This window comes from Harpia harpyja, chromosome 4 (assembly GCF_026419915.1).
Source record: "Harpia harpyja isolate bHarHar1 chromosome 4, bHarHar1 primary haplotype, whole genome shotgun sequence".
Taxonomy (NCBI): Eukaryota; Metazoa; Chordata; class Aves; order Accipitriformes; family Accipitridae; genus Harpia; species Harpia harpyja.
Genome location: NC_068943.1, coordinates 62,024,224 through 62,168,402, shown reverse-complemented (window position 1 = coordinate 62,168,402; position 144,179 = coordinate 62,024,224). Strand labels below are relative to the sequence as shown.

Sequence of the window (144,179 nt, the reverse complement as noted above, 5' to 3'; positions counted from 1 at the left end):
AAATCACACACACACTGCCCCAGGGAATTCAGTTTCATTTGTACGTCTGGGGATTAGCCCACTGTAAATACACCAGACACAGCAGTCAAGCTAAATGCTGAAAGGCAATGCTGTACCATCACTGCATTAATTCACCAGGCTCATCAGTATTTTAATCACAAGATCCAGGGATCCAGGTGGCTTTTCTGAACCATGGGATTATTAAAGCACAGTGGGATTTCTTATATCTATTGCCACTTTATTCAGGAAGCAAATATTCTGCAGCAACAATAGATTTACTTCCTACTGCTGTCAAACGTTGCCAGCAATACATACTAATGTTTCCGAGGAGGAGCTATTCCTCCTAGCTGGAGCATGTTGGACCCCAGGGTTGTAACTGCAACGGACATCTCAGATCTGCAGCCTGCTGTCCAGCAAGGCTGAGAAGTAGATTCTGATATTAAGAAATTAAAAACAAAGTCATGTTTCCTCATGGCCTGGGAAAAAACTCCATAGTTGAGTTTCAGTTTCAGCCTCCCTTTACGCTGAACCTGCTAGCTGAAACAGCTGGGTTTAGCCCAGGGACATGGGGAGGAAAGGGACCAGGCCAGGTCTGTGTGCCCAGCTGCTCCCAGCTGCTGCCCAGTGCCTTGGCACCGCTGCATCCAATGGCACCATCAGACTGAGGAGGAGGACAGAGAGCAGCAAAGATGCTCCAGGGTGCCAACGTTACATGGTGGCTTGTCCACGCCCTGGACTACAGGACCATGGAGGAAAGGTAAAACACATTAATGTAATGCTGCACATCACATGGACAAAGCCGTGGGAACAGACAGGGTGCAGTTGAGCGCAAGTGACAAACAATACCACAAAATTTTACCTAGTCCTCTTTAGATTCAGATCATCTATTAACCTGTTGCTGAGAAGGGTTGTAGACTTCCCATCCTTGGAAATATCCACAACTAGACTAGACAAGGCTCTGAACAACCTGATCTAAGTTACGTTGCTCCAGGAAACTCTTCCAACTTAAATTGTTCTATAACCCAATAGCTCAAGATAATAAGTAGATAGCAGATAAAAATAGATAAAATATTTGTAAAGAGACATTGTTGTGGTCTCTATGGTTATAGATACTGATGTGAACCCTGAAAGGTGACAGTGTTCTCACTTCCAGAAAGGAGCTGTCAATTAGCAACACCATTAAAAGGAAAGTTTCACAGTATGGCTTTCTAAAAAGACATATCCCATACTGCATTTTCCTCTAAGAGGAAAAGCTTTTGTTCACATTTTTATGTGTGTATTTTATGGCTCTTCATCGAGATGCAATATTGCATACTATTACACTAGACTAAGTAAACATGAATTAGTAGTTTGGCAAGACAATAGCAAATCAGTGGTCTTAGCATTTGGATTTGCTGGAAAACTCTTTTCTTAGAGGGAAAGCAACAGCTTTACTGAGTCTAATTAAGCAATAGATGTGAACAGACTAGACTTCTTTCACTCATTTTGACAAAAAAAAGTCATGATTTTCCTTCTGTGCTACTAAGGGCAGTTCACAGCTTGGCTGCAGTCTAGCAGCACCAAGCTCCACCAGGTTCACGGTGGATTCCTGAAGTACTTTTTTTTATGTGTCAAAGGTTGGGTTACATATGTCATGTATTCCATCTGCCCCTACTGTTCCTCTTTTAGAATATCCATGGAAATTTTTTATTGACTTTGCAGAGAGGAAAATCACTGCGAGTCAATTGCATGATCATGGGCTGAGCTGGCAAGCTGCACTGGTAGGCACAATGCCTTTGTGGACAGACATGTAGGAACAAGCCCTGTGAAGCCAAGACCTAGTATGGGTCCTATTGCTGTTTCTGAAACTCAGATAATCAATGATGAGGTATGTTTTTATATATGAGAAGTATTTTTCCCACCTAAGACATTTGCAGACATACTCAATTGCACTTTAGAATAGAATGTCACTTTGGTGACATTTCTCACTCACCTTCAACAAGATGAATGAAGTCTGACCTGCCTAAAAACTAAAAAAACCACCCCAATATTTCCTCCCCTGTTCTGTTCCTGGTATTAAAGTATTCAGTTTTATACACATTTAATATCCAGAAATCTCATTTCTTTCTTTATTGCACATTTTTTGGCTGCCCTGGAATACATCAAATGACTGGAGTTTGTTTAGAAGTAGAGAAGCTGAAAATTGGTTATTTCATTTCTCTCTTCTGACACCAAGAATGCCCCCCTAAAATTCTAACTTCTTCATTGCTGTCACATTCATCTGTCTTAGGCTTTAAAGTGATGCAAGGCCAGGTCAATCAGGGCTGTACTCAAAATCTTACTCTGATCCTCAGCATCACACAGTTTCTCGGCAGAGACAGCTGTACTGTGAGAGGACATAGGCAAACAGTCACAGTGGTGGTCCTTGCATGTAAGGGGAAAGAGAAGCCAAAAAGCAGCAATGACAACTCAGCTTCCAGAAAACACTAATGGGAAGGTGCAGCCAGCAGCAGTGAGTGACAGCTAGGAAGGTTGCTCAAGCATCCAAGCACTGTAAAAGTGCTTTATAGTTATAGTTACAGTATAGAACTATTTATACAGTTCCAACTATACCTTTGAACGTATGCCATGCTTGTTTCTTCCCGCCTTCCCATGCCACATGGAAAGCCTTCAGAATTGTTCTGCATCCTCTTCTTCATTGCAAGGTTTGTGGCGGCAGCAGCTTGTCAAATCCCCCAAAAACAAGGCAGAGAAGGGCAGAGGTGAAGGAAAGGAATAAGTGGTACATTATCATCATAGTAAAAAATGTCTAAAACAACAGCAAAATTTTCTTTAAAAAAAAAACAACTTTTCTCTGATTGGATCTGTTTAAAAAATAATGGGAATTGAGCTCCTGTTCTTGTTTCTGCTCCACTCTAATCCCTCCAAGCATTACAGAAGCCTCCACAGTGTGTGTGCCAATGTTGCACACACCTGCTTCCAGAGCAAGGCAGGACAAAGAAAGGTAACACCATGGTTCTGCTTTGGCATCTTCCTGCACTCTCAGTTTATGTCAGATCATGAAATCGATTTCTTTTAATGTGGACTTTTCTATTTAGTTAGTGTAGACAAAGCTAAACTGACCTCAGTCTATTCAGTATGCCAATATAAGCCAACATAATTGTCCTGAGACAGATTGATTAAAGAAGTACCCATAATTGTTTTTAATAAGGTTAGACCTGCTACAGCTTTAGAAAATCCTTCACTGGAATTAAGTTTCTGTAGAAGAGAAACCCATTCTCCCTGTTTCACAGCTGGCACAACCTGCCACACGATGCCAGGAGTTTAGAAATACCTGACACCCACCCTAAATCACTTCATTGTATGGAAAGGGTTGAAATGAAAAAGAAATACTTCAGTCATAATTTTCCACTGCTCTTTTTATTGATATGAGAAGATTAATTAAAATATCAAACTTATTTTAGATTTGTGTTTGTGTTAAAAATCTTGTCAGTGTTAACAATGAAGAGTTTTTTGTTTTCAGTCAAAACATTGTTTTAAAAAAGAAGGAAGCTGTAAGACAGAGAAAACTTCACACGGTGAAGTCACACAGTGACTTTCAATCAGAAACATTTTACAGAAGAGTCATATAATAAAAAAATCTTAGGCATGTTGATAAGACAAGGTTTGTAGGTAGAGTTGATCTTTTTACTGCATGAAGTAGCTTAGCTGGAAAAAAAAAATGAGGTTTTGGATACATAAACCCTCTTCTCAGTCTCTGAAGGATCTGGAAATTTGAGGATTGTTTAATTTGTTGCTATCTATTATTTTAAGAGACTTTTGTTGGAGAAGGCCCCAGACTGCCACCTCTCCTTAAGATGCCTCATCTTGAACATTCAGAAACTCATTTGAAAAACTGGATTGTGGAAGTTGTAAAATAGGCACAGTAAAAAGGATTAGCCATCAAAATAGCTTAGTTAGAAAGACACAGTTAAGCTAAATTGTGTCTTCTTTAATTTCACGGTCCTTATTAACTTCTGAAGGAGCTTGGCAAATATATCCAAGGGCAGCGTTTGGTTTTTGAAGTGTAAATTGACCCGTCCCCATCACAGCTGAAAGCTCTAGTGTATCAATTTGCAAAACCTAAGAGTATTTTTCTCACACTACTTTTGTAGTGTGGATACAAATTCTATTCACAGTGGCAGTGTTGTTATGGCTCAGGAGGCAGTTAAACACGCAGCCCCTCAGACACCGGTGTGCAAAATTCATCCCGGCCATTGCCCCACTGGAGGTAATACTGATTCTTTTGAAGTCAGTGGAAAAACTTCAGAAATTCACCTTGAATTTCAGTGGAATCTGTGAAAGGTGGGATGAAAAACATCTAGAAAGATCCTTAGTGCCAAAGGGACTAATAAAGACTGTTGCTTTTGTAATTGCCACTTCATTAGACATGTAATGATTTCATGCCTGGAGAATTTGAAGGAACAACGTAGCAAATACACATGCAAGCACACACTTTCTTTGCTCTCTTCTGCTAAAACTGCATGTTCTGATAGCACTTCTGAACAGCTGGAGGATTAATAATCATTGCTTTAGTTTATTGAAAGAAATTTAACACCTCCACTGCCAAATCTTTTCTCCACAGCAAGCTGCACTTTAAGCTGTGTGGATGAACATGCTCCAGCACTATAATAACTCCATCGCGATCATTTATAAAAAATCCTTCTACGCTCATCTGAAAAAAAGAAGTGGGCAGGAAATGGAGACCAAAAAAAGATACATATTCTACCTCTGCTTAATTCTAATGATGTCAAAAGAAAAAGCTCTTTCATAAGGATCACTTATCACTATTTGAAAATACAGGAGTGACTAAAAAGGCAAAGGTTTATATTATTGCCTCCTACAGTGGGAAAAGAAAGACCAAATATCTAAGATGATCATATCTAAAGCTTCAGCACCTGCAATTATCTGAGCTTTTGAGACCATCAGTATTCAGTAGTTTTGCTTCTCTTTCCCTTTAGCTGCTCTCAGCTCACTAAGGGCCACCAGCTGGTGACAGTCTTTGTCACCTCTAGCTGCCAGCCTATATTCCTCCTCCACCATCCTCTTGCAGCCAGAGGCTCTCCATGAGGTCTGGGCTGGCCAAGCGAGAGGGGAGGGTGCATGAGCAGAAGAGCTCATGAACAGAAGAGCAAAGCCCAAACAGTATTTTTGCTGTACAAATCACCAGCAACGCACACGTTCAGCAGCCAGCTCTGCATGTCAGCTCACATCTACTTGGAGCAGCAGGACTGGCAATGCAGGGGGACAAAGGGCATGCAAGAGATTGAAGGGAATACAGTGTACCGTACGGAGCACAGCAGCACTTTTATGTCCTTGGATAAAAGCATAAAACACTTTCTGACACATACAGGATAGGTCAAGGTGGGGTTAGTCTTGTTTCTCAAAAAGACAACTTGTTACATTTTGATCTTGTGAAAGCAACTTTTTAAATTCACAGATTTTTCTGAATACAGACTGTGTCACTGAGCTTTCCTTACTCATTAGTGTTTTTCAGACTGAAACAGTGTCTTATTTGTCTTACTTTCTCTCCCTGAATGAAACCCGAAATAACCTATTATGAATATGCTCCTAATAGGTAGAAAAAAACCCCAAACATGCTCAGTGACCCCCTGATTGCCTTTCTGGGGAAGCTAGAAGGGAAAAGGTGGGGGGCAGGGAGGGGATGCCTTCCCTGCTCCAGGAGTTAGGAAGCAAGGTTCAATTAGAAAATGCTGAAAGCCTCATGGGCAACATCTCTGCTGAGGCTGGTGTCAGCGCACAGTAAGTCCCTGAGGCTGGAGCAGAGTAAGGGAGAAGCAAGTCAGGCTGGCTGGTTTTGTCTCCCTGCAACCTAATTGCATGGAAATGTTTTGGGAACACACAGCTGCCGTTACACATGGCACTGGCCCATATTTGAAAGCAGACAGAAATGCCTGTTTAACCAACCCTGGGATTTCTGTGTGGCTGCAGGAAGATGTGCTTTTTCTAACCCCGACAGACAAGCCCTTGGCAATTTATCCATCCACAGGAGCCATCTGTTTCAATAAGGATCATCCACACCCAAGGACAGGTGGGACCCTAAATCTGCATGGCGAAGTTAATGTTTCCTCTGTGTCTCTTAAGACAGAGAGCTGCCAAGTGATACCTCTGCCATCATCATCAGCCTTTTAATGAAAAGCAGTGATTGCTGGAGGCGCTTTGGGAGCCCAGTTAACATCTGGCCTTTTCTGCCCCCAAACCAGCACCGTTGCTCACCTGCAAAGCTCTGCTGCTTGGTACTTGACCTGCTGTCTTCTCTACTTGTCTGTGCTGCTCCCACACCAGAAACACTCTCTCTCCACCAGCACTGTGCCACCCGAAGTGCCGGGTGCCCGCCAGCCCCGTGGGCATGCTGCAGCCTATCCACGCTCCTGCGCTGGGCAGGGAGGGAGACCAGGGGCTCCGAGCCACTCCTGACCCTTGGCATCTCTTGCTCAGTGGTTGTCCTCTTCAGGGAGAGGTTACTTTGCTTTTTCGGGGGAGGGGGTGTCTGTTTGTACTTTGCTTGCTTGGAATTTTCCCCATCAACTTCCCACCAAGGCACTTTAGCAGCAGTGCCTTTTTCCCACAGCCCACCTGGAAAAGACACTGGGATTAAGGTGGTGAAAACATGGCCCGATTTTCTCCAGCCTGCTAAACCCACTGTTACTCGGGAGAGACAGAGCCGTTGCTGGCTGCATGTAAATTTAATTGTGAGGCTTTTTAATGGATTTAAATGGGTTTAGCTATTCCAAAGCAGCTTTCATATGCGTCTCTCAGCTGCAGAGTGTTTAGACCTCCATGGAGAATTTGACTTTTCACAAACTAGCTTTGTTTGTTTATGCAAGGATCTAGGCATTTGGGGTGTTAAAGAAGCTTTAACACATTATTGGCTACAAAGCAAAAGGACCTGGTTGTCAGCCCAGGGCAAAGGCAATAGCTGATCTGTCTGATAAGAACAGTTTATTCAACATGAAATCGGTTGTGCTTCAGGCTTACCACAAAAAGTGCTCTTCCTGATCATCTCCTAAATCTAAAGGAAGGCCTGTGCTCCAGGATAACAAGTCTGCACAGAAATTAAGTACCTTTTATATGGAGGCAGAGAACAATTAGATCACAGCCTGCCTCAAGATCTTAAACCAGTTCAATCCCCTAAAGTTTTAGCAATGACAAAAGCTGCAGCGAAAATGCCCTTCTTGAATTGCAGCCGCTGCCTAAGATGTGCACATGCTACTCAGCCCCTATAAATTGCTGTTTCACACTGGCTGCTCCATTTTCTTCCCAGGATAGCATCTCACTGGATTTGCTTGAGAGGATCATATTATCTTTGTATAACTCCAGTAGTTTTTTCATACCAGGCTTATCGCTCACAGCCACATGGAGTCTGGCGGCTGCACTGACCTTTGATACCTCACCACTGAGGTAGCCCTATAAATCTACATAACATTTTACAAACATAAATACATTGTTCCTGTTCCAAGGAAGGACCATATCAGTTTAAAAAGTGCTGTGCCAGGAGAATACTTGGATCAAGGTTAATGAGCTATTTAAGTATGATCAGAGAGAAGCCACACATGTAAGGACGTAGGTGACATTATTGATCTCAGCCCAGCAGAGCTCAAACTAATGCCACTCTCATCTGGTATCACCAGAAACAAAAGCCAGTTCAGCACTCGAAATGGCAATGGTGAAATGTTGGAGCAGCAAAGTATGCAATACCAAGCATTTTCCAGCTCCGTTCTCCTTCCTGCAATAAAACTTGGCTTTGCATGGAGGAGGCTGCATGAGAATTAAAAGCAGCATGGACAGAAACAGTGATGCAGAGAAGCACCTTCCAGAGCATTTGCAGCTGAGCAAATTGGTTGAAATTCTTGTGTTGCTTCAGTTTGTCAGGACACCCAAACACCCACCCATTGCTGCTACCCAGTCTCCTCACACCACACCTGCTCTCGCAGCAGAATAGGTTTCTCCATCACCCACCTGGAGGCTGGGGAAGAGGAAGAGGCTCAATAGAAAACCTCTCCAATGTCTCCCAGTTGTATGTGGGAGATGCCGAAACCATGCAAATTAGCCTGAGACAGCCCACATGAGAAAAGATGAATCTATTTTGAACTTTTTTGTCTTTGGAATAATCTTGATGTAAAAAGCTGCTTGGAGCTGCTGGTGCCCATTTAGTTTTCCTCATACCTTTTTCTGAGCAGAACAATGAGCATCCTTGTCTGACACCTTTTCATCTTCTATCCAGAGTTCTAGCATTTGCAGGGTTTCACCTCAGGTTTTAGAAACATGCAGTTTTTCTGTGAATATTGAACAAACTGTAGTGCACAATTACCTACAAATTGCCATCGGATGGATGTTGATTACAGTAAATAAGAACTGAAGAGATTGTACAGAAGCAACTTGAAAGCAACAAAAATGAAGGTCATTTATGTTTTCTCAGCCTGCCTTCAGTAGCTCTGTTGCATATACACTACATTTTCTACTCTGATTGAAATTCAAATTACTTTCTATGTGGGAAGGTCTAGTGAGAACTAAGGATACCCTTCATTTGCAGGTTTGGGAATCTTGTATTTAAAATGTGGTATTTAGCCAAAAGGCAGGTTGTCAAGCCAAGCAGCCTGACCTGAGCAAACAAAGGGGAAGTACTTCACTGAAGGGAAACCTTCACGGCAGGGTTTGGGCAGAGTGAGACCCTTGCCCCCACCCCATCTGTTCCTTCACAAAAATCTCTGTGTTAGCGCTGCTGGAATGGACTAGACATGCACTGCAGCAAGGAATTGCGAGGGAAAAGCACAAGAAATGAGCCTCATGTTCAGCATGTGTAACTCAGCAGGCCTCCTATGTGCAATTAGCCCTTTTATAGCATTGCTACTCTGGCACGGCGGGGCCTGCCTATGAACTGAGAGCCATTAATACAATTTTTTCTCAGTTGATTGCTGTGAAAATGCAGTGACATGGTATGAGGGAAGGAAAGGGGTGGTGTCACCAATGAAAGCACCAAGGTGCGTCTTCAAAAGAGGATGAAATTTTATGCTTCCAAAAGAGAGGAGGCAAGAGAGAAAAAACGCAACGGCTCCCACCACCTGCTCCCATTTCAGCAATGAGGGATGTCTGGAGTAAGTGGATGCTTTTTAATATTTACTGTGCCGTACGTGAGAGAAGAGAATGCCCACTAGCACTTTGCTCTGTGTCACACTCCCAGTTAGCACCAGGGGAAACGCAAAGTGCTCTCTGCCTTCTGAAGTTGAGGGATTGTGTTGGAAAAGCCAATCACCCCTGAAGAGTGCTCACACAACGCAAGCTGAAGTCACTGCTTCAGAAAGTACTCCCTCTCGTCTGACATCAGGATGGTCTCTGAGTGCAGTACCAACTTTTTAGTTCCATCTTGAGTGTTCATTTGTGAGCAGATCACTTGACTCTTGCAGTGAAGGGTTAGGACTTGCAGAGCCATGTCCTGCACTTGGGTCACAACAACCCCATGCAACGCTTCAGGCTTGGGGAAGAGTGGCTGGAAAGCTGCCCGGCAGAAGAGGACCTGGGGGTATTGGTTGACAGCTGGCTGAATATGAGCCAGCAGTGTGCCCAGGTGGCCAAGAAGGCCAACGGCATCCTGGCCTGTATCAGAAATAGCGTGGCCAGCAGGACTAGGGCAGTGATCGTCCCCCTGTACTTGGCACTGGTGAGGCCGCACCTCAAGTACTGTGTTCAGTTTTGGGCCCCTCACTACAGGAAAGACATTGAGGTGCTGGAGCGTGTCCAAGAAGAGCAACAAAGCTGGTGAAGGGTCTAGAGCACAAGTCTTATGAGGAGCGGCTGAGGGAACTGGGGTTGTTTAGTCTGGAGAAAAGGAGGCTGAGGGGAGACCTTACCGCTCTCTACAACTACCTGAAGGGGGGTTGTAGCGAGGTGGGGGTCAGTCTCTTCTCCCAGGTAACAAGGGATAGCAAAGAGGAAACAGCCTCAAGTTGCACCAGGGAAGGTTAAGATTGCATATTAGGAAAAATTTCTTCACTGAAAGGGTTGTCAAGCATTGGAACAGGCTGCCCAGGGAAGTGGTTGAGTTGCCATCCCTGGAGGTACTTAAGATGTGTAGATGTGGTGCTTAGGAACATGGTTTAGTGGTGGATTGGCAGTGTTGGGTTGACAGTTGGACTTGATGATCTTGAAGGTCTTTTCCAACCTAATGATTCTATGATTCCATATTTTTGTTTTCAGTACATGTTGGCTGTGTTCTCCTTCCAATACAGAACAAATAAAAGCTGTAACTTGTGGTACTCTAGGCAAGGACCAAAAAAAACATAAAATTTTCGCAGGTACTTGTTCCATTGTCTTCCTGCCTCTAGAAAAATCTTCCAGCTAAACCTACACAGTGGATGCAGAAGAAACAGCATGATTAGAGAGTAATGAGAGACTGGATCTGTTTAATTCAATACTTTCCGACTTGCAGAAAAAAAGTTGTATTTTCTTCCTCTTTCACCCTTTGATTTTAAATGATTGATGCAATAAATTAGCAGTAATTAGACTCTGTAGGTTTGCATTCCTCAACAGCCTCTAATCAGCGATGTAGCACACTGCACAACCAGCCTGGCTGCCGAGCCCTGTGTGAGATATAGCTCTTCTGGGGCATGCTGCATCCTCACCACGTGGGTTGTGGCAGCCATGGCTTTCCCTTTGGGAAGAGGGCACGCCACAGAGGCCGCCTCTCCAGAGCCTGAACGGGCCGTTCTTTTTGTCAGAGTTTACAGTTGTGTGTCTTGTCTTCAGTCAGGGCACGGAGCTTTCTGGCTGCTGTGGCTCCCCTGGGCCCTGCTCCCTGCCTCCCTCCTCCTCCTCATTCACAGCTGTCTGCAGCCACGTTGGTGGCGAGCAGAAATACTGAAAACATGAGGAAATGTAAGACTAGCAGACATCCTTGAGCAAAAAGGCCTCGGAAAGCTGTAGATGTGTTTTGACAAATGTTAATTCTCTTTACTGATAACTCCAACTTAAAGTGACAGTTTTTAAAACAGATTTTGGATCTGATTTTCAAGGTGGCCTGAGCCGTATCTTTTCCCTTTGGGCCATGGCGAGGGTAGGAGCAATCTGGTGAATATGAACTTCAATCCTGACACTGACTCCAGAGCATGGTCACAGTAGAAATGAACTATTAACAAAGCTGGAGGTGTTCAAGGTGCCTGCCTATAGATATTCCTGCCCTTCTTCTGAAGGTGAATAGAAGATCTTCATGTATATGAATTGGGGATTTCTTTTTTTTTATGATCACTTTCCTAGGCCGTAAGTGCCCTGGGAATGTGCAGCTTGTGAAGAAAAGACTTTTGTGAACTCTTTTTAAGTAGGATCACTCCTCCCTCTTAGGTTTAGGGGAGAAGAGAGTGGAAGTCAAATCACCCCATAGAGAGAGCTCTACACAATATCCTTTTGCATTTTCTATTTGCCAGTTTGGTATTTATTATTTTGCTATTTTCACACATGGATTTTATCCTGTGATTATGACCTTTGTCCCCTAGGTACAAAGATACTTTATCTCAGTTGCAGTTGTGATTTCTGCCTTGCTACTTCTGTCAGTGTCCTCCTCCAACACTCCTCGATGTTCCCAACATTTGTTCCCAGCTCATGCTCAGTACATGCCCTTCTCCCTTGGATGCTTCTGCTGTTATTAAGCAACAGAGGTTATACTATCCAGCATTAATAGTACTGCAAGTGTTAGGCAGCCACTGCTGGTCCCTGTCACACCTAATGCTAGCAATAAAGCAAGTACTGCAGCAAGGGCCTCCCTTGTGCCACTGCAGGAGGATGAAGTGATGCAGTGGCACAAGGGGCTTGCGCAGCCCCGCTGAAAGTCCCAGGCCTGCAGTGTGCAGAGGAACAGGGATAACACAACCAGACAGGTCTCTTCCGGGAAGTGTAACCTTGGGTTCATGCTCCAGCATCATGTTGGCATAGTGCACTGAAAAAAGGTAGCAGAAATATCTAATATAAAAGCAGACTGATTCTGAGCACAAGGAGAATAAGCAAAGAGAGAGGAAGCTTTGTAAGGAAGGGCGATATGATAGGCAGCAGTACTCTTTTAAGTCGTAAGCATGACCCATGTAGCCAAGATGTAGGAGCAGTGATGATTTCAAGCTGGATGGACAGTGCTTTCTTGTGCTGCATCAATGAACTAGTAAGGCATCAGCTGGAGTCAGCCAGGGATAGCAAACCCAGACCTCCCCTGGCTACAGTAGCCACCCTTCTGTAAGAGGTGTCTTTCCACAATTTTTTTTAGGGGTCAGCCATGTAATGCTGATAATGACTTCATCTGAGTATTGCTTTGTGAATTTCACAGTCTTCAGGCATTAAGAAAAAAGATCCACCCACTCTGCAGGCTCCATGTGAAAACTCCTAGCATGCTTTAAGAGAGGTATGTATTTGATGCAAGTGAATGGCATATTCAGAACTTAAGAGTTCCACCCAGCATTTGGTTTTGCAAATTACCATAATCATAGCCAACCCACACAAAATATTTCTGAGGTGTTGTGACTGATGGGTAAGCTTTAATATCTCATAATCCCAAGGTCAGAGCACAGATCTGCAGCTTAACTACATGTCTTTGGAAAGTAGTACTTGGAAATGCTCTCCAGTTCATGAGAAGCTCCATAGGTGATCAGCAAGCTGTTTACTTATTCGCAATTATTTAGATAAGGATTTCAGAGGACATAATGCTTTTATGTTAGCATTGCTGTCCCACAGCATTGATCATGTTATTGTTTTCAGGAAATACAGATGAGGCTTTTTCAGTCTAAAGGCATCAATTTTTTTCCTGCAAAATATAAGGTTTGAAGACCAAATGGTCTTCACAGTTAAGTCCCCAAAGCCCAATGCACACCGTGATTGTTGTATGACTGCATCTTTGCAACATGCAGCATACAGCTGGAGTGTCCAGGAAAAAGATCTGGTCAGCAAATCCAGCCTGGGAGGGGGCCATGGCAGCAGGCTTCAGTATGGTCAAAGGGACCGATCCAAAAGGGGTGGGAGGAGACAAGCCCAGGGTGCTGGGCAATGTCCCCAAACTCCTCAGGAGTCTGCAGGGTCCCAAGGTCAGGTGAATTTTTTTACTTAGGTAAACAAGCACTTTGCCACCCAAAGGTGGGGCCTTGGCCCTGTAGCATCCCTTCCAGCCACGTTCACTCTGCCCAGGACAAGGGAGAGATATTCCTCTGCTCCTGAGCCAGGGCATCCCACCACGCTCAACTGCCACAGTCTCCTCAGGGCTACCACCAAGGTGGTTTTCTTCACAGTAGAAGCCATTGAATTAGTAACAGCAGGAATCCTGTCAGAGCAAACTCTTTTAATTGATATGTTTATGGCACTGTAATGATGGCAGTAAGGCAGAAATAATCTGACCAATCCTTGGCTAATTTAAGCATCTGGAGCGCTTTAGAAAACTGGCCCAACTGATCTAATCATGCTGTGAGAGTAGGCTAATGAACTATCAGAGGTCAACTGAAAAACTGCAACTGCATCTCTTTTTCCCACACTCCCACTGTCTAATAGAAATGCTGGATGTGGCTCTTTGCTCCTATTCCTGGCATCCCCTCTCCACTTGCCAAGAGACCAGGCATCTCTGCTCTGCCTGCTGGATATATGGGACTCTGGTGTGTCTCTTCGCCAGGCTTTGAACATTACACATCTTCCAGAGGTGTAAAAGCTACATATCTGGGAGAATGGACAGCATGGGAGGAGGTTTCTATTAATAGGACTGCTCCTAGGAAGTTCTGAGCATTTTCTATGCCTGTGGTGTCACCTGCTCACAGAAAGAGCTGGGAGCGCTCCTGGCAAAATGCTTTTTCTTTCCATGTTCAGGATAGAAACCCTGTTAGTGAGAGATTACAAAAATCTGACTGGTGTATATTTAGAATACATGATAGCCATAACAAATGAAAACGCCTTCCCTTCCTGAATATACAGTCTTTATATTACTTGCATGTGCTGTTCAGCTATACAATTGTGTAAACATTGGGTAAGCCTTACATAGCTTTTCTAATGTGTAAAACAGATCGGGGGATGGAAGTGGAGGAATCCAAAGGAAGGCATTGCACAGTGTTCCTGAAACTTACTGTGCTTGCAATATTTTCCTTCTGATGCCCAAAGCAATGGTTTGGTCTAACAGATCTGCATATTCAAAGATCTGTCTCTCCGTTTATGTTGTTAAATATGATCTTAAAGTATATCAATGAAATTGTTAAAAGCCTGATTGACATTTACTGCCAATAGGATCTCTTCATTTTATCAGTCCTCACATTGGGTCCATATTCCTATTATTATTATCAAAGAAATAGGCTGTTAACGAATGATTCAATAACATTCTAGTTTAGATTTTTGCCATTAAAGCCCCAAAAAACCAACTTCAGTCCAGGTAAGTGATTGAAGCAAAACTGAGACAGCATACTGCAGACTTGTGTTAATGGACACACCTGTATTTTTATTTTATGTTCATGCTCTAGACTGGTAGGACACAAGCTACCTCAAGGCCAGAAGCTGCAGAGCTGTGACTGAACAAATGAGCCAGCAGACCAAATTTGTTTACATGGTGTCCAGACTGGACTGGCTTTACTTTCAGCCAAGCTGGAGTGTTCAGAGTGGGCTGTGTCTGTAAGCGCACACCTCTTTGCGTGTTCTTGTGGATGGGGTCCATTAGTTATAAAATAATCTTATTTTTAAAGTATTTTTTGTTTTAAAAGAAAATTGATTATAAATAGATTCATTTACTAAATTAAAAATGTATTACAAACATTATACTGTTATTTATTAAAGTCAGAGTTTTAGGAACTAGCTCTGCTTGTTGATTTTTTAATAATATAACTTCTTTCTTGATTGCTTCTGTCCTTTCTTTCTCTTCCTTCCTTTCTTTCAAACTTTATTCCTTCCCTCTTTCCTGCCTATTTTCTTTCCTTCCTTTCTCGCTCTATTTTTTAATTCTTTTTTTTTCCCTTCCAGATTTTATTTGGACAAGATGGCACATTTTTTATCCCTTCCCCTGCCATGCACCGTAATTGGCTGGCTGGGGCTATCCAGGGATGCTGTCTCCTGGGGGGCAGCCCCGTTGCTGAGCCAGAGAAGCTGTAGGTACCTCCTACGGGGCAGCACTCTCCACTTTGCCATTGACATACCCTGTAGGGCCAGTGATACACTTTGAAGTGCATCCTTCAGGGGGAGGGTAACTCAAACATTCAGGTTTGGGTTCATAAGGCCCCAGATTTTTCTTCATGGGATTTTCCATGTCTGTTTCTTGAGCATCTGAATGCCACCAACTGCAGTAAGGCTGCACTGCACCGTCTGGTTTGGTGACCTTGTCTTCCTCTGCCTGCAACCAGCTCACGCTTTCTTCTAATGAGATTCCCCCCACCCTGCCCCTTTTATGCTGTTCTCAAAACATACTTCCCATAGCAACCACCACATCACATCAATAGCTGTGGATATCATCTCACACAGTGCTGCTGGCTATGAGATCTCCCAGAGTGTTTTTCTTGCAGCTAAAAACCAGCAGACAGTTCTCACTAACAAATGTTTCTTGTGCCATCCTCTCCCCATGGATCATCCCTCTGACATTTGATGCATTCACCACTGCTGTGCCATACCTAATTGTTGCAAACCAGATGTAAGACTGAGATCCACAAGTGTCAGTATTTGGCTCAGCAGTTACAGCAGGACTACTTGGCTGGCAAGGGATGCTGTCCACAGGTCAGCAGTGTAAGCCACATCTCCCAGAGGAATGTGGCTGTAAATGAGTTTTTCTCTTTTCTGAGCACATTGTGCTGACGGCCCTTAGGCTCTCTCAGCTGCAGTAGCATCACTTCTGCTTGGTCTCCCATGCGCTGGCTCTGTTGCTCAAAGTGACACAAATACCAGTGATGACGTTCAATAAAATTAGTGATTTTAAGCTCTCTGTCTGCTTTTGAAATTTCCACCTAATACCAAAAAGTGGAGGAACTTATTAACAAAAGTGGTTGCACATGCCTGTGAATCCCACTGACAATTAATCAAATGTTTCACTCCTATGAATAATTTAAAAATGCTGCATGTTCAATACAGGTTTTGTTCTGTATTTGAAAATAGGTTAAACTACCTGTAGCCTATTAGGATGCCACTAGTAACTCCTAAGGAGGTTAAACTAATTCAGGGAATAAGTTCAATTCAGTAGATGTAACCAATCTATACCCAACTCCTAAAAGATTTTGCTGAGAAGGCTTTTCCCCATTAACAGCACAGAAGTTCCAGATGACGTGCAAGAATGATAATTTAGAGCCAATAGTTTTTAAAAGACCATCAGTGTAAAGAATGCAGTGTACAGATATAGCAGCCTGCCACAAACCCTAGGAAAAATAATGATGGAAAACAAAAACAGAGAATCACTGCTGATAATAGAGTTTATTCAGTCCATTTCAGTTATCAGATGATGAACAGTGGCCTGATCGCACCATGTATGTATCTTTCTAGGTGGAAAATAAAAGATACAAAGAGCTTCTTTAGTCTATCAGAAAAAATAATTTTAAAACCTTCCTGGAAGGTAAATCCAGAAGAATTCAATTAGAAATTGGGATCACATTCCTACCAGTAAGAGCACTTAGTGGGACAAGTTGCTTACAGAAATGAAGGATTTGCCATCTCTTGATGTTTTCCAGAGAAAGCTGGATGCATTTGTAGGGAGCAGGGCTGGGACCCATGGCAGGTGTTGACCATATAAAATGAGCAGGGCTGCACGGGGCAGGGAGGCAGAATTGATGCTGGCAGTCCTGTCGCACCACACCATCAGGCACAGGCAAGCCACCCCTCTACTCTTCGGAGAGTGTCCTAAAATCTGATCTGTTGCCTTTCAGCTCAGATGCTTTAGTCCAGACAGTGGCTGAAATGTAAATGCTTTGAGATATCTGCAGGTGGGTATTTTGGTGAGCTGCAGCTTACTTCAGATAAACAATGTCCCCTTTCTCAGGGGGGAAAGGCAGGACATGGAAATCCTGGTACGCCTGGCAGTAACAAATGCCCATGCAGAATTACATCGGTTTTGTCTGGGGGATCTTTCCTGCATGTCAGTGTGCCAGGACTCAATGGCCTGACTGTTCTGGGCTTGGTTCTCATCTTTCTCTTAGGCATGGTCCATTTTCTGTGATTGTCCAGCAGTTTCATGTAATGTATTCCTTACAGCAGTGAACTTAAAGCATGGGCAATGCGTACGCTCTCCTCTCCAGCACGTTATACTTGCTGGTTTTGACCTTTTGCAGCAGCTTTTAAATTTGCTAAAATGTACTGGGAATGGCTTCAGTAAATGCCCTTTCTAGCCACCCATTACCTGTGTGCAAGCTGGTCCCTTTCAGTTCAGCGCTCCTACTAAGCTAGTGCTTGTGCACAGTGACTGCAGCATCGTGCCTTCGCTGTTGTTTCAGCCTGTTAGAAAACAGTTCCCAAGCTGCCTTTCAGTGCTGCCTCCCAAAACCTGATGATTTGGGTTCTTTGTTTCGTTTAGTTCTGGTTTTGTCATCCCACTTCCAACAGTCTTGTGGACTAAACAGAAGTAGGAAAACATAACCCACACCATCTGTGGCCCCTGAGGGTCTAATGACACCTTACCTCAGAGCCCAGGTGTTCATCCTGTGCCAAATGAGCCCTGGCGATTTCTTCTGCTCAGTTAGCTGCTTCCCAAACCAACTGTGCAACACTAAACGCTCGCTATGTCTAGTGCCAGGTATCTGGCAAGCCAGGAGCCATGCTGCCTTGGCTAGTCTTTGTCCGCCAGGGCTTTGAGCCCTCGTTTTGTGGAGTGAAGTGAGGATGACAAAAACCAGAGGAGCCCTGAGCAGCCCTGCGATGCAGCGCATGCAGTCCAGCTCTGGGTTGGGCGGCTGAAGGAAAGGGTTTGGGCTGCAAAAACCTGAGCTCTCACAGAGGTAAAGAGCATGCCATTTTTTTCTCTGGATGCCATTAAAACTTCCTCATGCGTGCAAGTTGCAGTAGAGATAATTGTATTTGTTTTAAGGATTGGAAATGCTGAGGATCGTGTGGCTGTAACCCATCCTGCTTGTGACCATCACCTGAAAATGTGCATGTACGTATGCCCAGGAGTATCCCCCTGGGGCTGCAGAGACCACCAAGCACTTGGTTTCTTGGGTACTACTGGCATGTCATTTTGAATGCATGGGACAGCACTAAGGGGCTCTGCAGGGAGGTTCGGGGATAGAGGTGGTGGGTCTGCAACACGGGGCAGGGCTGGAGGGCCCTCAGCCACCCTGGAAATGGCTGTGGCTCACACAGGACACTCGATTTCCCCGAAGGAAGATGAAGAACTTGTCCCAAGACAAGTTCAGTGACTTTGTTTCCATGGAAAGAGCTTTGCACCAAATTAAGCTATTTCTGGCCTAGCCCAGAGCTGAACATGGGGTATCTTGGCCCGGTGGGAGGCCTCCTGCTTCCAGGCAGCCTGCTGTCCCCCCGGCCCAGCAGCCACTGCCCTCCCAGCATGGTGGCCGAGAGACACCGGTGGTGTGCTGGCAGGGAAAGGAGACATCCAGCAGCACTGGGTCCAGGGGAAGGAGATGCCTCAAGCACGTTGGGCTGCTCCCTTGTGTCACTGGGGCAAAGCCGAGCCCAAAGGGCCAGGTGCTGGGGGCCCTTCCCCGAGGTTCCCGTTGTTTCTAGCCCTACTCTCCTATTTTGTCTTTTCCCCGCTAAGTACTCAGGCCTCATGACTGTCAGCGATGACCTTTACAAAACCGAGATGGAGCAGGACTCTCTCCAGATGTCTGCCACATGACTTGCACCAGGCAATGGTTTTGTCAGTAATGGCAGCAGCAAGAGTTGTTGTTTCTGTCATGACAGACGCTGGCAGGAGGGGTGCTCGGTGCCCCAGCACGCAAAGCACAGCTCTGCCTGCCTGCCTCACCTTGACCCACGTCAGGCAGGAGGGTGCAGAGGAAAGAGAAGAAATCCATGGGAACAAACCCCGTGGACAAATGTGAAGTGCTGGGAAGTGTGGGCAAGAGCCAGAAATAAAACACAGATCAACAGTTTCCATCTTGATGTTAAACTCCCAGCGATATACCTGCATGACACTTGGGGCTTCCATGCTGGAACCTGGGACTTTGGCAGGAGGATTTCTCTGCTGGACTGGGGCGGAAACTTGGCTGACATGTTCCACTAGCATCAAGAAAGGCCTTTGCAATGGAGAACTTCCCTATCAGAGCTTTTTCATGTCTGTCTTATTACTTTTCTGATAAAAAAGGTTTGTAATAATAATTTAAATTTCAGGGTCTGTTCTTTCATACCATAAATCAATGTCAATGCTTATTGCTTATTCATATTTTTTCTTAAATAACATCTGGCTGAAGTTGAGTCATTCTGGCAGAAGGATTCAGCACTGATGAAGTGGCATGTTGCCACTTCCAATGACTTTCAGTCCTGCTCTGTGGAGGCCGGGGGACATGAAAAAACAGAGACGTGGCAGTTTAGCACAGTTATTCTTTACTAGCAGGCTCAACTGTCCTCTGTCCCTAAATCTTAGTACACCTTTCAAAGTCTATGTTGTGAGTCCCAGTCTTGCTTCTCGCCTGAGAGATATTTAAGGTCACTATGAGAATTATGGGTCTCAGTAACTCATTAAAAACAGTAAATTAATAAATCTGTAAAACAGCCTGAAGACCACAATGCTGTCAAACAACTGCAGCCCTTTTATTTGCTGGCAGTTACCAAGCAGTGACATACTACAGCTCCCCGCTGTCTTGCGATGCATCTGTCATATCAGACTGGGGCAACCACCAGTAACCACTGGCCCCACAGTGGTGTCCCTGTAAAACGTGTGTCCATCTCGCAGTGGAGACTGACTGTGTCTGGCAGCAGCAGCGGCTACAGGACACGTTGGCAACATCCCATAGGTACCAGCTCATCCCCATCTGCAGTACTCGGTGGTGAGTCACCAAATGGGGCATACTGTGTGTACCAAAACATATGTCTGTATCTTTAGCTCTTTAAAGGTGGTTTAGTAGAATAGATCATTCTCTCTCCCCACTGTTCTCTTTCAACACCAGGTCCAGCCTGTCTGGTCCTGGTGGGGCCCTTCCTGGGACCCTCAGCCAGAAGTGAGGTGGCCGCAGGCACTGCCTCCTCCCCTGGGGGAAAACAGCTCCCCAGGGACACCTGAAAGAGGCCTCTGAGGCCACACCACCCCCAGAGACCTCTGTCCCTTGCCACTAACACCAGAGAGAGCATGGAGAGGGAAGGGGACTTGTGTCTGAAGAGTCCAGACTTTGGGGGATCAGCTGCTCTAAGGGGGCAAGTTGGTTCCTCAGTAGCTACATGGATGTTGGGACCATGCTCAGCTTCTACCTTACAGGTGGTCATTGCTCCAGTAACTCACCTAAAGACTCTTAAATCCGAGTATGAACAATTTAAAAATAAAATATTTAAAAGACATAGTATGAATTTGTTGGGGTTTACTGTACAAATGTGAAAGAGGTTTTTAATTTTTCCCCTGTGTTAGTGAGCACTTAAACAACATGTTCTCCTAGACCTTTAGTTGTCTAAACTGTTTCGAAAGCTCAAAACCCAACTAAAACCAAACCAATCTCAGAAAAACTGTTGAAATGAATGAGATTTTTAATTTGAAAACTGAAAACCGAAGACCACAGAATTGGAGCAAAACACAAAACACAAGGCGGAGGCATCCCACCATGACCATGGGGAGCCGGGGAGCCTGGTGCAGCCCCAGCTGCTGTGAGCACACGGTCTCCAAAGGTGTGGACTTTCTTCACTGAGCTGGAGAAGCCCTTTTCCCAGGGGTCAGCAAACATCCTAGAAATAGAGAGGAGGCACCAGCTGGAGACATACCTGGATGGGCATGCTGTGGCTTTATGCCATGAAAGAAAGCTTATGTCTGTATAAAAGACTGTATTTCAAATTAATGTATGATAGTGATCTCATGTAACACCCTCTGGCCAGAACAAGGCAGGTCAGGGTTTACCCATGGCTGGTCTCTCACCTGGCTCCAATGAGGTGGCATGGCAATCACGGATGCTTCTCTGAGATCTTAGAGGTCCCAGTGTCCCAGCTAACAACACCCGCAGTGTGTTAGGGTGCCGTACTTCCCAGCATACGCTGGACTGTAGCCTTACAGGACACGCTACAATATTAGCTCGTGAATCCTTTCAGCTAGGCAAAGGAAAGCCTCCCACTTCCCAGCCCAGCATTCAGTTTAATAGATGCTGGGAGGGAGGCAGGGAAGACAAGTGATTTACTAAGGGTTGAGAGTAAAAGAACTTGCAAGGCCAGGTAAAATTGCTTAAAAGGTCACTTTAAATAAAATATTAAATAAAAATGTTACTTTAAGTAGAACTAGGCAAGATTGGCATCAAATATCATCAAAATGCCAAAGAAACAGTAAGAAGGTTTTATTATATAGCAAATAGCAAAAGGAAATGTATCTTTCTCTGCAGAGCAGGGAGGAAAAAGAACCGATCAATAGGGGACTAATGAAAGTATTGAACAATTAAATTGCCTCTGGCATTGCAACTGAGAGGTGTAGACTAGTGTACATATAAAATGTGATTTACACGGTCAGAAGAGGATTCATGCAGCATGCAAAGAAGTGGCATCAGATCACGCTTAAGAGATTAAGAATATTTTAACTGAAAAAAGACCCCCAGCAGGAAAAACCTATGGAGAACCTATGTTTGTTTCATGGTGGTTTCAGCATTTCTCCAAGGGAAGAGAGATCATTCCAAGAAAAGAAAGGTGTGAGCAGATTTTCCTCAAAGGAAGGTTTCTGCTTCAGAGTTTAATTTCAAAATAATAACTGATGACAAACAACCTTTATGGGATTTTTAAGACTTTTGCTAATTTTTGTTTTTTAATGTTTTGTCCTCTGTTTCACAGATGCTGCTAGGACTGGAACTGCTGCATAGTTGTGTTAAACTGTCCCCAAAGTGTTTTCAGTGCTAACAGAAACAGGAAACCCCAGTAACCATAACAAAAATTTTGTTCTAATCCAGCCACAAGGTTTAGGTGCTTTTCTAGTTGCTTATCTGAACACCTGCTGTTATCTCTAAGCGGATTTTCCAGGATTACTTATCAATGGCAGCTGCGATATCTGGAGGCATGAGACAGTTGCATTTGTTTTATATTTATTTTAAATATTAAGACGACATATCCTGTGACCAAAGTTCAAATGTTTGTAGTCTTGCAAATGAGAGGTACAGTGTGAACTGTGTCTAAATATACAAGAAAATTTTTGTTTGGATAGGTCTGTTTCTCTGTCATTGTGGAAAACATAATCCTAAAGCTACATATTCAGGTAGGTTTATCCTGATGTACAGAATAAAACTCTATTGACATATGACAAAGAACTTCTCCAGTGCTGAGTTTTGCATTTGAAAATTAAGACTTAAATTGCATTCTTGCACCTGTTACTCTTGCCACATCCCTCAGAAGGCTGATGGGACCTTGAGTCTTTCAAGTTTGCTTTCCGTAGCACTGAAATAGCAGGCAGTGTTGCCACTATACTTAGTAGGTTCAGAATCAAACCGTGGGGTGAACTCTGGTTCTGTTTCCAGCACTAGCAGAACGGAAAGGGCCGTAACAGGCTCCTTGCAATAATGTAACAACTTGCATGTGGAAGAAATGGAATCTCTGAAGAGAAAATCAATCTAGTATTTGAGGCTCAATATTTAGTCTAACTTATGCAATATTATTATTGTAACTGAGTTTTAGAGATCCCTGCAACTAAGACATGAAGCTTACACAGGAATGAAAATATTTCCTGCCTGAAAACTGGAACAGAAGTCCAGATGGTGCAAAATGGCTTTAGCATGACAGAAAATTGAAAGCAGCTTTCTTTTTGAAGGCCAAAAATAAATTTCCTTGTATGAAACATTATTAAATTCAGCATGCAGGGGTTTTCTTTTTGTTGAATTATCTCTCTCTCTCAGATCCTTATTTCCTACCCCTCAGATTGCCTAAATCTAAATACAGTCAAAGGGAAATTAGTCTAGACCAAAGCTATTGTAAATGCTTGGAAGATCTCCCATCTTATCCTTCCTACAATGAATGGCTGTCTGAGTTTGTGCTCTAGTTTCACCATAGTTTCACCAACGTGAGCCTTGGCAGAAGGATGAAAGGGGAGGCCCATGCAATTTGACCTCCACCAGTATCTCCTTTTTCTCCCCTGAGGTGAGCATGGGCTCACCTCACTTGGGAGCTTTCGTTAGCTGAAGTATTTATCTGAAAGATAAGAAATACTCTCTTTCTTTTTAGTTGTGAGGCCGTGTATGGTCCAAGGTTCTTCTGGTTATTGTTGAATTGAGAAGTAGGCAGTTGCACATGAGCTCAACTATTTGAGCTTCTCACCCAGCAAAATTAACTAATCCATGCCAGTTTTGTTTAACTTGTTATTATAAAGGATCTAACCCGGTTTTCACAGCATATTTTTACACAAGGACCACTAAAACCTTTCCGTTGGAAGTGCACTGTACACTCAGTTAAGGCCACTGGCAAGAGGTGCATGTTCTTACTACTTTCTGTTGAGCCTTTATAAGCAGTCTAACAATTCCAAAAAGTCCTGGAGTTGAAAGCAATTGATACAAATGAAAGGTGTGTTCATCTGCAGGTGGATGAGGTGCTAAGCCTGCAGCGTGGCACTGCTTTTCCTCTGAAATTTCCCACAACAATGCAGCAAAACAGACATGGTGAAGTCCAGCTACCAGACCATGAGTAATTTCTGCTTGACTCAGCCCTAGGATGGTTTGAAATGACCAAACTGTATCCCGTTGTTTTAAATTACCTCAGATCCCAAAGACCAGAAAATGGTAAATGTGGCATCAATATTTAATAAGACCCCTGGGGAAATCTGGAGAATTACTGGGAGATAAGTCTGCTTTATATACTGAGCAGATTAATGGAAAAAATATTAAAAAATAGATAAATATTTTATATACACAATGAATCAACATGGTTTTTAGAGTAAAATCTGTTGGAGTTATTTGAAGATATCAACAAACATACAATTAAGGATGAGCTAATCACCAAATCATTTTAACAACGTCTCTCCTCAAAGTGCATTAAAAAAACTAAGTAATTATGAGTACAAAATTAGTAGAGTAATAGGAAATGGAATAGCTATAGAACTCCATAAATGTTTGTAAGTGATCATGGAAAGAACGTGAAGAATTACGAGACACTTTTTGCTGGTGATATTGAATTTTTCACAGTAGTCAAAGCTAAGTCCATCAAGAGCTGTAAAAAGATTTTGTCAGAATATCAGTAAATAATGCAATGGCTGAAGAAATTCAATACTGATAAATACAGAATAATGCAAAACCTACCCGAATTACACATTCACAATAATGGTCTCCATATTACCTATTACTACCCACTAAAACAGATCTTGCAGTCACTGAATATTTCTCTGAAAATTTCAGCTTAGTTCAGGGCAGTCATCAAAAAGTTAAACTGAATATTAGGAATTGTTAGGAAAGAAATAGAGAATATAAAAGAAGACTTCATCATGCCAGACTGTATATGCTTCTGGAATGACAATGGTGTGTCTTCAGTTCTAGTCACATCAGTCCAGAGGGCCTGTGCTAGAGCTAGAGAGGTATAACAATGACCAACAAGGATAAAAATACAGAATGGTTCCCATATGAGAAGAACACACATTCCCAAATAAAAGAAAAATAGCAAGTAGGTTATTTGTATTAGTAAGGAGCTCTAAATTGAATGAATTGAACGGCCAAGGGACAAAGGAGGATAATTCTCTGTGCCAGTGGTGGGAAAGGTACTGCTGAAGCATGAAAATCCCCTTGGGCTATAAAAGAGCGATCTGCACATCTTATCACCTCCAATAGGCTGTCCTGAATTTACCAAGTCTATGATTATATTTTTATTCGTAATCTGATCGCAGCTTGGTAACAATGTTTTTCCTGTATATGATCAAATATATAGTACAACAACTTTCCAAAGCCCAGGGAGCAAGGGTAACAAAGCTTACAGCTTTTACAGACTAGCTGAACTAAAAACTTAAATAATTTCATATTTTAAAAGACAGAAATAATTTTACAGTTGGGGCTTTCCTGAAGTGGATATGGTTTCCATATCAATCCACAATGGATTTCCCTTCCAAGTACTCATCCATTCATCCCCCTGAGCCATGTAAAGATTTTCCACTAACAAGATCCTTCTGCAATAGGTTCCACAGGTCGATAATCTGCTGCATGACAAACCCCTTCTGTTTGTTTTGTGTCCTGCCATGTTCCTCTGAAGGCCCTTACTGCAACACAGTATATTGAAAGGATCCAGGCTGTTGAAGCACCAAATACTAACATGCACCCAGCCTGTTGCCATGTACTTGAGAAGAACCATTATTTAAAAGAACATAATAGGAAAAGAGCATAACAGAAAAAGAATATGAATAATACTTTCTCTCCAGTTAGCAGGTCTGGTGCATTAAGAAGAACCAGACTCCTCTGCTGGCTGTGGTAATGCTATTTCACCCCCAAACCAAGTGGAAAAACAAAAGTGCAACTTCAATTGTAATTATTATTCAGGCAAAATTTCTCCTGATCTAATAGCACAGTAAGAACATTTTCTTTCAAAATACGTCTTTAATTTCTGCAGCCACAAATCTATCAATCATACATAGCTATTTTGCCTAATGTATTGCATTTGACTTTCTGGTCTACTTGAAATACATTTGCCCTGGGAGGGTGTAAATTACCCAAATTGTTTACCTGTGAGAAAGAGATCTTGCTAGCGGCACCACGTCCATGCCAGGCAGAACCCCATGACTGCTCCTCAGCTGGTGGCCATGGCCTCTGGGCCTCCCAGGTGGCAAGGATTTGCAGTGTCCTGTGTGAAAAACAGAGCTGTCCACCACCTTGTTGCTGGGAACATCCTCCTTAGCACAACATTTCTGATTCAGCACAGCAATAAAAGGACAGCTGTCAATCTCAGTATTTAAGTGCTTTGGGCAAGGCTTGCTACAAGATGCTAAGAGCCATGGTGTAGTATGTGCTTTGCCATCCCCTGGGCACGCTATGGGTACGGATTCATAGCCGATAGTAGTAGAGCATATGAGCAACCCAAGCCACTCAGCATTTTGCAGCCCACCTCTACTTCTGTGAGAGCTGGGACTATACCACATAATACTCAGTTCATTATTGTTAAATAGAATTTCTCTCCAGCTCATTAATTCACTTATGACTTCAACTGTCTTTTATTATCATCGTCTTATGTCTCTGTTCTTTGGAAATAATTTTCATTTTTGGTAATCAGGCTGGTAATCAAAGCCTCGAGTTCCAGACACAAGCTCCCACTCACAAAATCTCTGAAGGGTTGATTGCTGGAAACTGGGAGGATGTGCCAGGGAGAGAAACACTCAGCTGCCCCTGTTCAAGCAGCCACTGCTGGCTGCTCTTACAAGCCAGCAACATGGATCTTTTCTCTAACTCAATTCTTATGTTCACATGAGTAAAGTAGATGCGGAAAATTTCTGGTTTGAAATAATATGTTTATTCATGTAAACTACAGTTTGATATGTGTAATACCTGTTAAGACAGGGGATAGGTTTCCTATTCTCATTCGGCTCTGAAATGCTATAGGAAGGGAAACAGTCAAAACCAGACAAAAAATGTTGAGTTTCTCTAATGTTTTGTTTGTCATAAAAATGGGCTGATTATTCTTGCATAATTTTATACATAATGATTTTTGACCCCATAAAAAGCAATAACGTGACTTGTGGAATGAATTTGTAAATGTGTTCACAGGTTTACTCTGCCATTATTTAACTGTGTTTACCCCAGAGGCTCAGAACAAGAGTTTTTAAAGTATTCACTGTTGGCCTAAGTCTACTTTCATTTCTGTTAAAGTAAATGTCCCGTCCTGGGTATGTTTTTCCTGTAGACTATTAAGTGAATTTGCCTCAGTTGGGTAGCAATGGCATTGTCAGTTTTTAAACACACTCTAAAGTAGTCTGATTAAAAACAGGGTTACTTTACAGATCATGCCAGCAGCGCAGTCTATAAACAACTGCCTAAGAAATACTTACTGGTCCGGGTTTGGGATTCTACTTGTACATCCACCCTCTCAATACAGAAACCTGGGTGATGAAAGACCCTCCTGAAGGTTACTTTTTGATTTGAAATTGGTTTCTCGAACTGTGGTGTCTCCTAGCCCAGGTTTGCTTAGCTTCTGGGTGTGCCACCACCCTGAGCTTCTTTTTCTCTCCAGTAAAGCACCTTATGGTGCTCACGTGTATGGGCAAAACCCTTCTTGTCATACAGGTAACTTACGTGACATGGCCTTCTGCAGCTGCAGTAGAAAGCGGAGGCAATACAAGTGATGATGTGAGCCGAGGCCCACGTGTGACCGTGCAGGAGTCTCAACCGCAGCCACCAGGTGAGACTCTTTGGCCTGTGCTTTGTGCATAACCTAGCATGCCTGCTTGTACAATTAATAAAATGTCTGGATGGCAGCTAACCCACTGGTAAGCTCTTCTCTCTCTGGTTTAAGAAATGGTTTCTTTTGAAAGCTTCTTCATTTATTTGTACGATTTCCAGGGTAAGCATTGGTAGGATACGAAGTTTCTTTAACATCGGGGAAGTGTAACTCAGCTGCTGCAACATGTTCACAGCAGACTGTGCTAGGTCTCTGTTGGGCTCGTGTTTATTTTTAAACTGGCCTTATACAAACCTACAAATCTAAATAACACAGATAATGAAGGGTGAATTACACAAAATGGCGGAACAGGAGCATTTCCACATGGCATAGTCCCCACCAGAGGAGCACTGCAAGATGACTCCCAGACAAACCAGAGAAAGGAAAAGACTATGTGCAATATGGAGATTTCATCTGTGTGTTCACTGTCCGTCTCCCCGGGTTTCCATTTGATTTTGGCCATATGCCTCCTGTGCCTCTGTGACTAACCCTCTGGGGCCAGCCATGGCTAAAGCAATCTTCTCTTTGGATTTCTCTAGAGTGAGAAAAGCAGACAGGGTAAGAAAATGCCAAACATTTTGGCGGAGCCAAGTGCTATGGGATTTCTTTCAAGAATAATGATTAACAAATGTTAGCTAACACTTTTCTGAAACCTCCTTTTTCTAATTCTTGCAAGGACCAGCTTGAGTCTGGACTATTAATAGTAACATTAATCCACTCATGCATAAGCCAACGTAGTATTTGGATGGAAACGTCTGCTGGTATGAGGAACAACTCACACGACAAGCGTGGACGCGGCTAGGTCGCCGGTCGCGTTGTGGCTATGGGGGTGATGTGGTGCAGGAAGGGCCAGCTGAGGCCACGCGGCACGTGCTGTGACCCACACGCCAGCGCTGCCCCTGCCTGCTCGGGGTCCGGGCCGAACACACGCCGAGGCACAGCTGGCCTTCCTCAGCACCAGTGCTTGCCCCTGCTCCTCCGGGGAGGAACAACGCGGATGTCCAGCTAGGACTTGGCTCTCCTGCCTGGTACAGGCCACGTACAACGACGTCTTGGCTCCTCTTCCCTTTCTGTGACTTCGCCTTTGGCTCACGGCAAAGCCAGGCCAGCCCCTGTAATGCGTCTCCCTCCAGGTGGGGGTTAGCTGCTAGCCCACCCTGGAGCCAAGGTCCTGCTCTGACCAGGCCCTCCTGCACAACTCTGACTCAGGCTGCTGAGAAAGATGTGAGACAGTGCGGCAGGAGGTCAGCCATTGCAAAATTACCATGCCGGGAATCGCTGGGTCGCACGGTCGGTGCACCAGCGTTGGTGGAGGGCAGCAGGTCAGCACTGGGGAGGCTGCGGACCAGGGGACTGTGGAGACCGACCCCTCTCCTCCTGTCCGATGCCCACCTGGCCAGCAGAGAGACCTTGGGGTGGGGAGCATGCTAATGCTTAGCTTAGTAGTTTGTCAAATCCTGTTTTTTTAACGCGTGCTATGTAATAAATCACCACTTTATGCTTCTGAGTTGTGCATGTCCTGTTTGCACGGTCTCTTTGTGCCCGGTTAAAGATGCCCAAACAAACTGACCCGCAAGAGAGGCCGTAAGACGTTTTGAGCTAGGACCTACTTTTGTTCACCTTCCCAGCCCAGGTTTTCCTCTGCTGGTGGGGTACGTTTTCACCCAGCTTGGTAGAGCACATTGCTTTTCTCCACAAAGACGGGAGACTCCCCACACATGGTCTTTTACTCTCTCTTCATGATGCAGGTGACTTCATTGGCTAGAGAGAAGATCCTTCTTCCCTTTGATCCCATGGCCTCCATCCTCTGTTACTCCATCAGACTCCCTAGTGTAAATTATTAATGTATATAAATTATTAATTTGCATTGATGGCCCAGAAATGCTACACTAGTAAAAAACCCAGAAGCTTAATAAGTAATTATGAAGGAGCAGCTCCGCAGTTACCGCAGATGAAAGTGGTCTTCCAATAGTCTGAAGTTACAGGATAACAAGACAAAATGATGCAAATTGATCTGTGGCTTCTCTGTGCGTGTCTTTTGTGTAACTCACTAAATCCAGTGATTTCCAGTAACGTGTTTAGTCTGTGCCATTTTGAAAGTAATAAATCCTCATATACTGAAAATCCAAAAAGTGTCTAGTATATAACTAATTAAGTTAATTTTCAGTCTGTCAAAAAAGTCCATAACTTCATTCCCTTTTTTATATCTTCTATTAAGGTACAAATTGTGGTGGTACAAAAAAGTGGGTCCACTCTGTATTTTGGTGCCTTTCCTGTATTTCTAGAAAAATTATTACCATGTCTACATGGAAAACTATAGAATACATGTGTAACAAAAATGCCAGATAATTTACAATAAATGTTAGCTTGGTGAGCAATGAATCTATTTATATATGTCTGCTACATCTACCACTAAAAGCATTTTCAGTTATGTTTCCGTGATTAACATATTTTTTTTAGTTTAAGTGTAATGGAGCTATACATATTAAAGACCTGTCCTGCTCTTGAAGTTTTGCTGGGAAGGGTGAAATTAAGAATATCCAATTTACTAAAAAATTAATCCACTTTTTCCTTTTTGCACCTTCACTTCTGAAATGTCTTCCTTACTTTTGAAGTATTATTCATTTAGGATGTTGGTTTAGCCATTCTCCACATATTCCCATGTTAGCAATTTTTCTACAAACAAGAGCATCCACCCCAGTTTAGTGATACATCTCATTTTAGAGCATAATGGCAAAGAGGCTTTTAATTTATCTAGTTATCACATTTGCTTGATGATTCTGCCTGGTTTTGCAGTGGATCTTTTTTGGTAATTAACCTAAATAAGTCTGTTGATGTTACCTATATGAAGAATAGACATTTCATTTCCTCTTAACCATGATTTGTATTCTAATTTCCTGTACTTTACAAGCATAAAGTAACACAGCCAGCAGCTTGCTGCTGCAGCCATCACATTCAGCCATTTGCAAGCATTCAGTCATCTGCTGGTTTCTGGAGGAAGGAGGGTTTTTTCCCACTCTGCTCTGCTGGCTGGCAGCATGCACCCCCCAGAATTTAAGATTATTTGCAATTAATTTCTGTAGCTCTCTGTGCACATTTAAGGATTTGACTACTTAGTCCACTTTGATTTCTAAACGCAGAAGTTCAGTGGACCTACACAATGCTAAAATGTATTACTAACAGGAGCTTCAAATGCATGCTTTTGTTCCTTTGCTTCTTCCTGCTCCTCTAGAGATCATCTCCCTGAGCTTTGCCTTGCCTTTGCCTTGCCTTAGCCTCTATCCTGCAATATTTCTTGTAGCCCTTCACTTCAGTGCTCTGCCAGAGTGGTATTTCACAGCTGCATGCTCGTTCAGCCTTCCCTCTTAGAGGTATTTGATTGGAAAATGTGACTGGGAAATGGGCCATTTGCCTGTACAGCTGAGTGACAAACACAGGTGAGCATCATTTGACCAACCAGATGCAGAGAACGCTATCGTTTTGCTTCGTTTCATCCTTTATTCTTCTAAACATTTGGACTTACTACATCTTTTTTACACTGGCAGCTACGTTTGAATTTTAGCAGTAGCTGCTGGCATTTCTCCTTGGCTTTGTTTTTCTGTTACGTTTTGGTTGTCTGAGTTATGACTGAAGTTAAATTGTATCAGCATCTTTTCTTCTTCTATTCTGACTGTTTCAGTGCCTGAAGTTCTCTGTATGGTTGGGGAAAAAAAGAATTAAAAAGGATTCTGAAAGTGCAATGCTTTCCGACTTTTAATTCAAATTGTAATTTTGGTAAAAACCCCCCACCTGAATCTCTAGAGTCAATCCTGACCTCAAAACATCTCTGCCTTTCTTATCTGAAAGAAAAACTCCTTTTATTTCAAATAAGCTTCTGCTGAAATCCTCATGTGTCGTTTCTTAATCAACTCCTTTTAACTACCCTAATTCTGCATTTTTGATTGGTTTAATCCTTAATCACCAGGAGCAAAAGGGCCCTTTATTTTCCATCAATGAGGAGAGTCCCTTGCAAGAAACAGTTCCATGTCCCAGTCTCTGCTAATGCATTTTGCGTCCAAGAGTCACTAAACAAAGCACATAAACAGCAGTGGGAGCAGAGACCAGAATGCAGCAGTCAAACTCCAGCCTCTTGCTGCAGAAGTATTTGCTTATCAATGCCAGAGTGTCCTTTTTGCTATGTCAGGAATGGCAGGCATATCACTTTTTGTTTTCCTATGTACTGTTCTAATTATTGCTCTACTATGGGTGCGTTTTACTTCTCAGCCCAGCCGTCTCTCAGGACTGATTTTCATTCAGTACAAATGTTCACATTTTAAAGACTTAACATGAGGAGAATATAAATGAGCAGATGAGTGCACGCTAAGAACTTGCTTATACAGAAACTGTATTGATCAAAGGAACAGCAGAGAAAACATGTCAGCATTAACGTGCTCCTATTTCCAGGGTTCAAACAATTTCCTTTCCCATAAGAATGGTGTGACTCCTTGCCTCTGAAACCAGACCAACGTAATGATTTTTTTTAACTGAAAGTGCAAAGCATTTCTATAGAACATTATGTTATGGCACTAATAAGCTCTTGGAAAGCAAATGCACTTCCACCAGTTTCCGAGATTACCCCTTATCACTATGTGAAAACTTATGGAAGAATCAAAATTCCAAGAGGTTTTCACAAATTAAATTACTACATGAGGATGACTTAGAACAATTTTCGTAAAGTTAAAACAACACTTACTTTATCCAACTGCCCACTAATCACGCAGCTGACCCACTCACCGTCTCGGTTCTGGGAGGGCGTGTCCCTCAGGAACTGCTTTTGTCCGGTGGTTTTGGGCCTTGTCTGCTGCCTCCAGATCAGACAGTAGTCGTCTCTAGATGAAGACTTCAGCTAACAGCCACACAGGCCCTCCTCTGACCTCTGGCAGTTCGAGGGAGACCAGAGCTGTCTCTGCAAAGACATCAACCTCTTTGGGATTTCAGTGACAACTTCCCCCCTCCTCCAAAGGGATGGAAACAGCTGAAAGCTACAGTACCCATTCAGTCCCTCATTTTCTCAGGCCAAGACAATATGCCATTAACAGCTGAACAGAGGCAGAGGGCATTCACAGATAAAAGACTGCTTTGACAAAGATTGTGCAAAACAAAGTCCCAGGCTAGAAGCAGAGTGAAGCAACTCTTGGGCGTCCGCTACGACGCCCCACCTGAGGCAAGCGGATTCCCTCCTGGCTTCCACAGGGCTGCAGCTGGCTCTGCAGGTAGTATTTCATCTGCAGTGAAACAGTTGCGGTTTACACTTCCTTTCATGAGTATATTCCTGGACATAGCTGAATTTAAAAAGTAAACTAGTGTTTTTACTAAACTTCAACTTACAAGCTCTACTGAGCGCAGTGGCTTTACTTTTCTATTTTTCCTGCTTGCTGACTACATAAACATGTAGGATATCTCTCAAGACTTTTATAAAATCAGAATCCTAACAAGAATATGAGTCATGTTTAGACAGACGTAAAAATGAAACAGTATCATTCTTGTCACCAGAATGAAGCACCACTGACACTCTTTGATCCATGACACACTCACATGGCCTTTTGGCTAAAATAGCACACACAAAAGTGTGCACAGTTATAATCAGAAACTCTATAAATATAGAACATGAAGCCTCTTGAATCCTAACTTCCAGATTGTATAACCTTGCCATGAAGTAGTATTTTACCACTCAATGCATCATACTTACTTCAGTAAGACCATTAGTAGCATACAGGGCATTATCCAGTGGGGTCTCAATATTTGTATATCTGGATACAGTGTCTGAATCTGACCTTAAGCTCCAATCCTTTTTAGATTTATATCACCTTCAGTCAACACAGAAAGACTATTTAGTTTCCTTTTCACAAAGATCTTGATGCCCATTCATCTGCTGCATTACAATCTAGCTACCAGACTGAGCATCCTTATGCCATGTTCACCCATGCTTGGAGACATCGGTTTCTACAACAGTCTCTCTTCCTACATCAGAGAATTGGTGTCTGTTGGTCAGGACTTACAAGGATTTACTGATCCCTCTGGTTACTCTGTCAGCTCTTGAACACCTCTGATGCACAGCTCAGCAGTGCAAACAATTTATGGCAAGGGCTGCTCAGGTATCAAGTGTAAGGCTTTCTGCAACTTTTATGCCTACGCTTAGACCAAGCATAGATGTCAGGAACAGTTTCTCAGTGGGTCACGGCAATCCAAAGACTTCCAGCTGGCCTAGTCCTGGAAGCTGAGCTACTGCTTCTTCACAGACTTCTCTACAATCAGCAGTGTAGAAATACTCTTGAGTATGAACAAGCTAAAAGGTAGAACTGAAAACAAAACATGGACAAACTTGCACCCTCTGTTTTGAAATGCTAACGCTTTACTGGAATAACCTGTGCATCACTACCTCAAGACATTCCCCAACTGAGGCACTTAATTAAAAAACAGAATTGTTGCCTGAAACTGATTTATGAGTGTGAGGAAGGCAACATATTTGTTCTGTTGTGTGCAGCTCAGAGCTTCACACCTGCCTATATTAGGTTCAGTCTCTATATACCTACATTCTTCAGTGCTCATCACACAGCTCCATGCAAGAGATTTATGCTTTAATTTGGCAGCCAGGCTTCACTACCACTGGAAAAAAAAAAAAATTAAAAAATAGAGAATGCAAGAAGTAGGGCTGTCATAAGAGAATGGATCCAGATGCAGGATTTTTTTTTACCCTATTTTGTTTTCAATTTTGAGTAAATTAATAGTGGTGTCTTGTCAAAACCAGACATAAAGGCTATGGTTAGCATTTAAAAGAATGTGAATGGCTTAGAAACAAAAGCCCTGTTGACCTTCATGGGTCAAAACATCTGAAAACCAAAGATGGGTTTTAGCTGCTTAAACATAGGTATCTAGTTCTTTTTAGAGGCTCTGGGGTATCCTCTCAGCCACAGTTCCTGACCCAGAAGAATGCATGTCTCATGTAGGGTTTGTGTCATATTTGCCAGACCCCTGCCAGGCCCACTCTAGAGCATCTCAAATGATACCGGCTGCCTATGTTCAGGCCATTAAGTCCCCTATACTTCATTTTTTCAGAGCTGCTATTCTTGATGCTGTCCATAAGAACTGTGAATGAGCAGAGTCCCTAATAACCAGGTCACCTATCAAAGTATCTGGACTTAAATTCAGTGATTAATTTCTACAGTTTTACTTGAAACTGAAGAACAGTGTTAACAAGCTGAACGATATAAAAAGGCACTTAATCATGGTAATGACTTGTATGGAGGAAAGGGGAGATTCAGATAGAATACAATAAATGGTTTTCCTGTTTTCATAGCTGATTGTCTGGTTTTGTGTTGTCATCTGCAAGTTAGATTTAAATTGCTCGATACCATAGGAATAGCTATCTCTGAATGAATTAGTACTCAGTAATGTTTGATATGACAAAGAAACTTCTCTCCTCAGAAGTAGGAGAGAAGCTTCTCTCCTAAGCCTATGGAATAAGGGAACAAGCTGGGCTCAGAGCCTCACTGTGCAGGGATATATAGATCCACTTGTGAAAGTCTGGGGTTTTTTTTATTTTCAGGGATGATTGCAGGTTCAGATTAATTTTTTTTATTATTCTAGAGCGATTTTGAGATTATTTATTAAACTCAAACTCAATTTTTGATGTTGAAGAGTCAATATGGAACTCTAGGAAGTTGTACCAGTACTTCCTTCTAAACCCACACTGCCCAGAATATAAATTAATCCCTAGAGTTTCAAAGTTTTGCCATTTAAAACAATAATGACTTGGGACTAGCTTATCTACATTAATTTCTTCACATGATTTCAGCACCCAAGCTCTAGATCAGTATCTTGGCACAACACCCATAGTCAACTTAATGGTGTGATTCATACAAGCACTGTTTCTGTCAACCCCGTTACTTGCAATTTATTAAAGTCCATTTGGAGATGGGTGAAAACGTACATAGAGTGCAAAGGAAAAAATACTTTATTGTGAACATGGCATGTATGAGACGTATTTCAGAATACACTGTTACATATCAAATGAGAAAAAAAAAAAAAGTTCTGACATGAGATAAATGACCAGTGCTTGAGACCAATGAAGAATATGCACACAGCTGTTCTAACAGCACAATTCTGATATCAATCACAATATATATTTATATAGCTTTTATGATCAGAGGCAATTTTAAACAATGTTTATAAAAAATGCAAATATTGGAACTACTCCTGCATTGTTGTACATACAAAGCTTCAGTGAATCTTGCAGGTGTGTGGAGGGAAAAAGGAGAGCAAACTGACACCCCACCTGAGGCAGCAGAAGGAAGAGATGGAGGAAACATCAAAAACAAACAACAAAACTACTGTTCTACAAAAGTAAAAAGGCAAATATTATCCCAAGGAATATTATTATTTTCACAAGAAATCTTAACTGCAGCATCCTGACTCCATTAAAACCAAAGACAGTCTGCCATTGAGATCAGTGGAGCCTGAATTTCATTCTGAAATTTAAAACATTCTTGCATTAGTGTAAACATCAGCAGAAACAACATGTCAGCATCTATCCAAGTATTGAAGTACTGTTTAAAAAAAAAATAAAAACCAGACAGTGCTAACCCAAAATGGCAGTACATATCCAAAAGGCAGATAATTAAAAGAGGTTTTTTTCAAATATACATTTTAAAGTATTTAAAAGCATCCACTTTTTAATATTTGTATATCATTGCTAGGGAAGGGATCTATGAGAAAAATCTGAATTATCTGCAATGACAAAGGAAGGGCACAGTGTTTGCTCAGATTTATTTGAAACCAGTATTTTTCCACTTTGGAGCCATGACATATACCTGCACATTCAAGCGTGTTTCAAAGCAGTGGCTGTACTTCATCATTATGAAATATAATTCTTCTGTGCAAGTATTTCAGCATGATTCCTCATGAGCCATTTACACCCATTCATATTTTCAGTAAAAAAGAAATAGAAAGGAAAATTTCTTGAAAAATTTTTTTTGTCTTTAAACAACCCGATGAGATTTTTACATCATGGCAATTTATAATCATGCATTTGGAGATCCAGAGTCAATACAGCTTTTCCATTTACTGTTAGAGTTGTGCCTGTCTTCAAACAGTTCTTTACTAATTTTCATGCGGATCTCGGGACTGGATAACAGCTCCTTTATCTGATTCAGTCTGGATAACAGGGCCTGTGTTTCTCTGTGCAAAGCTTCCTTTACTAAGTCTGCTTCATGGCTCTTTCCTAGAGGAAAAGAATAATATAATACATTTTATAACAACTTAATGTCATTCAGAATCATTAATGTATGGAGATAAAGAGATCGTATCTCGTTTGGATAGTATTAAGTGCTCAGTCTTTTGCCCATATTGATTTTTTATAAAAAGGTACTTTGTCAAAAAAATATAATTTACATCAATAAATGCTACCAAAAAGTAAAGAACAGTACAGTGTCACATTTAAGAAAAACTCCTGCCATATTACATACTGTGTAACAGTATCTGCGATGAGTATCTGTAGTGGTAATTTTTAGCTTGGGGTTGACTGCTGTTGACTAGGAAACAGCATGTGCTCTCACATGGAGTAAGCAGCCCCGCAGCAGTGCCAAACCCTCGGGCAGAGGGCAGCGCTTCCACTTATGGCAAGGCCTCTTCCATGGCCATTCGTGACAATCCGAAAGGCAAACGCAAAGGGTTCAGTTTCTCTTCAAAAGCAAGGAAGGGACTCCTGGTATCAAGAGCCAGTGAAGATGGGAGCCGCCTGCTTCACCATTCTTGTCTTTTTTCCACCGTCCATCCCTCCCAGCATTCAACAGATTTTCGGCAGTGCAAGCACTTATTAAACCAGTAGACAGTGTCCTTCGATTCAGAACAAACTTTTGATAAGAGACTCACAAAGCAGAGTGCCTGTCACCCAGCACCACTTAGCAAATTTCAGCAGGGAGCTGGGACATGTTTTTGTGGTTATTCTTGGTGGGATATTTGCTCCCGGGCTTTTTTGCACAGTGCTCACTTGCTGTTATCATTGTCGCTCTCATTCTTACTGCCGCTTGCTGCTTCTTCAGTTTTCACAGGGCTTCCATCAGTCTGTCTGGTTTTGTTTTGCGTTTCTTCTAAATATTGCTGTACAGCCTTCAGCACCGCGTTCTCCACCAGCCTTTTGCTGAGGCTCACCAGCTCTGCATCGTCTGGCTCTGCTGCATGTTTTTCACCTATGTGTCACAACAGACAAGAGAAGGAATTCATTGCCACAGAAAGATAGTAGCCGTAATTGTATCAGGAGCCTCCGTCTGAGCTGGATTTTAAGTTATTAGCTGCATCTTCCTGACTGTAAAAAGCAATTTCCCCCTCCTCAAGGTCTGAATCAACAGCATTTCATAAAGATGTATACAGTATATCAGATCAAAAATATTTCACTGCTCATCTTTATTGTAACACTCCAGTAAAAGCCACTGGCTGACACTATGAGCACCCACTCAGCTTAGAAGAGTTAAGCGTGCAAATTTAATTTCTTCTAGCCAACAATCACCTGTGCCATCTGGGCAAAGATGAAAAAGATGGCACGTGATGAATTTACATTTTAGCAGCATTCTTAAATTTAGCTCCCCCTGTTCTGTGATTTTGCTTAATAAATCTGAAATGTCTACCTATTTATTCATTGCTTGCAATTCAAGAGTTTGTCATGGGAAAAATGAATAAAATACTCTAAGCACAGGTTAGACATTTTTTTCTAAACAAAGTGTAAAACTTAGAAAAACCATATACTCCCTCCCTGTCTCTCTTCTGTCTTCTAACTTAAAGCTCTGACATTGAAGGAATGCAAGTTCCAGCAGTCTATTCTTAGATATCTGCTGATAAAAGCAAGAAGCTGACATTTCCCTGCTTTGTTAAGAGTTCACGTGAATAAACATATACAACAAAATAACTGTATGCATAGTGAGGATTCTCATACATCGTTACATTATTTTGAAATTGTACTTTTCCATGAATCCTTTTCCTATTAAACTATATAGCCTACTACAGCATCCTCCTTTTATGAAGAATGCAATCCAGGAAAAGCAGATTTTATTGTCCGATTTCCACTGGCCATCTAATTTGTCAGTTTGCAATCTCTTGCACTAGGTAAATAACTGTTTCCCTCCACCTGTATTTAAAGGCCATACTTCTAATGTCCTTTTCTGGAGTTAGTGTTCTGCAATCCGTAATAACAGGCTGCTTAGTCGCACACATCTGGTGAAAGAGATACTGTTGTATGCTCTCAGCACAAAGCTCTGTACTGTTCAATTATCTAAATTTGCTCTTTTTCATATATGTAAATTTATTCAAGTTTGCTAGCACATATAGATTATAGTTCTAAAAGACTTTTATTAGTCTTCCTAGGGGATTGCACAATGCAGGAGTGATTTCACTGATAAAACATAATTCATTTGGGGATTCAAGGGGGAGAGGTAAACAAAACTCTTCATTTTCAGAGGCAGTGCTTTTATTAGCTGTTGATATGAGCATCCCACTCTGGAACAGCAAGACAGATGAAACTCTTCCAGTTCTGGGCCCCCACAACACTGTTACTGTAGGGAAGGAAGAACTGTGCTCTCCAGCCGAAGAGTCATCAGACTAGACCTGGGTAAAGCATTTCATTACATTTTGGAAAAATTTTTGAAAAATACTCTAAAAAATATTTTAAAAGGCAGCAATGGGAATAGTTTTGGTTAAAACAAAATTTTAAAAATAAGAGAAAACATTAAAAATGGGTTTAGCATTTCCAAGAAGAAGCATTTTAGGTTAATATGCAAATCCGAGGGAGGCACAGGCACTATTCCCAAGACCACTCAAACAGGTACATACTCCACATTCTCTGGCCTGCTGCTTACCATGCTCCTTCACTATCTCCAAAACCTGGGCTTAAGCCTATCCTTTAACTTACTTAGAGGAGGGACTTAAGTCAGGCTCTTATCTCTCAGGAGACCCAAGATGTATATGAGCAGCATCTCCTCCCAGCTTTTATGAATTGATCCCACATGCTCCTTTGAATGCAGCCCTTTGATTCCAAGTTTCCTTTGCTTTTATTAAAGATGCTCGACAAAATATTTTGGTTGTTCCAGTCTATTTATTCACTAGAAATAAAAAATAACACTCTGGCTTCCAGTTGGAGAGTTTCTTATTTTTCAGAATTGCTAGTGAATCACAGAAATTGTTACTCACACAGCTCTAATGATCTGTCCATGCAACTCTGAACAAAATCAACGGAAAATACGGTGCTCAGCCACTCTGACGCTTGACCCTATAGCACTTAATATGCAGAATATGACTAATCAGTCACAGAGGCCTCCAGATACCACAAAACAGTAGTGATTATATTTACTCAGAATGTAATTTTACTTGTAGTACATTATATATTATTCTGACAGTCTAAAAAAGGACAGAGCTCTTCTTTCATAAATATTTTCTGCAAAACAGTTCTCATTTACACACATATGTATAAAAACCATATATCTACTACTGCACTTAAAATTTCAAATTAAGTAGATAGCTCATTGTGTATGTAATTTCTCAAGCATGAAAAAAAATCAGACTACTTAAAATGAGCCTTTAAAAAGTACAGTTTATATAGCTGCAGAAGAATGGTTTGGGTTTTTTTTTTTTAATTTGTTTGCTTTTAATATTTTGAGACATTCATGGCTCACCAGCAGTCTGGAGTCAAGTCTATAGTACCTCCTAAGTAGGCTCTGCATTCCTGCTGAGAAGACGTACATGGGATGTGACTGACGTGTGAATGCAAATGTATGCACAACCCTGTATGAAGAGTGCCCTTGGATTTATCTGTCCGGCCACCTTGGTGGACTGGCACATGGGGCTATATGATTCACTCATGCTCTGTTCATATTCTCAGACTCCCTAAATAGCAGTTGTGTGAGTGTCTGTGCAATGCCGAGGTTCGTTGGCAAGGTAGTTGTATACTATTCTATCATTCCTATTTGTGACTGTTGTCAAAAAGAAATAGGTCACATAACAAGTATTGATAATCTATATTTACTTGAATATTTAACACACATATATGTCCTGTTTATATCTCTCTTTCCATGCTGCATCTGCTGCTTGCCTGCTTCTTATATGTATACAACTCCTTTGCAGCAGCCAAATGCTTCTTTGTGTAGACTGTCTTATGTTATAGGAATTATCAGAATATCGGTAAAAAGCCATTGTAAATATGAATGTTCTAGATTTAAAAGGGAGGCTTAAAAATTCAGAATTGCTTTGTTTGTAAACTCTGTTCTGAAAAGGGAACAAATATACCACATGCCCTGTATTTGCATCTATGCTATGCCTCTCAGTATGGACTGTGCCACTACTTTATTTCTGCCCGTGAATAAAAAACTTCCACTGCCGTCTCCTGCATATGGCTCAGAATAAGAATGAAAAAAACCCCCAACCCCCAAAACCCCTTCCATTTTGTTTATCCCAGAATTCTCGTCTATAATTTTCTAAAGATGAAAACAAATTCATACTCTGTGAACATATCTCAATGCATCCATGTTAAGCAGTGCTTTTTATTACTGAAACTGAAGCACACCTGTTGTCCTGAAATGCCCACCATTTTTTACAAAAGGGAACTATCAACTGCACAGAACTATTCCAAAGGGCCTTTATGATCCTGCAGCATGCTGCTAGCAGTTACAGACATGAACTGGATCCCTGCAACCAAATCCAAGTTTGGATTCAAATTCACTGCTGTATCTCTCTACTGGACTAGGTTTACTCTCCAAGTCTACAACCCTTTACACTTTACAGGACTGTGATCTGGATTTTGAAATACTGCATTGGAACAAAACAGATTTCGTGGTCCTGGTACAGCATTTTCGAGGTCCTGACAGCCTGTTTCAGAGGCCATGTGGGTATCTCAGGTTTGGAGAGAGGCAGGACAGTTACTTAGATCCCTCTCCTGTTTATACTACTAGTCCTTTTTTTGTGAGAGATTTAATTGAAGGAACCAATAGTGGATCCCTTTTACAGGAAAAGCCAGTTTTACAAACTTTTACCAGCTGCACTCCAAGACAACGTTCTGCAATCCTTGCCTCATGGCCTCTACACACTGGGTTTTGTTTTTCCTTCCAACAACCTTTCATCACAACAAAATGATGCCAACATGGGGCAAACTATAAAGCAGACCCTTGGTATTTTGAATAGGTGACTGAGACCAGCTGGGAAGCCTGTACTCTGGCAGCAGAGGTTACAGTCTGCATCCTGGGGAGGGCTGTGGTAACAGACATGCCTTTGTCTACCTTTTGGTTCATCAGTTTTCTAATACTGTTTTTACAAACTCTAGAAACAAAAAACCTATGAGGGACTCATGCAATCTTTCAAAAACCAAACATTAAGAAATTCCTTCTGAATGCTGGAAAACTTCATTTTTCTACTTACACTGTGCCTCTTACCAACACCAAGAGGGCGACCCAAGTTGCTGTCGCATACATGCAAAGCTTTCAACACAGGACTCCCTTTCTATGGTGACTCCTCAGTGGCTTCTACTCATAACAATCCCTCACTACAAGATAATTGATTATTAACCCCTCCATACAGGGGCAAAAGCTTTGCTGGTGTGCAGTATAGTGCAACAAGAAGGAGGGAGACAACTACCTTAACTATTGATGGACTAAGAAACCTTCAGCAGATAACTATCAATTATTTCTGCATATGGTGGGGTGGGAGAAAACAAAGGAAGGCCAATAAAACAAATACCAGACAGATTTCAGCATGTGAATTCATACAGTTTGCTACGTCAGTGGTTGTGTCTTTGTCATGGTTCACCATCTCTACGTGAGCAGAAAAAGAGCTAAGAGTGAAGACATCATTTATATTCACAACGCCCAGGCAGATGTAGACTATTGCAAGGCTGCCATGCGTGGCTGCAGCCTGTGGAAACATCTAGGTTTTGCTACACTAGACTTTTGTGTCTACAGAATCTGATTCAAAATTAAATTAAATCTCATTGACTTCTGTGGGAATTGGATGAGGTTCCCACATCTACATACTGAACTGCAATGTCCTATGCATCAGACCAATGTGTTGAACATTTTCTTTACTGAGGACTTTCAGATAAATTTGGTAGGCCATATATATTAACAGCACTATAGCATTAGAGAAATACCACCCCAGTTCACACTGCAAATACAGTGAGTCCACAGTCCATAATAAATTGAATAACAAGCTATAACCAAGCACCAGACTGTATGCTTCCCACCCTTGCAAGAGACTGTGAATGAGCCAGCACATTCAAGATCATGGTTTTGAAGTAATGAACGCAAACATCAGCATGTGCCCATATCTAATCAACACAATAAGCATAGACAGGAAAGTCACAACTCTGAACATTTCCTCGTTAATTAGGAAGGACTTCCCTGAAATGTCTCGAGTGGTCACTTAAGGAATTGGCACAAATAAGGCATTGAGAGGAAGGGTGAAATTATAATCTCATTATGACATGATGGTGATGACATTTGTTTTGCTGGATGTTCCCACCTGATGTTAAGCAGCATGTGCAGTTTAGCTCTCCTCTTGGAAATCTAACAAACTTTAGTTTTATGTATGTTGCTCTGTAAATAAAGGACTTGTCTAACAAGGCCATAGAGGCAATACCAATCTGTCCTTCATGCTGAATACATGGGTTTCTAGTTTGCTGGAAAGATTTTTTCATTTGATTTGGCCCACTGAGGAACAAACCAAACAGAATTAGTAATTTCTAGTAAAGAGGAAATTAAGGATGTTGCAGCTATTCAAGGAAAACAGTGCTCTTGCCAGTTTCAGTGATGATAGCAGGAATACCTGCAGCTCCCTTTGAGCTGGAGGCTTGGCAAACATGGCAAAAGTTTGTTTTGTTTCAGACAAAACCCTTTGAAGCTCAGCAATCTAAAATTTCTGACCACCTCTAACTATAACTGGAGAAACAGGATGTGCTCTGCTAAACCTACTCTTCCTTCTATGAGCACTGAAGGATGCGATGCCACAGGCACAAGCCTTCAAAACAACCAACCAAGAAAAGACTCTACTCCTGGCACACCAGGAGTTCTGTTAAATATCTTGGTTTTATTTTCCTATTAAAAGAGACCTGCTGACAGAGAAATTTCCTGGCTCCCTTAATGTAGTTTAATGCTTAAACTTAATGAATTTATAAGAAAGAAGTCTAGTGTAACAGGAAAGAAAGACAACATAATGGCTGAAGGAAAGAAGATGGTTTAAAAAGCTGCAAGTTTTACTTGATTTTCTCACCGATACTCAGGTAGAGAAAACAGGCCAAGTTACACAAGTGGTTTTACATAACGACAGGAACATCCACTGTGCACACTGATAATGGGAGAACCAAAACATCCAGGCAGAATTATTCACCCCCTCCTTCACCATCCACAGCACTGCCTGGTGCTAGCAGCTCAAGGGAAACAGTGAACAGGAGCTGCCTGGGCTGGCAGGGCTAGCAGGGAGAGCAGGAGAGTTCCTCCTCCCTCCAGGATGCAGCCAAGGGGGAGCTTCCCACTGTTTGAGAGCCTGAGAGAGAGACCAGGCTGAATTCTGGAACAGGACAGTCCCTCATCTTCAATGGTCCTCCAGAAATAATACTGAGAATGTAACGCGCCACGGGAGACAGTGTAGGTTGCTTCCCCATTGACCCGGGTCACCAGTGACCACAGACAGAGCTGGATGGTCTTGAAGGCAGAAAATCACCCTGCTGGGTCACTAAGCTGAGGGAGGTATAGGCCCAAGAAATGCAGCAGCTAACCAAAATAGAATACACACAGATTTTAATTGCCAAAGTCCAAACATGTTGCCAAATCCTACAAGCCCCTGCTTATGGACCAGTCAACCACGAAAATCGTATGTTTGCTCACAAGTGTGATGATGGAAGTCATTTAATACACATTCACCTCTTCTTACTGTTTTCTATCCTTATATTCTTTGCGAATTTCAATTTCATTTCTTTAGGATTCATTTGTTACTATACAGCTTCCAACGGGACACTATTTAGGCTGAGACTTCTTCGTGCTACTGTCAAGTAGACTGAGAAAAGCAACCTTTTTTGGACTAAGAGAGATGTTAAACAAGTGTTAATAAGTGAATTTAACAAGCTGATCCTGCACTGTTGCTCCTCCTGAGCTCAGAAAAAGACTCCATACAAACTCACGCTATCAAATAGTCTCTCACATATTACATGTCTTTTCTCAGGGAAAGCAATTCTGAATATATTTGCAAATTATGGAGAGAATAGTCAAATTTTAATCAACACACATTTTCAGTTAATTATTTCAACTGCAGTAACATGAGTTGTGAAACACAGGTGCATACTGCTTGAACTGCAAAAGGAAGATGAAATCCTGTCCAAAAAAGATTAAGATGTAAGTATGATTACAATTCAAGAGGATGTCCAACAGTGTCCATAAAATACTGTAATAAGGTGCAATTTTTATGGAAAAATGTCATTTGCAAGGTGTTTTTAATATCTCTGTAATCATAATTAATTAGACCCTAAATCTAATGGAAGAAGGTTAGAGTCACCTCTTTTGGCAGGAGCATCTTCCATAGGTTTGAACTGGTAGTGTAACTACATCCCAAGGTTGTCAAAACAGATGGGTCTAACCCTTTTCCCCCAGGGTCTTGCATGAAAGAATTAAACCCACTTCATCAGCTTTTTGGATAAACCCTGAAGTTATTTATTTTTGAACATAAGAGCAGCATTGTAGCTGTCTTTCGTTTCATGGATCAAGCCTACTGAATCTGACCAAATTTATTAATAGCTTTGGGAAAACTAACATAACACCCTTAAGTCAATTTGAATGTCATTAAAAAAACAGAAAAACATTACGTACTTATCATGGCATTGCCTATCTTAATCTCCTTTATCTATTATATATTTTGCCTTAAGTATTTAGCATTATTCTTTCTTCCCTCCGTTTTGTTTGCCACAACCTCCACTTCAAATGTGGGGTTTTTTAAGCTAGAATTTGACATTTTCACTCTGATTTTGTGACATATAGCTGTAAATATGTTCACTGCTCTACCACATATAGGTTTATGAAAGGTTTGTAAATATGAAATTTATCTTTGACACTTGGAAAAATTAGTTCATAAAAGTTTAGACTTCTCTTTAAATGCTCTGGCTTTGAACCCATAAAACTACTGCTCAGGATCTTCTTCAGGACAAGCTCTTCCTCAGCTTTATTCTCTCTCTAAAAGCCCAAATATACTCACTTGCAAGAACAGTGAATCTTGATGTCCAAAGAAAAATATTCAAGTGAGATAAGCAACAAATTCAGACCCTGTTTGGTCATAATAAATTGCTTTGTGTCATGGGGTTTTTGGTCACCTCAGCCATACGAAATCAGCATAGCTGTAGTGAAAGAATTAAGAATGCTGAAGGTATGACTACAGCTCACTTAATTTAATTCACAGGAATCTAAAAATTGTTGCTAGAGTATAGCGTAAAGAGAGATCACTTAATGAGATCTGTGGATGAAAAAAATTGAAATATTACCATGTCATAAAACTAAATTTAATGCAATCAATCCTTCACATAAAATAAGCAGCTAATCTAGGACAAGAAAAAAATGAAAGAATAAGAATATTAGAGGACAACACTCATTTTTTTTTCCTTCCTATTTTCTTTATGAATAGTGCATATAATATAAGTTGATGAGCAAGCACCTAGTAATCAAAATTAACATTATTCTTGAGTTTGCTTCACCATTAGAAATGAAGAATAATTAAGTCCTGATTATTTGTTTAAACCAGTGGGCCTTACTTTCACATCCTTCCTATGCTAAGTACCAAATAGTTGTAAAAGCATTTTCTTTGTGAAACAACAAAAAACTCCTTAAGAACATAACCAACATTTCCCTACCTAATAGCAACACTTCTTTCATGTGTTACAGCTCTTACACTGCACGCTAGCAAAAGAGTAACTCCCTCTCTCTCTTCCCCCATATTTCTACTTCCTCAAACTCAGTGAGTCAAAGCCTATTCTAGCAGCACTTCAATGAAGTCAATCCAGAAAAATACATCAGCTATGCCAAAAAACTGAACTAATCCTCACAACTTTTACCAGCTTACCCTCTGGACCATAACAGATTGCCCATCACCATGCCTTAAAATTGATGGTTCTCTTCTCTTTCCACTCCTTTTCCCATTTGCAAATTTTATCTCTACCTACACAGTACACACAATTCTATCCCTTCCTCTTCAGCATCCTAATAATTCTAATTCTGTCCCATTAACATCAATGGAGAACTGCTTATTTATGCCAGCTGGTCTTCTGGTCCTTTATTTCTATCAGGCTAAACAGTTCTAATTTGGAGTTTCATGTTTGTTTCTTCATCCTTTCTTATTTTAAAGTAATATTTTTCTCAGTCTTCCTCCAACTCAGAGTAAAAGAATAAAGGTTGGATATTCATGCCAAAACCAGTTTTTGCATTTCTCTTCACTACATTCAGAACCAACTATGAAATCAAAAGCAGGTATTTTTTCTTCACTCCAGCTGAACAGCAATGCATTTAATTCCATAGTTACCTTTGCCTTTATGTTTTACACATAGAAAAGTTCTCCCACTTCTATGTTTGGCTACAGGGGCCAAGAAGAGTTCATTAAGGATGAGGAGAAGGAAAGAGATGGGCAATGCTTTCCTTCAAAAGTGAATTGTATCATTCATGATTTTGAGACTTCCTGAGATGGGTAAATGCATACAAGAGTTGCATGGCACAATGCAATGTGGTTTTAACTCCAAGAATGTAGGTATAGCTATACATCAGAGGGTTATGCGCTGTTACCATGCAGGGCACCAGAAGCAGTAACCTAGAGCATTTGAGAATTAGCCTGTCCTCACAGCCTGGGTGCTGCACCACGTCGATCCAGATATTCCACTGCTGATGCAGGAGCTTATACTTGGACACATCTTACCACATAACATGTTTTTATCCAAAGTCTAATCCTGTAATCTCTTCTTATTTTATGCCTTCTATAGAGATTACGGCTAAAAAAGGACAGAGGGAATGAAATCAATCTTTCAAAGCAAAATTATGCACTTCATTTGGAATGGAGTTATTATTATTATTCACTTGTGCTGAAGCAGGCATTACAGGTAATGCCTCCATGATCTGGGCCATGTTACACCAAGCCCTCTATCCTTATTACACCTGGCACTCCTTCCAAATGTTTCAGTCTAATTATAACAGAGAACACACACAATGTGTGAACAGGGCACACAGGTGGGGTCAACGGAAAGTAACATTTATTTCATTAAATCAGAGAATCAAGTGTTTCAAAACACGCAAACACTACACCAAATTTCATTTTAACAAAAGAAAGGTAATCCCAGACTTTAGGAGGGCATTCAATCACTAGAACTCACCTTAGTCACAGGTTATATTTTGTAGAACTACAAGAATAAACTTTTCATTTTGTGCTGGAAAAACCTGTCACATTCTATTAATGATGTGTATGTGAAAAGTAAAAGGGGAGCTGAGAGAAGAGAGGAAGAAAGGAAAACCTTTTTGATTGCATTAGGCTATACTGCATGGTAATGGATTTTTAAGACAGCAAAAAATGTTACTCATTTGCTGATTCTCCTCAGCCACAGTAAGTGCTGCAGAAAACATGCCTGCTACTTAGTATGTTTTTGTTCAATCCTCATGCTTTGTACTAAAGTGGAAAATTGAATAAAATGCCATTTAAAAAAATTATTGCTATAATGTGAAACAGAATGAGTAACACAATAATAGACCATGGCGTAAGACATTTGTCCTCTTAACAAAAGGATACAAGTTCTCTAGCAAGAGCAAATGAATTAGCCACGCCTAAGGATTTTAACTCACAGGAAACTCAGCAAGTGCCCAGACGAAGTTCACCTGAGACTGGCAGATATTCAAAGGGATTAAGTTATCATCAGCAAGGATAAAGTTAATGGTGGATTTTGAGGACTGGGATCCAGAGGAGATATCTAATGAGTGAATTTTCTGTGTACCAATTTAGGACAGCAATTCCTAAGGTTCCTAAGAGTTAGAGGCAGGGTCAAGAGCCTGACAAAAGTTCAGCTGTGTATGCTAACATCAGAATTACAAGTCTAAAAGCACCGACTATTGTAAAGGTTTGACAGTGCCAAATCTATCGCTAGTATGGTGTACTTTTAGCTACTTAAGGCCCAAGGACTTAGCCTGTAGTCAAATGTTTATCAATTGAAGGCATCTAAATTTTAAACAATGTTTGTGGCATCCAGTCCATTTTCCTTTTATTAAGGCAGGATAATTTCCTAGCCCTTTCTCCATGCTAACTTCCATAGCATATAATTTCCATAGCAGATATGACCCTATACCCCAAATTCCTCTAAATCCCAGCCTCTTCTGTCAGTTCTACACTTCAAGCTTATGGAAACAGAATCACTCAAATTTTAGGAATGGCAAAAATTATTAGGTATGAAACATTACTAAACCAGCAATAATCAGCTGCTGAACAAGGTGCCAGTATGCCTTACTACAATACTTTTCAAGATACCTTATTTTCCAATTTGCCTATAATAATTCCACAAATAATAACAGACCAGTGTCATCTAAAGGACAACCCCTCACTGGACCAAGGACCTTTGTTTGCCTTGTTTTCTTTGTCTGCATTAATCTGAAAATCTTGGTCACAACATTGCAAAATGTAGAGACGCTCTGCAGTCCAGCATCTGTCACTGACAGGAAGCTTTTCCTGAAATATATACAAAATGTTCTCTCTTGTTCTTATTTCACCTGATGCAATAGAAGTAATCCTGTGCTATCTTAATAGTTGCTTAAACATGTTGACTGGTTCCTCCTCCTGCCTTCTGGCTTTGTAGCTTTTTTTTTTTCCCAAAACTAGCTAGTTCCTACTCTAAGAGCACACGGGCTGACCCCAAGATGTAGCTCTGCAGCTCCCCAGGCATTTTCTGGAAGTGCAGCTTGGGCTCCTACTTTGCATTTGGAGCATTATCTTCGTTTGAAAACATAACCCTTCCTCCAAACTTCTTCCTCTTCTGCTCCACGATTGTGCCTCTTGAGCTTCGAGGACAAAAGTTACACTGATCCTTCCAGTGCAGATTTAGCTAGCAGTGCATGCATGCCATTTCTGCTAAAAGGTTGTAGGTCTGGTGGCACATGATCTTGCTTAAGGGGAAAAAGAGATAGGGTTTGGTTTTTTTTTTTAAATTCCCAGAGGTGAACCTTTTCCATAGATGAAACCTGTTTTCCCCCCTTTTTCAGAGTTCTGAGTACAGTCTCCTAATCATTCCAGGTCAGTATAGAAATGTAAAATTTGAGAGTCTGATTATTTGTCCAGATTTTGGTTTTGAGAGACCTTTAATGAAATAAAATAAAATAACTTATTTTGTCTTTCTTAATTATACAGTATCTTTAAGAGAGGCTGTGCAGACCAATTTTATAATTTTTTTAACTTTTAATATTTTAATGGTTTCTGGAATAAAGATTAAAACAGGCCAGCCTGCTTCCAGGAACAGCACTCTCCATTAGAAAACAAAGCACTCAATTAGCTAGCATTAAGCATCACAAATAAGACAGTATAAGAGAAAAAAAGCACATTTAAAACATCAGATTAGGAAGAAGTAGACAACTACCACATTTTGGTTGTATAACACTTTCCTACTCCCAAGTGTGGCTATTCTATTTCTGTAATAGATGATTTTTCCATATGTTACAATTTCTACATTGTGAGCAGCCCCACTCTAAGCTTACAGAGATTAGGTTACAGTAGGACTTGTCATACAGCAATACAATAGGTCAAAGCAAATGAGTATCTAAATTGGGGTAGCTGTTCATATATAGTAACAGAGAATGGTATTTCATGTTTAGCATGTCACACTTCTTATTTGGCTGTAATGTGGATTTGCTCATGCATCACTTTTGAGCAGAGAAGGAAAATTCAACTTGGGTTCTATGTTGACATTAGACAAAACTCCTGTCCTCACAGTAACATGAAAAGCACCTCTGAAACCCAGTGTTTCATTCAGAGGTACCTGGCTATGTTTACACAGGTGAGCTCCACAATGCCAGTACTTGTTCTTTGGCTATGAGGCCAATTAGCACAGAGCAGCTCAGATCCACCCCATCCAGCTCTGCTAGCCTCTGAAATGGTGTGGCTGCATCCAAACTGCTTGCTGGGAATGGACTTTGGTTGGTGCTAACTCCTAACCAGCACCCCGGAGTTGCTGCAGAAGGTGCCCTTTTGCCAGGGCTAGAACTATGCCAGGGTCATAGCATGGACAAGGCAGTCCCAGTGCCCAGGCGCATCCCCGGACACCCCGCCATGCAGTACACAGGAGCCCAAGACAAGTAGAGTGGTTTGCAGAGCCGGGGTGTGTCTGTAGGTAGCAAAGCTGAGAAGTACATTGAGCCAAATTCTGCATTCATGAAACACTTACTTCTGTGGATTTCTACTGGCAGAGGTTTTGACTTGTAACTCTGAAGCAGCCCAGCACAAATTAAAACAGAAATATGGACTAAGAACAGTTTCAGAGAGTAGTGCAGTAGTAGCTGGAGTAACACGTGTGCCAGACGACAGGATTTGGCTTGTGACTCCAGTAAAGCTGTGGGAACACCACAATTTCCATTTCCTCTTCCACTACAATGACATCCTACTGCTGTAGTGCTGATTTAATCTCCTGAAGTAAGGAAATGGAAAGGTAAAATTCATAACTCTAAATATTTAGACTTTCCAATCCTTTCTACTTTTCAGGGCAGGTCTTACAGCACTTCAGAAAACCATGCTGCTCCTTCTACTGTTTCGTGAGTAACAAGCAGCACAATTTGTATAGTGAGTTGAGAGGCACTGTGCCAGAGTATACATAAAACTCAGTAAACTGAGAAGAGAGTATATAATAATGAATATGAGAAACAGTAGTAAGGGGATTTACATTATACAGAATAAGGTATTTGGATGTTTTTCACTGGGAATATAGGGCAGCTTTTAATATTATCTGATAGCAACGGCCTGTAATTTACCCTTTAGAAATCAATAAAAACATAATGTTGTAGGCTTTGCCTTGTTCAATAGTATGCTAGGGTAAAGCAAGCAGAGTTCCTCTGAGAAACCGTCTTCCTTTTGCTGTGGCAATGGTGTTACTAAGCTAATCTTTAAATCATCTGAACAGCTTAAAAGACAGACTATCTCATATCTAGCTGTATATGGGGTGAATACAAAACATATTTTCCACTAATGAGCAATAATGTTTAACTGGCATACTCATAAAGTATGAGAAATCCAATACAACACATGGAACATCTGCATACAGGACAATCAGTGAAGCTACTCTCTTCAGTTCACCCAAGACATGTTTATGTACGTTTACTTCGTCTTTTGCCCCTTATTCTTTCTCCCTTTCAAACCCAAAAGGATATGGGATAGCAGCAGACACAGTGCTAAAGCAAACTAGTGTAAATGCAGAAAATTTAAAAGTGATCTTATTTTCCTTCCAGGCTCACTCTTGCATTAAGAAATCATGTTGGAAGTCTCCTGCAAGAGCCACGGAAGCAGACTACCAGCCTCGTTTTCAATGCCCAGGGCTGCAAGAACAGTATTTTACCCAGGCTCCTTCCCCTGCTATGTACATACTTACAAAGAGGATTCCAGATGGGGTTGGCAATTTGTTGGCTTGCCATCTGAACCAATCTCTCTGATATTATTTATAGAAGGTCTGCTTTTAAATGGGCTAGCTGATATTCTCATCCATCTCACTGAAGCCCTTGACTCCAGGGACTGCCAGCGGACTGTCACAGCCATGACACTTGGCAGGCTGGGTCCTCGGTTGGTATAAATCAGCACTATTCTTGCTTACTGCTGCTAAGGGTTTCACTTGACATTTTCACTACCACTTGATTCACGCCCCAGATAATCTGTCTCACTTTCATGGTTTTACTTGCGTATTTAGCAAAAATCCTCAAAAGCTGTTAGCTAGCTTCTAACTGAATATTCCAACTGAAGTGTCCTTTTAGACAGCTTCCAAGCACTGCAGTACTAAATGGTATATTATTATTAAAATTATTATTTTTAATGAATATAACCATTATTAAAACTCCCGGTTCAATTACTGTACATTGGAAACTTTTCTGAGATTTATCACTACCAGAAAAGTGTAATTTTTATTATACAGAAATAAATTAGTGGGCAAAAGCAACATGTATTCTTATTTATGCTATGTTGCAAATTGACAGACAATAGTTAACTGTCAATTATTTCCCCCTTACAAAATATGAAAAGCTATTACCCATTACAGTATATTTAAACAGAGTTATTAATTTCTAGTCAAGTATTTGCTCTAACTTAATGCTGGAGATTTACAAAACAAACTAATTGCATTTGAAAGATTTGGCCCCATGAAAAATGGCATTCACCATTCTTTGGTCTGGACTACTGTTTGGTTTTTTGAACCAAGAAGCAGAACAATTTGGAATATTAAATGCAATTTTCAGCTGTAATCTGCCACTACAGCTGGTGGCCCACAGAAATGCCCAGGGCTATTTGAACGCTATTGCGGCAGAACTCACACATATTCCAAATCATCGTAAAGCTTCCTTTTTCCTAGACTGCCATACAGTGTTTTGCATACATTCTTTGGCCTTCCCCCCCCAACAGGGCAAGGAAATGACCTATGGTGGATGGAATTTAAACTGATACCTACATAACCTAAAGGGCTCAGTTCTGTATCTACTGAAGCTTCCTGTCTCCCCAAACATTTGCCAATCAATTTAATTGAAGGAGCATCAGTGTGCTCAGTAAGATGATCAAGAAAATACTACTTTTCCTTTGGAATGTGCTCTTCTATTCATGTGGTTCTTTGTATGAAATACCTTCCAGAAACACTAAAACATCTGGCTAATGTCACAGTTAGAAACTTCTCCACATAAGCAAGTTTCCAGTGCATTACTTCTCCACACGAGTGCCTGACCTTGTAGCAAAGTGTACTAAAAAGTTCCTTGGCCATAAATTTTAAAATAGAGAGCAAAAGCAAGAAAACAAATGACAGAAATAATTCATTGCATCAACGTGCAGTAAAATAAATATTTTAAGGAAGGTTCCTCTCCTTGACAGAGGATTATTATTTTTTTATTTCCTTTACAGTGCTATACATACAATAGCAGCAATACTGCATGGTACTGATCATCATCTCTTACTGTATTTTATTTCCACCCAGAAAGAATTGCATAACCATAGTATAACTGCTAGTGCATTTTTCACAACCCCCTCAACCAGCAGCCTCTGTTAGTCTGAGAAGCGTGCTGACTAGTTCCAGCAGTGGTGACCTTTGTATGGGCTCACTGAGATCACAGACTCAGTTCCCATAATCTGCAAAGAAGCCTTCAGCTGTAAACAAAACAATTTTAATGCTGTCTCTCATCTTTCCTCAACGAAAAATCTCATAACAGAGTTATCCACTGTACTTCTAACATAACTAAACAGTGAGGAATCTGCTCTGGCATAATCAAATAGATTATTTTACCTAAAAATCCACAAATGGCTCATACAATGCCCTTCACAGCAGAAATGAGGTATGAACTTGCAACAGTTGTTTCATTTTCTTCCATGGCTCTTAACATTCCCAGACTGGCATTAACGAACTATCACTTCTTTGTCAATAAAATTTCTGGAATCCTCAGAGAATTATGGTTTTGCAGATCAGAAGAGGATGGGGAAGTATACAAATACGAAGATAACGTTCTTATAAAATATAAGTATGATAAACGCTACAGCACCTTGGAAGTTAGCCAACCAACAAGAAGTACAGCACTTTATCCTGTGGGGCAGCAACCACATGAGGCAATACAACTGGGAGGGATGGCAAAAGGGAGATACATAGTCCATACACCTCTCAGAGGTTTGCCCTTTCCACTATTCTTGCTGCAGTTCCTGAAAAGCATTGGACTACAACCAGGCAGGTCCTCCTTGTTCTACCTGAGTGCAGGGTAGGCAGAGAGACACCATTTCACTGTCCTGAGAACGCTGAACTTAGTGGGAAGGCTGACCCATCTGATGTCTACATGACTTAATGTTTGATCCACAAGCATCAGTGGATCGATCTGCACAGAAACAGAGCTTATTTCTTTCGACACAGTAAAATCCCTTTCATTGCACCAAGGGAGTAGTACAGTTTTACTTTATCTCAGTATAAATGTTACTAATGGAGTCTGTTGAGAAAGACACTGTAATCAACCTATTCTGGTCAACGTCCCCTCCCCCCGCACCACTAATCCTTCCCATGTGCAAAGAAAGCTTCAGCTCTGTGCCACCCCAGCACCATCATGTGTGCACATGTTCACAAGGTATCGAGGCTGCTCAGCACTTTGCAAGACTGAGCCTGTGTATTTCTCAAGCAACAGATATCCTTTACTAGATCCAGTCACACAGTGGAAGAAGTTAGTGTGGTTAGGTGATGCTTACCATCATCTGTCCCAGGGTTTTGAGGATTCCTTGATTCACTTCAAGCAAAATTAGCCAGGTTAGTCAGCCAATGACAGAGAAGTGTTTAACCTCACTGGGGTGATTTTGCCTTAAAGGAGTGCTCACATAAGCTGCTCTGCTATGGATCAGTGTACACAGCGTGTATCACCAGTGCACGGTGTACATGAGCGGGGATGGTGGCAGCAACGACTACGTGGGATCAGCAACCTCTTCTGTCAGCACTTTTGAATCTAGAAGAGGATGGGGTTTTATGGCTGTTGAGCCATTATTGTTTTGCTTATCTAACAACTGCCTGCATAGTAACTGTTTCTATCAACATTTATTTGTACCAAGTGAGGTTAATTAGTACTGTGTATCATCACATACCTCTTGCTAGAACTCACTATGAAAGATGACAGCTTGTAGCAACCCACCACAAAGTACAGGCAGGGTTACCAAAAGCACGGCCAGTTTTCACCTTGATCGTCTTATCGGGGAAGCAGGCATGCCAAAGATCATGCAACTCCCACAGAGGGGTAAAAAGGACTGTGATCATAGTGAAGGTGATCACACAAGGAAAGCAAAAGACAAGAGTTATTTTATGCCCCCTCTGCCAGTCATTTAAATGGATATAAAAGATATATATAATTCTCTCTCTCCCAATGTGTTTGGGACCCAATACAGTTGCAGAGGTACTGACAATAAAGTAGTAGTAGCATGTGAAAAGGATGGCGCACTTGGCCTCAATATGGAAAATAAATGCAATTTCAACAATATAAGAGGAATCTATGCAAATACTTCTGCAAAATACTATGTGTCACCTGATAGCCAAAAAGGTCCTTATTTTTTCCACCTATGCAAAGTGATAGTTTGGCAATTGCGCTGACCATAAGATGGACATTAAGCTATTTACCCTTGAATACTTAAACTAATGGACAGTCTAGATACAACAGACAGGAACAAACTGCCCACAAAATATCCAGGAGGGAAGTTTTAAGAGGGTCTTAACCATCAGTGCAGACATCTTCTGCAACTGGCTCCCGGTGGCATCAGTGAAGACAGAAAACAACCAATATATTGCAGTAACAGGAGGATGCACTTGGGGCAGCTCTCATCTTGCTACACTGTCACAAATCACTGGAGGCTGGTTCTCTGCTGACACACTTTTTGAAAAGTGATCATTAAATTCATTAAAGTTCCAACTCCATCAACATGGAGCCATTTCAAAGCTCCTCGTCAGGGTCTTCTGAACTTTTTTATTACTCTTTTTCCTTCTCCTCTTCTCTTAGTACGATCAAGTGTTGGTACCTGTCCCATCATGAAACTAGTCACCTATACCAATTAGCTAATCCTGGTTTTTTGCTTGCTAAAACTGAACTGAAATGAAATCTCTTCCTAGCTTCTCATGGGTAATTCTTCAAACCCTTTAATACAAACAGGTTTGGTTAAGGGCTTTGCTCAAGTTTATCAGTGTACTGTAGTTATGGATCACTGTGGTCCGAAGTACTCCCAAATAAGGCCTTTGGCCCCACATATCTTCATTTCATGCATAAGTGCACATTACATAAAGATTAGACTTTTAACCAAATTTAAAATTTTCACTATTTTAGAACAGGTACAAATTAACCTGGACATTTTTTGATTATGAACCAAAGAACTCCCTGTCTTTGCTCATGTTTTCTTTCAGGACAAAAAGCAGTTCTGCCACTTCTCTAAATAAATTATATAACAAACACTGCTGCTTTTCCCCTGCATCCGTAACATAACTTAATAACAAGGCAATCACATTTGACTTGATTCATCTCCAGAATTTCTAGTTGCAATTCATTTTACACAAAACATCCTGCCAGGAAGGTGGAAGGGAGCCTAACATCTGCAGTCTAATAGATTATAGAGCAAGACAGTCTGCTGCATACTCGTGAAATAGTAAAATGTAGCCTAGTTTTAAAAATGATATAATACTGTGCTTCAAAATTCCTTATACCCAAATAAAAACTGGTACAAAAATTAAATTCAATAAGCTAATTTAATTTCTTTTCATGGGCCATATATGTTGATAGGATTTAAATTTGGACTTGCATATGTTTGTATTAAATATAAAGGGAGAAAAAAAATTGAATTTCACTTCTCAGTTAAAAGCCAAACGCCACCTGAAATGACTGGAGGAAATTCAGCAAAACATGTTCATACAATGTAGGACTATTTTCTAAAAGTAGTTATTAATTAAAAATAAAACAAACCTACAAACAAAAAAACCCAACCAAAAACATAGAGACATTTTACTTTCAAGAAGGATTGCCTAAGGCATGTGGATACATCTAACATCGTTCTAAAAACTCCCCAATTTCACAGTCACCATTATTTTTATTCTCTTTACTTCAAGATGACTATATTCTCCATTTTCTGAGACCACAGATAGGCATCCACTGCTGAAGGCTTTTTTACATCTCCTTCCTCCTATTTAAAAGTCGGTTCTTCTATCATGCCCTCCCGGATACCTTGCAATGAAGTTAACTTAACAGTTCATCTAAACCCCCTATTTTCTTTCCCAGATTTCCCTTAAATCTCTACTTTCTCTTGGTCTTCACTGGTGTGTACAATTCTTCCAGCAGTCTAGCTTCATTACTGAGCGATTATTTTCAACAGCCATTGTCAGTCCCAAGAATGGACACACAAGTAGAGATAGTCATGATTCACAAACACTAATGACAGTCTTGGCTGTCATCAGGCCTTGGTTAGGCTTATTTTCTTGGTCATCAAACCTGATGTTGTTGGTTGCAGGACTTGTATAACTTTCAACTTTGACATGGTAAGTATTAAACATTTAGTTTTGGTCGGGACCACTAAATTTTCTTTCTTCCAATAGTGAATGGAAGCAATCTTAGCAACCCAATCATGGGTACTCTGAAGTTCTGAGGGAAAAAGACAAATAACACTTAGTTGTTATTCCAAATGTCATTCTGAGGAATGCACCTTTCCTTCAAGGTGTTTTTTGTTTTTTCATCCACATCACACACCTCTTTGTGCATATCTTGTGCGTATGAGTGAATGTATGCTTAGGAGTGAAGAAACAACATTACACAGGGAGATTGGTAAGACAGGAAACAATACAAGCACTGGAGAATGGAGTGTATATAGGACTTGCCAAGCTCAGCTGACAGGTGTGTTTTCACATTTAGGGAAGAAGAAGGGAAAAGGATAGTGTCTTTATAGTACCAGGCCAGGTATCACTTTGATCAGCTAGGAGTTAAAACCTCACAAAACATAAGTGAAAAGGACACACAACCTGCAGGACAGGGAGCTATCAGTATCGGAAACTAGTTAGACAGCCTGGCAAATGTACAAGGGCTGTTTAACAACAGGGATTGACCTACTACTTGTGGTAGGCAAACCTGTCCTGTCTCTCATGACTGAAAGCCAGACAATGCATTTTTTGTACTATAGCCACATAAATGCAAAATAATTCATGATAACTTATAACAAACTGCAAATTTGACCAAGTAATTGATTTGCAAATGTAACTTGCAGGATTTTCAAAATCAGCTTAAGACCTAAATAAAATAGTTGCATTTCATTCACTGAACTTTCCTTTACCCTCAAAAAGCAATCCCTAGTTTGATACAGTTGGGCAATTTTTGGTCAGGCCCAAAAGAGCGAGATCTGGACTGAATGTCACTGGCCTGGCTGTGTGTTGGAGCTTGCCTGCTTCCTGGGCATTGAGTATGTAGCCCCAGGCCCTGTGTTGATTTCCTTGTTTCCACAACTATTTGCATGTGTTATAGTCAATATGCACCATAAGTAATAGTGTATAATAGCTATCAAACAACAAATTAAGTGCTTAATCTCATTAAATCAAAACACGTAAAAGTGTTCACATTGCTATGCTCCACCCTCTCAAGTTGTAAATCACATCTTTTAGAATGCAAATAAGTTTCATGTTCTATTTTGATGTGACCAGCCTTATTCCACATCAGTAATTGTCTGACACAGTAATTTTGTATGCGTTCAATATTTCACAGCCTTTTTTAACAATTTCTGGCCAGTACAATGAAGACTCTAATCCTTGGCTTCCTATCAGGTAGCAAATGGGCTAACACACATACAGCTAAAATGAAGTGTAATAATGCTTATTTTGTAAAATGCTTTCTTCTATGCCACATTAAAAAGTGTCACGCTATGAAGTTAAAATAAACAAACATACAACTTTAGACCAGAAATAAGCTTCCAATGAGGTCACTTCAAAAAGCAGTTAAAGATCATTTGAGATCATTTCCAAAATGAAAAAGCACTTATTTAGCACTGACATCAGCAAATCAATAAGAGGTCTAACTCCAGGGTTATCATACAGGGAATTCCCTCATGATCTCAGAAATACGAAGAATTAATCGTTAGACTATATACTAGTCTTTTTTTTGAATATACACTCTCTCAAAAGCCCCTCCTTAAACATAGCAAGCCAAATTTCGAAACCCCCACCAACTTCACTGGAATTTAACATTGTTGAATGAGCGAAGAAATAACATTGGGTTTTTTTGTTTTAAATAAACAGATTTCCACCCTGAGACTTTTAATTTAGAAACAAAGTCTTCACAAATTTTATCAAAATTTATGCAACCTCTAAAACTATTATTTCCATTTGCAAGCATAACTTCCTTCAAATTTATAGGAACCTGAGGGATCTCTTGCATGAGATCAGGATAATAATATCAATATGGTTTCATTTTATGTACCTAAAAACAAAGAAAAAAACTAGTTAAGCCACTGGTTATTTAAAAGGTGTCGTCTGGTGAAGTACTCAACATAGGATGCATAAATGAATATACATAAAAGCAGCATTTGGAGATGCTGAATCAGGCATCTGCATCCCTGTAGAAAGCTCCCCAGCCTTAGAGTGGTTACATGATCATTCACCGAGACAACTGAAAGAATAGGTTGTGAAGGTCCTAAATGCCTAAGTCATAACAGCTTCTACTCATGCTTTACTTGTATATCTGTCCCACAACCAGTGGTGAGGACACATACTTCTTTACTTCCCTTCTCTGCAGAATACTCTAGCTCTTTGCTCCCCAGAGTACATTCTGGGAATTGATTTCTATCAAGTGTGGCAGAAGAACTGTTTATTTAGATAGTACTCACCAAACCAAATTGTATTTGCTGGCGTGGCTAACAAGGTTCTTCAAAAAAATACATATTTAAGCTGTAAAGCTCCTTGCCAAAAGATAGTACAGATACTAAAAGTTTATATGGATTCAAGAGGTGACTGGAAAAAATTCTTGGAAGAAAAATTTATTGAAGACTTCTAATCATCAAGGATGCCAACCCGCTTCACCAAGTCCACAAGCCTTGAACTGCTGCAGCATTGGAGCTGTATTTTGAGGAAACACATTCTTACACCTGCCCTTTTCTAGTGGTTTTATTAAGCACCCTGAGCCTACGATGCTGGGGAGAGGGATCTTAAATCTGGTCCAGAACAATCACTCTTATGATCTTACTGTAACCATAAAACTTGGGTAAATGTTTTCCAAGGTTACACCTGTATTTGAAGAGAATAGAGAGGGATGTGAAATACATACTGTGTGTGGATACAAGATGCAAGCAAGTGGCTGTTCAAACTTAATAACACAACTCAGCATTCACTTGTCAGTACTTTGTGCATTTCAGTTATAGGCATCTCTTAATTTCTAAGGTTAAATTTCTCCCAATGCAGATCTCTCAACAATGCAGATTAGGCAATGGGTTGAAGCTAAATTCAATTCAGACTTGATATGAAATAGATCTAAACTCCAATTTTAAAAAGCACACCACAAAAGCAGTGAGCTTTCACCTCACTCAACACAAGTATGTACTATGTAACAGTACCAGATAAGATAGTCTACAACAGCTTTTGAAACTATGCTATGCATGAAATGGAAACATTTCCTTACTGAGTAAGTAATGAATTCTCAGCAAGTCAGTAACAGGCATTTGTAAGCTGTGTTTAACTTGAGGCACCTCAGCTGAAACAAAACTTATAGGAAAACCATAATGAAGTTTGGGCATTTTCATGTTTACTGTGACTGAAGCGAGTCAAGTAGCATGGTGAGCTGCTGTTTACTGCAAATGCTTGCCTTTATTTAATGTACTTTTTGTTTCTCGTATGCAACAGTCATATGATCATGATTTGCACCTACACGTTTGCTAACCAGGATAATTTAGGGGCAATAAAAAGCCCAGGTTACTTTCCCAGCACAACTAGTTTAAAGGCCATCATGATAATACGATAGGAAGATGAAAAAATGGATGTGAAAGTCATTCCCTTCTGCCTGTTCCGTGTGCCCAGCTTCAAACCATCCACCTAGCTGGGGCATGGCCAGGCTGGAGAGATACAGGGCAGCGCTTCCTCCCACCCAGCACCCAGAGGAAGAACCAGGCGTGGCAGAAGAGAGGGAGGGAGGCCAAGGGACCCGTTGAAAGGAAAGCCCTCTCTCTTCTCTCTCTTTTCTCCAGACTGTGCTGGACTAAGGAAAAGCCAATCATATCCACTATGCTCGTCACATACTTCCTCTGTCCTTCCCTTTTTAAGATGTCTCAGTCTATCTTACTCCCCCATGAACACTGGTAAAACACTGCCACATCTATTTTTTTCTCCTCATTTCAGACACCGCCCTCTTACCTCATCCATAGCCAGACCTCCTTGCTTCAGATTCCCATCGTCCTATAACTATCCTTTTTGTTCCTTCCTCATTCTCAGGGGTTTGCACCGCACCTTTCAGTTGCTACATGCTAAAAGCCCACCTCTTTCAAAAACCTTTGTGACTTTGCATGCAATGACATCTCCCGAATGATTTTTTTGACTACAAGCAGTCTGAGGTCATGCTATGCTAAATGGTACATTCAGTGTATGTTCCATTCACTCACGGGAGCACATATGAAGAAAGCTGGTGCATGACAGGTAATGCCAGAAGAAAAGTCGAAAAGCAGTGAAGTGAGGGGACCAAGAGAAGCAAGACGCAGAAGAATTTATCACTTTTTTGTATCTTTTGTTCTGTGTCAACAGAAAAATCTTAAAAACAATTTGTATTTGCTGTCTGTCTTCACCTATTCTGTGTATTAGAAGAAAGATGCACTAGCTACTTGCTTTTCACATAAAGACATTCTGTACTGACTAAATGATAAAAAAGTTTTGAAATATAAAATATTCCTAGGCATCTTCCCCAAGCAAAATTTACAACATTTACCCTCATACCATGACCTGTGACGGAAAAATATTTTAAAACAGCCAACTCATTTTCTTGAGGCTGTATTCTAGATTTCTTGCACTATTGGTGTACACATTTTTTAATTGATGGTATAAACTCTCATTTTATTTATGCCTAGACAGCTTCCTGAGTAACAAGAATGAAACATAAACCAGATCAGAAAACTGGATTTTTCTAACCTACAGCTAATGAATTATGTGAATTTAGTCAAAACTGATTTCAGACACAATATGACAGAAATCTGGCTGCATCTTCCAGAAGAAAGGTTGAAAATATTTCACTGAGCAAAAAGTCAAGAGTAAATATTTTATTGTGTAACCAAACTTAGGACAAACATAATTTTCAGCATATAATTTAACAGAAACAACATTCCAGTCAAATTAGCTAGCTTGACTCAGTGCACCAAAGGATAAGGCAATCAGAATTGCTTCCTCTATTCAACTTATATTTACTCAACTAAAAGCAAAACCAGAGATATACTTGATAGTCACTCCAGACACTACCAGATGAATACATAAAGTGCAACTATTCCCTCACTTGGTCAGCTTAAAGCTACACATCCAACCAACACCCAAATGGAAAATGAACTGATGATTTCCTTCATCATCCATCAACATTGCCATCAACAAAATCTCCATTCTTTCTATTATTGCTAATAAGCATTACCATCAACATGTGTATGCTGTCAACATCAAAACCTCTTACTCTAAATTGCACGTTAAAATTGGACCTGCTTTTCATCCTTTTTCATCTCTTACTCTAAATCACACTTGCCAAAAAGGAAAATTACAATACTCACTTTAGCTACATTTGTGTAGAGAAATGGACTGCTAGAATGCTCATAAAAAAAATCAGACATCATTACTTGTCTCTATTCCAAAGAAATCTTAATCTACTTAGCGGAAATACTGCTCAATTTGTCTCCACCTATACCCATCCTTTCTCGAAAAAGCAATCAGTTAATTTTCCAAAAGGAAAAAAAAAAAAAAAAGCAAAACCAAACCCCAACGAAGGCCCGCTTGCTTCCCGCGGCTTTCCCCTCCCCGAGGCGACAGCAGGCAGCGCTGCACACTGCTGCCCACTTACTTATTTTTTCCTCCCCTCTGGAGAAGGGAAAGCAGCAGAGCTGGCCCATGGCATCTACCGCTTTATCTTCCTCCTCGTCCTCTCTGCGTGTACCTCAAGCAAAAGCTGTAGATCAGGCTGCAGTCCCTGAAGAAATTGCTTATTCTGCTCTGGGAGCGAGCGGGAGACGGGGAGTGAGCGGCAGGCTCCGCCTCCGCCCCGCCCCCTGCCCCGCCCCACCGCCGCCGCTCGGCCCCGGCCCCGGCCCCGGCCCCGGCCCCGGCCCCGGCAGCCCCGGCCCGCGGGGAACCGGGGACCGCTCGCACCCTGCGCTTTTCCTCCCTGCCGTGCAATTTGTCTTAGAGACAGCTGCCCGATCTTCCCTTTCTCGTCCTTACGTCAAAGGAGGGATGGGCACTTAAAAAAATAGGCACCATTTGGCCACCTTAAATAAGGCACCGGTTGTTTGAAAAGCGTAAGTGTGGCTGCCTGCCCTCTGCCACCACAGCTCCCCTCCGCTTCACAAAAGCGTGCTGAGAAAGGGGAGAAAATACGGTTAAGTATATCTATTAAGTATTTATACTTAATAAATGGGCTCTCCTTCTTTCCTCCAGAAGCAAACCCGAGGTTCTAAGACTACGCAAGGAAAAAAGCCAGTCGGGCTGGCCTAGCAAGAGATGCTGAGAAACGAACTGGGATTATCGCTCTCAGCTCGGTGGGGATTCGCTACCCACTTCAGTAGGAATAGAGCTGGTCACCTTCATTCCAGGTTACCAGCCTTCCTTCTCAAGACGGTACGTACATATTACAAGTGCGGGTGACGAAGGTCACCTGGTGGATGTAATAAACTTAGGCTTTTCTAAGGTAATAAAAAGCTAACGAGATGCAACATCAGTAAAGAGTAAGTAAATTAGTGATTAAAGATGAAAAATAATCAAAGGCAGTCCTACAGGGATTAGTACTAGTCCCAACATTACTCAACACAATCATTAATTAATTGAAAGTAAATAAGTAATAAAACACCTAAGAGTGGAAGTTTGGCATGCACAGTGAGACAGGATAGTAAATGAGCACAGCCTGTGTGGCTTTGGCAAACGGTCTGTTCATCCAAAGTATGTAAATAAAACCAAATGTAAAGACATATATTTTGTTGAAGTATTCTTGTGTTCACCAGAACAAAAAACACCCGGCTTCCTACCTATTTTGTCTTGTGGTTCACTGAATTTTGAAAAGAATTAGACGAACGCTATTGGCGTGCTTACACTCTGTTAGCTATCAAAGCACCCTTGCAGGGTAAGAATATTGTGAATATCCAAGCTTTTGCTGCAAATAGCTGTCATCACAAACTGTTCTGTTAGACAACAAAGAATGTACATGAGATACGTGGCTGAGAAGTAGCTCTTTGGTGCCCAGTGAACTCATATTGAAGACTGACCCATGGTAAGCCATTCATAATGACAACAGTCCCTGAATGCCTAATGGCTCTTAAAAGTTGAGCTCATACTGCCTTTTTTCCTTCATTGTGGGAATTAATAAAATCTCTCTCTTCTATCTGGATGTGTATTTCTGCTAACATGTAGACATTTAATATTTTGAGATTCCTACATCTGTTTAATTTACCAGAAATTTCCCAACAACTTTTAAAGTTATTGTTGTAATGGACAGATAACACACTCCATAACATCCATATGCAAAGCATGATCCCACAAGCCTTCTACCATTAGGCTAATAATGAAGGAACACAGGTATACATAGAAATTGTGGGATTACAGTCTAGAAAGTCTGCACAGAATTTCCTGTCCAGGAGACCCAGGAAAACCACGGTGTTTCACTGAAAGATCATCTGTGTGCACTGGAAATGCAGCCTTTCATGGCTGCAGTCACTCTGCTTTTGAAAGTAATTTTTTTACATTCAGAACATTAAAAAAAAAATTCAGAAGAAACCAAATCCACAAATACTTTCTGTTAAAAGACCTAATCTTGCACACCTCCTCTGGCAATACCTGCAGTCACTAATACATTTTGAGCACCCATTGAATAAAACAGAGAGCCTGTGATAGCAATGGTTCTTAGCATTTAATATTAATTTGAAGGATGGATAAAGCATGCACTTGTTTTCCTTATCCCACCGATAAAATACATAAGGCTTAGATGACTTTTTTAATATTCTTGTTTATATTCTAAAGACTAATATTTACAGTTGAAAAAAGAATCCATTTACCACAAAATGAGGGTATGAATTCTGCCACTATTAACCTGCACTTTTAAAGTGTTCTAGTTCATATGACTCGCTTTCCAGAAAACCAGTAATTTAATCAGGGGCATAAATCCTCCACAAAAATTTCTAGTGCTTGATATTCAAACTACTATTTGATTCACAAAATTATATGTTTGTTTTCCTAGATGTAAGAATCTCAGACTGGAGAATCCTATGAATATTTCGTATTTCTTACAGAGATAAGTCAGCTTATCTGAGAAGAACAAGTGTAATATAGTTAACATATTTGTAAGGCATGGTTCCTTATGAAAATAGAATTGTCTTTAAGCTAAGTACTATTCCAAAACTAAAATGCATTAAAATAAGATTGCCAGCTTGTAATTTTTTTTATTCTTTTCCATCACCACTCTGTTATTAACAATAACTAAATCATCTACTGTTTTAAGAATTATTATCTGCCAGTAGCAGAAACAAAAAATCAGGATGCTATGCAAGTTTTTAAAAGAACTGTAACAGTTATTAAATTCTATACTCATAGAAATTCATTTCAGCTGTGCAGTTGCCTCACTTGCGGAGATGCTGTCAGCCTAACCAAGAGCAAAAAGAAAAGAACATGACCCATATTCTACAATGTAAGTGAATTAAACATGAATACTACAGGGCATAAGTGAAGCCAGTCATTAAAGCACAGAGAGACTATTTCTAAGAGTGAGCAGTATCTTCCATTCTGCTCAGGATCAAAACAATAACACAGACAATATTTTAGGCAAGAAAACAAATATTCTCCACCAGGAAAAGTTAAAAGAAAAATCAGAAATGTTGAAGTAATAAACTAAACAATAACATATATTTTTCAGTTTTACGTAGGCATAATCTCCTTCTATATAGACAGATCACATCTACATAGTACCTAAATTAATACAAAACTCCCGGTGCTGTCATCTTTTGACAAGTATGTTTAACAAAGCAGCATATGAAGCACAAAGTCCTCTTGAACTTAAAACCAAGCATCCTTCTGCTAAAACATGCAATAACCGTAGTTCTTACTGATCAATTTCTAAGCAGTCCTGGCAATCCACGGATGTCAGGCTGACAATATTCTATTATGCAGTACTGGAATTGTCACAACCAGTGACAGACCTCTTTCATCCATCTACAAGCCACCTTTTAGCCAAAACTAACAAAGCACATAAGCACAAATGTGGATACAGAGAAGAAACAGGATTTGAGGAGGGCCCTGGCCTTTCGACACTGGCCAGATCAGCCTACGTCTTCTAACTTACAAGATGAGTGTAGGGACCAGGAAGTCAACTGGAACCTCCAGAGCTGGATATGGTCTATCTTAAGTATTTGGGTTTATATTCAGTAACAAAAGTGGGCCTGATCACTTTTTCAGTGCTTTGCTAGCTCAAGGCCTGTAGTCTGTTCTGTTTTGACATCTCTTGAAATTCTGGTGAGATACACAAAGTACATTTTGACAGAAGTTACAGCACAGCAGCAAAGCATTCAGCTGTTTCAGGCACGTAAGTGTGACTGGATATAGAATTATAATAGCTCTAGCCTTATGAGGCCTAAACAGCCAAAGTATTATTAAAAATGAACAAGCCCCAAAAGACACTGGTATGTATTTTGTTGGGAGGCAGGGAAGCTGGAGGGCACCTTGGGATTGAAACTGAGAGGCGGAATTTTTCCAGGTAAGGCAAGGTGCCATCCTTTACCAAGGGTGGTTGCCTAGATTAGCCAAGACAAACTGGTGCAAAACCAGCAAACAGAACTACTGGCTTCCACCAAGCAGAAATCACAATTTTGAATCTTGGAAAGTATCTCTCTTCAGAACAGATAAAGACTAAGAGAAACTGAAAGGTATTCATTCTAAGCAGAGGCAATTTCAGCCTTCTTAATGCTCCTGAATACTGTTCAGCTGATCCAGAAGGAACCTAGCAGAGCTTTTTTTAGGTGATGCTTGTGGTGCAAATTATGTAAAAAGTGGGTAAGGAAGAAAAGTTGATCTGCGTTTCAACTTAGATGTATTTCTGCACTCAGAACCTAAGCTGTTCCCAAGCCTATGTTTATAAACACACACACAGAGTGCAGAAGAGCGTTTCACTGTAAGCATTGTTTTGGGAGCACCTACCAAATCAGAATTACAATCCCCATCTAGAAGAAAACCCAGGGATAAACAAATCAGCTGTTGAACTTCCCAAAATGCAAACATTTTCCTACTGTGTTTGACAGTGCAGACTATGCCTCTATTTCTTTCTGATACTTGGTTTGTAATGCAGTGTGTAATTCTATCAAATTTTCAATTGTGTCCTTCTGAAAACACTTCCAATTCAATTTTTCTGGAGAAAAACGTTAAGTGACTAGACTAAATTAATTTTAAAGTATTTGATTTTCTTACTCTTCAATGGCTTAAGAATATTCCTACAAACATGTTCTATAAAGAAAAAAATGATACTGAGTTGGCATTTGCATTCTAAAACAGAAGTGCCTATTTTAGCTATGCTTTTTAAAACCACATTAAAATACTTCCAGGGAAATCTCACCACTAATAAGTGTTTTACAACACTGCCTTCTAGAGAGAGAATCTTGTTCCTATTCACTGTAAATCACTATTTCTGCAAGTTCCATTTGCTGAATGCAATGTACCTTTTCAGCAAAGGCTGGGATGCCAGCCACTGACATGCCTGCCTTCTATTTTAAGTGCAACCTCAGGGCGAGGCTCAAGACCAAATCTGCCAACTGTCCAGATTGTTTACCCTCAGGAATACATTCGGAGCCATGTTTAGAATAAGCCATAGAACACTTCTGGGTGAAAACCCCGAATATATTCAAGCTCTGCAGAGTACTCACGGCACTCTTCTTTGCAGAGTGGATGTGTCTATCTGTGGTGTGTATGCCCTGAGGTATCCCATCTATTCCTGCAGTGATTTTGCCTGACTGAGAGCAGATGTATGAGATGGACTTTATAGTGAATGCCAGCATATAAGAATGTGTCCCCCTTGACATATGAGACTTGTAGATAAGCCCCAAGACAATGACAATGTGAAAAGCTGGGGCAAGGTACACCTCACACTTCAGGGTCTTCCCAAGGCTCACCTTACAAGCCTAAGCCTCTGAGACCTATCAAGCATTCATTTAATTCTACATTCAGCTAGTTCCTGCTGTTGTGGAAAAGAAAGATTAAGGAATGTATAAAAGCGGGGGGACCGGAAACTGAAGAATACGTTAGTTTGGGGGGGGGGGGAAACCCCTTCAAAATCACAAAAAGAAATTGAATCTCTTAGCTTAATACATATTACTAAATGCCACGTGTGAAAAAACAGTGCAATTTAAGGCAAGGCAAAAATTTTGGTACTTATATACTTCTTCCTTCTAAAACTTCAAAGATGAACTGAACAGTTGAGATGAAGCCTGAAAAGAATTATGTTCATAGCCTGGCAGTCTCTCAATGATTCTGCCAAGCAGTAAGTAGCTAGGGACAGCTGTCATAGTCCAATGATGGTTTACTGAGAGTTAACCTGACTGTGAGGACACCAAAAAAGTTTTAAGGAGAATATAAAAACTTTCCCTTATTTTCAACTTATTTAGTATAGCAAAATAATGAAAATTTTTTTTCTTATGTGTATAAAAATTAAACAAGAAAAGATATGTCAATGGCAAGGCTCTAATGACTATGTTCTGATAGCTAAATTGGTAAATCTTAATTTCCAACAAATTATCCCTATGCTGTTTGCCTTTTTTTAAGAGGACTTCCATTATTTGCCCAAATGTTGTTTTGAATATTTTCTTTACTTTTCTGATTTACATTTAGCATTTTTAAATGCTTATTTTGAAGAACAGGAAAACGTGACTAGCAAGAAAAAGAAGTTAGAGGCCTATTCTTGTACTTCCTTCCCTTGTTCTCCATTCAAACATGACAAATTTTTATATTTAAAATAAAATGCAATATGAACACAGCACAGTGAGATATTTTTTGCAATGTACATATATTATTGATCACATTATGTCAAAACTTGCTTTCTGGAACACTGAGTGTTATGTATAGTCTAGAAGAACAATTCTTGTTAAAAAAATCAAAATGAATTTTCCACAAGAACAAGCAAATTGAATAAACTTTTTAAAAAGGAAAAAAAAAAAATGGTGACTACTAATATTCTTTCCCTTCAAAGTTTGTCAAGAAAGTCAGTGAAATGCACTGACACTGTATCATAATTTTTGTGTCAGATCTGCTAATGCCACTGACCCCAGTCAGTATTTTATTGCTGATGTATTGCTCTTCATTATCGTTCTATACTAGAATTCTCCTGGGATTTGGAACACTTACATAAATAAGCTCACTGAATGTGCCCAAAATTTAGCTGGCATAAGGTTGCATGATTGGTAAAGCCCTGATTATAGCCCCCTTTCCACTCCTATTGCAACACTCCTCAGTATTGCAACATTTCCCCGATCTCCTACATTTGGAGCTCCAGAGGCCAGATTTGTTAACTCTCTGAGAATATTACAAAGTTCCTTTTCTCCCGTTTGTTAAAGCTGCTGGTAAGAATGCAAGTCAGGACAGAGTTGACATTCAAGATCTCTTCTGTAAAATTTTCATTTATTTAAGAGGTACTTGACAGTACAAGAGCAGAAGTCTCCTTAAATATGTATTTTTACAGTCTGAAGAAAAAGTAAATGTTGAATAGACAGATGCCCTGTGCTCTTTGAAGTTCTGGAAATCAGTAGTAATAGGTTATTTCTGCTGACTCTCTGGTGAGAACAAAACCCCAGCATTTTAGGTAATTTTTCAATCTTTTGCCATATTATTCTGGCATGCCAGTGAAAATGTGGTATTTGGTGCTGTGCAAATAAATACTTAGCATTAAAGAACACAAATGAAGGGACCAATGCTAGTTACTGTGCATTACAGCTATGTTTTTAAGATTGTATCAAATGCTTTTCATGATTCATGGGAGGAAAAAAGGAAAGTAGCATAAACTCAACAAAGGAATCCATGTAAAACTTATATTTTAAAAAAAAAATTAATAAGGTTTTGATGTTGTCAGCTGATAGCACTTGCTAGGTTGCTGCACCTTAACATGGTTCACTGAAATCTGCATGCGTGCTGTCATTTGCTTTGGTAAACTGTATAGCTAACCGAGGAAGACACCTTAACCAATCTGTTTGTTGAGATTATAAAGAAAAAAAAATGTTTTGAAAGAAAAAGATTAACCCTTGATTCTCTTTCCTTTGAAATAACATATTTCGCCTCAAAGCCTTCCAGAAAAGGAACCTCTAGATCTGAATATATCCTTAAATACCTCCTTTTCTTTCACAGCCAACAGTCCTTTGAAAAGATCAGCCACAGTGGGAAGAAGATCAGTGAATGGAGCAGGGAGAAAGAAAGATGCTCTGACCAGTGACCAGGTTCAGTACAGAGAATCCTCAATTTTAAGTGCTTGACTGGCACACACATACAAAAAGTGCAGGAGGTCAGACCGATGACCAAGATTGATGCCCAGTTAGGAATTCTAGCTTCCTCCAGGCCACTGAAATGAGAAAGCAGCTTAGTCTTCCAAGTAGTTAATTCTCCACCATTGCCAGGGCTTTGACCACTGGCAGCTGGCAAAACATCCTTGTTCCAGGCCTGTACCACACACTTGCGAGACTCCATAGGACCATCTTTTCAGCTTACCTAAACCCATTCAGCTCAGTGAAGGGCCAGGTGGGCTAACAGCCCATGCTATAGCAGAGATCAGGCTGGACTACGGAACCATCTCTGGCTTTATACTTCATGCAGCTTCAACAGCTGTTTTTCAGAAATTCAGCGATCTCCACCTTGAGTTTCAAACAGAAGTCAAGTATGGACCCTTCAGGCAGCCCTTTTGTTTGAATTGTTTTATCTGCTTTATGTGCAGCACCATGACTTTCATCTGAGATGCACAATGTAATTTAAAGCAGTATGTATAAGGTTAAGCCCGTAACTACGCCAGCTAAAACTGATACACGGAGTACAATCCTTTGCAGATAGCAAACACGCTAACAAAGTTATTTCAGGAACAACTTTGCTCTCAGTCCTTCCTAAAAAGACAGAAATGGGGCAAAGGAAAATATTTCAGGATCTAGCCCACATATTCTATAATATTGTAAACTTATTGACTGTAATTTTAAAAAGCTGTTTCTTTCCTTTTACAATTTTTTTCTTGCTGTTTTAATTTACACTGTTAAAAGGAAGGGGAAAACAGCATGGAATTTGAAATGTTCATTCTCACAAACAGGCACAAAAAATGCATTCATTATTAATGCATCTTTGCAGCAAGTGTACTGAATAATCTGCATTTACCACTTGCAGGTGACCCTGTAGCATATGGCCAACCAACACATAAACACATTACCAAAGCATTGAAAGTTGGATAACTATTGGTGTAATTTTAACCAGTAGGTATTAACATTGCCATGACTGCCTGTGTGTGAATCTGTCAGGTTCACCGTCATGAACAGAAGTGCCAGATAGTCTCTTCTAAAGGATCAGGACAGGCAGTAACTCTGACTCATTTCTTATGGTATTCTGCTCCAAAGTTTTCTTGAGACCAAAGCAGAAAAGTCATTCTAAATAGAAAGGAAAGGAGAACTGGGAATGCCAGCCAGCTTTTGCTTTCTCAGATGACTGTCAACTAAACTCCTTTTGCTTAGTCATACACAGATTCTTGTTATTCCCTTCATACATTCTTCTCAGAAAAACCTAAGTAACACAAAATTCATATCCTGCCCCAAAGTTAACAGAAACTTCTGCTGGAACCCACTCATTGTTTTGCTACAACCCACCCATTCTTTTGCTACATATCAACAGCCTCCAAATTTTAATATTGATTTAAACAAATAGTTCTGCCAGTTAAATATTAGAGTTCATTGAAATAAACCTAATTATACTACTTACCCAAGAGACTCAAACATTAACAGAATATACTCACAGATTTAAAATTAAAATACATGCATTTTCAAATAAACTCAAATCAATAAATTATTTTGTAAGTCATTATGTATAAGAGTATTGACAACAATTAATCTGAATGCTGTGTATACCTGGAAGAAGTAAAAAGTAAAGTAAGAACAAGTGAAGCAATGCTTGTGCATTATGATTTTCTATCACATCTCTATAAAAAGGTGTAGAAGTGATATCTACTTAATATAAAGTTGGTAACACTGAAACTGCATAATCTGAAAATCCTCCTGGAAATCTATGGAGTCAAAAGTGAGCTAACAGCTAGGAGTGATTTATTGGAAGGTTCTCAAAAAAAAGCCAGCCAGCACTACACCTAGAAGACTTCCTTGTATCTTCATCTAGAAAGATGCTTATTGTCTTTCAATCTCAGTTTTTAAGATTTATAGCTATGAGGGAAATGTGCTCTGGAATTTTGGTTTCATATATGAACACCTATTCTATTTGAACAAAAATTATATCATTTTGAGAAAAATGTTTTAATTCTTAAAAAGAAAATCAAGAATTGGGAGCTTTGACTGAGATGTCTATATTAACCAAGTACAACATAAGTAACTGAGTGGGCATTCCTACATACTTCTTCACGCCAAGGACACAGTGATATTTATAAAGGTCAAAAAAAAAGGGAATGTGATTCTGCATTTGCTGTCAGAACAAGGAGAGGATACAATATCTACTAAGTGAAATAAGAAATTCTTTCTCCTTTCCTCAGTGTATTGAAAAATATTTCTTTACAAAATGTACTCATGTATAAACAGACTTTAAAAGAAGTAAAATGGTTTCCTTTGTTTGCTCTGGATTCTGTTTATGTCCATAAAATTTCTGTGTACTGTACAAACTACAACTGTGTTTCCCTCCTAGAGAAGGAAGAGAGACATTTGTTTTCATCCTTAGCAATGATAAATATGTTCTGGAGATAGGAGAAATCACTGGTTACACCTTCAGTATCTACTCTGATTTTTAAATTGCTCGTTTATACTAATTGATAAAATAGGATTTATCTATCTAATTACAATGTTAAACATGAACTTTTTACTTAAGTACTAATGAAACTTTTATGTAAGAATGCAAAAGATAGCATAGCTTGAAAAATAAGCTCACATACAAAAGATAACAACATGCAACTATCAAAAAAGATGCTCCTTGAAATGGACATTCATAAACATGTCAGTGTATGAGACTCTCCGAACTGTTTCCAAAGAAAATCAACATTTCAATGAATCATGTACTAAAAATACATGCGAAAACAAACATCTGGGCTATACTCAGTCGAAAGCCTATCATGGGAATCTAATGTGCAACTGATAAGATGCAGCTTTGATATATGTCAAGGTACCATAAGAATCCCATAGTCAAAGGCTGTCCAAACCCACATTTATTCAATGCTTTTCTGGTGTGCTTTTTCTTAACCTCCTCCATGAGAACACCACCCACTTCTGTGGCTAAATTGATTAAAAGGTTTCCAGCAAGAAAAGAGCTGCTTAAAAGGAACATTTTGCATTACCTCACAGTAAAGTAAATACCAGGAGTTATGCTATGTAGACGTGCATGCACGTGCGTATACACAAACATGCAAACACACACACACAGAGACATATATATATATGTATAGGTATGTATCAACCCTATACACTAATAATTTGTCTCTAATGAATACTAAAAAAAGACAAGCACCAAACAGCATTTAGACAGGAGTGATGTGTCTGCATCCAAAAGCTGAATAAAACCCAATTATTCTACTATTGTCCAGCAGAAGAAGTAGTCATGTTCAGAACTGGCTCAGTTTGAACAGCCTAGGCTCCATCTGCTTAGGATCCAGAAACTGGACGCTCCCTTTGCTAAATCAGCCACAAGATTAAGAGTCCAGTGAGCATTTTAACATTGTGCCTGTGACCTCCATAAGACTAGACACTCCAAGAAACAATCACAGGATTAGCGTCTGACTTGGGGCAGGGGCGGGGCTCTTTGGCCCTATGAGATCTGAATTCTTTGCTACTCTGGAGAAGCTCCTTGAAGAACACTGGTGCATCATTCAGCTTCCACGCTAAGCTGCCAGTTGTGGCTTTTCCAGACTTCAGGGGCTTGAATTCCCCCAAGCTGGGGAAAGAAAAAAGCCTTGATATCCAATCTGAGTGGCAATTGTAATCAAACTATGTATGTAATAAGTATTTCCTCTTTAAAATAAAAAAAAGTGCAAGCTGACTTAAGTACTCATGTATCATCAGCAAAGGATACTGGGCTTTGGGTTCCAGTAGGGTGAGATGCCTGACTCAAAACTCAAGAAAGAAGAGAGGTGCTGACCCGGTTCTTTGTTGGGTGTTTCCCCCTGGCTTGTTCAATGTTCCACTCAGTTCAGCCTGCAATTTCTTGACTCTGCTCTGAGATACTGGACTCTGCACAGAATTGGAAATGGAAGCATCTCATTCTGGGGCCAAATTCCTACAAAAGATATTCACCTAAAACCTTTCTTTGACTTGTAAGTTTTGTTTATACACAAAGAGATAAAACAAACCCCTCCTTTAATACAAAACAGCAGAACTTATGTGGTAGGTTGACCCTGGCTGAACGCCAGGTGCCCACCAAAGCCGTTCTATCACTCCCCCTCCTCAGCTGGACAGGGGAGAGAAAATATAACAAAGAGCTTGTGGGTCGAGATAAGGACAGGAGAGATCACTCACCAATTACCGTCACAGGCAAAACAGACTCAGCTTGGGGAAAATTAAATCCATTTATTACAAATCAACCAGAGTAGGGTAATGAGAAATAAAACCAAATCTCAGAATACCTTCCCTCCACCCCTCCCTTCTTCCCGGGCACAACTTCACTCCCGGATTCTCTACCAAGCCCCCCCAGCGGCACAGGGGAACGGGGATGGGGTTTACGGTCAGTTCATCACACATTATTTTCTGCTGCTTCATCCTCCTCAGGGGCAGGACTCCTCACACTCTTCCCCTGCTCCAGCGTGGGGTCCCTCCCATGGGACACAGTCCTTCACAAACTTCTCCAATGTGGGTCCTTCCCACGGGCTGCAGTTCTTCATGAACTGCTCCAGCATGGGTCCTTTCCACGGCGTGCAGTCCTTCAGGAGCACACTGCTCCAGTGTGGGTCCCCCACAGGGTCACAAGTCCTGCCAGAAAACCTGCTCCGTGGGCTTCTCTCTCCACAGATCTGCAGGTCCTGCCAGGAGCCTGCTCCAGCGCGGGGTTCCCACGGGGTCACAGCCTCCTTCGGGAACCCACCTGCTCCGGCCTGGGGTCCTCCCCGGGCTGCAGGTGGATATCTGCTCCACCGTGGACCTCCATGGACTGCAGGGGGACAGCCTGCCTCACCATGGTCTTCCCCACGGGCTGCAGGGGAATCTCTGCTCTGGTGCCTGGAGCATCTCCTCCCCCTCCTTCTTCACTGACCTTGGTGTCCGCAGGGTTGTTTCTCTTACATGTTCTCACTCCTCTCTCCGGCTGCCGTTTCCATCTGTCCCAACTTTTTTTTCCTTCTTAAAAATGTTATCACAGAGGCGTTACCACTATCGCTGATTGGCTCAGCCTTGGCCGGCAGCGGGTCCATCTCAGAGCCAGCTGGTATTGGCTCTGTCAGACACAGGGGAAGCTTCCAGCAGCTTCTTACAGAAGCCACCCCTGTAACCCCCCCTGCTACCAAAACCTTGCCACACAAAGCCAATACAACTTGTTAACATAATACACTTATCAAATGCACTTTTCAGACAGGTAGGTAATATACATTCAGTCCATGTGTTACATTTCATGGTGCAAAAGACTGTGGAACGGGACTGTGGACCAAAATCTGTTTGGAAAACAGCCCTTAAAAGAGAGTCTGTAGAGAGAATTCTTACTATAATTGCACTAATACCACAAAGTTATTAATATAATTGCACTGATGGACCATTACATTTGAATTAGCACAAATGCAAATTTATGTGAAAAAATGTATACATGTGACAGAATGCAACCCTTTACCAATTCTTCCATTAAATAAACCAATAAAGACAAAAGTGTTCAAATAAAAAAGCAATAGTCCAAATAGCTACCACTATAAAAGAAAAACTTATTAAATATATGCAGCTGACTAATTCCATGCATTTGAGCACTGCAACTCATCTAGAGTCTATACAAGAGGAATGCTAAGTAGAAGCTCAAAAATATTCAAATATTCAAAAATATTTTGTACTCGACTGTTGCACTCTACTGTATAACTCTTACCTTTAAACCTACCCTACCATGGAGCAATATTCTCCCAAAATAATGTTCTTTTCCTTAGAATTTCATTATATAAGCCTCACCACCACTGGCCCTGTACCACTGAAGTCCAAAACTGAGAAAGAAGTGAAGAAAAGGACTGAAAGTGATTGGAGAGTTTAAAATTGAAAAGGCAGATAAACAATCACAAAGAACTCAATTTTTAAAACATCTTAGCCCTTGCTCCTCATAAGGAACCTGAATAATTACAGCATCATGCTGAAAACTGGTAATAAGCCAAAAAAGGCCCCATGATACAGAGAAGCAGTAAAAATACAGAAGATTATTTATCAGGAAATTATTTACAGTAGTTTAAAAATAACTAAGGCATTAGGATTTACACATCTGAATTTCAAATTACGGATTTAGGTTTACTTTGAAATACGTGTTTGTTATGCCTATATAGAAAAAATTGTACTATAATATTTTAAACTCCATTTGGAGAAACAGTATGCCTTCATGTGTTTTGTGTTCTTCAAAATTAAGAAAAGCTATCCCCAAGAATATAAATAGCCACTAAGTACATTCAAACCAATCCAGGTAATTATGAAGAAAGATAAACCAGATGTTCTGTATATTTCTGAAAAGAAAAAATATATATGAGAGGCTCTGACTAGGTGACTAGATAACTGCAAGACAATTGGAAGATGTAAATGACTGAGGTAACAGCTCATCTGGATTATGGATGGTAACTGAGATATTTCGAGATTAGCACCTCTACATCTTGGGTAATACGTTAGGAAAGGAAATTACAATATATAGAAAACTGAATTCACTAATAATAAAGATCACAGAGAATTCAACATATGCTTCTAAAAGAGTATGTCCGTAAGTAGGTGTATTTGCAATGTAAAATAATGATTGCTTTTACTTGCTTTCATGTGAAAATAACATTTCTAATATTAAAGATACACTAAGAAGTCTCCTCTTCTGCCAAAGGCTGTATAATATCCTAATCAAGTGATGTAAATTTTTAGCATCCAATGTGTTTTGTGTTTGCAATACAATAGATAGGAATGGGGAAGGAAAACTATTGGGCTTGCCTGCATTTGCAAGATAAGACATTAACACTGGCTGGGAATTTTAAAGTACTAAGAGCTGTTTCTGAATAATTCCATATGTGAATGTTCTTATTTTGGAATAAGAGTGCTTTGTTCCTGTTCAGCTTGACCCACTTTCCAAGTGTATTTAATTAGGAACAGTTTTATGTATAAGAAAGCCTTTTGTTTGTTCTCTTGATTAAAGCAATAAAATTGAGTATCCAGAGTTTCTGATTCAAAACACCTTAAACATTTTAAAAAAATAAACAAGCTACAGAAACAGTGCCTAGGTGTTAAAATGCAATTGTGGCATTTTCACTGTTTCCCTAAATAAGTGATTTCAAAGGTAAAAGGTTTTTTAAACAGTTGTCAGTCAGCAATTACTTTCTGCTGTAATCTGTAGGCTGTGGATGGTTACTAAAAATTCTTTAAGACAAATCTGCTCTTTGCAAAACATGAAGTTACAGCAGAGGTTTTTAAAAGTATATGCCAAAGGGTCAACTGTAGTGTCTCAGGACTTCAGAAATAAGCTGTTTACCTAAAGTAAAACCATGCAGTCTAGAGAGGACAAGAGGAGCTCGCTCTTCCCCTACTCATAGCTGACCCAAATGCAGGCGAACAGAATCTGTGGCACCAACTCAAGCTGTCATGCTCAGCACTGTGCCAATCACATACACCCAGATACCTGTTCAGAATGCAAGCTGTGTGCATCCATCCTGACTCAGAAAATACAGTGCAGACATGTTTAGAAACTTAAAAAATTGGAAGCCTAACTTCAGGTGTCTGTAAGTATGTCTAATAAGTAAGAGTATGTATGTATGTTTGACCTAGGCCTGGTACCACAGCTTTGGCCACATAAGTCTCCTGAGCTACTGACGCTTGTGTAGAAATTAGTACATAGCTAAACACTATAGCATTAGCCTGCAGACGGCAGCCAACACTTGAGAAGCAGGAAGAACAGCTTCTTTAAGCACTGTCATCTCCAACTGATCCCAAGTGCTCCTTGTCTGTTCCACAGCACAAGCATGCAGGGTAGCTTAAACCACTAAAGTAATATCAGTTTATGTCATGAGTGGTTAACACATTTAATCTTGCAATGGAACACAGGAATGTTCACATAGCATGAAAAGCAGTGTAAAAAAGTTGTATCATCTTATGTATTGCTCAGACATTTATTATTGGCTGTAAATGGCAAGGTTTGGCACTGTTCTGCCTACAGTGGTTCTATTCTAACCCACGTCCTCTGGTAAATCTTCAAGCTGTGGGGCAGGGGGATTAAGCCCAATGCTGGACTGTCCCCCAGCTGGATGGCTGACAAATAAGGGCCCAGAGGCAGACTCTGACATACTTCACTGAGAAGAAATGGAAACTCTTCACCTATGTAATCAAGCAACATGTTTATGAATTGTATGTTGCACCCTCCCAGAAAGTTCTCTAAACTGCATGAGTGACACCCTCCAACCGTTCATACCCAACAGATCTGTGTAACTGTCCTATAAACAGAAGAAGGGTGGTTCAGATTTCTCTCCTGTCATTAAATCTTAATTCAGATCTTAAATGTTTGATAATCATTTGAAAAATAGAAGATCGCATACTATGTATTCAGCAGGTACTGTGATGGCCCTTTCTGATGTGCTTAAGAACAGATTAAAAATTCAAGTAAATTGGCAGGCTACTGTTAAGACAATAATGTCATGTTTTAGCTTGTGGTTGATGTAATCTCGCTCTTACATTCTATGGCTTCTGTGAGAAGCAGCGCATTGCTGCTTTCTAGGAAACAAGAAATGACACTATATGCCACATTAACAATGCCTCTTTAAAATCTGTCACATTTTATCTTGAAATTATTTCCACTGAAAAGAAACCACTTTTACAAATACCAGGGGCTTCAAAAAAAATTTATTTACAGTCTAGAATAAAATTAAATTATCACCTGTATCTATTCGTTGCTGACTACTATTCTGAAAGAGAAATGTAAGTTGTGGTGTTAAGCAAAACAAGCCCTTTTCCTCAACAACTACATTTTTATGTCAGTGTTTGTATTATCCCTGAAGTACAGATATCTATTGGTCTGTAACTATGTCTTATTTTAGAATACCTCACAGGGATTATGTAGGAAGCATAGTAGACTCTCTCTGTGTAACCATGCAGCACACTGGGTAAGCTCTTCAGATCTACACTAACCATCAACAGCTGAAAAATGGTGACATTTGAACAATGGAAAACTGGTTTTCCTTTCACTCCATGTCCTTCAAAGTACTGAAAAACACTCCTCACAGGAACTGCAACCTTCCATTTGATGTTAAGACTATACAATAAATACATATCAACAAAAGCAACATCCTAGCTAGGAAAATTTTAAGAATAAAAACCAATTATCTTTCACTGATCTACTCAATGACAGAATATTACATATTTAATTTGTTCCTCACCTCCTAGGCCATCTGTTTACTTTTTGCAACTAACATATCTCGAAATTAATGTTTTCATATTTTCAATTATTTTTAATATATTAAAATTAGGAATAAATTAGTTGTTTGGACACCAACGTCTGCTTGAGGAAAGATGTCTTTAAAGCAGAAATACTTAAGATACAAAAAACCTGCTGCATATTATTAAATTGTGTTTTATAGCTTACTATGTTATGTTGTAAAAAATCAATTCTGTCTTTTTTATATACTCAACTAAATTTTCAGTTATGAATCACATTCTTACTGATGTCAAATATGCTTTTGTGCTTTCCTGTCAGATTTACTTCATCAGTTTTATCCCATTGTCTGCACATATTTTTGAAAGTCATTTATGGAAAATCTTATTTTCGCTTATTTTCAACTACTGATAACAGCTCTCCACGAAAACACATCACTACTTCAAACACCATTTTGTTGAAAAATAAAAGGACAATAGCCTTTTGAATAGAATTACATTATGGTATTTTTAAAAGAAAATTGCAAAAATTATCCTGTACAATAAAGCAAATACTACATACCTCATAATCACAGAATCACAAATCACAGAATCACACAAGGTGATGAGAAGGTTTTACTTACTTTCAGTATTAGGAGATGAATGATTGAATTCTAAACACCATGTTCCTGTCTTTAAAGCTCCCCGTCACTTTCTAATGAAAAGTTTGTTACACATTTGCCAATATTAAAGCTCAAAGTCAGGGATGTTAGAATTTGCCCTCAAAACAATGAAATATTATTCTGAAATGAAAATTTCCACTTTTGAACCATATTTACATTGGTTATTTCCCTCTCAGTCAGCTTGTTCTCCTCCTTATCCACACACAGAATGTATCAATATAGCTTTTCAGCTATAACTGGTACTACAAAGTTAATGTAAAAATGCTATCCCATTATGAAGAATGCTGTACTAATGGACAATGTTTCAACAGCGGAAGAATACCAAATACAGAAGAAACTGCCCAATGCAGTGATATGTGATGAGATATGCTGCTAGAACTAAAGAGAACATCCCATCAAGTTCTAATGTAAGACTAGTGAAAAGGAATCAATAGGGGACCACTCTGTTCTTGGTAGTGAATGGAAAATATTTGATGTGTGTAAGAAACCACTGGATCATCACTTTCTAGTCACTGTCCGTAAAGAGCTTGGCTTCTAGGTTAATAACTAAAATGTGAGTGTTTCTCTGCCATGTTTAAAAGAATCATTTTTATAAGTCAATATTCTACCACACGACTCTGCTAAGAAATAATGCTTCAGGGAAAGACTTTGCTGATTAGCACACAATACCTGTTGCTTTTTATGTAGGCAAAGAGTTATTAAGCATACTGCATGCATAAAATTGCAGCAGCTGTGGATAAACTCAACACAAACAGTGAATTAATAACTGATTTTGAATGTTAAGAAATAGCTCCTGGGAAGCTGCCCAAGACATTTTTATCCAAAAGCAGTATGACTGCCATATTATTAATTGAAATTTGGGAAGAGTGCCACAGATATGCAAGAAACTCAAGAGCAGTAACTCACAACCTAATAGAGTGGAGAAAGTAGAGGCTAGCTTACAAATAGTCTATCAAGGAAATTAAAATAAGAAATGAAACAGACCTAGAGGTATTTTGAAATTATAGGAAAAGAAGAAAGAAGGACAGATAACAGATAAAATCAAAGAACGATTCATTATTTTAGAAGAAGTGATTCACTGTCGTGCAAGTAAGAAGGAGTGTAAAAGAAACTGACACATGGTATGTTTAATTTTGCAGGATGTAGAATCTGGACAATTAAAACAGCATTTACTTGGTTACCATTGCTGTTTCCAATGTGAGAAAATGTTTAATTGCTGTATGAATAAAACCAGTCACATTTAGGTCAAACCATCTGTGGACAGAGAAGCAGGAAAGTATCTAAAGGAGACAAGTGCCAGTCTTTCTCTTCATTTAAGCCAGTGTCACTTTAAAAACATTTCAGACAAACTGGCCAAACTTCATATTTCAGACTGTATTTGAACCCTCTTCTTCCCTGATGATGAAGGTGTAATATTACTGTATTTTTTGCTTGACACTGTAAGTGCATTTTTTAAAAAGAGCAAACCAAGGGATGTTGACCATCTATCCAACTATCAATTGGTTTCCAATTTTACTTTCAGTCTTCTATTTCTTCTCAGTATTATTTTGAGTTCATAGAGTGATGCTATCATATCTGTTTTCTATTTCAGATACAGATGAGTCCCTTCCTCTGTTCTTCTTTCTTCTGTAATTCTTTCTTCTTTGTGGGTATCCCCCAAACCTGTTGCTGACAAACTTATCTTCAGTCTTACACAACGTACCACCAGGAGCACCTTGTTCTTTGTTTGAGACATGGGTGTTGAGTAGCTGCCTGGCTAACATTATAAAATGTAATGTGGAAGCATAAACTGCACCACTAAATCCTAACTCAAGGTTATTAAAGTTTAAGTAACTAAAAAGTTACTTAAATGATTCAAATAATTTAAGCCTAACAGCAGCAATCTACAAGAATCAATTTTGTTTGTAACATGTTCCGTTCATAACGTTATTGATCTCCCTCAGAAATGTGAAGCTTGCAAATATAATGCATCTTTTTGTCATTAAGTTGAAACTTTTTATCTTTATATATATATATATATATAAAATTAGCAAGCAAGCTAATTAACAAATATTAACAACTGTTCAAGTAGTGTATCTTAGACTCACATCTTGCCTATCTTAGACACCTCTTAGATCCTGCCTGTCTTACACACACATTTTAGGACAGGATGAACAACTTTTTTTAAGTGCCTCCTGTTTCAGAGAGACTGTAGAAGGCACCTTGATGACAAGGTCAGACTGGACACCAAACCTGTACATAGTTCCACTGAAATGTAAATTGACCCACTAATGTTCTGCTACTTAAAAAGACATCTGTTTGAGGTATTATTTGAGCAGCAAGGAGCATTACCTTTTACCATATTATTATACTTTTCTCCAGATAAAATAGATGTTTGTAGTCTGATATTTCAATTTCCATATTGCTACTGCTAGATTGCAGGGGAACTGTAATGGCACTTTTTAACCTCCAACTTGGCATGTATTCCAGATATATGAGTTCTGGCTGTGCAAAAAGTAGGAGTAACCTGCTGGGTGGTTTCCACCAAGGAACAGACTTTTTGAAGTTTTTCTACCTCAGAGAGAGCACAGGGAAGTCTGATATATAAACTTCTTACTAGACACTCAGGAGAATCTTATTTTTTTTTATTCAGTTTACAGGCTGAATACAGCTTGGCATGTGATAACTTTCTTTAATGTATATATAATATCATTTTAAATTATATTACTATAAACAAATTCTCCTTGAAACAAGTCTACAAAAATCTTCATGAATGGATCCTAAAAATATTAGGTGAGATACTTAATGCTAAAGGCATATTTAACATAAGAAGATTTACATAATGCTCCCTTTGATGTTCAGAGGGTCTATTGAATATCTGCACCGTGATATAAAGAACTGACCAATCATTCAAGTGAAGGTGTATATATTGAGAGGCTCAACTCATTCCAGCATTCTCTGCTTTTCTTTGGGATTTGAGGTGACATACAACAGCTGCCATGAGGTGGGTGGTCTGAAGAAGGACAATTTGTTGGTTTGCTGTTTTGTTTGCTTTAAAGAATAAACTGGACTCTACTTTGAGAATGAAGCTTCAACATTATTGTCATTGTCACGTCAAATATTAACTCCTGAATACATACCCTGTAGGGCTAGCATGCAGATGCAGAGAAATCTTCTGGTGCAGATGTCTGTAGGATCTGCTGAAGATAGTGGATGCTGCTCTGTAACATACTGTCAAAGCCTGTTTACCTGCTGTGCATATTGCTGCAGCTCAGCAGGTGTTTTGCCTCTGCCTTTATTCATATTGATCTTTTATGCTTCTCATATTTTTAAACATGCTTTTAAAATGTGCAGCTACCAAGTTGCTATGTGTTGTGGCACTTATTAGCCATGGTAATATGCAATTCTTTGTTGTGTATGGATTTCTGTTTCTAACATTAGTTCTGATCCTTTTTTAGATCTTTCCATCTTATTAGATGCATAACACTCCAGTCTGGCCCAAACGCTAGCTAACAAAAAGTAAATACTGTTTTTGTATTTTCTGTGCACTTCAAGGAAAGAAGATAACTGCTTGAATACTGTGGCAGTACATCCCGGCCCCCCCCATCCTGCCAGCAGGAAACAAAACTTCTCCAGGAAGGGAGAAGGGGAAGCAAACCCTGGAGGCTGCAGGTTGAAATTTGAACTGGCCAATCGAGATGCGCCAGGTACACCGAGGTGACCCTCCTAGCCAATAGAATTAAATGACCACAGGTCAGATTCGACAGGGGTATAAACGGGGTCCCGCCGGAGGACACGTTGGCAGTCCTCCTCGGAGCAGCGGGTCTGCAGTCGGGGACTCCCCCTCCGGTCGGGGCACCGCCCGAGGTAACTCCTCGAGGGAGAGAGCCCTCAGCTTTTAGGTGAGTGATACGCGCGTTTTGAGCCATCACTTTAAATCTTGGGGGTTCTTAAGTCGGCCGTGTAGTATTAATTCTCTTTACATCATTGAGCCTGTGGTTTTATAAAATGTTACCGGACTTCTAACTAACTTTTGCTGAAGAATAAATCTGAGTTTTAACACCTGTTGGATTTGGTTAGTCGTGCATCCGTAACATATACACATACACGCAGAAAGAACTACAGCTGGATACAGTGTTTTGTCTGTATCAAGTAATTTTCAAATTTCACTGTTTCTGATGTATTAATAGAACTGCATTAACTCCCTCCTGTGTTTATTGTGATGTCCTAGCTACCTATAGTTACTAAAAACCCTATTGAAATCACATTTTAAAACATTTTAAAATTAGTTTTTCAAAATTCATTAAAACATAGTTTCTTCTTCTCTGAAACTAAAAAATAAGTTATTTAAACTCTGTTCCAATATAGCTGTTTTCCTTCTCCTATTGGCTTTAGATAAATATATATTAACACGTACAAACCCAGAAAATTAAATGCATGTATTTGGCCAAGATGCATCTATATCCACATAGGACTGAGAAAAGTGGGCATAATAATACTACACTTTCTTAATGTGGTATCAGTGAAGAACATCCATTCAAATACTATGGCTAGAGAAAGCCAGATGTAGCACTCATGTAAAAATAATTCAGAAAAGAATTCTGTTCGGACTGTGAAAATGACACTTCCCATAAATTCTTTACACATTGTCACACCAGGATTGAGTTGAAGCCAAACAGGCATCTGATTCTTGCTTTGAATACCAGTTGATTGACTGCTGTTATAAACCATTTAATGGGACTCATATTCAAAAGACAGCTGAAAGAATAACTGTCTCATTTTAGCATTCTGAGATGTCAGTAACACAGCAAGTTCAAGAACAGAGATTTAAACAAATATTTTGAAAAAACATTGTCAATATCTACCAAATATACTACTAAACAGCTTTCATTTGTAATGAGTTATTTACCAAATTCCTTAATCAGATACATATTCCAAAATATTCTGAAGTGTATTTGTGAAAAGCGGAGCTTCAATTTTACCTAAATGAAAAATTTCATAGCATGTTAAATAATCTTGTAATTTCTCTTTAAGCATTTGGATGCACATAAATAATATTTGAATGTACATACATGTACAGAAGACATTAGATATATAATTATATACACAGATATAAACATAACTATGAGACATGCATAACACAAGGTAGTAAGTATAATATATTTAGATAGATAAATAGATAGATAGATATGTATAAATATATCTCACTTTGATTTTGACTGCTCTGGATTTTGCAATAGTGCTGTCACTAACTTAAACAGACATCCTACACTTCCTTTCCTCTGTGCTGCCTTTGATTTGTTTTGTAACAGCCTACCTAAGCTAAATAAAGGTGGCCCTAAGAGCAAACAAAAACATTAACAGCAAATGGCATTTGTGAAGTGCCTGACATGTTTAAAGTATTGCATAAGTATTTGTTATGGGTTTGTGTGGTGCGGGTTTTTTTGGTGTCGGGGGAGGGGCTGCAGGGACGGCTCCTGTGAGAAGCTTCTAGAAGCTCCCCCGGCTCCAAGTCGGACCCGCCTCTGGCCCAGGCTGACCCAATCGGTGACGGCGGTAGCGCCTCTGGGAGAACAGATTTAAGAAGGGGAACCCACAGTGAGTAGGGGGATTGGAATGTGAGAGGAACCCGTCTGCAGATACCGAGGTCAGTGAGGAAGGAGGGGGAGGAGGGGCGCCTGAGGAGGTGGATGTCCCTGCAGCCCGTGGTCAGACGGCAGGCTGTCCCCCTGCAGCCCGTGGAGGTGAACGGTGGAGCGGAGGCCCCCCAAGATGGCCGTGACTCCCTGGGAAAGCCCACGCTGGAGCAGCTGGTGACTGAAGATCGGCCCGCGGAAAGGACCCACGCCAGGGAAGTTTGTGAGGAACCACAGCCCGTGGAAAGGACTCACGTTGGAGAAGTTCGTGAAGGACTGTCTCCCGTGGGAGGTACCCCATGGTGGAGCAGGGGACGAGTGAGATGTCCTCCCCCTGAGGAGGAAGGAGCGGCAGAGACAAGGTGTGGGGAGCTGACCCCAACCCCCATCCCCTGTTCCCCTGCGCCGCCGGGGGGAGGAGGTGGAGAGAACCGGGAGTGGATTTGAGCCGGGAAGGAGGGAGGGGTGGGGGAAAGGCATTTTAAGATTTGGGGTTTACTTCTCATTATCCTTGTTTTGATTTGATTGGTAGTAAATTAAATTGATTCTGTTTCTTCCCCGAGTTGAACCTGTGTTTTGCCTGTGACCATAAGTGGTGAGTGATCCCTCCCAGTCCTTATCTCCACCCACGAGCCTGCCTTTGTATTTTCTTCTCATCCCACCATGGCTGGAGGGGGGAGTGAGCGAGTGGCTGCGTGGTGCTTTGTTACTGGCTGGGCTTAAACCACGACAGTATTTAATCATAAGTCCTCAAAACAGTCCTCAAGACCAGTGAGCACTTCCACCAGCAATGCTGCAGCACAGGGAAACAAGTTACCACAAGGCAGAAACCAGGTTGGCACCAAAGCCATACCCAGAGTCCTGGAACCAGCACTAACTTTTAATAGTGCTGTTTATGTAAAGCTAGGCCAAACAACAGAAATTTAGAAGTAGTACTAACTGTTCATGAACACCCTTTGTCTCCAACACAGTGTTAGTTTTACAGCATTAAGAATGAAACAATCCAGCTTGAAAAGTGGCTGAAAACCAGCAGATGAGGCACCAGGTATAACCTGCCTATTAACCAGGTATAGTTTTTATGATTATAAAAAAACCCAATATGTGCTTAGGAAAAATGAAGTATAATGCATTATTCACATGTATTTCTGTCAATGATAAGCCTTTGAAAGATGGATCTTTCCATCAAAATTAGGTCAACTGGAAGAGGTGCCTGGATCAGAAGTTTTCCTTTTATTTTATGCTCATCATACCTTTAAAGGTTTTGCAGAATCTGGGGATGGACACGGTACCTTCATAAAGTCTTCAAATTCTTGAGATTTCTTAGTCCTTAACAATGTATCTTCATAACAAACAGAAGTTTTCATCTTTTTGAGATTCCTTATTACTTAAGGATGAAGACAGGGCTTTCCTTTAAAACTGTCCACACAAGAAAAGATTCCAGTGAAGATGTTTCTATTCAGCTAGTTGGGATGGCAACGGTCTTGGAAGATTTCCCTGATGTTGCATGTTTTGTTCTTTCTTTCTGAGGATATGATCATTCCTTGGTCATGAACATTTTCATTACTAAATCTAGTATGTTTTGGAGTGGGAAACGTTAGATCCACTGAATAATTTGTTTGCTGGAATGATTTCTGGTCAAAATTTTTTTTTTTATATTTCTTTGTATTACCAGAAATCTCAAAAGTGTTGCGAGGTATATGAGAACAAATTTATCATAGTCTTCAAGTAAACATTATATTGCTGAGGCTCCTTGTAAAAGATTTTTCACATTTCTTTCCTGTTATTAGAGGATCCATACAAAAACACATATTCTCTTTTCCTTAAGTAGGCCAAAGTTAAGACTTTGCTTTATTAAGATTTATTAAGACTGTCCATATTCTTGCTGAGATGGAGCTATTGCTCATTGACAACATGCCAAATAGAGAATTGCTCTATTTCTAAATTTCTATTTCTAAAGAAAAAAGACAAAGTTAAGTCTTCACTGAACTTTTAGTATGAATTTCAGTATCCCATGCCTTCTAACATCACTACATTCAACCTTTGACATGACCGCAACAAAGAAAAAATAATCCCAAAAACATAAAAACCAAGCTGTACCAGCACAAAGAAGAGAAAATATAACCCGACCTCCAAAGACCATGACCTGTTCCCTGCTATCCTGCCTTTTGAGACTCACCTCTAACATGACATATATAAAAAATCAGCCTAATTAGGAGAGGTGAAAAAAGCAATTAATATAAAAAATTTTGCATTTTACTGTATTACTACTTGACCATCTTCTCATGTCATCTGATTTCTTAGAGATCTGCAGGTGCAGGAATGGTATTTTTAAAGATATTCCCAACACATCACACAATACATTCCTAGATTTCACGGGGTGACTGCATTTAAGAAAAAATCCTCAACGTTCTCCAGTTATTCCACTTAGAGTGTTTTAACTCATGTTCTTAATATAACTAATAGCAGCCCCAAGATCCATTATCAGCTACTGGGAACTAACCATCACAGAGAGTTTTATCGTACAAGCCATTATCCCATAGTCTCTCAGTCCATAGACCTTCCATGTATACCATCTGAAGTTCCAGCTATACAGGACGTGTGGCAGAATGAGAAGACAAGCCTAGAATATTAATCATAGGGATGTGAAGCTTCTGTTCAGATAAAGCAGGAGGACACAACTGTGATTTCTAGCATTGTAATGATCTAGGCAAGGTGTCTGTACAATGTTTGAAGTCTTGATGGTATTCTGAACAGTTATTATGAAATCCGTTGTACCACTGAAATGCTCTCTGTATATGAATATAGTCCAAGTAAGGTCACATCTCTGCCAAACCACAGACGTTTCACTGAGCTTTAATCATCTATTATTACCACATCTAATCTAACTTAGTCACACAGGCTGTCTTTATAGTCAACAGAGAGATGAGCAGCTCTGGAGAGTGATACATCTCACTTATCTTAAACACTCATTTCAGGATGAGAAATGGAACTGGATTCTGGGGATGGACAGTTGAACACAAACTTTAGCTGTCAGCAAGAAGCACTGCACAGTGTTCCTGGAGAGCCAGGGTTGAAGGACAGACTTCTGTCAGACTCCATGGATATTATTAGAAGAACTGCCTAATATACGCTCCAGAAAAAAAACGGCTTTTCAGGCATATAACTTATAGACACAATTGATATAAGAGGAAAATGATGTACTTACCAAAAACAATAGAGGACTCACAGTAGTAGTAACCATTTGGTTGCTTTTTTTTCAACATGGAGCAAAGATCTAGGCGGTGCAGGATTTCAACTCCAAAATAATGGCTTTTAAAATCTTCATACAAGCTTGAGTCAATTTTTTTCACCTTTAAACAGCAACATAATATTCAATTAGCCATTCCACTAGAAGACTGCATTTTCATATTTAATTCCTATAGTTTTCATTTTAACCAGAGGTATAGTTAGGATGGAAAACTACTTCAAGATGCAAAAAGAATACTGAAGCAATAATGTGCCAAATCTTCTGTTTTAGTTAAGCACTGTCTGCTGCAGAACTTAAACAAGGAAATAAAAGTGTCATTACTTCTCCTTTCTACCCCTCCCTCTTCAGTCCTGTAAGAAACAGTTTGACATACACAATGCTACAACTGCTTTAACTTCCAATGGTTTGCAACAGTCTTCATGGAACATGCAACTGGAAATTATTCTTGCTGTCATCACTGAGCATGCTACTACAAGGAAGAATCTCAAATGTTTGTCCAGGGCAGTTTTCTGGGTCTTTAAAATCACCAAACAGGAAAATGTGGTTGTATTTAACTAGCACTAGACTTTTTATCTCAGTAAATCTAAAAACTTACAGTGATTTATAGTATCAGTATCATTATGTAGTTTTGCATATATGAAGTGGAACATAATAAATATTCTATTAGGCTGTTTTCAGAAAACCTCATTTCAGTAGTTATTTTAAGAGTTTAGGGCTCCTCGTTCCATCATATTGTCAATAAAAATAGATGATCTCTGTAGAAATTCAGTATTTTCTCCTTCAATCTACCTCACAATAATGCTGTTTGCTTTTTAAAAATTGTTGCTATATGCTAAGGGATGTTACGAGCGACTGCTGCCTCCAGCAGCTCCAGCCCAGGGCTCCCTACTGCCTGGCTGCTGGAGCCCAGCCCCACGCCCCAGGGAACCAGGGTCTCTTACGGATGTACCTGCTGCTTTCATGTCCCAGAGACATGCATATCATGCTCAGGGGACATGGACACAGCTGGCTACACAGGCTGCCACAGACAAGGTGCTGCCTTCAACAGCACCCACATACATGGCTCACATGAGACAGAAGTGTGGACAGCCCCCAGCAGAGACAGAAGGTCACTGGTGCAGGCACACATATGACTCTCTCCAGGTTCACAAGCACATGCACATTTGTGCATCCCCCAAGCACTGTCACAGCCCCTCTGTCTGCCTGGCACCCCTGCCCAGATCCCAGGCCTCCTTACCCACCCCACGGGTCCCCTACTTGCCGGCTGGTCCAGCTCAAGGTTTGGTAGTGAACACCCGCACCTCTCACACACACACCGTTTGGGGAAGATATAGACATCTGCCCCCAGCAGCCAGCACCCAGCACACTGCCGTAGTCAGACAAGCGCACCCACCAGCCCCGTTTTACACAGGACTGACCCCTTTTACACCCCATTCTGTCCAGTCCTCCTTCGTTCCTCCCCATCCTCATCCCCTGCACATCGCCCATCCGTTTGCACAGTCCCACCAACACCCTGGACCCTCAGCTTTACATCCCCAAGAGCTGCAAAGTTCCGGTTTGCCTGCAGCTTCTTGACAGGCCATCAATTAGTGTGACTGACAAGGTTTGTTTCTTGATTTTGTGTACTATGTTTGACAGGTTTGTGTCTCTGGGTATTTCGTTTATGGCTTCCCCCTTTCCCTTACTCTTCCATTTGACAAAGTCCTCAACCAGACAATCCTATTGAAATAAACATCCCCACACTTCACATGCCCTTATCAGTCCGTGTGGCTGACCAGCTTTGGCTCTCGGTACTGCCTCCCTTATCATACATTGGTCAAGTTTGTGTCTCTGTATGTGGTGTTTAGAGCCTCCTCCTTTCGTTACTATCCCCTTCTGCACTGAAAAGGTCCTTCACCAGACACCCTAAAGGAGACAGATGCTGTCTCCTTCCTCCCACCCTGACACTATAATCCATTCATGTGAGCATCACGCTCACGCATTTCTTGTGGTGCTTCATTCACAATTACTCATATGCAAGATGGGCTCTCTCTAATTTAGAGACTTTTGGTCATCTTTAGTAAATTAAACTTTTGGTCCCCTAAAGTCTAGTTTCAAGAAGGTCAGAAATGTCTTTCCATTTCCTTAATCTCTGAAATAATGACATCTAGTGGTGGATGTTTTTCATTTTGCATACACAATCTCCTTGGAAGTCTAAATTTATTCCAGCCTCACTGTCATTATTCAAAATTTGATATTCTATGGCTAGATTAGTCTTACGTACTAAGGTTATTTTGAAATTAAATCATCATTCTTTGCTTTTTGGCTGACAGTTCTTTGAAATACATTTAGACATCAATCAGTAATAAAAAAAGACCTTTTCAGCCAGGAGAACACTTGTCAATAATGTGAAGCCTTGAGTACTTGTGGAACAAAATGAAGAAAAGATCAAAATCACTACTTCATGCTCCAATAAAAAAATACCATTTACAAGAGGTTGGGATGTTGCTTGTCAAAAACAGATTGGTACGGTGTGAATCAAATGTTGAATGCTCAGGAATTCAGTTATGCTTGTGATGCACTACTGAAAGATATTTGGAAAAGCAGCCATGGAAAAACTGTATGATATTTTTAGTAACTTGGAGCAATTTCTAGAGCAGTTTGCAATGGTTGCAATGAGATGTGAAAGGATGAAACAACGCAGGTGCATGGGAAGGTCATGGTTCATTTCTTAATTGAAAGGCTCTGGAGCAGTGGAGATGAAAGAGAGGAGTTGTTCCCACATGGGAAAGTTATTGATGCTGATTAATAGAGATATGCTATAATTGCAGGAGGGTGAGAATCAGAGTACTTGAGAGGCCATTTTGAAGCATTTGGTGCTGGAAGGGGAGGAGGAAGACACCTGCTTCTTGAGGAAGCACTGTAAAGGATGCCTGTAAAGGAACATGCTTGTGTAATGTGAGCTGGGAGACGCGTTGCACGTGGAGCTCTTGCAAGACCAGCAGGACACCAAGGAGACAGCATCCAGCAGCCCTGTCATGTCTGTGCCTCCTCTGTATGCAGGCAGGGAAGGTGCGACCTGCCATCCCCAGCCTGCAGTTAAACCCTCCAGCTGCACGGAGTCCCCGTGGCTGTCAGCAGGCAGCCGGGCAGTGTTTGCCCCTTTGTGGGACCAGGGGCATGAAAGCTCAAGTGGTGGCAGGCCTTAACACGGCTGCAAAGCAAGGTGCCCAACGCCCCCAGCAAGCAGCTTCAGTTTCCATGTACCAGACCCAAAGCCAAAATGCCCATCTCCCAGCACCACATGTCCAGCTCTCTAAAGGTGAGGGCTGCATATCCAGATTCATTTACAGCTGCTTGAAGTAGCTCATTAAGTGAACTGCAGAAGCCTCAACGGGTGAAAGAGGTGGGCAGCGGGGAGCCGGGCAGTGGGTAGGGATGGCCGTGGGTCCCACTGGAGCACTGGCAGAACGTGCAGAGGCAGGTCATGGAGACGCAGATACTTGGCAACCCTTGCCGGCTGGCAGGCTGGGCTGCTCAGGGTGCTTCTTCCAGCCACCTCCTCTCCCTTCACCTCAGCCCGGGACTCCGAGGAAGCCGGGGAGGGAGGTAGCGAGAGCCACTCCCAGGGAACGGGGCAGGGCCTGGCAGGAGGATCTCGAGCCCCGGGGCGAGGGGTGCTCCCATTCAGCCAGGAGACTGCAAGGGAGGCTGAGGGTCCATTCCCCGCATGACGGCAAGGACCTGCTGCCGGGAGAGGGCTGCTGTGGGCCCCGGCAGCGGGGGGCGACCGGCGGTTCGGGGCAGGGGCGGGGCGGGGCGAGCTGGCGGCCGCGGGCTGGCCGCGGAGGCGGGCTTCAGCGCCACCGCGCGGCGCCTTCCTGACAGGAGCCGGCAGCGGAAGGGGCTGAGCGCAGGGAGCGCCACGCACCTGCCCGGAGAAGGAGAGGAAGGGGGTCAAAATAAAACTTTTGGGCTGCAAGGAGCCGGAGCAGCCGAGACGAGCTGCCCGTCTGTGGTGAGGAGGGTGAGTAGAGGGGGGAAGAAGCGGGAGAGGGTTGGAAGTGGGTTGCTGACAGCGACTGTGGACTCTGTAGGGGAAACTGGTATGGTTGACCCCTGCAGCAGTATGTTCTGTACTTGTATAGAAACCGGTACTATGTGATGGTGCTGCGTAAATACCGGGGTAGGACCCTGAAACGGTGACCGGTTTATGTGGCTGCATTGTTGTGAGGATCTGTGGTCAGTGCACGTGGGTGTCCCGTACCTCTGAGGGAGGATGATTTTGTACATGTATATACATGTGCACGTACATTACTGTATTTATGGGTATTTGGGCTTACATATATACTTACTAAAATAAAGGATACAAATTAAAACTGTAAAACTATTCCAACGTTGCTGGTAGTTAGCTCAGTTACACCTTGCTTGGAAGCAAGATGGCGGCTGTAGTTATTGGCTGCATCTTTTCACTTGAACAGGCAACATCTGTCTTTAATTCCTGGTAGCTTCTTAGTTTCTCCAGGGTTGGAAGAATGAGTGTTAACCTGCTGTTGTCAATTCCAGTTACTTCTCAGGACTTTTTGGATGAGTTGTGAATAAAAATATCTTTCTCCAACAGAATGAGTGCCACACCAGCCACGAGTTGTGCTCTGCCACCACCACTTGGGCCCGAACAAGAGGAAGAAGAGTGCTCTGAGACACACATGTCTGTTTTGTGGTATGCAGGGCAGCTTGCAATTGCTTATTATGATACAGAAGATTGCTCAGTCTACTTTATGCCTGATATACCTGATAATGAAGACCTCAAGCTACTGCATAAAGTGATTGGGGAAGTTAATCCTCAATGCATAGTGACCAGTGCAAAACAGGACCAGAATATTGCCAAATTTCTGACCAACCTAACAGCTACTGCTGGTGATAAAGATATAAGAAAACCGGAAATTGTCCTGTTTCCTAACATGGATTTTGGCCTAGAAGTCAGCAAGCAACGGATCCTATCCAGGCAATTTCCATTTATCCCATCTCATATGACTGCAACAGAGAAAATTCTCTACTTGTCCTCAGTCATCCCTTTTGAGAGCACACTCATGATACGAGCCCTAGGGGGACTCCTTAAGTTCCTGGACAGGAGAAGGGTTGGAGTTGAGCTTGAAGAAAGCACTATTGCAGTTCCTATTTTGGCCTTCAAAAAGTTTGTGTTGTCAGATATTGTGAATATGGACCAAGACACTTACTGTGTCCTGCAGATATTTAAAAGTGATATCCATCCTTCTGTGTACAAGCTGTCCAGTGGATTAAAAGAAGGATTCAGTTTATATGGAATTTTAAACCGGTGCAGGTGCAAATGGGGAGAAAAACTGCTGAGGCTGTGGCTCACACGACCTACTCGGAACTTGACAGAGCTGAACAAACGGCTAGATGTTATCCACTTCTTCCTGCTGGCTCAGAACCACGAAACAGTCCTCACCCTTCAAGGTTGCCTCAAGAATATTAAAAATGTGCCTCTTATTCTAAAAAGAATGACTCTTTCCCACACAAAAGTTAGTGACTGGCAAGCACTCTATAAGACAGTGTACAGTGCAGTGTGCCTTAGGAACACATGTCGTTCCCTGCCCAACAGTATTGAACTCTTTCAGACTATTTCACGGGTCTTTACTGATGATCTGCACTACATTGCTAGTCTAATCAGCAAAGTGGTCGACTTTGAAGGCAGCATCTCAGAGAACCGCTTCACTGTTAGACCCAATGTGGACCCCACCATCGATGAGAAGAAACGGAAGCTGATGGGACTGTCAGACTTGCTTACAGAAGTGGCACGAAAAGAATTGGAGACCTTGGACAATCATATTCCCTCCTGTTGTGTGATCTACATTCCTTTGATTGGGTTCCTTCTCTCCATTCCACGGCTACCAACTATGGTGGATAAGAGTGACTTTGAAATCGAAGGCCTGGACTTCATGTTCTTGTCAGAGGACAAACTGCACTACAGAAGTGCTAGGACTAAGGAGCTAGACAGCCTACTGGGTGACTTGCACTGTGAGATCAGAGACCAGGAAACACTTATTATGCACCAGCTGCAGACAAAGATCTTGGAGAAGTCTGAAGTACTTAGCAGTGTGATTGAGTATACTGCACACCTAGATGTGCTACTAGCTTTGGCAATGATGGCCCGGGAGAATGCCTACTGCCGGCCACGTTTTACTCACCGCCATGGCTTCTACATCAAGGATGGAAGACATCCACTCATGGAACTATGTGCAAAGACTTTTGTGGCCAATCCTGTGAACAGTGGCGAGGCTACCAGGCGAATAAAGATCATCACAGGGCCCAATTCATCTGGAAAGAGCGTCTACTTAAAGCAAGTAGGTCTTATAGTATTCATGGCTCTAGTTGGCAGTTATGTCCCTGCCACAGAGGCAGTGATTGGAGTAATTGATGGGATTTACACAAGAATCCACAGTAGGGAATCAGTTTCTGTAGGGCTCTCCACTTTCATGATTGATCTTAACCAGGTTGCCAAGGCAGTAAACAATGCTACTGAGAGGTCCTTGGTACTTATTGATGAGTTTGGTAAAGGGACCAACACACTCGACGGCCTGTCCCTTCTGGCTGCTGTCCTGAGATACTGGATCAGTCAAGGAACACAGTGTCCGCAGGTCTTTGTCTCCACTAATTTTCATAGTTTAATGCAGCTAGAACTCCTGCCCGACACACCTCTTCTGGAGTACCTGACCATGGAGACCCACCAAGATGGAGATGAGTTGATATTTTTCTATCAGATCAAAGAGGGCATTTCCACTGTTAGTCATGCTGCCAACATTGCTGCATTAGCAGGAATGCCAGCCAAAATTATTGAAAGAGGAGTGGAAGTGTCAGAACTGATTCGCAATGGAAAAGCTATCAAATGTATTGATCATCCTTCAAAAGGAGATCGGATGGAAAAATGCAAGTCTGTTGTGGAAAAGTTTCTTTGCCTAGACCTTGATGATCCCCATGTAGACTTAGAAGAGTTCATGCATAAAGAGGTGCTGCCTTCTGCAGCCTCAGTCCTGTAACAGGGCTATGTGTAAAAGCATAGATTACATCATTATCTACCATGTTCAGTAGGAGAGTTTGGTAATTTAAAGAATGATCGCTGTGACTTAACACCTCACACTACATTCAGCTTGTAGCAAACTGTCTATAGTTATCTCCTTTCTTCTTCTTGTTTAAAACACATACTGTAGTTACATACCTCTGCAATATGGTGTATGATATGAAAGCAGGAAGACTGAAAGAAGAGAATTTAAGAACCTCTTCCAGCTGTTGGGTCACTCTGTGCATTTTCTGCCCCTGTTGCTAGATCTTCAGATTAAAAAAATATAGTAGAAAAATCACAAAATATTTCTGCTGGTCTCATAAGACTGTGAAAGCAAAGTGTTTATTATTTTGTATTGTGCCAAAGTGATCATTTCAGCCATTTTAGGATCAGTATCAAAGATGCCAAGTAAGTGTGTGCTTCAGACTCCCATATCAGCAAGTGACAGTTGTCACAATACAAACCACTGACATAGAGGCTGATAAATGGAAATACAGAGGGATTTAATGAGCTCTGCAGCTTTTCTTATACCAGCATTTCTGTCCAAAATACCAGAGATCCTAGGAGTTACTATAAAGAGAATGCTGGAGGTCAGAATCAGCAGGGACTGACAAATGGGAGAAGTGCTTTGGTTTTACTGAGAATCCCTCTCTTCTCATAAGGTCCCATAAGGTGCAATTATGTATCTATGCCATACGGGTATAAATAAAAGCAAAATTACAAATCTAGGAAACTGAAAACTACTAGGGATGTAAGACAGAAATTCACATTTTATACTCTCTTTTCAAGTATTGAGTAAAACTTAATATTAAAGGAATAATACCAGAAGGGGAGGATTCCTTTTCACTTCCCTTGTCATGCAGAGCACTGTCACTGAACACAGTATTTGATGTATGCATATGCAACAAAAATTCATTAACAAATTAATGAAGCAGGAGACATGATATGTAAGTACTAAAGAAGTAATAACCTTTCCTGCAACGAGATAAGTGACTGAGATTCCTTAGAACCAGAAGAGAAACAGAAGAGACATTAAATAGCTTATTGTCTGACTGCCCAAACTTGCTGTAACTGCTTACGGTATGACTAATAAACGACATCAGCAGATATACTACATCTCTCTTCAGCTACATTTGATTTCAAGAAGCCAAAAATATTAACGTCGCATAAATTGAGAGAAAATTTACATGAAAAAAAAGTAATTACCTTCATAATTATCAGTATTAAACATCTTATCTGGTATGTCTCGCTGAAGATAGCAAAAAGATGAATGTGAGTGCACATCAAAAAGATTTTAATTTGGAAACACTGCTTTGGGTTTGATTCTGTGTGGAATTTCCTCCTTTATGATGAAGGAATTATTATTATTATTACAAAAGAAGTACCTTATGTTATGTCTATATGAAATTAGGATAGTGGCAAAAGTTTAACATAATTTACATTAAAAAATACAAGAATAAATTACTGAATCATGCAGTTACTGCTACTTCCAGTGCAATCATAATAATACTTTCTGCAAAATAATATCTAGCATCTGGACAATGTTACCACTGAAGTTGAATGGTAACAGTGAATCGGGCCTTGTACAACACTTGCAAGTGTTGTGAATACAAATGGATTTTTCTCACTAATAAATTCTCTTTTACTAATTATACATACAGCATTCTAAAGATATACTGTGCAGAAGAATATAATTTATTAAATACTCATAAATTATATTTTGGGCATTTTTTCTTGTCAACCACTGTCTAGGCTAAGGATATACTTGTTACTAATTAAGCAGATGCCATCAGAGCAATTCAGCTGTCAGTCATCTTCTACTTATGAAATTCATTTCACAGTATTTGCAGTTCTGGCAGCACTAGGTATCAAAGGATCTCCAAATGTCACACAGCATTTATCAAGTGTGCCTCACAATGCGCTCTGAAATAAACAGCAGTCTGGACAAATGAAAAACAGAGGGGTTGCGACTAACCTGTGGCAACATAGCGAGCTAGCAAGGGAAGCAGGAATAGAAATGCTGTCTTCAAGTGCAGAACTCCAGTTGCTTCTTTCATAGTGTTTGATTGGGTTCTTTGTGTAGAAGATAATGATTCTAACCCAAGATCCCTATCATTCAAACAACTGTGGAAATCGCTAAACAGGTGCAAGTAAATCACATCCCTTTATCTCCTTCCACAAGGACAACTAGAGGCACATTGTACCTCCTTATTTTGGGGAAGTTTTCAGTGGCACATTTGATCTCAGAATTGTCCAACTAAGCACAAAGAATAAGTTGCTCCCACTTCTGAGTAGGTAAGATCTTTAACCTGAGAAGTTGAAGAGGGTACAGTAACCCAGATAGCTCTTTTCTAACCCACTTTATCTCACATTTTTATCCTTTATTAATGTCTGTTTCCAAGTTTTTTGCATTTACCATTTTTAGCTTAATGCTGTGCCTTCAAAGTGGAAAGCTGATTTCTTGAGATCTTTATTAATTTTGAATTCTCAAACTCTTTGCTTTGTAAATATCAGCAACAATTTGGGAGAGTTAAAATCTTTTCACAATATATGCATTTCAAAAATGCCTGTAGCTATATTAAGGTTTGAAAAACAGGTTTATTTATTTTTTCCCAAAAGATAACTTTAGTGGAATTTAGATGTCATTATGAGGAGAGTGGCTTAACAGAGTATTGCTTCAAATAAGGAAACTTATATTTAAAAAAATATTAATAAAGTTATAAAGCTATAGCTGTGAACTATACTCAACTACTTTAGTTCTATTTTCTCTTTTATATGCTTTCTCATGTAACCTTCATCCACTCCCCCTTTCTTGTTTTTAATACTGTTGTATGATCTGAAAATGCAGTTAGACATTATATTAAAACGTACTACAAAATAGTTATTCCTTTTATGTTTCATGTTTTTATTTATTGTTTTTAGTAAGTGCATGGACACAATGAAACAAAAAATGATAGTAAAGACCGATGTTTATGCCTGACAGTGGATTGACAGAGAAAAATTTACAGATTTTTAATATATAGTATCTTTCTATACAGTGTATCTTTAGAATACCATATGCATTATCGAGCATTATGGAGCACTAAGGAAGATCATTTGGAATGACACTGACCTGGTTCTGTCAGCAGCAGTATCAGAACACAGAAAGTATGCATCCTGGCTAATAGTTCATATAAGGTAGATAAATGTAAACAAAACAAACAACCAGCCAAAAACCAACCAAAAAACAGAATGGCAAAAAACCCACCCTGATTGTCTCAGATGTTTTAACTGAAGAGTTAAATTACTGAACAGCTGATATTCTAGAAGAGCTGTGAATTTTTAAAATGAATGTTTTAAAAAACAACTGTTAATGCAAGCAAAAGCTTATGTGAGCTTACAAATTTAATAGTTGTAATATACCACCTACAACCTGTGGACAAGTCCTTATTTCTGTTTCAGAGCAAGTATGTGTGCCCTTGAGGTTTCCTGATGTATCTCAAATCTCACTGCCGCCTTCCAACTGATTTCACAATCCTACTTAATTAAAATATGCACCTTCAGCATTTTTTAGAGTTATTTCTAATGAAATTTTAAAGTATTTTTCTTTAATGCTTACTATTAAGGAAAAGAATCAACTTAAAATATTTATATTATGTACTTTAATTCTTACTTAAAAATATTTTTTTTTATTATTTTCCTGGTTAATGTTAAAGGATCATGTAAAACATTCTATACAATGTCAGCAAAATAATATATGGAGATACACCTTATGTTAAATAATACAATATTACTGTTAAATTAGTATGAAACAAAAAATGAGATACACTAGTATTGCTTCTATATATCACCACAGCTATAACCTACTTTTATGTATTTGTGTATTTTGTCAAAAAAGCTAATAAATAGGCAAGAAATAACTGCCTGCAAGAGAGATTATAGAAGATGTGTTTCATCACTACTCTGAAATTCACCAAAGCATATTCAATAGAGGGAACTGACAGTCTGCCTATTATGCATAATCCAAATATAAATGCCACTGCTATTTGCTTATTTGCTCCTATACAGTAACAAAACAAAACTATCCAAACAAACTGCATGCATATAATCTATACCCTAATAATTATTCTGTAATTTTGAACAAGTACTTTCATCCTTTGGTCTTGCCTAGTTTCACAAAAGAAAATAGACCATGATATTACTGTACTGAGAATATCAAGAGTGGCAACTTAAAGTACAGTACAGGACTACTGTTTATAGGGTAGATGTACTAATTATTTTTTCTAAAAAAAAAAAAAAATCAGTATTTTAAAGTCTTACCTCTTCAGCTGGTTACAAAGTAGAAAGTATGATGCTATAGCATAAGCAACTCCTTTGTTCATCTCCAAATTAAACTTTCTAGACTGCTGCTGAGCTATGTGAAATGTGAGCTCACCTGCTTACGTAGCTGTGTTGATTTTGACAACTTCATGAAGGTCAGATGTGGTTTAAAAGCTCTTTCTTCTCCTGCAAAGATGCCCTTTTCTTGAAATATCTTCTTCATAGTCTCTGAGGGAGGAGAAAAATGTAGAGGTACAAAGATATTACATGATACAATGCTTAAAAATGTGCTTTCAACTGAGTCACAGCTGCTCCACATGGAAGAAACAAGATGATGAGTACTAAAAGGCAGAGAGATTTCTAGTTAACTTCAAAGGTACATATTATTTCATGTGAAAATAGTCTTATATTTGCAGTTAATATGGGTCACAAATTTGGCTTTACTAAAATAATGGCAACTAGAAAGCTGTCCATGCTGTCTGCTTTTGCTGTCAAAATAGGAACTTGACATTAGAACTGTTCAGGAGTTACCCTCCCTGCAAGTTTTAGAAACTTCAGGAAAACTCTGAGTATGTAACAGAATTGTCTCTCTTCAAAAACACTATTCTGTTGTGAGTTCTATTATCTGTATTTGGGTAATCTCCCACTCAGACCAAAGGAAATCTGAAACTGAAAGCTCTAAATTCTGGCACTGGATTTGCATGGCGGAATAAGAGAACATATCAGGTATATTGATGATTTTTGTTTGTTTTTTTAAGCTTCACTGTTGCCTTCCAAGCTAATTTCCTATTTTTAATATATACTTATATCTGTCTATAGTCCAGGCCAAAGAAACTCTACTACACTGACCTAGTTGACTATTTTCCAACTCATCTGCCCAATGTAATGTTTCATTTCTTGGAAATAAATTTCAGTATAACTTTTGAATTATGTTCCATATTTCTTTTAGCTGAAATACTTTACATGAAAAATTCCTGTTATAATTCTGAAAAAAAGTTTAGACAAAATTGATAAAATCAAAATAGAGGGAAAAAAAAATCAATCCTATCACATGAATTTAATCAACCCTTACCATAACGATGTATTTGCATTTAACAACTGTAACAGAAAGGTCCAGTGCTTTATTCTCCCACCTGGAAGAAAATGCATTACACTGGGAAGCAAACAGCACAGCCGGCTGAAAAAAAATAGGGAAGACCCAAGGAAGAGGAATATAGGCATATAAAGCTGGCTAGCATAAGTCTGCCAGTTCACATTCCTGTAACACGTCATTGCAGAGTCCTTACTCTTACCATTTTTTGTTTTCTATACTATTTGTGAGCTACTTTGAAATCACACTTAAGAAGAGATTTTACAAGTTTATGCATTACTTTGCAATAGAAAAGTTCTAGAAGAAGCTCAGACTATTCACTTGGGACCTGGAGATCAAAATTCACTTCTCTTTCTCTGCTGCATAGGATTTATAACCTTAGGCTCCACAGTCTATGCAAAAGTTGGGATTTTGAAAGAAGCCATGGAAATCGAAGACCCAAATGCCATCTCTTAAACAGGCCCACTTGAAAATTCTCTTTCAACCTTCACTCCCCACTTATAAGATGCTGATGCATTTTACAAGAAAGAATTAGCCCAACCTTTTATTCTAACTCACAGGATGCTGAAAGCACAACCAGATTAAAACTTGTAAAGCATTTACACAATGGTAATAGGGGTGATATTACTATGGCAGATGCTGAAAATAACCTACCACAATGGCTGAGGTGGGAAGGGACCTCCAGAGGTCCTTTGGTCCAACACCCCTGCTCCGGCAGGGCCACCTAGAGCCACTTGCCCAGGACTGTGTCCAGCCAGTTTCCGAATAACCCCAAGGAGGGAGGCTCCACAACATCCCTGGGCAACCTGTGCCAGCACTTGGTCACCCTCAGAGTAAAAGAGTGTTATCTGAAGTTCAGAGGGACCCTCCTGTGTTTCAGTTTGTGCCCGTTCTCTTTCTGTCTCCCTTGCCCCATTTATGTATATCTGTATATACAAGCATAACTGCTGTATAGATCTATAAATCTATGTATCTAAATCTATACAGCTATGTATCTAGATCTATAGACCTACTATATAGCTATGTATATATATACAAGTACAGCTTACCTACTTGTATTATTTTAAATTGCTATAGCTATGAATCTATACACAAATACAGCTTACCTACTTGTATTATTTTAAATTGTGTCTGGGGGAAACATTTCTATATTTACACTGAATCCCCACTAAGCTATTGTGCAGCTGTGCACACAAATGCTGCTGAACAACAGATTAATGTATCAAAACAGAAGGCTACAAATAAATGTTTGCTGCTTCTTCAAACTGAGAAAGTTCAAATTAAGTCATTTAGTTATGCTGTGCATGTATTTCCATGCATCCAACAGCCTGCTTATTTTCTGATGGTAGCAAGCTAATAAAATGTTACATTTATTTAAAACTGAAATTATCTGTAACAAAGCCATTTTCTGGTTCCTGTGTTTGGTTCTCTGAACTGCATCATTTGGGGACTCATTGACTTTGATGTTTCAGCAAAGGATTTGTCTTATCAAAACCAGGTTTACGCTACCTTGTGATATTCTGACTCAGTCTTGTGGATTGTAGTCTTTTTACTCCCCTAAAAGCTCAAATTCTTTCTGCCATCACATCCTATGCCAAGCAGTGTCTTACCTCCCACTCTGCAATTAAGATCTCTGCTGGTGAAGATCTGCACCTCTAAGGGTGTCCCCCTAACTCCAGTAAGAGCTTACTCTCAGACCAGTGGTTTGCCAATGTGCATCTGATCACAGAATTTTAAACCCAGTGTTTTCAACAGGGTAGACTGATCATATGGCATTATAAATGTGTGTTACAGTGGGATAGCAGGGCACCTACACTTTACACTGCTGAACAGCAACCACATGGCCTGCATGTCTTCACTTTGTGCTAAAGAGCTTTGTTCAGTATCTGCTTGTATTTATCTTTCTAAATTCATCTTTTTTTCATACCTGGCAATTCTAATCAAGAAAAATATAATGAAAAACTGGGTCAGAGGAAAGAAAGCATAACTTCAGCAAGAGATTGCAGTTTTAACTTTAACGTATGTGTATGTGTGTGTGTCCATGCATGTTCTTATGGTGATCAGACTTCTCACACAGCTTTGTCATGGCATAGACGTATGAAACATCACAGGCTCAAGAGATTGGCCACACTTGCTGGTACTACAGATAGCCCCAGTTTTGCAGTATTTGATACTTAGGGAAAGTGTGACATTTTACTGGTTAAGGTGACTTACGAACATAATTAGCACAATGTTTCCTTCTTCAAAGACAAGGAAAACAGAAAGAAATCCAAGTAGATGGAAGGGAAAAAAAAAGAAACAAAGGGAAATGTTTTCCTGAGAGCACAGGAAGGTTAAAAGATAATGTAATGCTATTAATATCCATGCAGCTCTTTGAAGAAGTGGCCACAGAAGGGTTTTAAAAGAAATAGGGAAGGAAGCATGGATGCTGTGGGCGAAAGTTCCAGCCTTATGGGACAGCATGAAAGTGGATTTGAAGACTGAGCAAATACACGAAGGTTTAAGTTTATGATGGGGATTGCCTGAACTGAAAGAAATTAGAGGCCAGTGACAAGAATCATAGACAGACAATGTCCATGGGTCTTAACAAATGAGGATCTGCTGTCTTTCCCCCAGACATCAACATTACTAGCTAGATTGAAAAATCAAACAAGATCTGTGTTTTCCCTTATTAGTCTCAAGCTGACCAATGTTTGCAGCTTCAAAGTATACCCTAGAAAAGTTAAGGCTAATTTTTACAAGCTCAGTGACTTCCTGGAACAAATTTTTGGAGGGCTTTCAGACCCTCTTTCATGCAATTTGAAGTACTCTGCAATACCATTTTGTACCTTACTTTTATAATGTCAAAATTGCTGAATGTCATCTGCCTCTCTTACATTGGATATGGCTGAATCCATTAGACAACTGTTTCCCCATAATTAGACTTGAAATGTGATATATGAAACTCACTCAGAACCACTATATACTGGAAAGGCTCAAAAATTCAACAGCTAGATCAATACAGAATGTTTCACAGAAAATTGCACACTGAGCCATATTCTGTAATAAAAATGGCCCTCTTCTTTTCCAAGATTTTATTAGATATGGAAAACTGCTATATATGTAAATTTTATGGCAGTCTATTGATTTCTGCTTGTCTCTAAACCATGTTCCAAGAAAAGAATCATTGGGGTTTTTTTCTGCTGGTTATATTCATCACTCAATACAGCATATATATATTTGCTGACATAGGTAATTATATTGTTGAGACAGTAGAACATTGCCACTTCCAAGTTTAGAGCATGCTTTGCTTCCTGCTGTGGATGAGCCAAGTTTCTACACAGCCCAGTATCTGCCACACACATTAGTAGGAACTATAACTAATGGCACATGGTCTAGAAGAGAACCTAATGTCACAGCAGTACATTTTCAATGCAACTGTTATGGATTTGGACTAACAGCTTTTTGTTCACTTTGTACATATCAGTTGTTTTAATGGAAAATTACAAGAGTTTTGAGTTCTCAATTTTTACATCATGTGAAATGACTTAAGAATAACTGAGAAGAGGCAAAATTCATTTATCTTAGCTTCAGCCATCTGGAACTAAAGTGAACTAAATTAACTGAATTAAACTATTTCCGTAGGCTCTCTGAAGTCAGGGCAATGTAACACACCCTAAAATAGATGCTAAATGTGTGGTTTCATAATCTTTAAAGCTCATAAACCACCATCCTTGCCACAACAGGCTGTTCTCCAGCTCCATGCTTGCCACTGCTTCTATCTTTTATGCTGACAGTCATGTAACTAAACAGTAAACTGCACTGGCAAACCGAATAGGTTAAAAATTAGCTGGCAAAGGTAAAACATTAATTTAACCACAGTTGAATTCACCATGTGGCTGCACAAATCCCCAGCACAACAAAATGGGCCAAACTACGTTGGTATCGTGGCAATGCCAGCTTATGCTTGAGTAAAGCTGTAATGTACCTAGAGAAGATGATGGGCAGTATGACACCCTTTCCATTTCTCTCTCTCTAGTGCGGACTGTTAGGAAAATCAATTTAGTGAGATTAGACTAAAAGTCCTTTATATAAAACTAAAGTTAAAGGAAATGACTAGTTAGGTGTACTATGTGTCTGTCTAGTACAGTCCTAACTGTATTAAAATATGAAACCCAACAAATCAACATTTCTTAAAAACAAAGGACCAAAAGGAAATGAAATAGTTATCTGCATAAACAGAAAAGTAACTTTTTTGTTCATGAAATACAAGCTCCCCCTCATGGCCAGACCATAACATGCATCATTCATCCATAAAACCAAAATCTGCAAATCCTGTGGGTAAAAAGGAGGATTCACTTATTCACTTTTATCAGCTTCAAATAGCATTCGCAATATAATTATAAAAATGAAAATCAAAGCCAAACAATTCATTAAATTTTCCAGATTCAGTTAGTACTTCAAGTATTCTGTAATGTATGTAGCAAAGCACAAGAAATGGATTTTTCAAAAGTCATTGTAAGTGTCTATGACACTTTTAGCTCAGAATTTCTAAAAAGACTTGGACAAAGAGTGATTAAAATACTCCTCAAACTTCTGTCATAACAGTTTAGCACTATTCCGGGAAGATAATTATATGATGCTCATGTCTTTTAATGGATTGTTGGGAAATAACTAGGAAATCACAACAAACAGAAGATCCATATTAGCTCTGCTTTTCCTGAACTTTTGTCGCTGGCAAACTTATATTTACATTGGTATTAGCAAACATGCACTTACCATTATAATGCTGTACCACATTCAGATGTTATTGGTATCAAACAAATTTCCATATAATTTATGGAAGTAAATGGACTCTTACAAGAAGCTAATTTAAGTTCATATATTTTCTATTGCTTGTGTTATCAATATTTCTCTTTCAACATTCATGCAGAACACAAAATAACACACAAAGTCAAAATTCACCTTAGAGCATAGCAGAAACCAAACAATCTTGAAGTAGCAAACCAGTAATTCTGTAATAAACTAAACTTAGGTCTTGGAAAAAACAAACCAGCTACAGAATCTCTCTTAACTGTTCCATAGACAACAACAGAATGATTAACATCCTGCAGGCAATACTGTGTATTTTTTTTTCTTTCTGCCAGCTTCAGTTCTAAAATTGCAATTTTCTAGGGACACAAGTTGTATCACAGGCAAGCTGTACTGGGAGCCAGAATAAACTTGTGACAATTAATTCTGTCAAACATATATAACCTTACAGCAGTATATATGAAGAGTTGATAGCAATCTTCACACAGATCCTGACAATAGCAGCCCAACAGAAAAGAGTTTCCAATATTTTCTCTTGTGGCTGTCTCTCTAAAATTGTGTATTCAGGATACTATCCACAAAGCAGGAATACTAGCCATAATTTTGACATAGAGCCTTTTTTGAATTAATATACGAAATGTATTACAGAAAATAAACTCAACAGCACATTTCTGCTAATATGATTCTTTACATTAGAAGGTATATTTATTGTGTGAAGTACAGCCCAGAAAGTACTACATGGGTCTTTTCCCCAAAATGCCTTCAGTAGGAGGTTTGGCCCTTAGAGGACTGTCTGCTAATGTTTTGTAAAAACTGTATGCAAACTAAAATGTGTTGCAATTAACTCTGTAAGTGTACTCTTAAGTTAAAGGAAATATACATGTGATACACTTGGGGGAGGGGGGAGAATCCTAATGACTCTCTTGTTTACCTCATCAGTTCTGAAGAGTTTACATGGATTCTTTTGTCTAGTATTATTTCATATTTCAAATTGCACTGCCCTGAAGAACATTTGTGTAATAAGAAATTATCTATTTTTATCAGGTTATTTATAGGAAATTCTTTGCGATTTAATCTAATGAAGACATACATAGAAACTACTTAGTATATTCATTTTCTTCCTACTCACACCTGGCCTTTCCACTAATTTAATATGTAACTAAGCTAACTTTTGAAACATACTTTATAATCTTCAGTGTTACATAATTACAGACCTAAAGACTTTTTTTCTGGCACAAGCCTCAATACAAAAACTGAATTTGCTTTCATGAATTATAGGTTACCTGTTATGAAATAATAATAGCAATTCCAAGAAGGCACAAAAACATACCCTGAAATCAGCAGCAATTCAGAAGTTATGGCTATGACAGTCGCTAAGAAGTGTTAAGACAGCATGTTTCAGAACTAAACCCAGACAAAACAAACATCACTTTATAAGTCTAGAGAATGAACGACAGGCCTAAGGCCAAAAAATGATCCCTGAGTTGGCAAAAGTAAGCACTGAAATATGAGACACTTTTACTAAACAGCAGTGTTAAGTGAAAATAATAATATACAGCTGTAGTTCTAATATAAATGAAGAATGCTCACTAGTGAGTATCAGTAGTAACGCTTTACAAAGAAAACATAGGTTTGCTTGTTTGCTAAATTTGACTGTACTATGCAGTTTGCCTACTAGGAAGGACTATCAAACTGAAAAACAAAGGTCGAAATCTGATCTCATCATTACTTGTCTAATCCTGATTAAAATCTGGTTCACTAGTCTAAGATGTGTAGAAAATCACTTATAATGAACTCCTTTATTTCCTGTACTTAAAAGATATTTGGCTCTCCACGTCTAGCAACTTCAATTATATTGGAGTTCTTAACCATAAACTTCTCAAAATCAAAAGTTACTGTCACTAACAGGAGCCATTCATCTCCTTTCACAAGAGGTATTGAAAGGGAATGCAGTTTATGACTTATCTCACTGTTTATAAAACAGGATACTTACAATATTCTGTCACCTTTAAAAGAAATCTAATGACAAACTCGAAGACAAGTATGAGGAAGCATATCGTCCAAAGGACTGAAGAAATACTTGGTAGATTCAATCTTTGAAATAATTATGGTATTATTTGACAGCCAAAGCCTCCCTGGAACTGTAAGAACTGTTCGATTTCTACCATACTGAATGTTAGAAATACTTCTCTATCAATAACCAATATTCTCTATCTTATGCCCAATAACAGCATAAGCAATTTGGTAAGCTGAAAAGTTTACAGTCTTCTATTCAACCTTTCTTTAAAATGCAAGTTAAAAAATACTAAACATTTTCTAAAGGCACTTCAGAAATTAAACTAATGAAATGCTAGAGAAAGCACTGTAGAAATAAAGACTTCTTCCATTTTTTCTCTGTACTGGACTGCAAAGAGGTAGCGTGACAGCAGCAGTCTTTGCTACTCTGCAAAATGTCCTATATGGGTTATTGCACTATTAAAAAATGATGTGACTTCACATTCCTCAGAGCACAAAAGATAATTCATCAATACTGAAAAACTCTTTTAAAGAGTCTTTCCAAGGAATAGTTGGAATTGCCAGGATAGTTTTAAAGGACACCAATGAATTATAGACAGTACTGTTCTCTGAGAATTTTTATTTACTATCTGTAAACAACATAGTTTAAGTATAGACTTAGAGACAAAAAACTCCACTCTACCTTGTTTTGGTCCAGGTACTGACTGCTGTTTCTCAGCTGGTATAAATTAACTGCTTTTAATTTATAAATTCCTACTGACTTGAACTGCATCTTTAGATGCATTTTATCTGACTGGCAAAGGCAGTGGCCTTAGCTCCACCATTAAGACAGAACTGAGAGTTTTGCTCTTGAAGTGAACATGTGGGTGCATATGCATAGTAGCATGTACCTGCCACATCTTTCAGTAACTTCCTAATTGCTAAAGGCGTTTAACATTGAACAAGCCACAGACTGGTTCCACAACTGCTCCAAAACAAATTTCAGGCTAAAGCAGCATGGAATCCAACTCCATTACTCTGGCAAATGAGCCATGTCCTCCTGAATTCCCCTTATCCTCCAGGGGTGCAGAGAAAGTCCAGATTTTACTTTATACATATATGGAAGTGTATGTATAAAGTACATATACATACCTATACATATATGTGTGTGTGTGTGTGTGTGTGTATAGGCACTTATACATGTGGGAGTGGTAAGTTACAGTTAATTCACTGAGATGTAAGAGTGATACGTATAACATACAGGAAACACAAAACTTAAAAGTCTCCCCAGACCACGGAAGAGGAAAGCACATCACTGTCTCAGTGTGAACAGCATGAACACAAAGGAGAGAACTATGTAACTCTGCAAGTCAGGTAAATGCATCAAAGATACAGTTCTTAAAGTCAGTAAGTATGAATATACAAATCAAAAGGGGTATAAATATCAGCTGAGAAACAGCAGACAGTACTTGGACTAAAACAAGGGAGAACAGAATCTTTATATCCATCTACAAACCTGCACTATGTTTTTTACATATATTAAATAAAAAGAGATCAGAGAACAGCACTGGCTGTAATTAATTAGTATCCTTTTGAACTATGCTGGGAAATTTGTTATGTAGCCTTTGCAGTTGTTAAAGGTAAATTAATGTTGACTAAATTAGCACCAACTTATCTTTGTGCCCCATTCTCATCTACTTTGTCAAAAAGTCTTTAAAAGCACTTAAACTAGATTGACAAGTTATACCTGCTATTTCCGCAAGTATAGTTGTATGATCATTTTCTGCCAGCTTCACAAATCCAACTTCATTTTTGAAGTGATCAATTCCTTGGAAAGACAAATCCACGGTTTTTCCTTTCAGGCGATCTTCTACAAAATCCTTGCTATCTGAAAGAGCACCAACTGCTCTGTCAAGAGGAAAGAAAATATCTATGTGAAAGTCAAATATATTAATACTGTTTACATTGCTGTTAATCATTATATCAAAAAATCTCACAAAGTTTTATTAGTATCAATTTATTATCTACTCAGGTACTTTTGCACTACTTCCTATCAATGCAGTCAGTATTATTATTATCATTTTATAAAGGTAAACTGGTTGATACACCCTGCTGTAAAACCACAGAAATAATAAGGCAGACCTAGCAGCAGGTGTAATTCACCAAAAGAGTTTATCTCAGTCCTCACGGTGACTAGATATTAACGTGATAGTGTCTCTGTTACTCTGTGCATCCCATTCAAACAAGATACTTACTCAGAAGCATTTGGTTTTCCATTCTTAAATTAATTATTTTTTTTCATCTCCCCATAGCTCAACTGAACGCTCTAAGATTCTGCTTAATTCAAAGTTACTACAGAGTGTTACTTAATATTATAAACAGAGGTTAGTGACATTATATACATATAATGATAAAATTATATGCAAGTTACTATTAAGATAATTGAGAACTGTTATTAAAAGAAGTACTATCTAAACTGATGCTTACTTTCTTTAAGAGATAAGTAGCATGCACACATAATCTACATGTAAGTTAAGAAACAGGAGCAAGCCTGGTAACCTTTTAATAATCATTTTAATTAGCCACATTAAGTGTACGTACGATTACATGAAATATTTAGTTTGACTTGCACTTGAAGTGATTCACGTGCTAAACAAAAACTATGTAAACATTCTTAGTGTCTTCTAAAAGATCTCTCACATGCTCACAGTTTTTAATTCTATTCAATGAATATGAATTTAAACTTTTCACTAAACCAATGTTGACTTTATAAACGCTAGATGGCAGTAACAGGTTAAAAACGCCAAGAGAGTTTATTTTACTTTTTCTGTCGTAGCTGGATGAAAGCCATCACCACGATTTCTAAAGTAGGCGAAATTATATTCTTTAAGCCTGTACAATTACAGACAACTCTACACACGTTTCCATTGTGTTTAACAAGATGGACTCTTGATGATATGCATTTAATTGAAACCTAGGCCAGGTTAAGAAAGATGTTAAGGTTGATTACATAACAAAATATCCTTGATTGATATAGTCCACCTGTGATTTTTTTATAGGACTTTAATCTACAGCCTAGATGTACTTTAGCTCCTATATAACCAATTTAAACAACAATGCCATTACTTGTTCCTTGGCAAAGATACTTTTTTTTGAGCATAGTCTCTGCCACTTACCTACCCTTTTATCACCATTAGACAAGCCTGTTCCTGTGTCTTTTGTAAGTGCTATACTTCAAGACCTTTCAAAACCACCATCTAATACTGACTATACCTGTCAGATTACTTCACAGGTAATCATGTGTAGATTTATTTACCAACAAGAACCTGGAAATTGTTCCAAGACAAGTACAGGTATTTCAAATACACTGTGTCAAAGATTGCAGTGGGCTTTCAAGGAGTGAATCATGCACATACCTAAAACCCAACTCTAGATTTTTTGTATCTGAGAACTGGTACACAGAGAGTCATGGGAAGCTCTGTTCCCCAGCTGAACAAAGATTTGTATTGCCATACTGTAGGGTGTGCTGCAGAATGCACCGAGCAGCTTAACTTTACCTGATGAGGTCTATGAAAGATCAATTCAAACAGTGCAGTGCGTTTTCAGTTTAGCACTGTGTCACTGAAGATTTAGTTGTACTTTTATATATAATCTTGTAAACACTAAAATATTTAGAAAAATAATTGTCATCTCACTCTAGCATACTTTGTATTTTCATATTCTGTCAATCACTTTATAACGTCTAACAATTGCTTTGCAAGACTAATGCACAAGGACAAACATTTCCACTGAAGCCAATAGCAAAAAACACAACAGTGGTATTATCTTGTTATTCCATATCAAACAGCATTTACAATGCCAAACAGTAGTTACACTCAGCGCAACTAACCCACAGGGATAACGAAGTTTACCAGCATTTTGGTCCAAAGTGGAGAAAGGAAATAAAAAAGAGAATTAAGCAGCATATTCTAAGTGAATACAAACTAGGATTATAGAAGCAATTCCTGTTTTTTTCTATATTGTTGTAATGTAAATTTTATAGCACTTAAAATTGATGTAGTTTCTTTTCAGAAATTTCTGAATTTTTAATTTTGATTACTTGTTAGAAAAAGCAACCTTGCAAAAAAAGCCAAACTGAACCCTTTCAGCTCTCACATTTATAATGAAAAGGTTAGGTTCACAGTCTTTGACAGATAACAAGCAAGAAGAACTTGACACTATAGTCTGGTAATGAAGGCATTTACTGCGAAGGCAGGCATCCTGATTTCTAGTACCTGATCCCATGACTATGCATACAGTTAGCAAGGACTAGAACTCCTTTGCTTGAAGGGAGTGCTGTCATGACTCTTTCTTGCTTGCTTTCTTTATGGTTTTTAAAATCTCACATTCTTGATTTCATATAGTCCTACAAAAAGAGATGTAAAGTGCATTCATGAAAGCTAGACTGCAGCCAACAGTTAGGAAACTCGCATGGGAATTACAGGTCTGCATTCCCTTAGAAAGAGTGGCCTAGAATACAGATCTTCCATTTTCAGGGTGAAAGCTGTATGTACTAATACCATACAAAGGGCTTTGTGCTGAATTGAATGTTATGTTTAGCACATTCTTATCACGCGTTTTGACTTCAAATAGTGTTCAACACATTTCATTTCTGTATAGACAGAGGCACTATTGTGCAAATACAGTAGAAAAACTGTAGATATCTAAACAACTTAATGGATCCAAACCTAAGGATCTGTGAACTCTCAGATGCCCAGTTGACTAGCTGCACTTTATTTGAGGGATTACTCTCATCCTGTTACACACAGGTTCTTTTGCCAGCTTGGATCTTGGTTTCTTTCCATTAACCTGGTATCAAAAATTGGTGAAGCAAAGAAAGGAAAATTCAACTTTTTACCTTCAAGTTCTCCCAAAAGATTAAACAGAAAACACCAGTTATGAAAAAAAAAAAAAAGAATCCCGTATAATAGAAAATGCAATCTAGAATACCTGAGGATAGCTGAGCTAGATACCTGTAGGAGGCATCTGGCCAGGGAAGGGGTGAATCACTGGGGAAGCTGCTGCTGACTAGAGGACAGCTCCTGGGTGCCTGGACTGTGGAGTTCTGCTGGGAGAGGCAGAGAAGAACTCCGTAAGTAAGTGCTTGGCTGGCAATCGGACAGTGAGAGCCAAGAAGGAGCTCAAGGAGTAGCAGAAGATACTGAATTTGAGAATATTTGTTTTGATATACAGTTTAGGACTCTAAAAAATATTCATGAGAAGGCATACTTGTCTTTGAGATATCCTCTCACATTCCCTTTTTAAAAAGTTTGTACTTCAAACCCTTTTTAAAAAAATCTTGCACACACAGTCGGTGGTTGTTCTCACCGATTTTCAGGTGCTACCACAGTCTGGTCATCAACCAGGGCAGGAGGAAGCTGGTGTGCCTACTCCAAGAGACAAAAGGCACATGGGGAGGAGAGGGAGTCCAGCAGATCTAGTATCCTTTTCTTTCCTTTCTAGTCTCTGTTCCTGGCTATCTGTTTCTCTCCCTTTAGATCAGACTGTTGAAGACGAGGATGCTGACAGACTCACATCCTCACGGGAGAGGTAAGAGTGTAGAGGCCTCGAAGATATAGCATTCAAGGAAACAAGTGTGAAAAACAAGCAGGGCAATTTATTTAGATATACTGATAACTCATTATTTTTAGGTGTCTTAAATGTTTTTAGCCAAAATACTTCTACTTATTAGAAGCATGCCCTTGACTACCAAACGGTTCCTACATTCTACCTTGGATTCTTACTTTCTTGTAAGCAATCTGCACTTTAACCTTCTGGGGGAAAAAGGTATTCAACACACACTTATTAGCCACATTATTTTGTAACTGTATTACCACAGCCAAAGCAATGTCCCACTGCACTTATTCATTATTTGATCTAGACAATTCAGTGCTGGACTGCATGCCTGCTAACACTGCAGAGGAAACCAGTAAGACAGATAGATAGATATACATATATGACAGACGGCCCCTGAAAGAACTCATCTGGGGAAGATGAAACCGTGAGGCTTCTCTTTCACAAAATTATAAGGACCTGATGAATTTTGATTCATTAGCAATTCACTACAAAATTGACACATAAGCAATGGAGGATTCCCAGATGTTCATATAATGCCAGTAGGCCATTTATCAGCATTTTACATAATACTGTATTACCAAAGAGTTTGCAATCTCAATTCTGCAATTATAACGTGTGAATATAGAGACATCATATATGCAGGCCATTGGGCACCACATCTAAAAAGAAACTATTGAGAAAGTCTGTGTAAAGCAGGACTATAAAATACAATATATGTTTTCATTTGAAGTCAAAATTACAGCTAGACAACACAAATTATTATTCTGAACATTCATAAATTACAGCTGTATAGATAGACTTAAAAGTCTGAACATCTTCGTATTAACCATTGAACTTACACATTAAAGTAGGCTTGTCAGATAGCAGTACAGCACGTGATGAACAGTAAAAAACACCAGAGAACTGCATTTTTATAAAGCAAGTAGTTGCATCTAACACTTAGACACATGATGTCATCGTATAACATATATGCCTTTCCACAACTTTTCTACCTTTTATATGATCAAAAAAATCAGCTACATCACTGAAGCAACATAAAAATTATACTTTTGATAAGGCCTAATAGCCCCCTCTCTTTTAGTGTACTTAAATATTAAGTATAATAAATTCACTTAGGGACATTAAAAAAACCTGTAACTGCATGAGACATTAGCTTGGAGCTAAGGTTTGTTTCATTAAAGCCTTTCAGTGGCAATTACTAATTTGGCTTATAACATTTGCTAAGCTATGAAATTCTGAAAATTCCGCTGTTAATCTGTTCAGTGTCCCCTATATAAAAACATTGTTTTAAAATAATTACTTTAGCAAACATGAGATTTGTGCATGCAAGCTCAGCAGACAGTAAGAAAAACGCAAGGGAGAAAGCATACTTTGTTCAGAGCTCATGGCATACCATAAGTTACGAAAATGGCTAATATTAAGATTAGCATTTTAAGAACAACATGAATTAAATGTTCGGCAACCCTAGTAATTTTGGGCTGTGTATTGCAAAAAATAAGCATCAGTTACCCCTTCTAGTCTTTTTATGAACTCCACCAGCAAAAATACTTTAATATACTTAATTTAACACCAAATACCTACATGCTAATTTCTTCTTCATTGGATAAATGCATCACTAGCATGGTGACATGCAATGAGCCAGACTGAACCATTGCTTTGGAAAGCCTTTGATCCTTTTGTATTATTGCATCTTGGACAGCCTGAATACTGCCAGTAATCTGGGAAGAAAGACAGACACAGAAACAACAGTTAGCCATTACAATTACTGTATCCCATCATGCAAGTGAACAAGAAAGTGCACAAACTGAAATCAAATGTTTATGTAAAAACCATTCTAGCAGAAGAAAGTTTTATCCTCTGACAAAGCTGTGCTAATTGACCTGAGTAAACCCAAAGTGCGTACGAAGAGAGTGATTAATAAAGCACTGGACACCCCCCATCACATCTTCATAGCAGTTTGCTTCCATAAGTATGATAAATTCCTGGAGCAGATTAAGATCATCCAGTTTCACACTGCCAGTAATCCAAATAAAAGGCTTCTTCAAGGAATTTCTCTGCCCGCTTTGCTAAACTTGTATGTTGCTATGTGCAGACAAGTGTCCAGAAAAAGAAGAGATCTTTGCAGGATTGGACACATACAAAACAAGAACATTCAGTAAATAATTTGTAGAGATATCCGATTTACAATTCTGATTATACTGCCCAATAGACAGATATAATTTATATACTCTCTTCAAACATATTTTAATGAATTTCCATAGAACATGTATACAGTTCTAACTTCATCAGTCTTTTTCTTTAAAATTATTTGAATTACATTTTCTTCATTGAAAATTATTTGTATGGTTATACATGCTTTATAAATTGTACCCAATATGTTTTCTGTGCTTGCCATTATGATCATTGTATTGTACTGATTTAAAAAAAAAAACAAAAACAAAACCCAAAAAACTCTGCAACTATTCTTGGATATGTTAGTTGAAATGAAATCAAATCCAATAGCCTCGACCATCTGACAAAATGATTTCTTTTTTAAAGCATTGTAAGCAAAGACATTACAGACAAATTAGCTTTGGTGTATAAAGTCTAAAAGAAGCATGTAGAAAACTTCAATCTGATCTTTTTCTTTATTTGAAACTCATTGGTGAATGCTTCACACATATACTATACATATTGACTTTTATAACATAAGCACAAGTAGCTCTTAGGTTAAAAAAAAAAAAAAAAAAAGCCTTGATATATTTTGGTAGCTCTGTTAATCGTAAGGAACACATAAATCTCCTGAAAAAACACAATCTAATGGGAGTGGTCAGTATTTTTCTGATTGAATTTTTTTAAGATGAGTTTTGCCATGTAGGAGTTTTACCTAATCATAGATATCTAGGAGTGCTATATAAATAAAACCAAATTATAACTGAAAGAAACCAACTCTAGAGAGGGTGGGGAGGAGGAAAGAAGGTAAAAGCCACTTGCCAGAAAGAGGTGATATGGCATCTACAAAACCACAAGCATCTTAGGTAGTGTAAGACATATGAAGAAAATTGCACCAATATTTTGGTCATAAATCATGTAATAAAACCACTTTCCTTCATATGTCAGAACTGATCTTATCCTGGATAAATAACACTTTTATTGTCTCAGATGCAGGAGAAATTTAACCAACATTTAAACAAAAACCAGGTAAACACAATCCCTGGTAATTACAATGTATTGACTGCATAATTATGCAAGTTTATGAACTAAAGCAAATGAAGTTATCCCCGTAAAGAAGAAAAAAACAAACCTCAGAAATGAAATCACCTATCACATGAATTACAATTTTATTCCATTTTCACCTATTGCTTCTAAATTTAATTTGCACCTAAGAGCTGGTGAAGAAAAAAAATATAAATGTAAGCATACAAGCCCTTCAGAATACAGAAGACAGGTGTGGAACTGTGTTATCATAGGGGTAAGACCACCCTAGGTCTGAAAAAGATCAGTGATGTTATTCAGCATTCAGATTAGCAGCCAATATCCCACATCCCCTTATCCATAAAGCTTCCTCCTGCAGTACTTCTGAGTCCCTTCCTGCTCGTGTCCTAAACTACCTCCAGCTCCCTCATAAAGTTCAGTTCTGGCTTGGGCAAGAAGCAACACACGCTGTGGCTGATTTTCAGCTATAAGGGGTTGACTGGCTAACAAACATGCAGATATTCATTCATCATCTCACAGGTCTAGAAGAACAGGTAATTGCCACAGTCACACTACAGTCTTCAACACAAGCATGTTCTTTCAAGACTCTCTCTTTTATGCAAGCACTGACTCCACAAAAAATTGCAGGAAATTAGTACCTCCAAGATGTCAATTTTTTTATCCAAATTTGGACAACAGGTTGAAAACCCACAGCAGGTTCAAAACCCACAAAACCCCAATGGTCTTATAACAAGGCAAACAGATAGGCAGGCTCACACCTGTATAAACTCCATTAGGAAACCAAGCTAAAAACCTAACAAATAACATACCTTTGGGAAGAGGACTAATTCCAAAGATGGCCAGTTAGCAGTTCCAGAGACAAGCTATTGCTGAACCCACCAGGAAAGTATGAAATGAGCTGCCTTTTTGATAAAGGCAAAATAGAAGGCAGACTGAGCACGTTCTCTCCTTCTGGCTAAGTGACAACATTCTACACAATCTACACTATTTGGAAAGAAGAAAAAGTTTTCAAGTACATTTTTGTGAATTTCAGGAATTTATTTTTAATATGTTTTCCCAGACGTTATGTGATCAATTCGTAACACAATAGCTGTAGCATAGCTATGCCATCACAATGCATAATATAACTTCAGATTCGTTCTGTTTTCTTCAATAAATCTAAGGTGCAATTAACATTTGAGTGTGCTGAATTTCAAGTAAGCGAACCAGGACTCTTCCTACATCTCTGTACAACTAGTTATGACCCACTGCATAAATAAAAAATTTAAATTGCTATTTAACCTGCTATTTACATTACCTTACAAAGTTTTATGTTACATTTGAACTGCTATCATGCTATTTCTTTCGAGATTTCCTAACATAACTGAAAGAAATGTCTGAAGGCAGATCATACTCAACCATTGCCCCCTCAGATTATTTTAAAAAGTGCTCCAAAATAAGGCCTCAAATACTGATTTCAAGGTCCCTTCTCCCATTACTTGGATTATGTTATTCTGAAGAATAATAAAATAACATAGCTTTGCTTATTGCAAGGATACTGCTAGTAAGTGAATACAAAGACTGTAAGCTTTAAAGATTTAGCAGATTAATTATAATCAAGACTGGAGGGCCCTGAAAGGCTAACCTACCAAGTGATAACATATCAGATGAAACACAACTTAAAAAAAAATTACCAGAAAGGGATACAATGATAATCATCCATTTAACTATTTTTGCACAAGTTATAATGCAAAGTTCAATATAAATCCAAAATTAATGGAACACCACATTTTATTTCTGAAGGTTCAAAACACAATTAAAATGAAAACGAGGAAACTGTTTCATTTCCAAGAGGAACAGTTCATTAAATGTTCCAGAAATATCCCTTATTACAAAATGGTTCTCTGTGTAAAGCTTAAAACACCACATAAAATATGAAGAAAAAGTACTAATGCCTAAAACACTTCACTGGAATAAAATCAGATCCTCAAAAAGAGAAAGGTCTCTCATTACTAACTGAAATACTACCAGCAATTACCAGATTCCCTCTGGCTATCAAGAAACCAGGTGTCTTAAGTCTGAATTTTGGCTAATGTTGCCTATACAAATTCCAACGTGTATCTTCTACTTTCAGAACAACTCTACATCTAAGACAAGTATAAACAAAACTTTCTAGCAAAGTCCTGGAATTCCCAAATGCTCTGAGATTTAATATAGTTGTTCCCTTACCTCAGTAAATTATATAAGACTAAATACATGACATAAAAAAGCATGCATAGTTAAGACTTTTCCACTCAACCAGCCATTCAACATAAGAACAAACATGAGCAGAAATTCTCAATTATCAGATTATATAACCCCTACATTATTCTTGTACTTGTTAAATCATGGAACAGACAGGAAGAAAAGAAATTTCATGGTAAGATGATACAAAAGATCCCCCACAATATTCGTGTCAGGATATCCTGGATCTTACAAAACCAGCCTCTACAATCTCTTCTTCACATAGTACGTTTTGAAGAATCAAAGACTGCACTGTAATTTTCAAACCTACTTTGGTTTATTTTCATTTTGGATTCTCTTAATCTTTGACTTTCTCAGAGAACAGATAGTACAGATGTAGGATGAGTTAAAATTCACCTGAGACAGCTCCCGGTATTAAAAAATAAACCCAAATTTGGAGATGGTGGTAAACTGTTGGGTTTAACTTTTTAAACATAATGCACTTACTTTCCTTGTTTGCAGACACAAAAGGTATCGAAGCTGTACCAGAAACATCGCACAGCATGAAAGAAATCATTCTCATTCACTGCCTGAATGAGACAACACATGCTAACTACAAGAAAATACATTTTCTTAAAGAGCTCTCTGCACTTCTTGAATCCATTTAAACAACATCTTACTAAAATAATAGGTTGTTTGAATTTTAAATAAGATTATCAATTTTACTGGAAAATGTTAAACTACAAACTGCCTAGTTAAAACAGCAATACATCCAACTTTAAATTCCTATCTATAAGGAGAGCTAAAAATATTGCTAGTGATTTTCTTATTAAATTAAATAGGAATGTCTCTCTTCCTTATTATAAGTGAATGACAAAATAAGCAATACCGGAACAGTACAGAGGGGAAATTTAAGCCAGCTTCAGTCAAAATAATGTGAAATCCGTAAGACTGACAAACTGAACAAAAAGATAATATTTTTCCTCTAGTCTTTTCCAGAAAAGCAATTTTATTCACAAAAATGTTACTTAAAATAAAGTTACTCTCTGATTAGGCTGCTAATGTTCCTTTAAAAAATCTGAAAAAAAATTATTTTGCTCAAGATCAAACACTGTTCTTCTTATAAACACGTGCAGCTGTTGAAGTAGTTCTGGTTATACCAAATTAGTATAATAAAGAATATCACCTCTGGATTGGTAATTGGAAGAGAAATGAAATAATTTGGCTGATACTGTTTTTTCTTTTTCTTCTTTCTCTCATCGCCTTCTTCAATTTCCCTTCCAGTAGTCCTCTTTCTTTTCTTTTTTATATTTATTTCAGAGGTTGCATGCACTGAAGAGAAAAAAAAATTACTTTCAGCATACAGACAAATCAAAACGAAGATACACTTAATATCATGCCAACAGGAGCTGGACTTTGGTCAACTGACTGGAGCATGTCTTCCCAGTCATCAGATCTGCCCATGCTCTGAACTGTCTGATTGGGATCCTACTCCAACCTGAATTAATATAGTCACACAAGTGGAGTACCATGCTTGAACTAACAGCCTACACCTCTAAGCAGGGCTTATAAACTGCTAACATAGACACGCAGCTTCCAAACTACTGTGTTTCATTTAGCCAACTCACACTGCAGTGTAATAGGCCTGCAAATTGTCTACACTTGAATATGGACATGACTTCAGAGCAAAAGGGCCAACATTAAGTTTCAAAAATCCCATGCATGCTGCATTTTGAAATATAAAACATGGTAATACATAGGATTATTAAGGGAAAAGGTTGTATTAGACTAGGACTGGCCAACCTATAGTTCAAGGACCAAACTCAGCCCAGAAGAAAATTTAATCCAAGCCAGATCTACTGTCTACCTCCTCCTTTGCCAAAGACACGTTCCCACATAGCAAATGAAAAGTGCATGTCCTCAATTCTTCCTTTGCACCATAAATTATTTTTCTCCTAGCTTATTTCCTCAGGACTTTGCAGACCTTCTCCCACCATGTGGCCTGATCCATACACATAAGCTGACCAGGCTGCAGACATCCACTGTCCAATTAAAGGTGCACTTCTAGCCCCATGCTTGGATACACATATTGGAAGATAGCTCATAAAAGCCACCACTTGAGAAGCTCATATACAGTAATGTGAATTGACATATGAGATGTCTTTATTCTGTGACTCATTGCTGCAATGGATCACAAAGTGGTAAATTTTTAATATGTTCAAGTATTTGCAGGACTGAGTACTAATAAGAGAGGCTCCGGACTGGATCCTGCTTGCAGGGAGACTCTGTTCCATGTGCTAGGCCCACTTGTACATGCCAACAGGCAGGACCAAGAACTGAGTGCGTGATGTGTCTATGCTTCCACACTACTTCTCTTTAATATACTTACTAACAAATTCATCTTCAATATCTGTGTCGACAAAAGGCATTTCTGCCATCAGAGATTCTACCGAATCAGCATGACATGGCTCTTTTCTCTGTTGTGTCCTTTTCTTATTCTCCTTAAAGATTTTCTTTTGCTGTACATTTTCCAGCCCATCTGTAATATATTTAAAACAACACACTGGATCTTAGTTTTTTATATAACCAGCTAAGAGACATCATACACAAGCAATATATCAAGTATACATTACTCTAATTATCAGCAAAAGGATATTGACATATAACCCCCTTAAGAATACTGCTCTTCTTCCTTGTCAACATATCAGCAAAAATACTTCCATGCTTTATGAGGAATAGCAAAAAAAGGGGGTTTAGCCTTCTGAATTTAATAACTTATGGTCTTGTTCGGTGCTAAGTAAATGCAATTATGTGCCAAAAAAAAGGGATACTTATAACCAAGCATGAAAAAATAGTCTTCAGACATCACGTAAAGTTCACTTTAGATAATAATAATGACATACGAAATTCAGTGCGGACAAACACTGGCAAATTAATTCCAATGTAAACACACTGAAAATGAGGCACAGGAAGGGAATCCTACCATTCCACATATAACAAAGAGCTCTCATCTGACTATATCATTCAGGAATGAGATGATTATTCTACTCCTGCATCTCCCACACAGTATAGCATGTTATAGACAGCAATGATCTGAACTTCTTATTCTAAAAACTGACTTTTAGTATTTAAGCTAAAGAAGGAATCAATATAAATCAAAAGAAGAATCAAAATAAAAAACTCATCTTGCATGTATAAAGATATACATGAAGTTCTATCTCAGAGTAATACCACAAAGACAGAATAATCTCCACTAACAAGTCTTTAAAAATGTCTTTTTCCCCAAGAGTACTAAGCATGAGTCATTTCCTTATGTCTGCTTCGTGTTTCTGCATCAGTAAACTCTAATATTTGCGTATTAAGTTATACCTTAAAAAAAATGAAAAAGTAAAACCTTATCTAGCAGCAAAAAATGTGCACATAACCAGGCATCCAGCAATATTCTTTTGGGACAACTCCACAATGGGATTACTGTAGTGGAAGAAGCCTTATGTCAGAATTGCAGTTTATCCCAGGACAGCTCATTACTACAGACAACACACTTTCAAAGCTCCTCTTGTGACCAGTGCACATAGTCCAAATTTGGCCCAAGGGGAAAATTTGGCAGCAGAAGCGCATATTATGTTCTTGTGGCATGCAAAGCTACACTACATGTATAAAATCAATATTACAGACCCAGTCTGGGTTATTATCACCCTGTGGAGTGTGCATATATCACGTTATGCTAGGGAAGATAAGTAAAAGAACAACCTGATCAAATGCTAATTCACTCTAACCTAAAGTAGGGAGGCATAAATCACTCTGTGGTTGTGGTCTGACACCTAACTGTAACCCAGAGGCTATTAAAAAGAAACAAAGTATTTAGATTTGTTGCTTGTTCCCCCTGTAGACACTAAAGAACTATGCACAGCAAACAGATGTTAAAGCAATGATAAAATTATTACTTAACGTTTAGATTGAAGGTCATACAGAACAGATTGTTGCTGGTGATCCACAAGCATACAGCAAACAACAATCCTTCCTTCAAAGAGATCTCAAAGTGAAGGACAAGACAGAAAGCCATGAAACCGACAAACAAGTAGGCCAGTCTGGGTCAGAAACGTTATCAACAAGATTCAGAAATGCAGAATCATAACCAGCTGGGATCAAAAAGGATTTGTTAAGGCAGAATCAGCTGTAGAACAAGGACTCACATAATCTGAGGGGTGTACATTGCAGATTATGCATTTCCTTTGCTCTATCTGCTCAAAAAGCAACATACTTGTGCCACTTTGAAAAATTCTGTCTGCTCACAGTAGCAGATGGACATAGCAAAGGCACAGCTAGTGACTAACAATGTCCCTTCTCAAATCAATTAGCTGAACTGAACAGGCACTGCTTCTAAATTCTACAGGTTGTGCCCCAAGCAAAAAAACTCCATCCCTCACCTTTTCTGAAATATTTATTAAAGAAATCAGCAACAAAATTCAAGAATCATGTTCTAGTCACTAAACCAACCTGAAAACAAGATTTTTCAAAACTCTTGACACAATGCTGATAATCTGAGACCTAAGTAACAAAACCAGCTTCCATGGGAACTCCTCAACCACCAAGCTGTTATAGGATAAACTCTTTTTTCTTAATTGCATGCTTAATTATATTAGACTGAATTTCATATATGAACAGGTGTATACACTATTCCTGTATTTGTATTTTTTTAAGTGGCTGCTGCTCTTCACCAGTATTTAAGTCATCTGTTCCAGCAGAAAAAATATCATGATACACCTAGCTCATAGAGGAGAGAATACAAAAACAAGGAGCAATAAAACATATTTGGTTGCATTCTGTTCCCAGCCCTCTTCTCTCCATACTCAGATTATAGTTTCAGATAGAATAATCTTCTATTATTTGACACCTACACATCACAGATCACAGTGAGATTAGGTCTCCAGGCACTGTTCCCTGTTTAATATGTTTATGTTAATACGTTTAATATGCTTATGTTCATATGTTTAATGACAAATGAATCCTTTGGAGACAATTTAACTGAAAGCTGCTGTAGAAATAGATGGTCTTACTCTCCAGGCATTTTGAACCTCCAGGGCTGGCACTAGTGTTTACACAGCCAGGGAACTGAAAAAGCTTAAAAAAAAAAAAACAACAAAAACACAAAAACCAAACCCTGGGGAAAAAAATGGTAGATTTAGTATTCAGCCAGGTCAGATGCTTACACTGACTGCAGGCCTGGGGACAGAGAGGGGGCAGGCGGAGAAAAGCAAAGCAAGACGACTTTTTAGCAACAACCCACAATTAGGTTGAATCATCTTCCCCTACTACCTTCCACGACCCCTCCTGTGAAATCTGCCTCTTTGCCATTTGATCTCTCAATACGTGCGCACAAGCCAGAGTTTTTCCAGCCTCTCTGCCCAACGTGACCATTTTAACGCGTAACGGACATCAGCAACGACGGGCCTCCCCACACACACACCTCAGCAAGACCCACGTCGGCAGCGGAGGGCGCCGGGCCAGCGCTGAGGTGACTGCGAGGCCCCGCGACCGCCTCCCCCGCCGGCTGCGGGCGCCTGCCGCCGCAGGCGCCCGCAGCCGGCGGGGGAGACGGTCGCGGAGCCTCGCAGGCGCCTGCCCTCTTCCCCCCTTCGCCTCCTCACCGTGCTCCGCCGTCGCGCCGGCTGCGCGGGAAAGGTCCCCGCCGCCATCGCCCCCCTCCGCTCCCGCCGCCGGCCGCAGCGCCATGAGACGCGAGAGCGCGGGCACAGCCCGCCGGGCGAGGAGGAGATCGCGGGCCGCCGCCGGCCGCGCCGAGTAAAGAGCGGGGAGAAGCCGCCGCAGCAGCCGCTGCATGCCCGGTTAGGGCGAGTAAGGCTGCCCGCCGGCAGACAGCGGGTCGGAGGGAATCCAGCGGAGCCGCCGCGGCCTTCGGGCAAAGGCCGGCGGCAACCGGCGGGAGCGCGGGGCGGAGGGAGGCCGTGCGCCCGCCGGACTACAGCTCCCAGCGTGCTCCGCGCCGGGCATGGCGGGAGGTGAGTCGTGCCCGTCCTGCTCGCCGCTTAACGCTCTGTAATGGCAGTGTTCGGCTGAGCCGTCCAGTTCGGAGTGAAAGCACCTAGATAGCGTGTCCTGAAACGTGAAATCCGCATTCGCGTGCGTTGCTTTCACTCAGTGTTTTCACGAAATGCCGCTGCCCGAGCGCTCGTCCCACAGAAGGGCTGCAACTAACGGGAGTGGTTTGGGCCGGTGTCTCCCCAAAATAACCGGTTGTAGCTTAGGACTGCGGAGCAATAATTAACATCTTTAGCTGCGGTCTGGGGGACAGTAGATCGTCTTGCTCTAAATTTGCTCTAAACTCCTTCCTTTGTGCAGCCCTCCCGGACCGCTCTGACCGACGGCACCAACGCCTCCGCTGCGGCCGTGCAGTTGGGAATCGGCCTCAGGAATGAGCAGGAGAGGCTGCTCCTCTGAAGGGAGGAATGGGAGAAGCTCTTTTCCCGCTTAAAAAAAACCAGAGTTGGTGCCTCTTGGAAGCCGTATCCTGTCGCTGCGTTCTGTGGGAGAAGCCAAGCCAAATGTCGCCTGGTGCTTTTGCAGATTGGTCTGTGCATATAGACCAGATCTGAGGGAGCTGGCTGTTTATATAAAGATTCCTACTTTCATTTTTAAAGAGACAAGGCAAAAGCAAATAAATAAAATAGGATGGTCGTGATAGGGAGGAAGCTGCGTGGCTGCCAGATGTTAGAAGCTGAGAGACGAGTGAAAAATGAGGCCAATTTCTGTATTTGGCTCCTCTGTGCTCTCCCTTTGTGGGAGATAAAATCTGTTTGGAAATATTTACCACTATTTTGAGCCATTTTGTGCTGTGTTTGCCTTCACTGTCTTTCACGCAGTATTTTCATGTGGTCTGCAGAGTCCTGTGGAGACCAAAGGCTGGATGTGACACAGAAGTCCAAGTTCTGTGGATTCCAAGAGAAGCTTTAGGATGAGGCTGCTGGCAGTTTTTCTTACTATACGCATTTCATCTGACTATCAGCCATCGTTTGGAGACTAAATACATCAGTGGCCACCTTTTCCTAGCCTGTTAGCATTGGCAAGTAAGATACTTCCATGAAAATTTGATTCCATAGATTATAGATCAAATACTGGGAGAAAATCTTTTGGTATCAAGTGTCTCTTTTAAAATACGAATTTAAAATGCAGTTTTGGGTCTGAAACTTCTCCAAGTCAATTCATTAGGTGTTTTGCAGCAATCTTCAGCAAGAAAACTCTAGAAGAAAACATTTCTGTTTGTACAGTTGACAGGGGAGTCCAATGCAATGTTTAGATAAGTTAGCATTTAATAGTCCTCTTAACAATTGAAAACATAATGCATTTTTAGTGGAGCTAAAATTGTATATAACCAATTCCCACTAGCCTAGCACTAATACTTAGATGTATTCTTTGGGTTCATGACATGCCTGAATATACTATATCTCCAGGATGAGGGGAAGTGAGAAATTGAAAACACCTTAGCTGGAGCTGGTAACAGTTACCATGAATTGTCCCTACAAGTCATAAAAGTGGTGTTAGAGGGAAATGTTCAATTGAGGACTAGAAAGCTGAAGTAACAAGTTGTGATTTTTCTGCCTGCCGAAATAATACTGCACAAGTTTCATAGAGGTCACTGACCTGGTGCCTGGCAGAAACTGGTTTTCACTATTGCTTACGTTTGGGCTAAAGCCAGCACTTTATCAATTTGCTGTGGCCTTGCCTTTATTAAAGAGAGTTTCTGATTAACCTCTCAGCCGTACAGTTGTCCCTTTGAGAAAAAAAAAAAAACACATAATGACAGCTGAGTGACTCTAACAGAAAGAGGAAGCAGAGTCGGCTCTACAAATGTATTTGCTTATACAACCGCACTGCCCATGCCTGTTAGCCTCTCACCCACCTTACCGTCTCTTAATCCACCCACTAACTTCAGTCAAATTCAGTAGAGAGTAAGAGGAGTCAGAGGTATGATATTCCCACACCTTTCCTGAAAATGAGTGGTTTGGGAGAAAAGAGAGACTCATTTAGCTCCCAAATGAGGCAAAGAAGAAACAATGCTGTGCATATGTTTTTCCACGAAACAGTGTCTGGCCATGAGTACTGGTCAGCTCATTACACAATAGGTCCCAGTACATGTGATCAATACATATTATGTCTTATCTTAGTCAATCAAGAGATATGGGGGAGCTATGAGATTTGGGGTGTGACTCACTGTGGGAGGTTAAGAAATAAAGGGGCAGGAATGGGATGTGTTACAGGGAGGCCTAAATATCAGAAGGGGACATTGGGATATTGTGTAGGAGGTGCGAGGGAGTTGAAGGTATTGTAATGGGAGGGCATGGGGACTATAGGGGAAGCTTGGGTTATTGTGATAAGAAGGGAGGACATAACAGATACAAAACGAGGCTTCGTGACTGACGCTGCTGATACAGCAACTTGTTTTCTGACAAGTGAAGGAGAACAGACCATGATCTGATTGTAATAAAAAATTTGCTAGAGAAACAAAGAGAAGTGTGAGTTGCAGAACTACAGATAATGCAAAATGAGAGGTAGAGGAGTACCTGGGATGAAGTAATTTAATGCAAAGATCAGAAAGCAAATAGGCTAGAGTTTCTACAATAACTGGTATAAAAGGAAGAAGTGCATGAAGATGCTATCAGTTATATTTAATGAATAGAAACTATCTTTGATTGACATCTAGAATGAATATGAAGATTAATGTGAAAAGGAATAATGTAAATGGATATTTTCATGATCTGTTGATCACAGGTAGTTCATTTACATTGCAGGAGGAGGGAGCAGTACAGTGGGAATCTGCTGAAAAATTAACTGATTACCCAGAGCAGCAATTCTTCACTTGCTGCCCTCTGGATAGTGACCTGTCATGAGGGACACTGGCTAAAGATCACCATAGACACTCAAATGCTAGTCATGTCAAGGTATTGTTTCAGACACTTCCAGGTTCCTCCAGGCTTTTTGAGGAATGATGACTGTTGGGTAGACAGAGGATTCACCTAACAAAGTGGGGCATGAATGTCTTTGCCAACAGGCTTGCCAGCCTCATAAGGAGGGCTTTAAACTAGGTTATTGAAGGATGGAGAAGCAGTCCCACCAGACCTAAGCTGGAATAAAACTGGAAGAGCTAGAAGAGATGTGCTGACAGAGAGGTAGTGGTAGATAATGGGAAAGTGGATGCAGGACAGCACGATGGCAGAGGCTATCCCTCTCTGCCTGAGCAAGCAGCATGCTTGGGGACCCATCCCATGTTCCTGCACACAGACTAGCATTTAGGGGGACCTCAACAGGCTGGAGAGGTGGAACAACAGATGGTTGCTACATGAAATTCAACAAAGACAAATGTAAAATCTTGCATCTAGGGCAGATGAGTTTTGGCAAAAGCAGCTGGATGCACATCTGCACTACCTTACATTCCATGACATATTTTACTAACTGGGACTCTGCACTGGGTGTTATTATTAGGGCGTAATCTCTAGCTTGAACTCCTACAACCCTTGCTCCCTGAAAAAAAGTAATTATTAGATCTAGTTCCTTTACCCATTTGCCCTGCAAATTGTATCTGATTGGCTAGTTTTAATATTTCCTCTTAAATACTTGAAGCAGCAGGGGTAGAATATGCTTTCCTAATCTAATTTTTCTTTCACTTGTCAGCACAGAAAATCCACCAGAAGTAATCTAGGTAAATCATTATTCTGCAGCAGAGTTACGTCATCCTTCTATAGTCATCAAAACCAGTCTTCCCTATGTTGCTCCACCATCAAGTACAAGAAGCTATTAATTTCTTTACCTTTGTCTCAGAAGCACAAATTCCATCAAACGATGTGGTATACATAACTTAAGTTTCCAAACTATAGGGTAACTAGAATACAAATAATATTATGGAATACTTCTACTACTTCATATTTTGTGATGTGAGTAGATAGCTTTCTTTTTACCAGATATTTATACATGCACAAACAAAACTATAAAATAGAAAATAACTTTAAGTTATTTTGATTACTACAATCTTGTTTCTCTTATTCTTGATACATATAATTTGGATTTAAGCAAAAAGTTGCATGTTCTGGAGACTGTTACGAATGGCAGTCTGCAAAGTGAAGACACCATTCAGTTTGACAGGAAGCCTTCATAGATCTGCAACATGAGAGACTGTACACTGAAATAAAAACACATTTCTCTTTTAGGAACTTTACTAAACCCACTGGACTTTTCTAGCTCCAGAAGTCAAGTTAGGTTTGATCTGGAATCTCCAGTTTCCTGAGCTGTTCTTATTTTCTGACTGAAATAGAGATTTTAGAAAAGTATGTGCAGGGGAAAAGAGGAAGGAAAGTGTTTTATTTAAAAAGAAGACGCTGCCTGCAATTAAAAAACAGTTTGATTTTGAATGCAGTGAATATTGCCAACTACATGCGGAAGTCATACAGCTGAGACGCTAGATCCTGCATTCCTTGAGCGAAAGACACTTTACTGGGAGTCTTAGGCAAGTAAAGAATGCAGTTCTGAATCCAAAATTCATATTATTCCAGATGTGGGTGAGGGAAATACATATTTACTGACTAAACTGAAAAATCTTGATTCTCAGCTGCCTATCTGTTGTGTTTCTTGCTCTCCTCTCCCCTCTTGCTCTTCTGTCTGTCTTTCCCTTCAGCCACAAGCTTCTTTTTAAGCTCTGGCTTCCTTACCTTCACAAGTTCCAGGTATTGCACAAACACGTCCTGTGTTTGTCACCACTGTGCAGGCTTCGTGTGTGGCCTTTTATCTCTTTTCCTCTTTTATCTATGGACTTTTTGTGAAGTTACGATGTCTGTGGAATAGGGGCAGGATCTTTCATGCACATTTGCAGAGCACAAAGTCCAATTAAAAAGAAACAAATCTAAGCTTCTTATTGCTAGAACACAGTACAGTCCTTCCTGAAGTTCAGATCATCACTCTTACCTCCACATGCATTTCTGGTGCGTGCCTGCCTTTCTTCCTAAGAGCAGCTGAGACATTAGTTCACAAGCGCTACCAGAGCTTCAGCCAGTTGCTCATTTAGCCTAAGATGTGAATGTACCTGCTCTGGGATTCTTCACTAGTCAATAAAGTCAGAGGCTTCTCCAGAGGGAAATTGTAATTCACATAGTAAGTAAGAGTTGTTATAGAGACGCTGTCCTCTCTCCACGGACAACAGAGATGGCCAGGACAACTAGGCTTGTGTCCTGCTTAGGCATGTTGGTTAGAAGGCTCAAGTTGGGTGAAATGGATCAAGGCCTGAATTTTGTGATTGCCTGGCTCAGAATTAGGAAATAACTTTGTGCTCTGGCCCAATATTTCAGGCTCTGGCAAAACCTTTTGGAGCCCAGACAATTAAATTCAACATCTACTGTCTAACTGGAAAGACTTGTCTCAAAACAGCCTTTCTCAAATGTTATACTAACACTCATACAGTTGGAAGAACCTGATGATGGCTATGGCTAATGCTGCAAAGCTCAAGTGCTCAGAAAACTTCAAGCAATGTAGGTTTTGGGACTCCGCCAAGTTAGAGCCTACCTAGGAAGAAATAATTAAGCGGTGTTGTTTTATGTTCCACATGAATTTTGAAATTGATTTACCCCTGGTGTTACTGGGCCTAACTGCACAAAAAATCCCACCCACTGCTTTCACATCAGCAGTATCTTAAGATGTCTGTTTATATTTAACCAGAAGTATAAAACAAAAAAACCCAGTGATGTTCAAAATACCTTTCTTACAAGCTATTCAGGGAAACAGTAACTTATTGTTTGAAAGAGAAAAGGGTCCCTGACCTAAACAGAAATGAGACATCTCAGTTCTAACATCATTTTAGCCACCACTCACACCTGGAGCAATGTGATCTGGCATCCAGCTTCTGTCACTGAAATGTCTTACAGTTATTGGATCAGTCTATGTATTGCTCTGAGGGTATTCACCATCTCTTTGCTGACAGTGGAGTTTCCTGATCCTCTTCTTGAGGCTCAAAGTTTTAATGTATCAAGTCACAAGGATGAACAAATTTATAGCTCCCTTATTTACAATCATTATTTTAACTTATATTAAGTGAAAGACTTAACATGTCTGCATTCTAGTATTATGACAAAGCATGAAAAAGGAAACAAATACAATTAAACAAAAACACTTAAATGCATTCTGGCTAATGGGGAAAGAGACAGATTTTAATTCTCCAGCTTAGCACATTGCTATGTCTTTAATAGTCAATCTCTTACAGTTCTTATTCAATCCTGCAGGCTTTTGCTGAGCCACTTTCAATTCACATTCACTCATGCAGTAGCACTAAACATGCTGCAATAACTGAAAGGGAGGAAACCATTTACATTTGTCCTGGTTTCAGCTAGGGTAGAGTTAATTTTCTTCCTAGTAGCTGGTACAGTGCTGTGGTTTGGATTTAGTATGAGAATAATGTTGATAACACACTGATGTTTTCAGTTGTTGCTAAGTAGTGTTTATACTAAGTCAAGGATTTTTCAGCTTCTCACGCCCAGCCAGCAAGAAGGCTGGAGGGGCACAAGAAGCTGGGAGGGGACACAGCCAGGACAGATGACCCAAAGTGGCCAAAGGGGTATTCTATACCATGTGATGTCATGCCCAGTTTATAAACTGGGGGGAGTAGGCCAGGAGGGGTGGATTGCTGCTCGGGGCCTGGCTGAGCATCAGTCAGCGGGTGGTGAGCAATTGCATTGTGCCTCACTTGTCTCTCTTGGGTTATATTTCACTCTCTTTTTGTTATCTTCCCTTTCATTACAATTATTATTACTATTATATTTTAATTTTTATTTCAATTATTCAACTGTTCTTATCTCAACCCAGAAGTTTTACTTGTTTTCCATTCTCCTTCCCATCCCACTGCAGGCAGGGGAGGAGTGAGTGAGTGGCTGCATAGTGCTTAGTTGCTGGCTGGGCTTAAGCCACGATAACATTTCCACTGGTAAATCTGACTTTCAGTCCAGGTTAGAACAGTGTTTTCAGCACCCCTATTGAAAGGACCAGATTTTAGTCATTTTGTCAGGCATCCAGTCTGTCTCCATAAGCCAGCATGTGCCCATTACCATGTATCTGTGAAAGTGGACTAACAGATGTTTAATACAGTTAGTTTAAAGTGAGGAGAGGGTGGGGAAAAGCATCTCCCCAGGGCTCCAGAAGAACAGTAGTACATTTGGTCTGATCACAACAGCTATTTGGTCTTACCACAAGAACTTGTACCCATGTAAGAGAGAAAAAAGTTTTATTTTTAATCAGTTTCTGGGTGATTTTCATTTTAAGAGTAGGATTTTCTATATAAGAAAACCAATCCACAGCTTAAAAGTCATGAAAGGTGGCTTACACATGTTTTGAAACAATGAAAGGAAGGAGCCCAGGCATACATTAAAATGCAGTCTGTCAAGAACTCTACTTTTGGTGGGCAGCCAGAGAATCAATGAATTTTTCTGACACCTAATTCATACTCAGTTCAAAATATTTCAGTATTAGATATGGTTGCATTCAGTTTTGACCAAATGGTGCGATAACTTCCCATGTAACATTGCATTGTGACATGACTGCTCTCTTTCTAATTTTCACTGGGTCCTAAAAATTCATCATCATTATTTTGAGCAAAACAGATAAGCATCAAAATTGCAAATAACAGGCAAATTGAAAATAGCAGACAAATAATACTATGGGACATATAGTTGTCTTTCTGCTGTCTTGGCACAATGGTATCTACAATCCTAAGAATAGCCTTCCCTACAGAGTAGCTGGCTGAGACAGGTGAGCTGCATGGAGACTTTCAAACAGGGTGAAATCATACCCAGAAAAAGGTTTCTTTATGTTTTTGGGATGGCTAGGAAGGCAATAATAGGGTCCCTTACTTGAGGGGCATTCGGTGAAAGATGTCATGTTTTCCTGCAGTGGTGTAATATGGCCAGGACCTGTTCCCTTGATTGAAGAGGAGCAGGACCAGCAGAAGAACAAGGAGGGAAAAAAGCAAACTGAATTGCCAAAGGAAATGTTGAGCTGCATTTTTGTCAAATCTATGTGTGGATCTACAGCAGATGTTACCAATTATGTACTGTATTTGGAGAACTCTGGAGACTCATGGGAAGTACCACTAATGACAGTTGACTTGTCATATCCATGTTATTAGAATGATAATTAGGGAGATTTCAGAGCAAGAGAGTGTGATTAGATAGAGCCCACTGACTTCCCATGAGAACTGGCAACCTAAGGGGCCTTTGTCCCTTTGATAATAAGTCTGTATGTACTTGCTTTTCTATATGTTACGTGTCTTACCCATTTAGCTCCAGGCTCAGTCGATACGCTGTTTACATTTGCCATCTAAATTTTTCTAAAATTGCATGTTCTACAGTCCAGTTTCTGCCTTACAGCTGAAACTGTTTTCACCCAAGTCTCAAATGACCCAAGTCCCAGAAACAACACTCCATCATTATTCTTAGTGGCTAGTTGACATCTTTCAAATCATATGGTCGGATTTCTCTCATTGAAATCTTGTCTCACTTGGGTTTTTATGACGACATTGATTCTCTCATTTTTCAGCATTGCCTTTGGAGGATTTGTCTTACTCCTTCACCCCTTTCTGTATATATACCTTCTACTTCTTATCCTCTTTCATCTAAAGCACAAGTTACCATCTTTATCAAAATCACTCCCAGGTCTTTCTCTCCTTCTTATGTGTTTCCTTCTTTTCAAATTAAGATCTTAGCCTGTCTTTGACTGTCAATCTGCCCGTGGCTTTTGGTCTGCATGCAACATCACTAAACACAGTTCGTCCTCCCTCTCTATATTCCTTCAGTCACCAGGAGCCACAGCTTCCTACCTGTCAGTTAGTACCTATCATATAGGCATTATGTTTGTCTCAAACCTCTCAAAGCTTTTCTCTCAATCTGTTGTAAGATTAGTTAACTTTTTATCTAAGATAGAGTCTTGTCAATGTAACCTATAATGCTTACTGTTGAAATTCTTGTCCAGATCTTCACCTTACATCTCAAGTACTGAAACATCCTTTTTTGTGGCCTTGACAAATACAATTTAATTCCCCTATGCAGTAATTTCGAAAGTCTTTGGAAAGGTAATTCTTCTAGAATTTCAACTCTGGCAATGTCACCTATCTTTAATATCTTTATCTATTCTTCCACAGCTTCTGTATTTTAGCAAACAATTTAGGTGTCATGACTTTCATTTTTTATGGTTGATGCCTGCCTTAATTATCTTTTGTTAATGCTGTGAAGGTTGATTTCTCTTTCTGAGATGTTTGTAACTTAATTTCTAAACAGGAGCTATCAGTTGTGCATGCATAGCTCAAGAGAAACACAGTCCAGATCTTAACAGCCGGTCTTGGGTACTGGAAAAGGGACGGCTGTGTTACTGTGGCTGTACATCTGGATGAATATATTGTGCTTCTTAGCCAGGTAAATAGCCCAAAGAGAATACTGCACTAATGAATTTGTTCTGCTTCCAGTGCGATGTTAACTCATTCAGAAGCAGTTCAAATATCTGTGCACATCATTACATTAGTACTGTCCAGACACAGAATCCATGTTTCTTCCTATGATCCTTCTGTTTGGAAAAACTTTGCTGTTAGCACCAGCAAAACTACTTTGTTGTTCTCCTTTAAGCTGTTATTTACTATGATATTGCCAGAAAAAAATCCCAGACAACAACAACAATAATCCTTACAACTGCTGAGCTAGTAATGCACTAAGACAATCTTCTAAGCCGTTTAATGCTTCTCTTATGGCTCCCTTGTATATATCCCAGGCTATCTATCTCAGATGGAGCTTGTCTGCTTTAAAACTAAAAAAAAAAAACCCAACAAAAATCTGTCTAATGAAAACTGTACAAGAAAACTTCTTGTTTGTGTGATAAGTACCATCAGTTCAAGCCTTGACAAAAGAGCTGATATACCTTTGTAAACTTTATTTTAAAATCTCATTTTAAATTGCTAGTAGATCACTTCAAAAAGAACCCATAAGAATTCCAGTAAATTGTATGTCATAAAAGACACATCTTCGTGCAAATACCTATTCCTGAATCTAATAATATTATTATTACTTGAAAAGTTTACCTTCCTCCAAGTGTATTTCCTAATATTGATTTCTGAGTGATTCATTGCATCCAATACTGTTGAAAGTGATCCAGTTTAATTACATGAGATGACATCTATGTTGGTGGAAATCCAGGATATAAAGCTGTAATACAATCTATACCAGAAGGAATTATCTAAAGAATGATAAAGTCCTTTATATTTTATTTAAATCTGCTTTTTTGAAAGTGGCATTTTTGTATTCTTACCCTGATTTACACCATTAGAAAGGATATGTGTCTATTGCCTCTCTACAATGAGGACACTAGAACATTTAATAAGTCCTTTGCAGACAAAAGGGGTATATGCGTGCTGTGATTATGCTAGACACAGATTTTTTTGTGTGTGATTCTCCTCTTGCTGGCAAAGGGTGGTTAAATCGTCCTGCTTCTTGCTAAACAGTTACTACGAGACTACTAGCACACTGAAAGGAGACAGTAGCTTTTGGAATACCAGGGCAATTTCTGCCAAAAATACTGTCCCCTTAGGACCAGAAAAAAAACACTGTTGCTGTTGTGTTCCTGCTTTCAGCCATAGGCTGTACATGCTTAACAATGAGTAAAAGTTGAGCACAAATACATTTAAGTGGGTTAGCTTATTACAGTTTCTTGACTATATTGAAATATCTGGGTATAAAGTGGAAGATATAGTTATCTAAATAAGTTGTTTGGAAAATGTATTTAATGTATTTTTCCTTACCAAAACCTATCTTGTGCTAGTTCTTACATGCCTTGTTACTGAGTGTTCACTGTCAGGGTTGCTTTACTCTCCTTACTCAGTGAAAAGGAATTTTTGCCAGAATTAGGACTTCATGAGCAGGTCCTGTACATTATGAACCAGCACATGAAAGGTCATTAGGAACTGGCTGAACACTGTGCACAGAGGCTGACAATTCTTTTTCTCTCTCATTGTGTATCCTGCCAGCACCTGATTTTTTTCTTATGTATCTGAAAATCATATTTTTAATGCTGCCAAACCATTTACATTTCTGATGTTCGTATCTCTGGCTGCACTGTTAATGCCAGTTTTACGAAAACGGATCACCATCTGTATTAATTGACACTGATTTAAAAAAAAAAATCGCACCAGTAAAGTTTAAACACTTGCATGAAATATTTGCCTAAACTGTGAAAGTAAATGTAGGCACAATAGAATTAAAAGTTTTTTGTATCCTAACTGATTTCTGAAAAGATCAGGACAGTTAAGTCTGGAGTAATATTAATTTTACCTTTTGGTCCTTTAATAATTCTTTTTCCATAGTTATGATTGGAATTCGTAATGGCAGGGGTGATTCTACCCACTGATAATGTTTCACAGGTTTTACTGCTACCCTAGCACAGAGTCACAACTATTGGAGTTCATTCAGTGCCAAGATGTTGAATTCATGGGATATTTTACTCCTGATGTCGTTAGGGCCTGGATCCTTGCCCTTGTGCTGTGTCTGCACAAGACGAAATTCTATCCACTCTGCAGTAAAAGACAAACTTTCTAGTATCTTCAGTCAGGACAGAATTTCACACTTCAGGGCTAACTCAAAATTAATTCCCCTTTGGTAGCACATCCACTTTAAGACTCATCTCCTAGCTCCTTTCCCCACTGCAGCTGTGCACATTTGCCCCTGCACCACTAAAGTGGAAGAGATGAGAATAAGAACGTTGGAAAAATTTGGATTAACAATACCTTAAAAAATTTAATTTGGGTTTTTTTCTAGTGCCGGTCATTTTAGCAAGCCACCTTACCCTAGGGTCCACAGGCAGCTCTGTTCACACAACTGATGTGGATGCAAAGCACAATGCAGATTTGATCAGATCGGGAGCAGCAGAACAGAGGTCATCGACTTGACTTGAGCTGGTTTTGCTGCCAAAAGCAGCGCTACATGGATCTGCAGACTTCATGTGTAAAGTAGCTTATACACAGTGGGAAAAGATGCTATGTTCTCTTCATGATATATGGAGAAGAAAGAGAAGTTGAAATTTTGGATAAGAAGACAGTGCTTGTTGGGTTTTTACTTATTACACTCTCTGGCTATCATGGACAACATAACTAATGATCAGAGAACTGTGGTCAAAAGTACTGAGAATATGAAATATAAAAAAACATATTGGAAGTGATTTGATAGCCAACTTTCCTAAGGCACATGTGACTGTGCTGTCAGCCATTGCCCTTTAGCTTTTGAAGTCAGTGACCAATTTCAGCCATATGTGCGAGAGGACAGTGATCTTAAAGACAATTAACGTCTTACAAGCTTTGTAAAAAATCCCCACAGTTGGCTAGAAGAGAAAGGAAAATAATTCTTTAGCAAAGGGAAAGGTAGGCTCAGCTCCGCTACTGTCCTTTCTCCAGGTTAGCTGCGGTCCACGCTCTCTTTTGTCTAGGGCAGGTGCCACAAAAGACAGTGGAGGACCTGAGATCACTGCAGTGGGGAAGGAGATTTCAGGACCAAAAGACACAGATCTTCACCAAACCAGACTCTAGTAGTTGTGCTGCTCAGCGAAACATTTGTCGTTTCCTCATTAACAGCTACTGAACTTTTCTGACATAAGCGCAGTTGAAAGCCCACTAGCTCAGGATTCTCTGGCAATGCAAAGAACTTGTTTGATTTTCATTATGAGGTAAAAATAAAACTATTAAAAAAGAAGTAAAGAAATAACTTCCTAAACCGCTTGAAGGAAACAGGAGAAAAGACCTCCCTTTTTTCTGCTTTCCTCTTTACCGAATACAGGGCTCCCAATACCCCGGAGCATAACACCTATGAATGAGCGGAATCTGATAGCCCATTTTTAATTACTGCCTTTATCTGCACTTCTGCAAAACAAACAAACTAATTAAAAAGCCTAAAGCTAGGCTTGCACAGGGAAAACCTAGGTGTTCGTAGGACTGAATTCACCACACTTCTCTCTGCACTGTTTCTCTTTTCTTCATTCTGACTTTTGAATCTGCCCTGATGCCCTCATCTGACACAGCAACTACATCAGGGAGAGAGAAAACAGGATAGGCTTTCACTTTTGTCTGGCAGCACAGGCTTGCATTCTGTGCTTTGGAGGTTTTCAGAGGCTCTTTATTCCATGTAATGTTCCTGGAGTAGAGAAGCGTATCTTTTGTTCTTCCTTATAAAGGGATATTTTTATACACAAAGATATACAGTACACTGAATTACAAGAGTTTTTATGTATTGAATTGTGAGGCTTTAACACATAAATTTCTGATGATTCTTTAATTCCGCCTTATCCAAAGCATTTAACTTCAAAACCTTTAAAGCATAGATGAATCAAAGCCTCAGAATCCATCCAACATAACAACTAATTGTAGTGACATCAAAACCAGAATGAGACTCTTAATTAAAACAGATTTCACTCCTAGCATCCTAAACATGCAACCCATGTATATGTGCTAAGCTGTATTATCTCGGTATACATATGTATGGCTTTATATACTTGCAAATAATTAAAATGAGGGAGGACAGATGTGTATCTTCTCTGTAAATAGAAATAATTCTTTTATGTTTAAGCATATCTCTTGTTGTTTTAAACGCAGCTTCCACAGTTTTGCTGTGAAACACTGTATGCCCAAAGTGTCGAAGCCTGTATAGGTCTTCTGATTCCTTTAATATCGTTTCCATATTAGATAGCCAGATGGTGGAGAGCGATAATACTCTGTACTAATCACTTAGGAAGTCTACAGAGTGGTGCTTTGAGATTTAGACCCACAGCTACTGCCATCACTCTTTTGATGGGAAGCCACAGATACTATTCCAACCAATTGAATGTTTTTAAATATATCAACACTGAACAAATTATCTAAACAGGAAAAAGACTGATAAATACCATTCAGTGCTAATGAACAGAGGGATGCATCCAAAGGAAATAATTGCTTTTACAATGATCAGAGATCAACATGGCATTATGCAATAGTATTTATACACACCTAAAAAAATATTTTTGCTTCTTTATAGCCATCACAAACAGGAGAGAGATATGCATTGCTAAGTTACTTTACAAAGAAAAAAAAAAAAAGCCTAAGAAGCAGAATAATTATCTCAATGAGTTCCTTAGGGTTTGATTTTTAATTCCATACCGATCTACTGTTCTGCCAATTTTAAGATTTTGTAATTCTAACAGATTAATCAGCAGAAACCTTTTTTCCTACAGCAATATTGATTTATGTACAGGAATACTTTTTTTGGTTTGTGTTTCTACCTTGAAAACACTTGGTTTCCTTTCTGAATGATGCATTGTTAATCTGTGGGCGCACTTTATAGGAATGAAATGTCAGAGGTGCCCATTCCTAATGTCATAGATTTTTTCATATGCTTTATTGCTGCAATTTCTACATTAAAAAAGGGAAAATATTTCTCTGTGAATTTTACTTTTATTGTTAAGCCTTTTATAAAAACCCACACTGTAGGCTCTACTCCAGGCTGGCAACCAGAGGCTCTGGAAAAAGGGACTGAGGCAGCACTAATCAGTGCTCAAATATGATAAGCAAGCAGACTAAACATGTAAACAAGTCCTGTGCTGAGTGCTTTGTTTTGGTAGCACCAATTGTCATTTCAGTAGAGGAACAAACAACTTGCTTCAGCCTATCTGGGTTATTAATTGTGGAACACTTTAAATAGTAAAGAGAAAACACAAAATAATGTTAAGCAGAAAGGTTTGTAAGCCACTTCTCAGAACTGGGCTGCTCTAGCAACAATTTTCAAACAGCAGCAACGTTTTACTGCATCCTTAGGGTAAAACGAGCATCTTCATTGTCTTAATATTTGTACAACATTGTACTAATGTTGCAAAGATGGTGGACTTCATAGAATCTACCTTTTCAGGATTACTTTTTCAGCACTACTGAACAAATATTTGCTCAGCATTTCTGAAAATCAGGCTGTTCAACACCTGAGAACAGAAAACTAAAGATAAAGTCATTATTTAAAAAATAATAATGTAAATTCTTAATTCGATGTGTAGTTTTCCTCTTACTATGCTTAGTAAAAATATATTAATGTTTTGAATGCCACTATTGAATTGCTAATTTTAATTAGATTTTTTTCTCCTATCCTAAATCCCTTACTCTGTATTGTAGTATGTATCATTGTAGATTCATTAGTTACATTACCATGCAATGCGGTATTTCGCGATGCTGCCCAGCCAGCCTGAAGCCAGAATCCTGATTTTAACCTTGAATGACTTCATGGAGTTATTCTTAATGCATACTGATATAATAAAAAAACAAACACTGGGTCATAAATTATATAAAACCAGCACTCAACACACACTACTGTTACAGCATGCAGCTGTGAAATATACGTGGGAAATAAACAAAGCATTAAGGAATGTCTTTAAAATGAGGATGGTACAGGCACATGGAGGGGAAGAGCATGTAAACAAGTGGTGGAAAAGAACAGATGTGTGCTGTTTAGACACACAGGCAGCTTGCCTGAGGGAAGTTTGGATTATTGAGCTCACACGGCAAAGATACATAGTCTGTTCACATTTAAATCATAAGAGGTTTTGTGCGTGTTGTGTAGTGTTCCTGCTACTTCTCTAGAGAAGTATGTCATTTCTTAGAGTATGCCAGAGTCATACATATAGCCAATTTACAGTTCAGTTTGCCTAGAAATTTCCTCAGAAGCACTGGTAAATGCTGCGTCTAGTACAAAATTCAACAGAGATGCAAGTTACAGAAGCCTCTCCAAGATTGCTTCAAGCCAACAGAAAAAAATGGTTCAATAAGGATAATAACTTCAATAGGTGTTACTGGTTTTGCTTCCACAGATACAGCATCCCTGTACTAAACCTTTACATTTTTCAGAGAGTAGAGAATACAGTTCAGTACTGTCATTACTGCATGAAGGTTGTCCTGGATATATTTTTTCTTTGTGAGGTCAGCTTCCCATGACAGTTGTGCTCCATAAAACAACCAACTGATGGAGCGGGGAGGGGAGAAGAGAGAGACAGGTAAAATCTCCAGACACTCTGATGGAAGTAGTCCAGAGATTCACAGACCACGAAACTTTCCTGCCTTCACAGTAGTTACAATCCTAGTAAGAAAAATAAAATGGACCAAAGAGGAAACTTAAAATTTCATCCACATTAGGAGAGAAAGACATAATTTTTTTGGCTCTATTTTAAGTCTGTTTGCAAAATATGGTACATAAAGTATGGCAAGCCACCAGAGTACCTAGAGAAGGAGAAAATATATTATATAGGAATAGCAGCAATTTGTCCATAGTGAAATTAGTGTTAGAGCTGAAGACTGTACAGCTATAATCAGCAGTTCATTGTCACATAAATTACTCTTCCATACAACTCAGGCTTGCACCTTCTCATCAGCATCAGAATCTTCCCCACCCCTTGTCCCTGCCACCTGTCACGCATCTCATCACTCTGCTGAAGCTTCAACAGAGAGCAGCAATTGAATACAGGGTCCTGCAGCAAGTCAGACAGGGAAAGGAAGAGAGGGAATAGTCTGCAGGTGGGAGAGGTGATGCTGAGTGAGGTGCAAGTTTTAAAAGGAAAACTGTTTCATGCAGGGTGCCCTGGCTGGGCCCTGAAGGAGTGGACAAACAACTTTCCCCAGCAACTCCAGCTATAGTATTTTCTCCTCTTAAAGAAGGAGAACTTAAGAGGATTTGTAATGTGTTTGTGAGGTATGCAGAACTGTTTGTGTGCATCTCCACATGCTGTTAGTAGACTCAGGAAGGCATTTGGTTACCCTTTCTCCCTGCACGGTCATCCCCCGTCCTTCCACAGCACCCCATTACTCCTCTCTGGGTCTTGCACTTTGCACCCCATTGCTTGGCTCCAGCCCTTCTTACTGAACAAGAGCAAAACAGTTCAGTGCCGACATCCTTCTGTAGGGCCTGTGGGTATATTTTTGCATTTCTGACAGTGGCTTCCCATGTCAGCTATGCACAGTGAGACTGCGGACTGATGGAGTGGAAGGGGCAGGAGAGGGGCCACTGCCACCCTGGGTGCCAGGCACCTTGCACAGTAAGACCAGAAGAAGCTGAGGAGGCTGGCAACGGATTCTCCCAATTTTCCTAATCTTGCCCACAGCAACTTGCCCTCTGGCTCACCACAGAAAAGTGGAGGAAAAGAGGTAGTATGATGGTGATGGGTAGAGAAGAGAGGCAACAAATGGTGAGATTAAAGGAACTCAGTGGGTCCTGTAAATTGTTCCTCCTTTTGAATTAGTCAGGACCACTTTTCAACAGAGCCACGCTTGCCAGAGGACTACTAGTAGACCTTACAGAAACAGGGTGACTGAAGCCTGCAGGAGTGGGAAGGCTAAGACTGTCAGGCTTCCTGTAGGATAGAGGCTTCTTGATTTTTTTTTGAGAGAGGGAGAATAAGTAACGCTGCTAGGCTGGAAGCCAAGCCACTACAAAAGAGCTGTGGAGTGAAGGGGAATCCAGGTAAAGTCCCTGACCACCACTGCCTCCTGACAGATTTGAGAGGCTGCCATTGTGCAAAGGAACGGCTGAATGCACCAAGAGATATTTAACCTCCCTTTGCGAGGTTGTGAAAAACTGTTTGGCTATGAGGTAAGCATGCAGTATGCTGTGTAAAACTCTACCATAAAGTAAGCCTAACATGATTTATACATCTTTTTTAATATCCATTTTTTTATACCTGCACTAAACAAGGTTGACAGTACATGAGATTACAGACCAATGCCTGCCATGAGTTAAATTGCATAGGGTCTGCAAACAGTGCACAAATACACTATATGATAGAGCAGAACGTCACTAATCCACAATAATGCAGGGAAGGCCCAGTGCAGATTAGTGGGGTTTGTGGATTAGGGACTGGGAGGGCACTTGAGGGGAAGTCAGCCATGTCACACTCCAGACTCCCCTTCCCTCTCCGTAGTGCAGTAAGCCAGTGGAAGGAGCTGTGAGGGGCACCACTGCTCTGCTCGGCCCCAAAGGACGTTACCACCAACGCTGATGCTGCTACCGCTTCTTTTTCAAAAGCTGTAGCAGGCCTACTCCGAACAGAGAATTGCATTCCTGGTCTCCCTGAAATCAGTTTAAACACTTAGCACACACCTGCTGTGCAGACACATTAAATCAATTTGAAGTGAGGTTACTTTGTGCATACAGAATTGACAAGAAACTCTAAGCTGTCCTGAGCA

The 144,179-nt window shown here is 39.8% G+C and overlaps 2 protein-coding genes and 1 long non-coding RNA gene across 11 annotated transcripts; 1 reads left to right on the top strand and 2 right to left on the bottom strand.

The window, feature by feature from the left end:
• Positions 1-30,941: 30,941 nt before the first annotated feature.
• Positions 30,942-32,576, bottom strand: LOC128141178 (uncharacterized). The gene is made up of 2 exons (XR_008234935.1): positions 32,234-32,576; positions 30,942-31,160 (listed from the first exon to the last, which is right to left on the bottom strand). It is a non-coding gene; the product is annotated as an uncharacterized LOC128141178 (long non-coding RNA).
• A 2,862-nt stretch (positions 32,577-35,438) lies between these two features.
• Positions 35,439-125,914, bottom strand: AKAP7 (A-kinase anchoring protein 7). 9 transcript variants are annotated; one of them, XM_052784356.1, is made up of 9 exons: positions 125,569-125,908; positions 122,310-122,459; positions 121,107-121,252; positions 116,105-116,241; positions 110,655-110,815; positions 101,147-101,259; positions 89,631-89,775; positions 37,496-37,694; positions 35,439-36,727 (listed from the first exon to the last, which is right to left on the bottom strand). In XM_052784356.1, the coding sequence occupies exons 1-9, from the start codon at positions 125,759-125,761 to the stop codon at positions 36,715-36,717; spliced, it is 1,257 nt and encodes a 418-aa protein (XP_052640316.1). In that variant the 5' UTR covers positions 125,762-125,908; the 3' UTR covers positions 35,439-36,714. The 9 variants fall into 9 exon arrangements, 7 of the variants coding, with proteins under 7 accessions (XP_052640316.1, XP_052640322.1, XP_052640319.1 ...); XM_052784362.1 differs by lacking the exon at positions 125,569-125,908 and adding an exon at positions 124,819-125,328; XM_052784359.1 differs by lacking the exon at positions 125,569-125,908 and adding an exon at positions 123,890-123,999.
• Positions 94,273-96,983, top strand: MSH5 (mutS homolog 5). Its single transcript, XM_052784364.1, has one exon. It carries the CDS (start codon positions 94,274-94,276, stop codon positions 96,707-96,709), a length of 2,436 nt encoding a protein of 811 aa, XP_052640324.1. The 5' UTR covers position 94,273; the 3' UTR covers positions 96,710-96,983.
• Positions 125,915-144,179: the final 18,265 nt, after the last annotated feature.

What these genes read in the sequence shown, in the direction of transcription:
- MSH5 (XM_052784364.1), top strand. Translation starts at nt 94,274, where the DNA reads ATGAGTGCCACACCAGCCACGAGTTGTGCTCTGCCACCACCACTTGGG.
- AKAP7 (XM_052784356.1), bottom strand. Translation starts at nt 125,761, where the DNA reads ATGCAGCGGCTGCTGCGGCGGCTTCTCCCCGCTCTTTACTCGGCGCGG. An exon ending in CGGCGCGACGGCGGAGCACG is followed by an intron (nt 122,460 to 125,568) that starts GTGAGGAGGCGA and finishes AATATATTACAG; the next exon opens with ATGGGCTGGAAAATGTACAG. An exon ending in AATGAAGAAGAAATTAGCAT is followed by an intron (nt 110,816 to 116,104) that starts GTAGGTATTTGG and finishes TCCTCTTGACAG; the next exon opens with AGCAGTTGGTGCTCTTTCAG.